General features: G+C 41.8%; 2 protein-coding genes and 1 long non-coding RNA gene across 3 annotated transcripts; all 3 read right to left on the reverse strand.

Annotated features, from left to right (window-relative positions):
* Positions 1-13,888: 13,888 nt before the first annotated feature.
* PAG16 (pregnancy-associated glycoprotein 1) lies at positions 13,889-23,226 on the reverse strand. Its single transcript, XM_006051761.3, has 9 exons — positions 23,118-23,226; positions 21,901-22,048; positions 20,800-20,917; positions 20,583-20,701; positions 19,193-19,386; positions 18,152-18,268; positions 16,067-16,208; positions 15,881-15,979; positions 13,889-14,185 (listed from the first exon to the last, which is right to left on the reverse strand). Exons 1-9 carry the CDS (start codon positions 23,216-23,218, stop codon positions 14,036-14,038), a joined length of 1,188 nt encoding a protein of 395 aa, XP_006051823.2. The 5' UTR covers positions 23,219-23,226; the 3' UTR covers positions 13,889-14,035.
* Positions 23,227-54,423: 31,197 nt separating this feature from the next.
* LOC123333808 lies at positions 54,424-61,746 on the reverse strand. Its single transcript, XR_006551391.1, has 4 exons — positions 61,623-61,746; positions 60,920-60,970; positions 58,227-58,333; positions 54,424-55,201 (listed from the first exon to the last, which is right to left on the reverse strand). It is a non-coding gene; the product is annotated as an uncharacterized LOC123333808 (long non-coding RNA).
* Positions 61,747-94,101: 32,355 nt separating this feature from the next.
* Positions 94,102-103,088, reverse strand: LOC112585193 (pregnancy-associated glycoprotein 1-like). The gene is made up of 9 exons (XM_025286470.3): positions 103,021-103,088; positions 101,671-101,821; positions 100,587-100,704; positions 100,370-100,488; positions 98,984-99,177; positions 97,943-98,059; positions 96,106-96,247; positions 95,920-96,018; positions 94,102-94,253 (listed from the first exon to the last, which is right to left on the reverse strand). The coding sequence occupies exons 1-9, from the start codon at positions 103,086-103,088 to the stop codon at positions 94,104-94,106; spliced, it is 1,158 nt and encodes a 385-aa protein (XP_025142255.2). The 3' UTR covers positions 94,102-94,103.
* Positions 103,089-144,179: the final 41,091 nt, after the last annotated feature.

Here is a 144,179-nt window from a genome sequence, read left to right on the forward strand (position 1 = left end):
TGTATTGGTGTTTTACTTTCTGGCTTACTTCACTCTGTATAATAGGCTGCAGCTTCACCCACCTCATTAGAACTGATTCAAATATATTATTTTAATGGCTGAGTAATACTCCATTGTGTATATGTACCACATCTTTCTTATCCATTCGTCTGCTGACATACCTGTAGTTTGCTTCCATGCCCTGGCTATTATAAACAGTGCTGCGATGAACATTGGGGTACACGTGTCTTTTTCAATTCTGGTTTCCTCAGTGTGTATGCCCAGCAGTGAGATTGCTGGGTCATATGGCAGTTTTAGTGCCAAATTTTTAAGGAATCTCCACACTGTTCTCCAGAGTGGCTGTACTAGTGTGCATTCCCACCAACAGTGTAAGAGGGTTCCCTTTTCTCCACACCCTCTCCAGCATTTACTGTTTGTAGACTTTTGGATAGCAGCCATTCTGACTGGCGTGAAATGGTACCTCATGGTGGTTCTGATTTGCATTTCTCTGATAATGAGCGATGTTGAACAAATTTTCATGCATTTGTTAGCCATCTGTATGTCTTCTTTGGAGAAATGTCTGTTTAGTTCTTTGGCCCATTTTTGATTGGGTCGTTTATGTTTCTGGAATTGAGCTGCATGTGCTGCTTGCATATTTTTGAGATTAATTCTTTGTCCATTGCTTCATTTGCTATTATTTCCCCCCATTCTGAAGGCTGTCTTTTCATCTTGCTTGTAGTTTCCTTTATTGTGCAAAAGTTTTTAAGTTTAATTAGGTTCCACATGTTTCTTTTTCCTTTTATTTCCAATACTCTGGGGGTTGGGTCCTAGAGGATCCTGCTGTGATTTATGTCGGAGAGTGTTTTCCCTATGTTTTCCTCTAGAAGTTTTAGAGTTTCTCATCTTATGTTTAGATATTTAATCCATTTTGAGTTTATTTTTGTGTATGGTGTTAGAAAGAGTTTTAGTCTCATTCTTTTACAAATGGTTGACCAGTTTTCCCAGCCACACTTGTTAAAGACATTGTCTTTTCTCCACTGTGTATTTTTGCCTCCTTTGTCAAAGATAAGGTGTCTATAGGTGCATGGATTTATCTCTGGGCTTTCTATTTTGTTTTACTGATCTACATTTCTGTCTTTGTGCCAGTACCATACTGTCTTGATGACTGTAGCTTTGTATTAGAGCCTGAAGTCATGCAGGTTGATTCCTCCGGTTCATTCTTATTTCTCAAGATTGCTTTGGCAATTCTAGGTTTTTTGTATTTCCATATAAATTGTGAAATTATTTGTTCCAGTTCTGTGCTGGTAGCTTGATAGGGATTGCATTGAATCTATTAGATTGCTTTGGGTAGTTATACTCATTTTCAATATATTGATTCTTCTGATCCATGAACATGCTATATTTCTCCATCTATTAGTGTCCTCTTTGATTTCTTTCACCAGTGTTTTATAGTTTTATATATATATATATATATATATATATATATATATATAAGTCTTTTGTTTCTTTAGGTATATATATTCCTATGTTTTTTTATTCTTTTCTTTGCAATGGTGAATGTAATTGTTTCCTTAATTTCTTCTCTATTTTCTCATTATTAGTGTATAGGAATGAAAGGGATTTCTGTGTGTTGATTTATATCCTGAAACTTTACTATATGCATTGATTAGCTCTAGTAATTTTCTGTTGGTGTCTTTAGGGTTTTCTATGTAGAGGATCATGACATCTGCAAACATTGAGAGTTTTAATTCTTCTTTTCGAGTCTGGATTCCTTTTATTTATTTTCCTGTAATGATTGATGTGTCCAAAACTTCCAAAACTATGTTGAATAGTAACAATGAGAGTGGACATCCTTGTCTTATTCCTGACTTTAGGGGAAATGCTTTCAGTGTTTCACCATTGAGGATAATGTTTGCTGTGGGTTTGTCATATATAGCTTTTATTATGTTGAGGTATGTTCCTTATATTCCTGCTTTCTGGAGGGTTTTATCCTAAATGGATGTTGAATTTTTAAAAAGGCTTTCTCTGCATCTATGGAGATAATCATATGGTTCTTATCTTTCAGTTTGTTAATGTAGTGTATTATGTTGATTGATTTGTGGATATTGAAGAATCCTTGCATCCCTGAGATAAAGGCCACTTGGTCATGATGTATGATCTTTTTAATATGTTGATGGATTCTGTTTGCTAGAATTTTGTTAAGGATTTTTGCATCTATGTTCATCAGTGATATTGGCCTATATGTGGCATCTTTGTCTGGTTTTGGTATTAGGGTGATCGTGGCCTCATAGAATGAGTTTGGCAGTTTGTCTTCGTCTGGAATTTTCTGGAAGAGTTTGAGTAGAATAGGTTTTAGTTCTTCTCTAAATTTTTGGTAGAATTAGATGTAAACCATCTGGTCCTGGGCTTTTGTTTGCTGAAACATTTCTGATTACAGTTTCAATTTCTGTGCTTGTGATGGGTCTGTTAAGATTTTCTATTTCTTCCTGGTTCAGTTTTGGAAAGTTTTACTTTTCTAAGAATCCGTCCATTTTTTCCAAGTTGTCCATTTTATTGACATATAGTTGCTGAGAGTAGTCTCTTATGATCCTTTGTATTTCTGTGTTGTTTGTTGTGATCTCTCCATTTTCATTTCTAATTTTGTTGATTTGATTCTTCTCCCTTTGTTTCTTGATGAGTTTGTCTAATGGTTTGTCAATTTTATTTATCCTATCAAAGACCCAGCTTTGGGCTTTGTTGATTTTTCTTATGGTCTCCTTTGTTTCTTTTTCATTTATTTATGCCCTAATTTTTAAGTTTTCTTTCCTTCTACTAACCCTGGGGTTCTTCATTTCTTTCTTTTCTAGTTGTTTTAGGTGTAGTGTTAGGTTATTTATTTGACTTTTTTTCTTGTTTCTTGAGATAAGCCTGTATTGCTATGAACCTTCCCCTTAACACTGGTTTTACAGTGTTCCATAGTTTTGGGGTTGTTGTGTTTCCATTTTTATTCTTTTCTATGCATATTTTGATTTCCTTTTTTATTTTTTCTGTGGATTGTTGGTTATTCAGCAGCATGGTGTTCAGCCTCCATGTGTTGGAATTTTTCATAGTTTTTCTCCTGAAATTGACATCTAATCTTACTGCATTATGGCCAGAAAAGATATTTGGAATTATTTCAGGTATTTTGAATTTACCAAGGCCAGATTTATGCTGCAGGATGTGGTCTATCCTGGAGAAGTTTCCACGTGCACCTGCGAAAAAGGTGAAATTCATTGTTTTGGGGTGAAATGTCCTATAGATATCAATTAGATCTAAATGGTCTATTATATCATTTAAAGTTTGTTTCCTTGCTATTTCCCTGTTTAATTGATCTATCCATAGGTGTGAGAGGGATATTAAAGTCTCCCACAATTTTTGTGTTATTGTTTATATATATATATATATATATATATATATATATATATATATATATTTTGTTGTTGTTGTTGTTTTTGTTGGCCGAACTAGGTATTCATTTCTGCTCAGGACTTCTCTATTTCCAGTGAGCTGGGGCTACTCTGTAATTGCAGTACACTGGATGTTCAATCCTGTGTTTCTCTTGATGCGTATCCCAGGCTCTAGGGCACTCAGTCTCCATAGTTGTGGCCTGCTGGTTTAGTTGCCCTGGGGCATTTGAAATCTTCCCTAGCCAGGTCTCAAACACATATCTTAAGCACTGGATCAAAAGGGAAATCACTCTGGAAGGAATTTGAAATACATCACTTTTACATGAAACTGGCACCATGGCCTATTTTTAAGGAGACCAATAGAGGATTTTCCGCTACTTCAGGTAATCTCCTGAGACCAGGACTTATTTAGGTTCCCCTTCCAAGTGTTCCTACAGCATCTTGAAGCTGTCCTCACCAAGTCACTTTGTTCTTGCTTGAGTTTCTGAAACCCACACTAGACCACAGCTTCCAGAGGGCAGGGCTGTCACTTGACTCACTTGTAAGTATACATCAGTAGATCTTATCTCTTTATATCAGGCTCTAATGTCAAGACAAGGCTAACACAAAGATCAATTATTCTATTATGAGTGTTAGGTTACAGGTTCAACTACTGTAATCAAACCTTAAATAGCATTCTCTTAAATACAATACAATTTCAATTCTCTTTCATATAATATTAGTGCAGGTCTCTCCACAGAAATGGGGACCCACTTCTTTCTTGTTACATTTTCCACCTATGCTACTTACCTCTGGTCTAACATGGCTGCTCCAGCTCCTGTCATTACATCTGCATTCCAGCTAATGGGGCAGAAAATAATACTTCCATTTGGAAGTGACATATCACCTCTACTAAAATTCCACTGGCCAAAGTATCTTCCATGGTCATGACAAACCTGGGAGTGGTGGGTCCACAGAAAGGCAGGGGAATGTGATCCTACTACAGAACATTCATGATGAGTAACAAGGGCCACCATAATTCATTCATGTGCCTGTAATTCATTCTTCTTTGGTTCTCCCCACACAGCTTTCAGCCTGTTTTGGTCTGCAGATATAGATATGGATGTGGTTATAAGAGAGGAAATGGCCCCGGCTGTACAAATATGGAGAAAGCAAGAAACAAAAGAGGATAGGAAAGTGTAAAAATGAAAAATCTATAGGAAAATATGTTTATAATCATAATTTTGCAGTTATAAAATTTAGATATACCTGTGGTTGATGAATCAATTTATAAAATAAAAATAAGAGAAATGTAAAATATAAATATATTCACTAAACCAAACAAATTAATAAGGCTATATCATATTAAACACATAGTATTATCAGGATTAGTTTGGATGCACATTGCAAAAAAGTCTATATGTAGCTCAAAAAGCGGCATATCAGACACAAAACAAGTGAAATATTTGAAAGGAGGAAAGAAGCATGACAAGGTGTACATTCTCACTCTGGTTATTTAATTTCTATATAGGATACATCATTTGATATGCTGAACTGCATAAATCCCAATCTGGAATAAAGATTGTTGGGAAAAATATCAACATCCACAGATATGAAGATGACATTGCCCTACTAGCAGAAAGCAAAGAAGAACTAACGAGCCTCTTGGTGAGGAGATGAGATGCAAAAGCTGGCTTAAAACTCAACATTCAAACAACTATTCACAAAAATATACTCAACATTCATGGCATCTGATCCCATCACATCATGGCATATAGATGAGGGAAAAGTGGAAACAGTGGCAGATTGTATTTCCATGGGCTCCAAAACCACTATGGACCTTGACTGCAGCCACACAATTAAAAGACACTTGCTCCTTGGAAAGAAGAAAGGCTATGAAAAACCTGCACAGTGTATTAAAAAGCAGAGACTCACTTTGCTACAGAGGTCTCTAGGGTCAATGCTATGATTTTTCCAGTAATCATGTACAGATGTGCAATATGGACCATAAGAAAGGGTGAATGCCAAAGAATTGAGCTTTTGAACTGTGGTCCTTGAGGAGATTCTTGAGAGTCCCTTATACAATGAGATCAAACCAGTCAATCTGAAAGGAAATCAACCTGTGACCCCTGCTGACTCAACTGAGGCATCTACTGAGGGCCTCCAGGTGGAAAGAACGGATGCTTCCACTTCAAAAGTGCCTAACCATGGCAGCTCCAAGCAAATAGTTTGTAGCTCCACCCCTGGAGGAAGCTCAGAAAGGCTGAAGGTTCTATGGAACCTGGGTCCCCCAATACATGCATTGCATTCTCCCCAGCAGCATTTGTGGGGATTTTCTCCCCAGGACTTGGAAATGATGACGCTGAAAGAACAACACTCGGACAGTCTCTTGCAAGGACTGACAAATTTGTATCTGCTGTTGAGCATTTTTATAGAAGCAGGAACAAAGAGCTTAGAGTATATGGCCAGCAGAGCACGTACAGGGTTAAGACATAATCAGTAAAAGATATTTCAAGGACAGCACATTCTAAATGACCCAGGTGTTTATCCCATGACCCATTTTCTCAAGCAACATCTTTAATATTATTAAATCTTGGCGCCGAGCATAGCTAAAAGCAGGAGATGTTTTTCAGCTATTGCAAAGCCTGGGTACTTCTTGCCCTCTGCCATTTTCCCAAGGACCTTCTCCTTCAAGGCTATTTTGCACTGCATTTCCCAACATATCATCCTTTCGTTTTTAGTTTAAGCATGGCAGCTGCTAGTTGGACTCCATTGTGAGAGGCACAGAGGCTTGAGTAGAGACATCTGTATCCTATAATCAATGACAGAAAAAGTAGGGTCATTAATACATATATAAAAATGTTGCTTCCTGAAAACCAAGTTCTAGGGTCTAGGGACGATAAGGTTTTAGTTAAAGTATCATAAAATTGAGTGCTGTACAATTTCCTAGGTACCTCAACTTGAAAATTAGCAATTTGTTGTTTCAACAGATTGATGTCTAAACTTGAGTTGTCTGTAAGATCCTGCAAATGTGCTTTAACTTTATCCCAAGGATACTCAGTGCTATTATAAGGCATGTTAGTCAGACAAAAAGACGTAAAATTCCAGTCACAATGTATATGTGTTTGGAAAGTCAGTTGTTGCACTTGATCTCCTAAGTGGATTATCATAGTTTGTAACTCATTAATTTGTGTTTGTAATTGCTGATCTATTTGGGCTTGTCCAGTCCAAAGATCATGAGAGTCTTTGTGCCATGCAGTGATAAAATCATGATTTTGTATAGAATTGTGTAATGCCATACCAGACAGGGTTCCTACTGTAACAATGGATATTAGACTAAGAATGCCAGCAATAATCCACCCTATTATGCGCTTCGACCTTTTCAGACCATTTCTGAGCAGAACTGAAAGGAATACAGAGTCGGCCCATGGCTCTGGTAAATTGACAGGAAGCCACAGTTCAGACCTCTGCTTGACTATAGCGACACCGGCATTGTGGTAAGAAATAGTATGGTTTAAACATGTATATAAAGCACAAGCTGTACAGTTAACAATTTTAGCAGAAAGATCTATATCAAAGTTACCTACAATAAACATGTACGGGAGGTGCACACAGGATTGGTTATAACCTGTACTATTATACATAAAGGTATAGTTTTGGGGTTTTAAAGCCTTCGCAGTCCCATGTACGCTGGCAAAGAGTTCCAGTGCAGCAGGAGTCTTCCAAATATGCCACTATTCAGGTCCCATAAGAGGAACTATAGTTCTGGGCCGAGGTGGAGACAACCCTCCATTATACCAGTTTAACAATACATCCTTATCAGTCCAAAAAGCCAATATTGGTCTTATGGAATCCCCACGTGTTGACTCTATGATACCAGGAACAGCTATGATTTTTTTCTTGCTCCTCAGAGCAATTCACAAATAACCCATGAGGACCCCAATCCATGAATTTGAATATGGATCGATCTTGTTGTTTGATAGAAACCTTCCCGAACTGTCCCCGACAGTCAGAAAAATATAGTGGTTGAATTGATCGTTTCTTTCTCCAAGATACAGTATCACATATTAGTTCTTTAGGCTGGAAAAGTGAGTCAGTATAGTTAGCTATTTATCCAGGATAATGTCTTTCAGAACCATTTAAGAGGAAGGATGCAGTTGCAAACATTCCTATACTGTAGGCGGAAACATTGTGTACAGAGTAAGCCCACCATTGTGGAAATATAGTGATGCACAAAGAGTGAGCTCTGAAGCATATAGGTAGTGTCTTGAATCCAATTGAAACATTTATCTTTTTTCCTTCATCTTCTTCATGAATTGGCCTCTGCATTGACCACGGGGCAGGGAAGTGCAGACTATCATTGGTGAATACCATAGGGGCCTTGTCAACCCAATCCACTATGGATAACAAAGGTGGATTAGGTATATATGCCCAATAAACATATTCCTCACTTACCCCAGAGGAACATGAAACAACAGCTAACACTGCCAGAAACAGTTTATCTGGAGTCATAGGAGTTCCAGTGTTCTTTAGTGTTTGCTCAGCCTGACGAGTCATGTTTTTCACTTGAGCCCATGTCGGGTAAGGATTCAGACGGTGGTTTTTCCTCATTGGCTCCTCCAAGGTCATTGACAAGACCCTTCGCATCGGCTTCGTCACCTGCTGAGGGAGTCCAGTCTTGGGGTCCTTCTCGGTAATGGACATGGCAAAGGAGAACCCAGATTTCCTCTCCATCTGCAACGACAAGACCATAACCCTTGCCTAGGAGTTGTAAGATTCCTGGCAGCCACTGATTAAATTGCTTATACCATATTGGTGTATTGATTTCTAATTTGCTGTTTTTGTCTTCTGCAAAATGTCTATCTGCACTAGTGTCAGAATTATTTTTTGTTAAGTTTAAAAATTTTAGGAAATAAAGAGTTAAAGATAATAATAATTGAGGGTTCATAAGATAAGAAGTGTATCTCGTCTTCCAAATTCCCCCTTTCTGTTTTAATAAATGAGTGTTTAGGGTGCAGTGGGCTCTTTCAATAATGGCTTGACCCTGGGGATTATAGGGTATTCCTGTAATGTGTGTGAAGTTCCATTCCAATAAAAATGAATGAAATGAGTGCGAGGTAAATGCAGGTCCATTGTCTGTTTTCAGGACTGAAGGAATCCCCATAATGGAGAAGGTGAGTAAGAGTGTGGAAATGGCATGTTTGCTGGATTCTGAATAGACAGGTATTGCCCAGATAAAGCCAGAAAATGTATCTCCTGAGATAAAAAGCAAAAAAAAAAAAAAAAAAACTTTCCTAGAGAGCAGTGAGTGAAGTCAGATTGCCAAAGGGAATTAGGTTGTTGCCCCCGGGGGTAAACTCCTGAAATCGTAGTTTGTAAGTGCAGAGGAGCACAGACGTCACAGGTTGTAATAATACGCCTTGCTTCAGTGAGGGGAATATGGTATTTAGAGTGCAATCTGTTAGCATTGGTATAAAGATTAGCATGTTCGTCACTGGCAGATGTAAAGACGGGAGCTATGAGCCTGTCAATGGCACCATTTCTTGCAACCAGAGGGCCAGGTAAACCTGAATGAGCACGTATATGTGCAATGAAGAAAGGTTCTGTACGTGAGCGAATTAAGGCTTGAGTCTGTGAAAAAAGAGTATATAATTCTTCATCTAGATTGTATAAAAAAGTGGTAACAAAGTTGGGAAAAATGGAAGCAAGGTATTTGGAATCAGTATATACGTTGAAGGATAATGATTGAAGAGACAAAAGCACATATAAAACATACAATTCAATTCTTTGCACTGAAGAATAGGTAGTGGGTAATTTCTCTTTGATATCAGGGCCGAAAATCCCTGCTACACCTTTCTTGTTGCCATCAATGAAATAGGTGGGTGCATTGGAAATAGGCTGGGATGCAATGATATTAGTTATAATGAATTTAGTACATTGTCGAAAGTCCCATAATTTTCCTTTTGGCAAATGAAATAAGATAACATTTTGAAAACCATTTAATGCTATTTGCATGGTCAGGTTATACTGTAAGACAATTTGCAATTCCTTTTTTGTCAAGGGGATGTGTATTGTATATGGATCAAATTCAGCCAAAGTTTGTACATGGCATGGCTTCTCCCTGACACGATTAATTGTCCTATTTTCTCAATATACAATACGATTTTTTTAGACTGTTTAGTGTGTAAATATACCCATTCTATTGGGCTGTATTGAGATGTAATTGCAGTGGGTGAATGTTCAGTGGGGAATATATATAAAGAAACCAGTTGATCATGATCTAGCCGAGTTGAAAAAGATTGTTAAATGTGTTCCTCCACTAAGGCTAGCTCTTCTCTGGACTCTTTTGTTAGCTGCCTAGGGCTATTAGGGTTAAGGGATCCCTCTAAAATTTTAAATAGATTTTGTAAGGCATGGGTGGGGATGCCAACAGATGGCCATAGCCAATTAATATCTGCTAGCAACTTTTGAAAATCATTCAGTGTGCGTAGAGACTACACAGAAATTTGAGTTTTTTGAGGTTTGATTTTAGATTCTTCCATAACATGTCCTAAATAATTAAAAGGTGCTTTCAATTGAATTTTATCTGGCACAACAAGCAGGCCATGATTTTGAAGAGGAGTAGTAACTTCATTATATAACTGTTGTAAACAGAGTTCAGATTCCATGGAGAGAAGTATATCATCCATGTAATGAATTATGAAAGCAGTAGGATATTTACCTCTAATGGGTTGTAACAAAACAGAGATGAGATATTGGCAAATGGTAGGCGAGTTCTTCATTCCCTGAGGTAGAACCTTCCATTGAAATCTTTTAACAGGAGCCATGTGGTTTATAGAAGGAACTGAAAAAGCAAAATGTTTTCTATCTTTAGGATGCAAAAGTATAGTAAAAAAGCAATCTTGTAAAATAATAATTATAGATTAGCCTTTTGGTACCATGGAAGGGGAGGGTAATCCAGGTAGTAATGGCCCCATAGGAATGATAATATTATTAACATTTCTTAGTTCTATCAACATTTGCCATTTTCTTGATTTCTTTTTTATTACATCAATTTCACCCACTCCTAGTAGTCTAGAAGGAGCCACAATGTTACCCCAATCAAGGGGCCATTCTTCTGCTCTAATGATTGAAATGTCAGCTCCGGTATCTAGCATGCCTGTGAAATTTTTTCCCCGTACGCATAAAGTGAGCATGGGCTTCTGATGTTCCTTTAACAAGGTGGACAGTGCAGCAGTAAGATTGGTACTACCAAAGCTTCCCTGCTGAATTTTATCAGATGCTTTCATTGGTTTGACATATGGTAAAAGTAATAATTGTGCAAAATGTTCCCCTTTGTGTACATTCCCCATTTTCACAACATTTACCATAACACGTATTTCCCTTTTATAATCTTTGTCCATAACATCTGTCAATACCATTAAACCTTTCATTGTGCAGCTATTCTGTCCCAAAATTAGTCCCACTGCCCTGGATGGAATCGGGCCATAATATCCAGTGGGAATTTTGTGGAGGTTATATAGTTCCATTAATTCCATGTCATAAGGGCTAGGTATATCAATGCAAGCACTCCTAGATGTAGCTGCTAGTAGCATCATAACGCTGGGTCCTCCTTTTGTAACGGGGCTAGAAGATGGTCCCTTTATTAGTTACCCTGTTGTTTTTGTTGTGCACAGGGGGTCAATGTGTTTCCATCCTTATCAAATTTAGAATGACATTCATTCAGCCAATGGAACCCCTTTTTACATCTTGGACATACTCCTGGGGGGTCTCTTCTTATTAGAAGTAGTATTATTTTTTCTGGCCTGTGTTGGCAGGTGGCATTGTTTTTTCATATGGCTGGCCTTCCTGCAGTTAAAACATTTGGCATTAGCAGCTTTCTGTACATTAAAGGTTTCTAATACCACCAACTTTGCTCTATGGGACATAGATCCAATATCCTTACAAGCTTTCAAATACTCCATAAGAGAGCCAGTCTCTCGAACTGGTCTAAACACAGATTGAAATTGCTTATTAGTGTTTTCAAAAGCAAGTTGTTTTAAAATAATATTTTGTAAAGTCACATCCTTAATAGATTTTTTGATTGCATCCTTTAATTTCCCTATAAATTGAGAATATTCCTCCTCATGTCCTTGAATAATCTTAACAAATGAACCATCAGAGTTTGTGCTATCAACCTTTGCCCACACTCTGTGGGCAGTTTCTTTAATGAAATGCAACATCTGAGGGGTAATAGTAGCTAATTGCGCAATCATATCGGCCATGGCTCTTGTTCCAGTGAGTATATCATAGGTTAAATTGGCAGGGTTACCATGAGATTGCTGGTCAATCATCATTTGTTGGGCCTTATCATTAACCCATATTTGCCATTGAAGTAATTGTTGAAGATTTTGAACCATCTTTGCTATTTGAAAAAAATCATATGGCATCCAATGATCAGCCCATCCTCTGAGGAATTCTACACAGTAAGGAGAAGTAGGTCCATACAGAGTGCATGCTTTCTTAAAGCTAGACAACATGACAAAATCTAGATTAGCCCAAGTATTTTGGCCTTGGGCAGGCTGATTAAACTGTATTGGGAAAGTGAAAGCGCAAGCAGGCATCTCCCGCGGAGGAGTGAAATGATTAGTACGGACAAAGTTAGCAACTGCTGTTACAGGCGGAGCAGAAGGAAAAACCTCTTGGGCTGTCCGTTGAATGAAATGGCCTCCATTCTAAGTGGCTTCAGTTTTGACACATCCTGTATATATATGTCTCTAAGTTGTTTTTCTAAGGATTGTGTCTGATTGAGCATAACATTCTTATATTTCAAGGCACCTTGCATATCTTGTTACTTAAGCTCATATTCACGTAAAGACTGAATAGTCTTTACTTCCAAATCAACGTTATGCCCTTCAATTTGTTCTATGATAGCTTGTATGAGTGACAATGTAACCCTTGCCGATATGCTAGCAAAACATTACTTTTAACCCTTTTCTATATGTCTAGATAGAGTGTCCCCTCTTCTGGGAACCATGAATTGTTCCAGTAAAATATGATAGCAGTCATTCAAATGATCTCTTGAAATATTAATACCATTTTGTTTCAGAAAATGATGCATTATAGAAATGAAAGGAATCTTACTGCTATGTTGTCCCATCCTGCTTACCTCTTTCTGCAGGGCTTGTTGCTTTGTTCAGCCTTCCATTTAAGTCCCTGTTCGTGGCACCACTTGTGGGGATTTTCTCCCCGGGACTTGGAAACGACAAACCTAAAAGAACAACACTCGGACAGTCTCTTGCAAGGACTGACAAATTTATTTCTGCAGTCGAGCCTTTTTATAGAAGCAGGAACAAAGAGCTTAGAGTATATGGCCAGCAGAGCGTGTACAGGGTTAAGACACAATCAGTAAAAGATATTTCAAGGACAGCAAGTTCTAAATGACCCAGGTGTTTATCCCATGACCCATTTTCTCAAGCAACATCTTTAATATTATTAAATCTTGGCGCCGAGCATAGCTAAAAGCAGGAGATGTTTTTCAGCTATAGCAAAGCCTGGGTACTTCTGGCCCTCTGCCATTTTCCCAAGGACCTTCTCCTTCAAGGCTATTTTGTGCTGCACTTCCCAACAGCATTGGAGGCAAGCAAGGGGAATTCTGGGCCCTGGAGAAGGGGGTTGGCTCAGGGATCCACTGGGGACACCACTTACCAAGTAGGACTGGAAAGGACAGAGCAGGCATATGTGGCAGAGAGCTGGTGACTGGGGTGTGGGAACAAGAGGGAACCAGCTCTGCATGAAGTACCTCACTCAAAATCCCCTGGAGGAGAAGCTCAGTGATAAGATCATCTGAGATAGGACAAAGAGAGTCTATTTCTTATCCCTTATAATTCCTCTGAATGAGGAGGTGGTAGAGTTGGTGGGTCATCACAAACTCTTCCATGGCCTAGACCATCTGTCAGTCGCTAACCTTGGGGCTGCCTCTCCCCAGCTTCAGTCATGTAGTTCTGGAGGAAATTGACAATCATGTGTGCTGCTGAGTTGGGGCCAAAGACCATGTAAAGCTAGTCATAAGACCCCATGTCCCTGCCAGGATGGCTGATCTAGTGCTGTACATGTGATCTGAGGTGGGTCATTCATAGAACACCCTTGAACTCTGATGTCTGCAATCTTCTTTCCTTACTAGGTGATGCCTTCAGGATTTAAAACCCTAGGGCAGGTAGCTTGAAATCCCTCACTAGGTTTAGAAGCCTTAAGGAAAAAAGTTGCCAGGCTAAGACCATCAAAGTAGACTGAAGGGAAAGAGAGAAGGTGAGAGAGAATTCATGACTTCTGATTTCTTGGGTCTAGTCACTGAGATATTTGTATTTGCTCTGATTCTTGTATCCTGGATTCCCAGAATCATTTAAATGAGTCTCTATTTTCCTTGAAGCCAGTTTGAGCATGGCTTCTCTCAATTTTGATTCAGACTTGGTTCTAGATCCTTCACTCCCAGACACAAACAGAGGCAACCATTTGTTTCAGCACCATTAAGAGTGAAACCCTTTATTCTTTACTGAGAATAGGGTGTGAAGACCACCAAATACAATTCACCAGCATTCTGGGCAGGAGTGCCCAAAGTGTGAGTGAGTGTGTGTTAGGAGCGGCCTTACTGATTCCTGAACCACTCTAAGCATTTACACTGCCCGTGCCAGGCCAATTCTGTCATTTCCTCGATCAAAGACTGAGAAATATAGCCTCAGGAAGGCGTCACCCAGGTACCAGGTCTCTGTAGATGAACTCACTCGGTTCTCTTGAAAGGTGGTATAGCAGCGGCCTCTATCATCCTGGGGGAGTCAGAGACACACACCAGTCAGCATGAGCCCTTACCAGTGACTTCCGCCAATATCCAGACCCAGCACAATTCTTTGTTTTATTTCCCTCTCTTGGTAAGTATCAAGGGGTTTTCTCAGCATCAGAGGATGTCAGAGTTCATCCAAAACCAAAGAGGGCCAAGACATGAGGGTTCCATGAGGAAGGGTGTGGTGAGTGGAGGACTGGGAGTTGGGGAAACAGAGGAATGAAAAACAACAAAGTCCTACTGTAGAGTGTAAGGAACTATATTCAATATGCAGTGATAAACCACATGAAAAAGATTAAGAAAAAATATTTTTTCTGTGTATGACTGAGTCACATTGTTGTGCAGCAGAACTTAATGCACACTGAAGATTAGCCAATCTTCAATATAATTTTTTTTTTTAGAAAAGAGCAAGTGTGTCCATAATTCTCTTCACTCCCTGTTACTTTTCTTCTCACACCTGCTCCTTGTTTTCTCTGCAGAGAATGCTGTTTCTCCTCCTGTGTCCCCACAATCCAAACTTTATTAAAAAAAAAAAAAACTTTTTTTGTATTGCAGTATAGCTGATTAACAATATTCTGATTTTCAGGTGGACGGTAAAGGGACTCAACTTTATGTATCCAGGTATCCTGGTCCAAAGACACCTCTTCCATCCAGGCTGTCATATAACTGAGAGGAGATCCCTGTGCTACAAAGTAACTCATTGTTGGTTATCTATCTTAAATAGAACAGTGCCCACAACCCGTTCTTGAAGACTTAACTCAGGAACTCAGAGAAGCCTCCCTAGGACCACACTCACCCTCTTTGGCCACTCCAGGCTTAGTTGGGTAATGTACTCTGTTTCCCCATACCCACTGGTCAGTCCGTAGCCCTCATCATCCTTCGTAAGTCCCCAGTGCCCCAGTGCAGACCACCTTGAGATGACATTTGCATGGAATCCAGTGCAGTTTTGCCTAGAAATAAGTAACCCTCCATATGGCTCAATGAGTTTGTCGTTTTAGAATTCCTGAAATTCTCTCTTCCTCAAAGCCTTCTTGAGCCCATCAGCCTGCTCTGAACTCTCGAAGGGAGCTGACATGAAGCCTGAACCCTGTGACAGGGCTGAGTAGTCACTGTGCACCCTTTATTCACCTTAGGATCCAACCTCCCCACAGAGGGTTCAGGTACATCAACTCACAGAGGAGGCACCTGGCGGGAGCAGTGGGAACATGCAGCCGAGAACTAGGCTGACCATGTAATTTATCATCCAAACCAGGCAAAGTTTGAGAAGGGAACAGAGATTGTTAACTTATCCTGGACATCACACTGGGACTGTCCCCAGCCATTCTCCTTGTAACATGGGCTATTTCAGGGACTGCTAGAGCTGAATTTCATGTTCATGCACCTACGGGTTCAGATTGAATTGAAGCTCTTTGAGGACTGAGGACTTTAATGTTCCCCTCTCCCTGACTCCCACAATGCCCTATGGTGTGGCATCTCCACATCTATTTCAGGAAGATCAGTGTCCCACACAGCCCTTACTTCTCAAATGATTGGTTTTGTGGGAGGCACTGGCCCAGCTACAGGGCCAGCAGCATCTGCAATGAGGTGACATGGCCTCCAGAGGGCTCCCTTCTCCCAGCAGCATCCCAAGGGTTCCTGCAAGCTCCAGTTTGAGAACCAACCTTCAGTATTGTCCTCTCACCTTGAGGATGTAGGCTCGACCTGGCACTGGGTAGTTGATGCCGTTAATGGTGAAGATAATAGAAGGCAGGGTATTGACCTCAGAACATGGAACGTAGTGCTGTTAGAGAGAGAGGGAGAGAGGTTGGCCCTGGAGATGCTTCTTGTGCGTGGAGACTGGGAGTGACCCTGGGGCATGATGCTTCACCTCGGAACCCCGTGGTATGGCACCGATGAGCCTATGGATGTTATTGACCAGTCTTCTTGGGCCTACGATATCTGATGTCCCGGTGTCCACAAGGGCCTTGCAGCCATCAGAACAAGCAATAACCTTTCTTTCAATGGAGATGCTGAGAGACAATGGAAGAAAGCAGGCATCAAGGTCACTCTGAGTCTCCCCAGAGTTGTCCTCTTCCCAACTGTCTCATAAACAGCCCTTCATCTCTTGCCCTCTTTTCCTTTATTCTAGACACAACACCTTTCTTGACATTCTCTGATGCAGTACTTGAATATACCAGGATCTTTTGTACCTTGACACAAGCTGGTCTTCCTTCCTAGAAGACACCACTCCCCTTTGACTAGCAAATTTCTTCTCATCTTCCAGATTCTGCCTTAATTGTATGGTTTTTGGGAATTCTTTGCCCCAGTGTTTATCAGTCTCCTATCTTGGTCACTCTCTGTAGACCCTCATGTCTGCTTCTGCTGCTGCTGCTAACTCACTTCAGTCATGTCCAACTCTGTGGGACTTCATGTAGGGCAGCCCACCAGGATTTTCCAGGCAAGAGTACTGAAGTGGGTTGCCATTGCCTTCTCCTCCTAATGTCTAGCATGTAACAAGTCACAATTCACTATGTAGGTGTGTCAATTCACGTACATCTGCATTCTTAGATGTGAGGGCGAGTTTTATTCTCATTGTCTCCCTAAAGTGCCTGAGACACAGTGGACACGCAATGCTTGTCTTTTCAAGGAGTGAATGAAGACTGAGAAAATAATAAGAAACATCCAGAGAGCTGTATCTGATGGGGAACAAACAACAGGTCACATACAGAGTGAAGATGGAGATTCACAGGGGCAGCAGATTCTCATAGTAGGGGGAGAAAGGGGCTCCTCTGGGAGAGGGTGTCTGCCAGCACTGCTCCTACAACCAGCTCAGACCCTGAGACCCTGGCCAGGAAATACATGACTAGCCCACAGAAACTTCAAAGGACAGGTCAGCTCTTGTCTGAGGGTATCACACAGAATCCTATCAATTATGCCTCTTGTTCTCAGGTCACTCCTGGATCCCACCTTCCTGAGTCCCTGATTCTCTGTTATAGACCCTGTCCCACTGTGTGCCCAAGAACATGGTGTGTCCTTTTTATTAGTTGCTTTCACATCTTAAGAATGCAGCCAACCTCTCTCCACTGCTGGGTAGCTGCTCCCTAATAAGACCAGTTCTCCCCATTTTCTCAGGACTGTCCCTGTTTTTAAAATGACATTCATCTGTGCTGAGAACTTCCTATGTCCTAGGTAGCCCTGGACAGTCTGTCATATTATCATAACTCTGTTCAGGCTGGTGAAATTCTCCATGATTCTCTGTTCACCACACTGTAGAGTCCTCTAACCATGGTCCCCACTTCAAAGGGCAGTGGGTGCAGCCCTACACCAGCTGCACAGACCTCTCTGGACCCTTTTAGTACCCTTGTCAGAGCCTTGCTCAGAAGTCCTGAGGATTATGAACCCATGGGTTGTTTGTGTATCTAAGTGCTTGTGTGTTTGTTTGTATGTGTGTTTCCATGTGTCTCTGTGTGTGCTTGTGTGTGTCTGACTAGCTATGCATGTTTTTATGTGTCTCTGTGTAGGTTTAAAGGAGAAGGCAATGGCACCCCACTCCAGTACTCTTGCCTGGAAAATCCCATGGATGGGGGAGCCTGATGGGCTGCAGTCCATGGGGTCATGAAGAGTCGGACACAACTGAGCAACTTCACTTGCACTTTTAACTTTCATGCATTGGAGAAAGAAATGGTGTTTTTGCCTGGAGAATCCCAGGTAAGGGGGAGTCTGGTGGGCTGCCATCTATGGGGTCGCACAGAGTCAGACACGACTGAAGTGACTTAGCAGCAGTAGCAGCAGTGTAGGTTTATATGTGTCTGCTTGTGTGTTTCCATGTGTCTGTGTGTCTGTCTGTGTTGTTGAAGGTGGTGTATATGTCTGTGTGACTGTGTGTCTGAGAATGCATTTGTGTGTGTCTGCCTGTGTCCATGTACAGTAGTGGGAGCATCACTTGGGCTGACCCTCAGAGGGAGAGGCTTACCGGTCCATGTGTACACTCCAGTCACCCGCTTGGATCAAGGGTACCCAGCTGAGCTCTCCCTCATAGTAGCGGTGGTCCACCCCACCAAACATCACCACGCTGCCCTCCCGCTCATCTCTGTAGAGAGAAGAGAGGGGGCAATCCTTGGAGGACAGTAACAGCAACACTGTCTGAGAGCTGTGCTTGTCCACCCATCAAGGCCCTAATAAGGGCCCCATGTACAGATGCAGAAATAGCATCTGGGAGAGATTGAGATCCAGACTGAGGTCTGCTACTGGCTAGTGAGTGGCACAGAGGAGGTTAGAAGCTGAATCACTTGGCTGGGCTCCACCCACTATGTCTTCTGAAGACGCCCTGGACCTCCAGTGACTTGAGTGCTCAGACACCCTCAGAGGACCCGGTGCTGAAGTGTTTTGGTTTCCCCTTGTCTACCTTGTCATTTTTTCAGGAAAATCAAGGCCTAAGGTGAGTTCTAAGGGTGTGGGTTCAGATCACCCTAGTTGGCTTCACTGGCCTGTGACCTCTACTGTCCAAAGGGCCACACACTGAGAAGGGACCCCGCCTCTGCTCTCCCTGTCTTGAAATGCATAATATTTCTTGAACAAGGGGTCCCACACTTTTGTGTCCCACACTTTCATTTCTCACTGGCTCCTACAAATTGGGTAGCTGGTCCTGGGCTCCCAGTGAAATGCTAATGAGGAAGGAAAGATATCCACCACCCTTCTCATTTCTTCTTTATCAAATTCATAAGCAAATCCTAATGCCTTTTCCTTCCACTTATTTCTGTTGCCCTCCATTAGCCGTCCTCCTCTCTCACCCCACTAGACCATGTTACTGATCTTGAGCCCAGGAGTAGTGTTGGGTTCCAATAAAATTTTATTTATAAAAGCCAGGGGTGAATCCAGTTGGGCCCTTGGGCCAGAGTTATCCTGAGTTAGATTATCTCTCACGATACTTTTTTATCAAGTGTTCTATAATTTTCGTGCAACTGAAAGCACCTTCAGCTAATTTGGAGAAAGGGATTATCCATCTCAGACTTACTTGCTCAAGTAGAAGGCAAAAACAGGCTCAGAAATGGCACCTTCATTCTTCAGCTTGTCAAAGAAGGGGATGGCTCCAGAGAAGGATAGGTTGGGGTAGTTCAAGCCCAAGACACCATCATACATTCTGCCCTCAAACCAGTATTCCTCGATGCTTAGACCAAATGGCTGGTCAGTACTTACAAGGTTCCCAATCTGTGGGAGAGAAGAGTGTTCCCACTTACAGATACGTGAAGTCGGGCTCAGACTGGGCTGGGGTGCATTGTCATTAGATCCTCAGAGAAAAATTGAGGCTGGGCTCTGTCTTCAGTGGCCCACAAATGGTTAGACCAAGCTGGGAGGGGAATTTGGGTTCGATTTGAGATAGGCTGTGAATTTTATAACATTTGCCCCTCTGAAAATCACCACCTGAGTGAGTCAAATTGGCCTCGTGGCTTCTGTACAGGTGGGGCAACCAAGAGTCAGGCCAGGTCCCATTGGTGCTACCTTATGGACAAAACCATCGAGAGCAAGATAGCCTTCTCTTTGTCATCACTGTGACCTAATGACAGGAATGGACTGCATTCTCTGTAATGTACTGTGGATTCTGCATCTGTCCAGGAAGACAGAAGCCAAAAACACAATCTTGCTTCCAAGGTTCTATGAAATTACTGCCTGGGGAAATCACGTTTGGGGATATGTGTATATTTCTGTGAGTGTGTATGAGAGAGAAAGTGAGAGAGGGGAACTACTCAAGTATTTGGGGGGAGGCAAGCCATAGGTTAATTAGACTCTCAAGGGTCCTCTAGAGTGAGAACTCATTTATCAGACCCCTTGACTTCTCAGGCCCCCAGTTTCCCACTCTGGATACCTGAAGCCCTTGACTGCCACCAGGGTCCCCAGATCAGTTTTATCCTGTCCCCAAACACCCCACAGCAACTTCAGTCCTGAAAAGCCAGCCTAACTCCACCTTTTATCACATGTGTGCCCTCAGCAAGGTCCTTGCTGTCTGCACCTCAGTTTTCTCATATGTCTCATGAGCTAATTAGACCACCTGCTGTGTGGGATTGTTGCAGGATTAAACCAGTTATCACCTGAAAGTGCTTGGAACAGTCTGTGAATATAAAAGTGGGTGCTTTTTTCCCTTCTTCTCACTCCCAGCAAAATGAACCTTGAACTACTCATGGGCAGAGGAGCTGCAAGTCCACACCTCAAGCCACTCTCTGGGTTAGCTGATTTGTTTGCTCGTGTGTCACCATGGGCAGTGCCTCCCCAGAGACATGATCCTGTGGATAAGATGGCCAATATCTATGGGAGTTAGGCTAGGAAGGGTTCTGACAGATGGTGCTGCATCTGTTGTCAAGCAGTGGTCACTCCATAGACAGTCCTGACAGCATTTGTTACACTGTTACCCGAACTGTGTCATGAACAACAACTCCTTTCATTCTCCCAGATCCATAGGTGATCCTGAAGGTCTTATTGGTAAGCCGGAAGGTGGAAGACTGAAGATGTCTGAACCTAACGTGTGTAGCTGCAGACACAAGAGATGAGTGTCATCAGGTGTCAAGGGTGGAAACATGGTGGCAGGGCAAGTGAAGGATGGTCCGGGTACAGGGTGTCTGTACTCACAACAGGTTGGACTAGTGCAAAAGTCGGAGGGCACCCACAAGTCAGATGAGGCTGTGTCAAAGACAACCTGGAATTCCTGAGGGGGTGTTCCAATGGTGATGTTACCCATGTACAGCATCTACAGGGAGAAGGAAGGACTGGGTTAGTGCAGAACTGGCTGTCCTCTGTTCCCACACTGATGCCTCCCTCTGGGTGTCACATATCTCTTGAGATCACTTTCTAACCATTGTGAAGCTCACAGGCTTTGATCACAGACATATCTTCATTTGATGTATTTTTCCTGTGCTACATTGTATGCAGGATATTGACTCAATGACCAGACGTTGAAGTGGTACCTCCTTCTTGGGAAGCCCAGAGGCATAACCACTGTGCCTCCAGGACTGCTGGACACCCAGGGAATCCTGGTGCCTTCATTTGATAAGCTCTGTAGTCTCTTCAAACCCAGCCTTAGCACCCGCTTCTCCAGGAGGTCCTTCTTGGTCAACCCCAGCCACTCCCTCTAAACTCAGACCACATCCAATCAACAGCACACAGTTGACCCTTTCATTTGACATGTATTTACTCTTTGCCTACCTCTCAGGCTGGCATGGGAATTTTTGAAGACATCTTTAAGACAAAATAAGCCCTTTTTCTAATCTAAAAACAGAAACCACAGCGATTCTTATGGCCATACTCAGAATACAGGTTCAGTAACTTTTTACTACTATCATTCTTACATCTGTGGAAACTGAATTCCTCTACCTGGGGATTCACAATTGCTTTGCAGTTGGTTCTACCTTTTGATCAGTGATGGTTCACTCTTCATTTATAACTGAGTGGCTCATTTAGTTCAGAAGGAACAATCACCCTCAAACTAATGACACATCTTTGACACAGAAATGGATGTTTGCCTGCCACTTGGTAATTGCCGGGCCCAGTCACAAAGACCAACAGTTGAGGATGAGAGTGCCTTCTCCTCTGGATGGGGTCCCTCTTTTCCAGTGTCCCTGCCTTCTACAGGAACCCAACCCCAACATCCCACCTGGGACCTCCAGATGAGCCCCAGTGCTAGGCTAGAGCACCAGGGGGCACTGTGGAGCACCATCCTCCCAAAATACTCACATCCCTGATGTTTCTCAGCGGGTGAGTTAGATTTGAGCCACGAAAAGAAATCTGGGACAGTCTGTAAGCATGCTCCTTCAGGAAATTGTTCAGCATGTTTTTTCCACTGATGACATTTCTCATGGTCTTCACTCTCCTTAGAGGTATTCTTTCACCGAGCATTCGAAAAAGAAAACAAAGAAGATGCTACAATTAGCTGTCAGTGTTAAGGTATAAATGTCATTGTTATGGCCTTGTGTATTTTCTAATCATTTTCATGAGGCACATTATTATCAGAATTTTATGCATATACCATGGCAAAGACATAGATTTCAATACAGGTTCTGTTCTGCAATCTTGGGTAAGACATATGACCATGAGTGTCTCAGTCTTTCCTTCAGTATAATGGTGGAATGTAACAATACAAACCCTCCAAATAGGATATCTTGGGGATAAGTGAAGTGATGGATATAAGGTACCTGATAAATAGGAAGTCTCAACAATGACATCCATTAGCATTGCTGTTGCCATCCCACTCGTTCCTTCTCATAGAACCTCAAGGAAGGAGGTAGAGGGGAACTCTTATCCTCTTTTACAAGTGAGCAATTTGAAATTCCAGAGGTTTCTGAGTTGGCTGTGTTCACACTGCTTGTCAGATACAAAACATTGTAAAACAGTGTATCTTTCTCCAAGTTGAAAGAGGAGAGTTGAAAGAAGAATGCAAGATATAGGGAACAAGTAAGGGAAATTCAGAGGCTTGGGAAGGAAGTAAGAGTCAAATGAAAAAATAAAAGAAAACAACACAAAGAAATACACTCGCAGTGACTTCCAAAGAGATGGAGAGATAAATGACAGTGATACCGAGATGCAGACATAGACATAACACACTGAAGTAGACAGGGGAAAAAGAGGACACGTTGAAAAAAATGTAGAAAAGTACTATTCCACAGGACCACATCAACATCTGCATCGACTGTGCATTGAACAGTTGCAAGGAGTTGCTTTTTCAATAGGTCATGACATGACTGGACCTCAAGATTTGTGCAACCCAAATCTACACGAAGACCTTTGGATCCACAGTTCCTATAGCAAGTTACTTATAAATAAGTAAGAGTTGAGCTTTAAGACTCTTAGGGAAATATTCCATTATATTCTAAACCTGAAGGGTGGAAGAATAATCAGATGAAAAGAAAAATCCGAGAAAGGAATATGATGTGGCTTACAGTCCCCATACTTACTTGACTATGCACTCTGAGAAGGCCACCAGCCCGAGGAGCACAAGCCACTTCATGTTTATTTCCTGGATCCAAGTACTCAGGGAAGATTTGGTTCTTAGCATGTAGTGGTGACCAGGAGCCCCTAGTTATATATGCTCTGACCTACCCTAGTTTTCCCCTTTAGGCCACTAAAAGATCTGAAAAAAACACAAAGGTCTTGATAAAATCTTTACTTTCATCAGTGTCCTTGGTCAGTGTCCTTTGAAGCTTTCAGAATACAGAGAATTGAACTGTAATCTCTTCCCTGAAGCTTGGCTGGAAAATCAAACTGATCTGCATGGACATCTAAGAAGACGGAGAACCTTGCCTACTTGGAGAAAAAAAATGGCTAGTAACATCATGAAAATGGATACTAGGGGCAATGCTCAACACTCGTGGTTTAATGTCATCTTCCTAGCCACTTCATGAGGTATGCATTCCTGTTTTTTCATTGGAGATGAGATTGCTAGGAGGATAAGTTGTCAAATGGCAAAGTGAAGACTTCAGGGACAGCCCAGGGACATACAACTGGCTTTAGGTAGTCAGTCTAATGGCAGATATCAGGGGCACCTATGATGCCAGGCTGCATCAAAGATTTAGGGCAGAGCAGTACTTCAATTGCATTGAATTCAATTCTTCCATATTGGAAGAAATTTCATATGCATTCACAAGATATTTTATATCATCCAACAACTGTACAAGGAAGAACTGTGTGATAGGTTCTGGGTTAAAGGCTTCAAAGTCAAAGTTGATCAAGTCAAAAGTAGTCTTTATCTTAAGAAAGCTAGAAGTCTAGTTCTCACAAACTCATGGCCCCAGGAGGCAGGAAATATGATACCAATGGCCATGTTGAAATCTGGGCAGCACAGGCCTTACCATTGGGAGCAGCCTTTCCTCCACTTCACCCATGCTGGGAAGCAGGCCAGTTGGCCATGTTTTCAGGAGAATCAGAAGTTTGGATATTTATGTACAATCCACTGATTTTAATGTTAGCAACCAATTTTTTTTTTTTTTCCCAGAAAAAAACGTGGGAACAAAATCTCCACAGCGATGTGCTGGAATCAGCTTTCAGTCTCTGCAGGTTTTTGTTTCTGGCCTAGAGTTTGGAGTGCAGTGGGGACAGAGATAAATTTATTTCATGTTGGTTGATTTTAAAAAAGACTGAATACATAGTAAACATGCTGACTCATTGGAAAAGACCCTGATATTAGGAAAGATTGAAGACACGAAGAGAAGCAGAAGACAGAGGATGAGATGGTTGGATGGCATCACCAAGTTGATGGACATGAGCTTGAGCAAGCTGTGGGAGTTGGTGATGGATAGGGAAGCCTGGCATGCTGCAGTCTATGGCGTTACAAAGAGACGGACACAGCTGAAGGAATGAACTGAACTGAACAAATTAAGAGCAAAGACTAATAAATCTAATTTTAACAATAAATAACTAATAAATATATCTAAAACAACACATTACTTATGTGGCTTTAAAATTCAGACATATGACTCTACATTCAGAGTGGAATATCTTCTAAGGAAAAACAAAAATACTGCCCATCAAAAAAAAGAAAAGAAAAGAAAACCAAAAGAAAAAAAAAAAAGGAAAGAAATCTGACACTATATTCAACAACTATATCCCTTTGGTATCTCTAATTTTCTTGAAGAGATCTCTAGTCTTTCTCATTCTATTGTTTTTCTTGATCTCTTTGCATGAATCTCTGAGGAAGACTTTCTTATCTCCCCCTGCTATTCTTTGGAACTCTGCATTCAAATGGGTATATCTTTGTTTTTCTCCTTTGTTTTTTGCTTCCCATCTTTTCACAGCTCTCTGTACGGCCTGCTCAGACAGCCATTTTGCTTTTTTGTATTTGTTTTTCTTGGGGATGGTCTTGATTCCTGTCTCCTCTACAATGTCATGAATCTCCATCCATAGTTCATCAGGCACTCTGTCTATTAGATCTAGTCTCTTAAATCTATTTCTCACTTCCACTGTATAGTCATAAGGGATTTGATTTAGGCCATAACTGAATGATCTAGTGCTTCTCTCCACTTTCTTTAATTTTCAGTCTGAATTTGGCAATAAGATGTTTATGATCTGAGCCACCGTCAGCTCCCTGTTTTTTTGTTTGTTTGTTTGTTTTGTTTTTTGTTTGTTTTTGCTGACTGTATAGAGCTTCTCCATTTTGGATGCAAAGAATATAATCAATCTGATTTAGGTGTCGACCATCTAGTGATGTCCATGTGTAGAGTCTTCTCTTGTGTTGTTGGAAGAGGGTGTTTGCTATGACCAGTGTATTCTTTTGGCAGAACACTATTAGCCTTTGTCCTGCTTCATTCTGTATTCCAAGGCCAAATTTATGTGTTACTCCTGGTGTTTCTTGACTCCTACTTTGGCATTCCAGTCTCCTATAATGAAAGTGACATTTTTTGGGGGTGTTTTCTAGAAGGTCTTTTAGGTCTTCATAGAACTGTTCAACTTCAGCTTCTTCAGTGTTACTGATTAGGGCATAGCTTGGATTACCATGATATTGAATGGTTTGCCTTGGAAACAAACAGAGACTCTACTGTCATTTTTGAGATTGCATCCAAGTACTGCATTTCAGACTCTTTTGTTGACTACGATGTCTACTCCATTTCTTCTAAGGGATTCCTGCCCACATATGTAGATATAATGGTCATCTGAGTTAAATTCACCCATTCCAGTCCATCTTAGTTCACTGATTCCTAGAATGTCTATGTTCACTCCTGTCATCTCCTGTTTGACCACTTGCAATTTTCCTTGATTCATGGACCTAACAATCCAGGTTCCTATGCAGTCGGAATCCTATGCAGTCTCTACAGCACGAATCTTGCTTCTATCATGAATCCCACCCACAACTGGGTGTTGTCTTTGCTTTGGCCCCATCCCTTCATTCTTTCTGGAGTTATTTCTCCACTGATCTCCAATAGCATATTGGGCACCTACTGACCTGGGGAGTTCATCATTCAATGTCCTATCTTTTTGCCTTATCATACTGTTCATGGGGTTCTCAAGGCAAGAATACTGAAGTGGTTTGCCTTTCCCTTCTCCAGTGGACCACATTTTGTCAGACCTCTCCACCAGGACCCGTCCGTCTTGGGTGACCCCACATGGCATGCCTTAGTTTCATGGAGTTAGACAAGGCTGTGATCCGTGTGACAGATTGGCTAGTTGTCTGTGATTGTGGTTTCAGTCTGTCTGCCCTCTGATGCCCTCTCTCAGTGCCTACAATCTACTTGGGTTTTGCTTACTTTGGACATGGGGTATCTCTTCACAGCTGCTCCAGCAAAGTGCAGGCGCTGCTCCTTACCTTGAAAGTAGGGTAGCTACTCTCGGCTACTGCCTCAGATTTGGACGTGGGGTAGTTTCTCCACCACACTTCTGCACTGCCGTTGCATCCTCCACGCATCTGCAACTCCATTGCAGCTGAGGCGAGCAATAATTCAACAACTTATTGTTCCTCATATTGTTTCTGTTATTGTGACAGAATCATAAGTATATCAACAGGTAAAACAAGACAATGATTAAAACTAATGTTCTGAAGTAAGCCTTTCAGTGGCTAGAGAAAGAGGTTCACATGTAATATATAGAAGTTTAATTCAAACCCTGCTGTCTTAAATCTTGAACTGAAAGCATAAGTTTGTACCAACTAATTATATTCCTTTTTATTTTAATTTTTAAGGAAATGTGTACTTCCTCCTCTGACCACTGTAAAGCCTAGAAGCAGTGACAACTTGATAACAGTGACTATTCTGAGGTCTGATATCCAACTTCTAAATAGATATCCCATCAGACAATCTTAAAGAGATGGCTGATTTCAGGAATGGGTAAGGAAATGCTCAAAATAACCTAGGGAATCGTGAAGTACCAGAAAGCTGAGGAACTTCAAAGACCAATGGGGACTGGACAGAAAGTTTTTGAATACAAATGAAAAGGCCAAACACCTACCAGTTTTTTGGGTAGAATGATGTTTCTGCTTGCCAACACACTGTTTATGTTTCTCATAGCTTTCCTGCCAAGAAGCAAATGTCTTCTGATTTCATGGCTGCAGGCACCATCCACAGTGGTTTTAGAGGCTAAGATGAAAAAATCTGTCACTGCTTCCACCTTTTCTCCTTCTATTTGCCATGAAGGATGGGGCTGGATCCCATGATCTTAGTTTTTTAATATTTAATTTTAAGCTGGCCGAATGTGTTCAAATGTTAATAGGCAACATCTATTTTGTCACTATGATAGATTGCTAGGGCACCAACTCACCATTCTGAGCACTGAGAAAGGAAAATAATCATCAATATTTAAGCTCTTTTTGTTTCTATTAACCATATGTTATGTTACTACAAACAGTTCCAGGAAAAGAATCTAGACTGTCCCTTCTAGGGGTGACGAGAGAGTGATGGGGAGCAGCTATAATACAGGTGAAGCCTCGCTCACTGGCCTGCAGCTCACCTCCTGCTCTGGAGGTCTGGTTCCTAATAGACCAAGAACCGGTACTGGTCCTGACCCACTGTGCTGGTATTGTGGACTCCTGCTCTAAAACAAATAGTGGGACATTCTGTAAGACAAACCACCCTGCTTCCTCCCCATTTCTGAACAAATAAATGGCATTAAATTTGGGACAGGAACACTTATTTAGTCCTAAAGGAGAACAAACAAGGGCAACATGGGAGTACATTCTTTCAATAAACTGTGAAAAGACATCTGCTTTTTGAGAATCAGGGAAATTTGTACATGGACTGGATATTAAACTTTCATTTTATTGGGACAAAAATGCATTTTTTTTCATATCCTATCATTCTACCACAAATACTCATTATGTACATTTTGCGAAATGTTTGTCTTGTCCCTAAAATACTTCAGAGAAAATGAATAAGGAGTAAAAGAGGGAATGAAAAGACCTTGTCTTGATTTAAAAACAGATAACTGCTATGCTATGCATAGCTGCTATGGATTGAATTGTGTCCACCCTTGACACCCAAGGTGATGGTATTAGGAAGTAGGGCCTTTGGGAGGTACCCAGATTGACATGGGGTTTTTATGGTGGTCCCTCATGATGGGATTAGCCTCTCCCTCTTTTTCTCTCCGATTCTCCTTCTTCTTCCTTCCTTTCAACACCACATGTGAGAACATAGCAAGAAGAGAAAGACTGATGCAAGTCTTGAATGTCTCCGCTGGGAACTCAATTGGTCATCACCTTGATGTTGCATAGTCTCCAGTTTATGACAACCAGTGGGACTATGAGGTTATCGTTGTAGTTATTGATGCCAAATGATGACATATAGGGTTCACGACACTCTTCTTTCTTATATTTGTTATGTTTGAAATTGTTTTGCAGTAAGCAGTTTATAGAAAGTCCATTTTGAAGACTCTGTCTTAGTGATACCCTGAGAATCCCAAGATAACAGATTCAGGCAGGTCCCCAATAAATGAGTGGTTGGAAGACAACATACTCCTTTCTCCAACTCATCTCTTGTCATCTGAAGTCTGTCCCCCACACCTGACATACTTACCACCCCCGTCCCCCATCTGCATCTCTATTCCTCTGATAAGCTAAGTCATCTAGCTAGAGATATTGATGATTCAGAACAGGGTCTGGAAGCAGAAGGAACGCAGACAGTTTTAGAAAGAATGAACTGGGAAGACCCGTCTTTGATTTCCCTTCTTTCGTGCCATTTGCAGGAGAGGGATTGGGCCTGGATAGGGATGGAGCCACAAGTGGGACTGCCTAAATAGCTACAAGTGAAGGGAGGAGGAATTCAGAACCCAGTAACGAGGAGGTGGGCAACTTGCACAGGACCCAGGAGGGAAGGAAGAAGCACTGTGAAAAGAATAGTGCCTACCTGATGGACAGACCTTCTTGATTCTTCTGGTTAAACTTGGAGGTCACGTCCTTCTGCTGGAATTCCAGCTCCAGATGTGGAGGGGAGAGAGCTGTACTCATTGCTAATGAGTCACAGGGGGAGGGACAGCCTCCCCCAGAGGCCCTTTGATTCCACTGTCTGGGTATCATCCCAAGCCAGAGAGCAAATGGCAGGTCATCCAAAAGATGACCTATTTTAAATGGTATTTAAAATATAGAAAACTTGTCTGAGTCCCAGCATATCTAGTTCCCAGAGTTTTTCTGGAGAGATGATTCATCAACCTAATTTAGGTTTCTGCTGAGGAATCTACAAGCTTATCCATTGGTAACTTCTGACTTATAACTACCTGATCTCATCCACAGAACCCAAATGATGGTAAGTTAGAGGGGGCAAGGCCTCTAAGGTCCTCGATGTCACAGCAGCTGTGTGCCAAGTGGTCTACCACTCCGAGTCTTGACCCCAGGATCCATGAACATCACCAGACAGTTACAGCCCACTGCCCACCAGAGGCAGCCTAAGCATCCTCAGAAACATGCATCTCTGATCCACTTGTCCACTGATTGTCAGTGAGCCTCAGTCTAGAACAAGTGTTCTGGAACAAGTCCAGTCTCCCTCATCCAAGAGGTGGGAAACTGAACCCTGGCGTGTATGGCTCACCTTAGCTGCAGGTAAGTTAGAAAAGACTTGGGACCCAGGAACTCTGGTTCCCAGGCTAGGAGACTTCAAGGAAGGGAATGATGAGAGAAAGCTCAATTGCATCCACTGCTGGGTAATGCTCAGATGCCTGCAAGCACCAGAGTGGAAGTTTCTTTCCCATTGCCCCTCAAGTCTGGTTCCAATTTTATCAGCAGACCTGCATCCATGTGGCAGCAGAAAAGCAATATTCAGGGCCGTTTCTTCTGGGTTCCAGACACAGTGGGAGAGCCCCAGCTGTAGTGACCCAAGGAGGCAGTCGTGCAGGTGGTGACTGACTCACCCTCAACTCAGATCCCCAGAGCTCCTGCTCCTCATTCACACAAGACAGACCCTTGGGTGACTGGGTATCATGAACCTCCATTCACAGTGAGAAGCATTCTCTTCTCAGCCTTCTGGCAGCTTAGATATGTGCCTTATGTTTCCTCAGGGAACCACTGGCTGAGCGAGGTCAAGGTCTGAGACTAGCCTGGATGCAGGGGATGTGTTCCCTCTTTGATGCTTCAAATAGACTTTGGAGATTCAAAGGCCTTGAGAGAATTACAATCACCCTTATATTTTGTAGGGACTTTGCTTTATGAATCTGGTTGGAGAAAAAGGACAGAAACACAGGACAAGGCTGGACATCTCTGGGTCCCAGCTGACTGTGAGATGAGTTCCAGCCACCAGGCTTCACAGTCAGGTGCTGATGTTATTCACATGCCACCTTTGATGAAGGAAAAGAGGAAAAAGTTTTTGGTCAGAGAGCAGTGTGGTCAAAGGCCCGTGTGAATCACATGGGGCAAGATGAAACAAGAGTCATGACTTGTTTCTTTGATCTATTAGTTCCTTGGCATTTCTATTCCTGAGAACAAGTACATGGAGATAGTCAGAGGCATTGGTGGTGCCCCTGGCACCTGATGCTCCTGGTGATAACCAGTGTGTGGACACGTCCCTGAGTCCAGAGCATATTCAGCCTCGTGATAGCCCCACGTTCTCCCTTCTTGGGAAGGCAGCCGTGGCTCATTGCTGCTAACTCACAACTGAAGCATGGGATGAGGTCATGGTGGTTGACCTGTAGGCCAAGTTCCAATCATGGAAGCAAGATTGGCAAAGGAAGGGTAGCCATTTATTAAGCTTGGTTACCTTGGTCCTTAGCAGGTGCTACTTTCCACATCTACAATGTTTTTCTCCCAGCTTTTTGCATTGCAGGGTCTTTCTCAACATTTAGCATCATCTCAAATGAGTCCCTCTCAGGCTTGCTTTCCCTGTCCACTGCACTCTCACAAGCACAGACCCTCATCCAAAAAGTGCCCTGACACTTCCCTCCATCAAAACAATAATTATAGTTACCAAAGTGGAAAGGTGGGAGAGGAATAAATTGAGAGTTTGAGATTAATATATGTATACTACTTTAATAGATAAACAACAAAGACCTACTGTACAGCGCAGGAGTTCTGCTCAATAGTCTGTAACATCCTGTATGGGAAAAGAATCTAAGAAACGATGGGTACATGTGTATGTATCAGATCAGATCAGATCAGTCGCTCAGTCGTGTCCAACTCTTTGCGACCCCATGAATCGCAGCATGCCAGGCCTTCCTGTCCATCATCAACTCCCGGAGTTCACTGAGACTCACGTCCATCGAGTCAGTGATGCCATCCAGCCATCTCATCCTCTGTCGTCCCCTTCTCCCCCTGCCCCCAATCCCTCCCAGCATCAGAGTCTTTTCCAATGAGTCAACTCTTCGCATGAGGTGGCCAAAGTACTGGAGTTTCAGCTTTAGCATCATTCCTTCCAAAGAGATCCCAGGGCTGATCTCCTTCAGAATAGATTGGTTGGATCTCTTTGCAGTCCAAGGACTCTGTGTATGTATAAGGGAATTAATTTCCCATACAACTAATATTAATACAATGCTGTAAATCAACTACACTCCTATATAAATTAAAACCTTTTTTTTTTAATGCTTACATATACAGACCCATGGAGTTCTTTAGACTCACAGGATTTCAGATATGATGTTGGAGATGGCATACTGGGTGAAGAAATCTAGACATTATATGAGGTTGCATTTTCCTTAGCTTTGGTGTTTTTTGCTTCTAATGTCACCTTTGATTTGTCTTTGGAGGATCTAACACAAGGGCTTGGAGACTCTAGCCGGGTGTTAGTTGAAGGATGAGAGGCAGGCACTAGTGGGAGAGCGAAATCCAAGCACCTTAGCCTTGAGTTAGGGCACGTTTGAGGCACAACTTATATCCCAACTTCCCTGTGAAAACATGCTGTAGCTTCCCTCTCCATGACTTGCATGATTTCCAACCCAGACAGGTTTCATCCTTTTTAATGTCTGACTTCCCCTGAGACCTCACTGGTTTCTCTGGGAGAATTTTTTTTTCTTAATTTTGACAGCACTAGATCTTCATTGTGGAGAAGGCAATGGCACCCACTCCAGTACTCTTGCCTGGAAAATTCCATGAACAGAGGAGCCTGGAAGGTTGCAGTCCATGGGGTCACTGAGGGTCAGACAGGACTGAGCTACTTCACTTTCACTTTTCACTTTTATTCATTGGAGAAGGAAATGGCAACCCACTCCACTGTTCTTGCCAAGAGAATCCCAGAGATGGGGAAGCCTAGTGGGCTGCCATCTGTGGGGTCTCTTATAGTCAGACACGACTGAAGTACTTAGCAGCAGCAGCAAGTCTACATTGCTGCTAAGGACTTCTCTACTTGCAGGGAGCAGGGGCTATTATGTAATTGCAGTGCACTGGCTTTTCAGTCCTGTGCTTCTCTTGATGTAGATCACAGGCACTAGGGCACCCAGGCTGAGTAGTTGTGGCCCATGGGCTTAGTCGTCCTGGGGCACTTTCAGTCTTCCTAAACCAGGTCTCAAATGCATATCTTAAGCACTGGATCAAAAGGGAAAACACTCTGGAATGAATTTTAAATAAATCACTTTTACATTAAACTTGCCACCATGGCCTGTTTATGAGGAAACTGACTGAGGATTGTCCCTGCTTCAATCAACCTCCTGAGATCAGGACTGGTTGACATTCCCCTCCCAGTGGTTCCTACAGGATCTTGAAGCTCCCCTGCCATGTGGCTTTGTTCTTGCTTGAGTTTCTGAATCCCACACTAGACCACAGTTTCCAGAGGGCAGGGCTGTCTCTTGACTCACTTCTAAGTATGCGTCAGTAGATATTGTCTCATTCAGGCCCTAATGTCAAGAAAAGGCTAACACAAAGATCAGCTATTCTGAGTGTTAGGTTACAGGTTCAATGACTGTAATCAAACCCTAAATAACATTGTCTTAAATACAACACAATTTCAATTATCATTCATATAATGTTAATGCAGGTCTCTCGACAAAGATGAGGGCCCACTTCTTGTCACATCTTCCGCCTGTGCTACTTACCTTTGGTCTAACATGGCTGCTCCAGGTTCCTGTCATTACATGTGCATTCCAGCTAGTGGGACAGATAGTAATACTCCATTTGGAAGTGACATATCACCTCTACTCAAAATCCACTGGCCAAAGAATCTTCCATGGTCATGGCAAACCTGGGGGTAGTGGGCACACAGAAGGGCAGGGGAATGTGGTCCCACTGAAGAACATTCATGATGATTAGCAAGGGCAACCACCATTCATTCATGTCCCTGTAATCCATTCTTCTTTGGTTCTCCCCACACAGCTCTCAGTCTGTTTTGGCCTGCAGATATGGATATGGATGAGGTTATAAGAGAGTACATGTCCCAGGCTGTACAAATATGGAAAAAACAATAAAGGAAAGAAGAAAAGAAAGTATTAAAATGCAAAATCTAAAGGAAGGCATGGTTAAAACCATAATTTTGCATTTATACAATTTAGGTATAATGGTTGATGAATCAATTTATAAAATAAAAATTAGAGAAATGTAAAATATAAATCTATTTACTAAACCCAACAAAATAATAAGGCTATATAGTATTAAACACACAGTAGTATCAGGATTGTTTGGATGCACATTGCAAAAAACTAAAACAACTATATCTTTAGCAAGATAAACTTGATTTTTCTCTCCCACTGAAACAAAGCTGAAGGTGGGCCAGCCAGAGCTTGGGTGCTATCTATCTCCGAGGTTAAATGATTGTCCAATACAACTGCAGGAGTGCCAGCCATCACAACTAAAATCCACACAACAGTTAGGAAGTAGGTGGGGAAGGGAAGAGTCCCATCTCTCAGCTAAATTAGCTCCTTGAAGCAGTCTTCCAAGAAATCCCTCTTACAGATCTGCTTCCATCTCTAAGTCACCTCTCATGACTAAGAGTATGGGTGGGCAGGAAATGCAGTCTGGTAGCTACTGGGCTCAGGGCTATATAACAAACTATTTTCAGTTTTGAAAGAGAAGCAGAGAATAGATCATTTTGTAGGTAGCCCGCAGCGGCTGCCTTAAAGAACAGCAACAAAAAAACAATGGAATAGGCTCAACAGCTGGACAGAGTGTGGAAACCAGGAGAAAGAAGCATCAATGAGAAACAGCTTAGATGGATCTGAACTGTGCTCCAGAAAATAGAGGCAGACTGGTCAATAGAGATCTTCTAAGGACTGAAGTGAGGATTACACATACCGCATGATCCAATTTAGTTTGAAAACTGCTTTTCCAACTCAGGTCCCTAATCTCTATTAATTCTTAAGCTTCTAAATACCTTGTCTTTGTTACCTCACATTCTGAACTACCTGTCTCACTTTCCTTATTTCTGTCCACATCACTTCTCCATCTAATCCACCAGCATTACAAGATCCAGTATTGAGAACTTAGTAACAGTTTCTAGAAGGGGGTAGAAACACCATGATAATTTCTACTTTAGTATTTGTTTGTCCTGATCAAGGTCTTTTGAAAAGACTGAAATGGCTATAATTATGGAGATCTCATGTTTCCTCTAAAATCCCAACCAAGAATGTGACTTCCTTGGACCTGGAGGGGATGTGTTCACTTTTGGATCCACAGGTCTTAGCAGAACAGTAAGTCCCCTGTATATGAACAAGTTGCATTTGAAAATGGTGTTTACTGTTGGTGGGAATGCAAACTAGTACAGCCACTATGGAGAACAGTGTGGAGATTCCTTAAAAAACTGGAAATAGACCTGCCTTATAATCCGGCAATTCCACTGCTGGGCATACACACTGAGGAAACCAGAAGGGAAAGAGACACATGTACCCCAATGTTCATCGCAGCACTGTTTATAATAGCCAGGACATGGAAGCAACCTAGATGTCCATCAGCAGATGAATGGATAAGAAAGCAGTGGTACATATACACAATGGAGTATTATTCAGCCATTAAAAAGAATACATTTGAATCAGTTCTAATGAGGTGGATGAAACTGGAGCCTATTATACAGAGTGAAGTAAGCCAGAAAGAAAAACACCAATACAGTATACTAACGCATATATATGGAATTTAGAAAGATGGTAACAATAACCCTGTGTACAAGACAACAAAAGAGACACTGATGTATAGAACAGTCTTATGGACTCTGTGAGAGAGGAAGAGGGTGGGAAGATTTGGGGAGCATGGCATTGAAACATGTAAAATATCATGTATGAAACGAGTTGCCAGTCCAGGTTTGATGCACGATACTGGATGTTTGGGGCTGGTGCACTGGGACGACCCAGAGGGATGGAATGGGGAGGGAGGAGGGAGGAGGGTTCAGGATGGGGAACACATGTATACCTGTGGTGGATTCATTTTGATATTTGGCAAAACTAATACAGTTATGTAAAGTTTAAAAATAAAATAAAATTAAAAAAATGAAAAGGGTGTTTAAAAATCCCAATTTCTTCATAAATCCATCAAAGTTACTTAGGTAGTCAACTAAGACAATCGGCTATGTATTAGCATAGTTTAATAGCTTTATGATACTTTTCACACAAATAATACATAAAAAACAAACACAATAAAATAAACATTTTTAATCTTGCAGTACCTGGATATGGCATGGCAACCCACTCCAGTATTCTTGTCTGGAGAATCCCCATGGCAAGAGGAGCCTGGCATACTGCAGTCCATATGTTGAAAATTCAGACACAGCTGAGCAATTAAGCACACCTTTAAAAATAGAATAGTAGTACCATCTATGTTACCACTGCATATAAGCTTCCTTTCAGACAGCGTAGGCTTGAAATAAAAGTCCTGTGCTATTGTACTTGATACAGTTCTGTACAGTAAAGTACACAAATGTACACCAACTTGTCTTGCATGTGTCCACAACAATGTGTGTCAGATCTGTGAACTAACTGATGTGATTGTACATACAAATGCATTTTTACAGGTTTGAAAGTTTTCAACTTGAATGTATGTAATAAACTTGCTACACACGTTTTCAGTGAATGTATGTAGTGAAGGAACAAGAGAGGAGAGTAAGGAGCTGCCTGTTCTTTCCCTTTTGCATGTATTATGGCCACTCTGCATAGGAATTTCATTGGATGTAATTGAGGCCCAGTGTATGGGAACATGGCTGCAAGTGACAGAGGAACAGAATCCCAGGAGGTTGGACAAGAGCCGTGGTTGGTTGAAAAGAGCCAACAGTGCGAAATAGGAGGAAACAAGTTTTCACTGGTTTATGTGAAAGACTCAGCAAATATCATCCGGATTTGTGTGTAATGATTGAGCTGTGGTTTAGAGGAGCAGTTCCTGTTGCCCAGGATGAGCAAGAGAGGAGAAGATACAGGGGACTGAACCTTGAAAATCAAACATGAATGTCTAATATTGTCTATGTATGTCAAGTATGTCTAGTATTGAAGAGATGTAAGTCCTGTCAATTTATCTGCTCCCTCCTGAGAAGAATTAGAGTTGTAAATGAGGGAAGGTCTGAATTATGCTAGCACCATATTCTTCTTCTGTCCAGTGAACATTGATTTCTAAAGCCATTTCTTATAAACAGAAGATGTTATTTGTTTGATTGAAGTTTTCTAATTTACTGTTCCATATAAACTTTTGGTGATGTTCTGTGCCCAGGCACATGGGGCCCTGGAGCCTGGTAGGCTCTGTTTCAGCTGCACAGTGCAGTGTATGGGGATCTGATGTCATCTGGGCCCTGGGTTATATCTTCAATCTGGGTTCACATCTGAGGTGTTAACTCTAGTTGGGTTTAATTTGATCATCTTGCTCTTTATCTCCAGTTTGTCCCACGTTCTTTCTTTCCATGTCTCTTTTAATCCCTGACTTCTCTGTGACTGGGTAGTTTTTCTGATTCCCTTTTATATCCTTTGTCACTTTATTAACTGTAACTGCTTTTTAAGTAGTTTTAAGATCCATGGTATGCGTCTTTAACTGGCCAGTCTATCATTAATTATGATCATTATTAAATTATTTATTTATCATTTATTTGTCTGCACTGGGTCTTAGTGTGGCATGCAGGATCTTCCTTGTCATAGGGACTCTCTATTTGAGGAGGGAAAGCTCAGTACTTGCAGCATGTAAACTCTATTTGAGACATGCAGGCTTAGTTGCTCAGTAGCATGTGGGATCTTAGTTCTATGGCACAGGAGCAAACCTTTGCCATTTGCAAATGCTTTGCATTCCAAAGTAGATCCTTAACCACTGGACCACCAAGGAAGTCCACATATTTACCTTTTAATACATATTACATGCTTATCATTTTGAGTACTCTTCATTCTCCCTGTAGATCCAGATTTTCACTTCGTTTTAAATTCCTTCTGACTTGAGACCTTTTAAAATCATTTATTACATTGGTCTGTTGATAGTGATGCAGTCTTGTTGTTGTTGTATGTCTGATAAAGTATTTTATCTTGTTTTTGATATGTATTTTTTTGGGTATAGAATTCTGAGTCACTTATATTTCTCTCAGCATTTAAAATCTGGTGCCAGTGTCCTCTGGCTAACATTGTTTCATTTGCCTAATCTGCCATCATTCACATTTTTTGTTCTACTGTGTCTGTTTTCCCTTCTGGTTACATTTCTTTCATTGATTGTCTTAAACCATGAATTATGATGTGCCTTTGTATAGTTGTCATATTTTTTGTCCTTGAATTAATTGAGCTTCTGTGTTAACTGATTTAAAGTTTTCATTATACCTGGGAATTTTTCAGCTGGTAATTATGAAGTTCTTTGCTCTATTCTCCTGCCGTTCACTTCCTGTGGGATTCCATTCACATATATTTTAGCACTCTTAAACTTACTTCAAATGTCTCTGATGCACAATTATATTTTTCCCACAGTCTTTGCCTTTCTATTTTACATGTCTCTATTTAACATACTCAATATTCTTCAGCTTCATGTATATAAGGATTATTGATGTAGTAAGCATTTTAATGTCCTTCCCTGCTAATTATGTCATATATATTTTACTTGTATTTCTACTAATTGATTTTTCCCTCATTATGGATATTTACTTTCTTCTTTACACATCTAGAATTTTTTTCGTTTTAAATTTATGTATTTTTTCTTAATCAGAGGATAATTACCTTACAATATTGAGATGAAACTAGGACAAATACTTTCACAATTTATATGGAAATGTTAAATTGGATTGTGGATGCGGTCACTTTACTTTTGGATGCTAGATATTTTTAAAGTTTTATGAACTACTCATTTCACTGTATACAAACACTGTTAAGTTCTTGGAAACAATTGCATTTTTTGAAGGCTTTCTGTAAAGTTTTTTAAGAGATGTAACCAGCCTTTAGACCATGTTTACTATTCCCCACTAGGAAAGCAATATTGTCTACAGGGCCCTTTTAATCTCATGGGAATTATGAGTAATTTCGAGGGCAGTCCTAAGATGGTGGAGGAATAGGAAAGGGAGACCACTTTCTCCCCCAAAATTTCATCAAAAGAACATTTGAACGCTGAGTAAATGCCACAAAACAACTTCTGAATGCAGGCAGAGGACATCAGGCACCCAGAAAAGCAGCCCATTGTCTTTGAAAGGAGGTAGGAAAAATGTAAAAGATAAAAAGAGACAGAGATCCATCCTGGGAAGGGAGTCTTACAAAAGAGAGAAGTGTCCACACACCAGGAAACACTCTCACTGGCGTGTCTGTGGCGAGCCTTGGAATCTCAGAGGGCAACATAAGTGGGAGGAAAAATAAATAAATAATTTAAACCCACAGATTACATGTCCAACAGTAACTCCCGGTGGAGAAACAGTGCAGAAACCTGCAGCCGCCACTAGCAAGCAGGGGCTGGGCAGGGAGGTGCAGGCTGCATTGCTTAAAGTAAGGACCTGGCCTGAATGCCCCAAGGGCAATCTAAGGGAACTAACTTGAAATAGCAAACCAGAACCTGGGATAGCTACCCCGGCGAAAAGCCATAAACTAAGACACTGCCAGGCCTTCTCACAGAACAAAGGACTGAGCAGAGGTAGCCAGCTGCAGACTGGCCCATCCCCTGCCAGAGACAGGGAGGTGAGGGCAGCCAGAGATGGAAGAGGGCAATTGCAGCCCCAGAGAGGAATCATCTACCAAACTGCAAGCAGGCTTCATTGCTCACCAAGACTTCTTGGGATTCTGGACAGTCAACATCCGTGTGAGAAGGTGCACTGGTTGTACACCCAGAAAAATGAGCAGCAGGGACGGGAGAGGCAATAAGTCGCAGCGACTGCGCTCTCCAAACACCTGGTCAACTGAGTGGCTCGGACCAGGGAAGGGCACAAAACACAGGCCCAACCGAGTCTGCACCTTTGAGGAGTACCTGAGTACCTGAACCTGAGCGGCTTAGACCTGGAAAGCACATGCAACCCGGGGCCCACCTCAGACCATTCCTGGCAGAGCAACCTAGAGCCTGAGCAGTGTGGACTGGCAAAGCACACATGCCATGAGCGGGGGCAAACCCAGTGTGCCCGAGACACTGGGAGCACTCCCCACACATGCCAGTGTTATCTGTTGGCAGCGTTCCTCCCTCCCCACAGCACGACTGAACAAGTAAGCCTAAAAAATTGTCCACCACCACCCCCTTGGCTCAGGGCAGAAATTAGACACTGAAGAGACCAGAAAACAGAAGAAGCTAAAACAGAGGGAACCGCCCTGGAAGTGACAGGTGCAGTAGATTAAAACCCTGCAGTTAGCACCAACTACATAGGGAGGAGACTATACGTCTTGAGAAGTATAAGCGGGATGAAGGTCAGTTCTGAAAGCGAACTGACCCCACACTGTTCACAACGACACCAGAGAAAGTCCTACATATACTTTTACTATTTTCATTCTTTAATTTTTTTTTTAATTTTTACATCCTCTACTACACCTTTAATTTTTATTTTTATAACCTACTATTACTTTGGGGGAAAAAGGCCCTATTTCTTAAAGCAATCATTATATATATATATATAAAATTTTTGTGACTTTGTTATTTCCATAAATATTGTATTTTTGAGAATCCAACCTCTGCTCTAGATTTTCAATTTTTTCTTTTTGATATTTGTTATCAATTTTGTACCTTTAAGAACTGAATCTTCAGTAACTATTTTTACTTGGGAGAGAGATAACTGGCCTGATTGCTCTCTCCCATTTTGAATCTCCTTTTTCTCCACCAGGTCACCTCTATCTCCTCCCTCCCCACTGCTCTTCTCTACCCAACTCTGTGAATCTCTTTCTGTGTTCCAAACTGTGGAGAATACTTAGGGAACTGATTACTGGCTGGATCTGTCTTGCTCCTTTTGATTCCCCCCTTTATCTGCCTGACCACCTCTGTCTCCTTCCTTCCTCTTCTCTTCTCTGTGTAACTCTGTGAACATCTCCGAGGGATCCAGACTGTGGAGAGCACATCAGTTCAGTTCAGTTCAGTTGCTCAGCAGTGTCCAACTCTTTGAGACCCCATGAATTGCAGCATGCCAGGGCTCCCTGTCCATCACCAACTGCCAGAGTTCACTCAAACTCACCTCCATCAAGTCAGTGATGCTATACAGGCATCTCATCCTCTGTCATCCCCTTCTCCTCCTGCCCCCAATCCCTCCCAGCATCAGAGTCTTTTCCAGTGAGTCAACTCTTCGCATGAGGTGGCCAAAGTACTGGAGATTCAGCTTTAGCATCATTCCTTCCAAAGAAGACCCAGGACTGATCTCCTTTACCATGGACTGGTTAGATCTCCTTGCAGTCCAAGGGACTCTCAAGAGTCTTCTCCAACATCACAGTTCAAAAGCATCAATTCTTTGGCACTCAGATTTCTTCACAGTCCAACTATCTCATCCGTACATGACTGCTGGAAAAACCATAGCCTTGACTAGATGAACCTTTGTTGGCAAAGTAATGTCTCTGCTTTTCAATATGCTGTCTATATTGGTCATAACTTTCCTTCCAAGGAGTAAGCATCTTTTAATTTCATGGCTGCATTCACCATCTGCAGTGATTTTGGAGCCTGAAAAAATAAAGTCTGACACTGTTTCTGCTCTTTCCCCATCTATTTCCTATGAAGTGATGGGACCAGATACCAAGATCATAGTTTCTGAATGTTGAGGTTTAAGCCAACTTTTTCACTGTCCTCTATTACTTTCATCAAGAAGTTTTTAGTTCCTCTTCACTGTCTGTCATAAGGGTGGTGTCATCTCCATATCTGAGGTTATTGATATTTGTCCTGGAAATCTTGATTCCAGCTTGTGCTTCCTCCAGTCAGAGTTTATCATGATGTACTCTGCATATAAATTAAATAAGCAGGGTGACAATATATAGCCTTGGCATGCTCCTTTTTTAGGGAAGTGATTACTGGCTAGCTTGCTCTCTCCCCTTTTGATTCCCCTCTTCTCCTCCTGGTCACCTCTATCTCCATCCTCCCTCTTCTCTTCTCTGTGTAACTCCATGAACATCTCTGTGGGATCCAGACTGTGGAGAGCACATAAGGAAGTGAGTACTGGCTAGCTTGCTCTCTCCTCTTTTGATTCTCCCTCTTCTACTCCTGGTCACCTCTGTCTCCCTCCTTCCTCTTCTCTTCTCCATGTAATTCTGTGAACCTCTCTGGGTTCCCTCAGTGTGGAGAAATTTTTCATCTTTTACCTATATGTTTTATCATTGGTGCTGTATAGATGGAGAAGTCTTGAGGCTATGGTAAGAATTACACTGAAAACCAGATGCAGGAAGCTTAAGTCCAAATCCTGAGAACACCAGAGAACTCCCGACTCCAGGGAACATTAATCGATAGGAGCTCATCAAATGCCTCCATACCTACACTGAAATCAAGTACCACCCAAGGGCCAACAAGTTCCACAGCAAGACATACCACACAAATTCTCCAGCAACACAGGAACATAGCCCTGAGCTTCAATATACAGGCTGCCCAAAGTCACTCCAAACCCATTGACATCTCATAACTCATCACTGGACATTTCATTGCACTCCAGAGAGAAAAAATCCAGCTCCACCCCTCAAAACACCGACACAAGCTTCCCTAACCAGGAAATCTTGACAAGCCACCTGTCCAACGCCACCCACAGCGAGGGAACTCCAAAATAAAGAGAACTCTATAAACTGCCAGAATATGGAAAGGCGACCCCAAACGCAGCAGTATAAACAAGATGAAGAGGCAGAGAAAACCCAGCAGGTAAAGGAACCGGATAAATGTCCACCAAACAAAACAAAACAGGAAGAGATATGTAATCTACCTAAAAAAGGATTCTGAATAATGATAGTGAAAATGATCCAAAATCTTGAAAACAAAAAGGAATTACGGATGAATAGCCTGGAGACAAGGATTGAGAAGATGCAAGAAAGGTTTAACAAAGACCTAGAAGAAATTAAAAAAAGTCACTATATAACGAATAATGCAATAAATAAGATAAAAAACACACTGGAGGGAACCAAGAGTAGAATAACAGAGGCAGAATTTATGATATGTGAGGTAGATGATTCAGTGGTAGAAATCAATGAAACAGAGAAGGAAAACAAATAAACAAACAAACAAACAAAAAAGAATTAAAAGAAATGAGGACAATCACAGACCTCTGGGACAATGTTAAATGTCCCAACATTCGAATCATAGGAGTCCCAGAAGAAGAAGACCAAAAGAAAGACCATGAGAAAGTACTTGAGATAATAGTTGAAAACTTCCCTAAATTGGGGAAGGAAATAATCACGCAAGTCCAAGAAACCCAGAGAGTCCCAAACAGGATAAACCCAAGGTGAAACACCCAAAGACACATATTAATCAAATTAACAAATATCCAACACAAAGAACAAATATTAAAAGCAGCAAGAGGAAAACAACAAATAGCACACAGGGGGATTCCCATAAAGATAACAGCTGATCTTTCAATAGAAATTCTTCAGGCCAGGAGGGAATGGCAGGGCATAATTAAAGTGATGGGAAAAAAAAAAAAAAAACCTACAGCCCAGATTACTGTACCCAACAAGGATCTCATTTAAATATGTAGGAGAAATCAAAAGGTTTACAGAGAAGCAAAAGCTGAGAGAATTCAGCACCACCAAACCAGCTCTCCAACAAATACTAAAGGATCTTCTCTAGACAGGAAACAGAGAAAAGGTGTATAATCTCGAACCCAAAACAATGAAGTAAATGGCAAGGGGATCATACTTATCAATAATTACCTTAAATGTAGATGGGTTGAATGTCCCAAACAAAAGACAAAGACTGGCTGAATGGATACAAAATCAAGACTCCTATATATATTGTCTACAAGAGACCCACCTCGAAACAAGGGAGACATTCAGACTGAAAGTGAAGGGCTGGAAAAAGTTATCTCATGAAGATAAATACCAAAAGAAAGCAGGAGTAGCAATACTCATATCAGATAAAATAGACTTTAAAACAAAGGCTGTGAAAAGAGACAAAGAAGGACACTACATAATGATCAAAATATCAATCCAAGAAGATATAACAATTATAAATATAAGGGCACCCAAGATAGGAGCACTGCAATATGTAAGACAAATGCAATATACAAAAGCAATATGTAAGACAAACAAAAGCCCAGAACCAGATGGCTTCACAAGTGAATTCTACCAAAAATTTAGAGAAGAGCTAACACCTATCCCACTCAAACTCTTCCAGAAAACTGCAGAGGAAGGTAAACTTTCAAACTCATTCTATGAGGCCACCATCACCCTGACAAAGATGCCACAAAAAAAGAAAACAACAGGCCAATATCACTGATGAACATAGATGCAAAAATCCTTAACAAAATTCTAGCAATCAGAATCCAACAACACATTAAAAAGATCATACATCATGACCAAGTGGGCTTTACCCAAGGGATGCAAGGATTCTTCAATATGGGCAAACCAATCAATGTAATACACCACATTAAAAAATTTAAAAATAAAAGCTATATAATTATCTCAATAGATGCAGAGAAAACCTTTGACAAAATTCAACATCCATTTATGTTAAAACCTTCCAGAATGCAGGAATAGAAGGAACATACCTCATCATAATCAAAGCTATATATGACAAACCCACAGCAAACATTATCCTCAATGGTGAAAAATTGAAAGCATTTCCCCTAAGGTCAGGAACAAGACAAGGGTACTCACTCTCACCGCTACTATTCAACATGGTTTTGGAAGTTTTGGCCACAGAAATCAGAACAGAAAAAGAAATAAAAGGAAACCAAATTGGAAAAGAAGATGTAAAACTCTCACTGTTTGCAGATGGCATGATCCTCTACATGGGGCTGCTGCTGCTGCTAAGTTGCTTCAGTCGTGTCCGACTCTGTGTGACCCCATAGACAGTAGCCCACCAGGCTCCCCTGTCCCTGGGATCCTCCAGGCAAGAACACTGGAGTGGGTTGCCATTTCCTTCTCCAATGCATGAAAGTGAGAAGTGAAAGTGAAGTCACTCAGTCGTGTCCAACTATTAGCGACCCCATGGACTGCAGCCCACCAGGCTCCTCCATCCATGGGATTCTCCAGGAAAGAGTACTGGAGTGGGGTGCCATTGCCTTCTCTGGATCCTCTACACAGAAAACCCTAAAGACACCACCAGAAAATTACTAGAGCTAATTAATGAATATAGTAAAGTTGCAGAATATAAAATGAACATACAGAAATCCTTTGCATTTCTATAGACTAATAATGAGAAAATTGAAAGAGAAATTAAGGAAACAATTCCATTCACCATTGCAACAGAAAGAATAAAATACTTAGGAATATATCTACGTAAAGAAACAAAAGACTTATGTATAGAAAACTATAAAACACTGGTGAAAGAAATCGAAGAGGACACTAATAGATGGAGAAATATACCGTGTTCATGGATCAAAAAAATCAATATAGTGAAAATAAGTATATTACCCAAAACAATCTATAGATTGCATGCAATCCCTATCAAGATACCAACGATATTTTTCACAAAGCTAGAACAAATAATTTCACAATTTGTATGGAAATTCAAAAAACCTCGAATAGCCAAAGTAATCTTGAGAAAGAAGAATGGAACCAGAGGAATCAACCTGCCTGACTTCAGGCTCTACTACAAAGCCTCAGTCATCAAGACAGTATGGTAATGGCACAAAGACAGGAATATAGATAAATAGAACAAAATATTAAACCCAGAGTAAATTCCACACAACTATGAACACCTTATTTTGACAAAGGAGGCAATAATATACAATGGAGAAAAGACAATCTCTTTAACGAGTATTCCTGGGAAAACTGGTTAACCACTTGTAAAAGAATGAAACTAGAACACTTTCTAACATCATACACAAAAATAAACTCAAAATGGATTAAAGATCTAAACATACAATCAGAAACTATAAAACTCTTAGTGGAGAACTTAGACAAAAAACTCTGCGACATAAATCACAGCAGTATCCTCTATGACCCACCTCCCAGAATATTGGAAATAAAAGCAAAAAGGAAACAAATGGGACCTAATTAAAATTAAAAGCTTCTTTAAAACAAAGGAAACTATAAGCAAGGTGAAAAGACAGCCTTCAGAATGGGAGAAAATAATTACAAATGAAGCAAGTGACAAAGAATTAATCTCAAAAATATACAAGCAACTCCTGCAGCTTAATTCCAGAAAAATAAACGGCCCAATCAAAAAAATGGGCCAAAGAACTAAACAGACATTTCTCCAAAGAAGACATACAGATGGCTAACAAACATATGAAAAGTTGTTCAACATCACTCATTATCAGAGAAATGCAAATCAAAACCACAATGAGGTACCATTTCACGCCAGTCAGAATGGCTGCTATCCAAAAGTCTACAACATCAGTAAATGCTGAGGAGGGTGTGGAGAAAAGGGAACCCTCTAACATTGTTGGTGGGAATGCAAACTAGTACATCCACTATGGAGAACAGTGTGGAGATTCATTAAAAAAAAAAAACTGGAAATTGAACTGCCATATGACCCAGCAATCACACTGCTGGGCATTCACACCAAAGAAACCAGAACTGAAAGAGACACGTGTACCCCAAAGTTCATCGCAGCACTGTTTATAATAGCCAGGACATGGTAACAACCTAGATGTCCATCAGCAGACGAATGGATAAAAAAGCTTTGGTGCATATACAAAATGCAGTATTACTCAGCCATTTAAAAGAACATATTTGAATCAGTTCTAATGAAGTGGATGAAACTGGAACCTATTATACAGAGTGAAGTAAGCCACAAAGAAAACCACCAATATAGTATACTAATGCATATATATGGAATTTATAAATATGGTAGCAATAAATTTGTATGAGAGACAGGAAAGGAGACACAGATGTATTAAACAGTCTTCTGGACTCTGTGGGAGAGGGCAACAGTGGGATGATTTGGAGGAATGGCATTGAAACATGTATATTATCATATGTGAAACGAATCTCCAGTCCAGATTTGATGCATGATACAGGAGGCTCGGGGCTGGGGCACTGGGATGACCCAGAGTGATGGTATGGGGAGGGAGGTGGGAGGGGGATTCAGGATGGGGAACACGTGTACACCCGTGGCAGATTCATGTCAATGTATGGCGAAACCAATACAATATACTACAGTAATTAGCCACCAATTAAAATAAATAAGTTTATATTTAAAAATGTGTAATTTCCAGTGGGTGGGGACACAATTAGATTTGGTGCAATTTGAGACTCAAGGATTGTTCCCTATAATTCAGACCAGTGCTATCAACTCTCTGCTAAAACCTGGAAGGGTATCACCTGTATCTTCCCACAGTTCTCTGTATGCAGCTCTCTCCTGTGAACTCTAACTATATAGAATCATAAATCTCTCTTCTTGGGGAGTCTGTTTGTCTCCGCCTAGGTACACCTTCCATGTATGTGTTGGAAACTATTTCTAGAGTTGGGGCATTGTAGAATTCTCCTTGCTTGCTCCCTGCCTCAGGAATCCATTCTCTGCTGCCAGATGTTTGATGTAAAACAATGCTCTTTCATTTGTCTTTTCTACTTTGGAGTTATTTGAGACAGGAGGATAAATGTGTCCTTTACTCCTTTATGTCGACTAAAATGGAAGTCCCCCTGCAATCAGAATTCACTGAATGCCTTGTGAATGCTAGGCACTGACTTCTGTGCATGGGTGCAAACTTGATTGGGGATATGTGTTGGGGCCTAGGGAGCCCCAGTCTTGCTGGAAAAACATGCCAATTACAAATAGTATTTGCTATGTGGTGTGTTCAGTTCAGTCGCTCACTCATGTCGGACTCTTTGCAACCCCATGGACTGCAGCACGCCAGGGCTCGTTGTTCTTCACCAAATCCTGGAGCTTGGGCAAACTCATGTCCATCAAGTTGGTGATTCCATCAAACCATCTCATCCTCTGTCCTCCTCTTCTCCTGCTGCCTTCAATCTTTCTCAGAAACAGGGTCTTTTCTAATGAGTCAGTTCTTCACATCAGTTGGCCAAAGTGTTGGAGGTTCAATTTCAGCATCGGTCCTTCCAATGAATATTCAGGTTTGATTTCCTTTAGGATGACTGGGTGGATCTCCTTGCAGTCCCAGGGACTCTCAAGAATCTTGTCCAACACCACAGTTCAAAACCATCAATTGTTCATTGCTCACCATTCATTATGGTACAACTGTCACATCCATATATGACAATTGGAAAAATCATGGCTTTGGTTATACTGAAATTTTCAGCAAAGTAATGTCTCTACTTTTAAAAAATGTGTATAGGTTTGTCATAGATTTTCTTCAAATGAGCAAGCACCTTTTAATTTCATGGCTGTAGTCATCATTTTCAGTGGTTTAGGAGCCCCCCAAAATAAAGTCTCTCACTGTTTCCTTTGTTTCCCCATCTATTTGCCATGAAGTTATGGGACCAAATGCCATGATCTTCATTCACTGAATGTGAAGTTTAAACCAGATGTTTCACTCTCCTATTTCTCATTTATCAAGAGGCTCTTTAGCTCCTCTTCAATTTCTGCCATGAAAGTGGTTTCTTCGGCATATCTGAGGATATTGATATTTCTCCCAGCAATCTTAATTCCAGCTTGTGCTTCATCCAGTTGGACATTTCACATTATGTACTCTGCATATAAGTTAAATAAGCAAGGTTACAATATACAGCCTTTATATACTCTTTTCCCAATCTGGAAGCAGTCTACTCTTCCACATTCAGCTCTACCTGGTGCTTCTTGACCTGCATACAGACTTCTCTGAAGGCAGATAAGATGGTCTGGTATTCCCATCTCTGTAAGTTTTCCACAGTTTGTTGTGATCCACACAGTCAAAGGCTTTTGTATGGTCAATAAAGCAGAAGTAGGTGTTTTTCTAGAATTCTCTTGCTTTTTCTATGATCCAATGAATGTTGACAATTTGATCTCTGGTTCCTCTGCCTTCTCTAAATCCAGCTTGAACATATGGAATTTCATAGTTTATGTACTGTTGAAGACTTGTTTGGAGAAATTACTTTGGTAGCATGTATTACGAGTGCAACTGTGTGGTAGTTGAACATTCTTTTAAATCACCTTTCTTGAGGAATGTAAGGAAAACGACCTTTCCAGTCTTGTGGCCACTGCTGAGTTTTCCACGTGTGCTGGCATATTGAGTGGAGCACTTTAACAGCATCATCTTTTAGGATCTGCTATAGCTCTACTGCCAGAGGAGGTAATGGCAACCCACTCCAGTACCCTTGCCTGGAAAATCCCATGGACGGAGGAGCCTGGTAGGCTGCAGTCCATGGGGTCACAAAGAGTAGGACACGACTGAGCGACTTCACTTTCACTTTTCACTTTCATGCATTGGAGAAGGAAATGGCAACCCACTCCAGTGTTCTTGCCTGGAGAATCCCAGGGACAGGGAAGCCTGGTGGGCTGCCGTCTATGGGGTCACACAGAGTCGGACACGACTGAAGCGACTTAGCAGCAGCATAGCTCTACTGCAATGCCATCACCTCCACTAGCTTTGCTCTTAGTGATGCTTCTGAAGACCCATTTGACTTCGCATTTCAGGATTGTCTAGCTCTAGGTGAGTGATCACACCATCATGGTTATCTGGATCATTGATATCTTTTTTGTGCAGTTGTTCTATGTATTCTTTCACCCTCTTCTTAATATATTCTGCTTCTGTTAGGTCCATCCCATGTCTCTCTTTTATTGTGCCCATCTTTGCCTGAAACATTCCTTCCCTATCTCTAATTTTCTTGAAGCGATCTCTGGTCTTTACCACTCTAATGTTTTCCTCCTTTTCTTTGCACTGATCACTAGGAAGGCTTTTTTACAATCTCTTCTTGCTATTCTTTGGAACTCTGCATTCCAATGGGTATGTCTCTATTATCCTTTGGCTTTTGCTTCTCTTCTTTTCTAAGTTCTTTGTAAGGCCTTCTCAGACAACTTTTTGTATTTCTTTTTCTTAAGGATGGTCTTGATATGGTATGTACAGACCAAAAAAACGAAGATCATGGCATCCCATTCCATTACTTCATGGCAAATACATGGATAAACAATGAAAACAGTGATAGGCTTTATTATCCTGGGCTCCAAAATCACTGGAGATAGTGACTGCAGCTGTGAAAAAAGAGACGCCCATTCCTGGAAGATAAAGCTATGAAAAACCTAGACAAAATACTAAAAAGCAGAGACATTACTTTACAGCAAAAGTCTGTATAGTCAAAGCTATGGTTTTGCCTGAAGTTGTGATGGATGTGAGAATTGGACCATACAGAAATCTGAATACAAAAGAATTGATGCTTTTAAACTGTGGTGTTGGACAAGACTCCTGAGAGTCTCTTGGACTGAAAGGATATCCAACCAGTTCATGCTAAAGGAAATAAGTCCTAAATATCAACTGGAAGGACCGATGCTGAAGCTGAACCTCCAATACTTTGGCCAATTGATGGGAAGAACTGACTGATTAGAAAAGATCCTTATGCAAGGAAAGATTAAAGGCAGAAGGCAAAGGGGAAGACAGAAGATGAAATTGTTGGGTGGCATCACCGACCTGATGAACATGAGTTTGAGCAAGCTATGGGAGTTGTTGATGGACAGGGAAACCTGGCATACTGCACCCCATGATATAGAAAAGAGTTGGACACGACTGAGACAATGAACTGAACTAATGAACAGAGGACATCAGAGAACAGGCAGAAGTCTTTGGGGTCCAGTCAAGCCTGTGGCCCTGGTGGGAGTGGTGAAAGATTTAGGTGGAAGGGGAGGCTTCCCATCCTCTGGTGCAGGTCCTTGAATCCAAGGCAAAGGAGCACAAGATTTTGAATGTGTTACCAAATATTGTTTTCTAAAAAAACAAAAAACTGTTTTCTTCAGGAGTGAAAACTTTGACTGAGTCTGTTCTCTAGATTTTACTGAGGGATGTGGAAGGGATCTGGAGTGGACTGAGTCTGCAAAAATTAAGTGACCAGCTGCTGGAGGGCTAGGCTTATGGTAGCCATTCTGCACTAGATGGAAAACAAATCCAGAGAAAAAGTGTCCCGTCTGGAGTGTACATGCCAATGTATCACATTGTTTCAGCAGATCACTCCAATGGTGTTTTGGGGCAAGCAAGAAATGTATGATGCGTGGCTTGCTTTTGTCAATTCCTGTGGGCAGTTTGATGACTAAATGTTTGGTTACTTAACTGCATGGTTGGAGTTATGCTTGGGAAAGGAAACTAGATGAGGTCCACACATAGTTCGACATTTAACAGCAAGCATAGGAAGGTTACTAGGGCAACTATAGGTAATTTAAACATGAGGGGCCAAATGGGGAAAGATACATTTAACAGGCTGAGATTGGACCGTACAGGTTGCCATAGTTGTCATGGTGCCCATTTTCCAGACAAGTAGTCATAACAGCTACTTGTTGCTACGCTGGAGATGTGGGAAACTGACAAGAGGCCAAGAGCCTTTACGACTTTCCTTGCAGTGTGATTTCAGGGGAGAAGTAGTTGAAAAGGAAAGACGGACTGGTAAGGCTCAGGAAGTGAGTAATCTGAGCCAGTAATCATCCGCTATTGTGGGAGCCCAGAAAACAGAAGCATCGGCTCAGTCAGAGTTCTGTGTCATGGTTCAGAAATAGATGCCATTTGGCTTGAATCAATATTTACCCTTGGGGATGGTAGCCATAACCTCTAAACAGATTTCCTTCTCCCCAGGTGGCAGAATAATTCATATTTTCTCCAGACTCAGGAACCCAGAAAGCCCTCTCAGGGCCGCTTGCTCTTTGCAGGCACACATGCAATCTAGAAGGAGGAATTACCATGATGGTGCCTATTTTCCAGATGAGGTAACTGAAGTTAAGAGACTTGATCAAGCTCACACAACTAAGCATGTGAAAAACCAAGCACAAACCCCACGTAACAGTCCTCGAATTGTGTGTTTTTGCTCCACACCCACTGGGAGTGGTGGGTGGTGATCTGGAAGCAATGCTTAGGCAGAAGCAAACAATATTCACGTTTAAATTGAAGAAAGTAAGGAAAACCACTAGAACATTCAGCTATGACTGAAGTCAAATCCCTTATGATTATATAGCGGAGATGAAAAATAAATTCAAGGGATTTGGTCTGGTAGCCTGAAGAACTATGGATGGAGGGTTGCAGCATTGTATGGGAGGTGGTCATCAAAACCATCCTCAAGAAAAACAAATGTGAGAAGTCAAAGTGGTTGCCTGAGGAAGCCTAAAAAATAGCTGAGAAAATAGGAGAAGTGAAAGGCAAAGGAGAAAGGGAAAGATATACCCAATTGAATGCAGTCTTCCAGAGAATAGAAAGGAGGGATAAGAAAGTCTTCATAAGTGAATAGTGCAAGACTTAGAGGAAAAGAACAGAATTGTAAAGAGTATAGATCTCTTCAAGAAAAGTGGAGACACCAGAGGAACACTTTATGCAAAGATGGGCACAGTAAAGGAGAGAAAAGTCAAGGACCTAACAGAAGCAGATGAGATTAAGAAGAGGTGGCAAGAATGCATATAAGAAGTATACAAAAATGTTCATAATGACCGGGATAGGGATGATGCTGGGGTCACTCACATAAAGCCGGATATGCTGGAGTATGAAGTCAAGTGGGCTTTAGGAAGCATCACTACAAGAAAAGCTAGGGAAGGTAATGGAATTCCAGCTGAGCTGTTTAAAAATCCTAATGAATGAGGTTGTCAAAGTGCTGCATTCAATATGTCAGCAAATTTGGAAAGCTCAGCACTGGCCACAGTGCTGGAAAAGGTCAGTTTTCATTCCAAACCAAACGAAAGGCAATTCCTATCATGCCATTGTGCTCATCTCACTTGCTAGCAAGGTCATGCTCAAAATCCTTCAAGCTATGTTCCAACAGTACATGAACTGTGAATTTCCAGATATACAAACTGGTTTGAGGAAGCAGAGATCAAATTGCCAACATCTATTGGATGATAGAGAAAGCAAGAGAATCCCAGAAAAACATTTCCATCTGCTTCACTGACTATGCTAAAACCTTTCACCATGTGGACCACACCAAACTGTGGAAAATTCTTAAGGGAATGGGGGTACCAGATCACCTTACCTTTCTCCTAACAAGTCTGTATGTAGGTCAAAAAGCAGCAGTTAGAATCAGACAAGGAACAGCTGAAAGATTTAAAACTGGGAAAGGAGCATGACAAGGTATACATTGTCACTCTGATTATTTAACTTATATGTAGGATACATTTTTCAATATGCTGGTCTGGATAAATCCCAAGCTGGAATCAAGATTGCTGGGAGAAGTATCAATATCCACAGATATGAGGATGACACTACCCTAACAGCAGAAAGTAAAAAAGAGCTAAAGAGCCTCTAGATGAGGAGAGGAGATGAAAAAACTGTCTTAAACTCAACATTCAAAAAACTATTCACAAACAGATACTCAACATTTTTGGCATCCAGTCCCACCACTTCATGGCATATAGATGAGGAAAAAGTGGACACAGTGGCAGATTTTATTTTCTTGGTCTCAAAATCACTATAGACCTTGACTGCAGCCACAAAATTAAAACACACTTGCTCCTTGGAAGGAAGAAAGGCTATGAAAAACCTGCACAGTGTATTAAAAAGCAGAGACTCACTCTGCTACAGAGGTCTATAGTATCAAAGCTATGGTTTTTCCAGTAATCTGATAGAGATGTGATATCTGGACCATAAGAAACGGTGAATGCCAAAGAATTGAGCTTTTGAACTGTGGTGCTTGAGAAGATTCTTGAGAGTCCCTTATAAAACAAGGAGATCAAACCAGTCAATGTGAAAGGAAATCAAACTCTGATCCCTGCTGTCTCAGCTGAGGCACCTACTGAGGGCCTCCAGGTGGAAAGAATGGATGGTTCCACTGCAAAAGTGCCTGACCATGGCAGCTCCAAGCAAACAGTTTGTAGCCCCACCCATGGAGAAGCTAAGAAAGCCTGAAGGCTCTGTGTACGCTGGGTCTCCCGGTATATGTGCTGCATTCTCCCCAGCAGCATTGGAGGCCAAGGAAGGGGCATTTTGGGCCCTGAAGTAGGGGGATGGCTCAGGTATCCACTGGGGCCACCACTTACCAAGTAGGACTGGAAAGGACAGAACTGGCATATGTGGCAGAGAGCTGGTGACTGGGGTGTGGGAACAAAAGGGAACCAGCTCTGCATGAAGAACTTCACCCAAACTACCCTGAACGACATGCCCAGTGATAAGATCATTTGAGATGGGATGAAGAGAGTCTATTTCATTACCCCTAATAATTCCTCTGAATGAGGAGGTGGTGGAGTTGGTGGGTCATCACAAACCCTTCCATGGTCTAGACTATCTCCCAGTCACTTTGTTTGGGGCTGCCTCTCCCCAGCTTTGGTCATGTAGTTCTGGAGGAAATTGACAAGCATGTGTGCTGCTGGGTCATGGCCACATGACCGTGTAAAGCCAATCATAGGGCCCCATGGCCCTGCCAGGATGGCTGATCTAGGACTGTACATGTGATCTGACGTGGGTCATTCAGAGAACACCCTCAGACTCTGATGTCTTCAATATTTTCTTTCCTTACTGGAGATGGCTTCAGGATATAAAACCCTAGAGCAGGTAGCTTGGACTCCTGCACTAGGTGCAGAAGCCTTAATGAAGAACGTTGCCAGGCTAAGACCATCAAAGAAGAGGGAATGAAAGACTGAGTGTGTGAAATAGAGAACTGATGACTTTTGATTTCTTGGGTCCAGTCATTGAGATCTTTGTATTTGCTCTGAGTCTTGTGTCCTGGATTCCCAGAATCATTTCAATGAGTCTTCCCTTTCCCTGAAGCCTGTTGGAGGTGGGCTCCTCTCAACTGTGATTCAGACTTGGTTCTTGATCCTTCCCGATCATTGTACACCTCCCAGAAACAAACAGAGGCACCCGTTTGTTTCAGCACCATTACAAGTAAAACCCTTTATTCTTTATTGAGAATAGGGTGTGCAGACCACCAAACACAGTTCACCAGCATCCTGGGCAGGAGTACCCTAAGTGTGATTTAGTGTTTGCTCAGAGTGGCCTTACTGATTCCTGAACCACTCCAAGCATTTATATTGCCTGTGCCAGGTGATTCCTGTAATTTCCTTGATCAAAGACTAAAAAATACAGCCTCAGGAAGGCGTCACCCAGCATCCAGGTCTTTCTAGATGTCCTCCCTGTGTTCTCTTTAAAGGTGGTATGGCAGTGGCCTCCAGAATCCTGGGGGAGTCAGAGACACACACCATTCAGCCTGAGCCCTTACCTGCGACTCCCACAAATATCCAGACCCAGCAAAATTCTTTGTTTTATTTCCCTCTTTTGGTAAGTATCAAGGGATTTTCTCCTTAGCAAGGGATATGAGAGTTCATCCACAACCAAAAAGGGCCAAAACATGAGGTTGCCATAAGGAAGGGTGTGGGGGAGGGGAGGACTGGGAGTTGGGGGTACAGAGGAATGATAAACAACAAGTCCTACTGTAGAGCTTAAGGAAATATATTAAATATCCAGTGGTAAACCACATGAAAAAGAATAAGAAAAAGAATATATATTTCTGTATGTGTATAATGGTGTCACATTGCTGTGCAGCAGAACTTAATGCAACGCTGAAGATTAGCCACACTTCAATAAAATTTTTAGAAAAGAAAAAGTGTGTCCATATTTCTCCTCTCTCCCTGTTTCTTTCCTTCTGACTCCTGCTCCTTGTTTTCTCTGCAGAGAATGCTGGTTCTCCTCCTGCATCCCCACAATCTGTACTTTATTAAAAAAAAAAAAAAACAACTTTATTTTGTATTGGAGTATAGCTGATTAACAATATTTTGAGTTTCAGGTGGACAGTAAACAGACTCAACCATATATATCCATGTATCCTGGTCGCAAATATACCCCTCCCATCCAGGTTGTCATATAACCTGGATGGAAGTACCCCGTTCTACACAGTAAACCATTGTTGGTTAGCCATCTTAACTAGAGCAGTGCACACAACACATTCTTGAAGACTTAACTTAGGAACTCTGGGAAGCCTCCTTTGGCCCGCACTCACCCTCTTTGGCCACTCCAAGCTTGGTTGGGTAACGTACTCTGGTTCTCCAACCCCACTGGTCAGTCTGTAGCCCTCATCACCCCGAGTAAGTCCCCAGCGCCCCAATGCATAGAACCCTGTGAGGCCATTTGCATGGAATCCAGTGCAGTTTTGCCTAGAACCAAGCAACCCTCCATATGGCTCGATGAGTTTACAGTTTTAGAATTCCTGAAATTCCCTCCCTTCCTCAAAGTCTTCATTGAGCCCATCAGCCAGCTCTGAATTCCCTCAGTGAGCTGACATGAAGCCACCATGTGCTGAGGCTGAGCAGTCACTGTGCACCCTTTATTCACATTAGCATCAAGACTCCCCACAGAGGGGCTGGGTATCCTGACTCACAAAGGGGGCACCCAGCCAGACCTAGGGGAAGATGCATTTGAGAACTAGGGTGACCATGTAATTTATCATCCAAACCAGGAAAACTGCGAGAAGGGAAGGGAGACTGTTAATCCCTATGGTGGGACAGCACACTGGGACTGTCCCCAGCCATTCTCCTTGTCACATGACTTATTTCAAGGACTGCTAGAGCTGACTTTCCATATCATCCATCTGAGGGATCAGATTTAACTGAAACTCTTTGAACACTGAGAACCTGAGTGACCCCCTCTCCTTGTGACTCCCACCATGCCAGCACAGCATGGTGTCTCCACATTTATTTCAGGGTGATCAGTGTCCCAGATGGCCCTTTACTCTCAAGTGGTTCGTCTTGTGGGAGACTCTGGCCAGCCCCAGGGCTCAGCAGCATCTGCAATAGTGTGAGATGGCCTGCAGAGGGCACCCTCTTCCCAGTAGCAGCCCAGGGGTTCCTGCAAGTTCCTATTTGAGAACCACTCCTCAGGGTCCTCCCCTCAATTGAGGATGTAGGCTTGAGCTGGGACTGGGTAATTGATACCACTGATGGTGAACATAATAGAGGACAGGGTACTAACCACAAAGCATGAAACGTAGTGCTATTAGAGAAAGAGGGAGAGAGGTTGGCCCTGGAGATCCTCCTTGTGTGTGCAGACTGGGAGTGACCCTGGGGCATGACCTTGGAACCCCTTCGTGTGGCACCGATGAGCTTCTGGATGTTATTGACCAGTCTTCTTGGGCCAAGGATCAGTGATGTCCTGATATCCACAAAGGCCTTGCAGCTGCCAGAAAAAGCAATAACCTTTCTTTTCATGTAGATGCTGAGAAACAGTGTGACAAAGCAGGCATCAAGGTCACTCTCAACCTCCCCAGAGCTGCCCCCTTCCTTACCATCTTCTAAACAGCCCTTTGTCTCTTGCCCTCTTTTTCTTTGCTCCCGACACGGCACCTTCCTTGACATTCTTGAATGCAGTACTTGAATACACCAGGCTCTTTTGCCCCTTGACACAAGCTGGTCTTCCTTCCCAGAGGAGCCCCCTCCCCTTTGACTAACAAATTTCTTCTCATCTTCCAGATTCCAGCTTAATTGTCATGGTTTCAGGGAAGTCTTTTCCCAGGTGTTTATCAATCTCCTTTCTTGACAGTCTCTGCAGACACTTCTTCATGTCTAGCATGTACCAAAGTCACAATTCACAATGTGTGTATCTCATTTCCTGTGCATCTACCTTCTTAATGTGAGGGCAAGTTTTATCCTTATTGCCTCCATAAAGTGCCTGGCACACAGTGGATGCCCAATGCTTGTCTGTTTAGTGAGTGAATGAAGACTTTGAGAATAATGAATGAGAAACATCCAGAGAGCTGTATCTTATTGGGAACAAATAACGGGTCAATCGCAGAGTGAGGATGGATATGCACGAGGGCAGCAGATTTTCATAGTGGTGGGAGATAGGGGCTCCTCTTGGAGAGGGTGTCTACCAGCACTGTTCCTGCAACCAGCTCAGATGCTGAGACCCTGGCCAGGAAATACATGACTAGCCCACAGAAACTCCAAAGGACAGGTCAGCTTTTTTCTGAGTGTATCACACTGAATCCTATCAATTATGCCTCCTGTTCTCAGGTCACTCCTGGATCCCACCTTCCTGCTTCTGTTATAGCCCCTGCCCCACTATGTGCCCATGAACTAGGGGTGTCTTTTTTATTAGTTGCTTTCACATGCTAAGACTGCAGCAAATCTCTCTACACTGCTCAGTAGTTGCTCCCTTAGGAGACAAGTTCTCCCGATTTGCTCAGGACTTTCCCTGTTTTTTACCTGAGATTTATCTGTACTGACAACTTCCTTGGTCCCAGAGAGCCCCAGACAGTTGGTCGTCTTATACCTCTGTTCAGACTGGAGAAATTCTCCCTGATTCTCTATTCATCACACTGTAGAGTCCTCTAACCATGCTCCACACCTCACGACACAATGGGTACAGCCCTCTCCCAGCTGCACAGCCCTCTCCAGACCCTTTTAGGACCCGGTCAGAGGGCCTGTGGATTATGAACCCATGGGTTGTTTGCATAATTATCTGCTTGTGTGTTTGTTTGTATATGTTTTTGTATGTGTGTTTGTATGTGTCTCTGTGAGTGCTTGTGTGTCTCTGACTAGCTATGCATGTTTATATGTGTCTCTGGGTATGTTTATATGTGTCTGCTTGTGTGCTTCAATGTGTCTGTGTGTCAGTGTCATTGTGGATGGTGTATATATCTGTGTGACTGTGTGTTTGAGAATGTATTTGTGTGTGTCTGCCTGTGTCCATGTACAGTAGCTTGGGCATTATTTGGGCTGACCCTCAGAGGGAGAGGCTTACCTGGCCATGTGTAACTCCAGTCTCTGGCGTGGATCAATGGTACCCAGTTGAGTGCTCCCTGGCAGTGGGATTTATCCACCCCACCAAATATCACACTTCCTTTCACCCTGCATGTGTAGAGAGAAGAGAGGGGGGGATCCTTGGAAGACAGAAACAACAGCACTGTCTGAGAGCTGTGGTGGTCCACCCATCAAGGCCCTAATAAGGTATCCATGTACAGATGCAGAAATCGAGTCTAGGAGCAATTGAGATCAAGACCGAGGTCGGTTACTGGATAATGAGTGGCACAGAAGAGCTTAGAAGCTCAGTCACCTGGCTGGGCTCCACCCACTCTATCTTCTGAGGATGCCCTACCTCCTGTGACCTGTGATGAGAAACACTCAGAGGACATGGTGCTGAACCATATTGGCTTTCTCCTTGTCAAGCTTGTCATTTTTCAGGAAAATCAAAGCCTGGGAGTTCTAAGGGTGTGGGTTCAGGTCACCCAGATTTGGCTCCGCTGGCCTGTGACCTCTACTATTCAAAGGGCCCCACTCTCAGAAGGGACCCCACCTCTGCTCTCCCTGTCTTGAAATGACTAATATTTCTTGAACAAGGGATCTCACATGTTTGTTTTGTGTCCCACACTTTCATTTTTTTTCACTGGCTTCTGCAAATTTGGTAGCTGGTCCAGGGTTCCCAGTAGAATGCTAATGAGGAAGGAAAGATATCCACCATCCTTCTCCTTCCTTCCTGATCAAATTCATAAGCAAATTGTATTGCTTTTTCCTCCAATTTGTTTCCTGTTGCCTTCCATTAGTCTTCCTCCTCACTCAACCCACTAGACCAAGTTACTGGTCTTGAGCCCAGGAGCAGGGTTGTGTTCCAAGAAAACATTATTCATAAAAGCCAGTGGTGAAGCCAGGTACAGCCCTGGGGCTATATTTACCCTGGGTTAGATTATCTCTCAGGATTCTTCTTTATCAAGTGTTCTATAATTTTTGTGCAACTGAAAGCATCTTATAGCTACTTTGGAGAAAGGGATTGTCCATCTCAGACTTACTTGCTCAAGTAGAAGGCAAAAACAGGCTCAAAATTGGCACCTTGATTCTTCAGAAGGTCCAAGATGGGGATAGCTCCAAAAACGGATATCTTGGGGTAGTTCAAGCCCAAGTTGTCATCAAAAGGTGCACCCTCACACCTGTATTCCACAAAGGTTAGACTGAACAGCTGTTCAGTGCTTATAAGGTCCCAAATATGTGGGAAAGAAGAGTGTTCCCACTTATAGATACATGAAGTGGGGCTAGAACTGGGCTGGGGTGCATTGCCATTAAATACTTAGAGAAGAATTGTGGCTGGGCTGTGTCTTTGGTGGACCTCAGATGGTTAGACCATGCTGGGAGGAAAACTTGTGTTTCATTTGTGAGAGGCTGTGAATTTTAAAACATCTGCCTCTCTGAAAAACACCACCTGAGTGAGTCAAATTGGCCTTGTGGCTTCTGTCCAAGAGTCAGGCCAGGACCCTTTGGTGCCCCCTTGTAGACAATATGAGTCGAGAGCAAGGTAGCCTTTGCTGTCATCACTATGACCTAATTACAGGAAAGGAGTTAATTCTCTGTAAGGTACTGTGGATTATGCATCTGTCCAGGAAGACAGAAGCCAAAAACACAGTCTTGCTTGCAGGGAGCAATGAAACTGCTGCCTGGGAAAATCACTTTTGGGGATATGTGTGTATTTGTGCGAGTGTATATGAGAGAGAAAGAGAGAGAGAAAAACTACTCAAGTACTTTGGGGAGGCAGGCCATACGTTTTATGAGACTCTCAAAGGCACCCTAGAGTGAGAACTCATTTATCAGGCCCCTTGACATCTCTGGCCTCCAGTTTCCCACTCTGGATACCTGAAGCCCTTGACTGCCCCCAGGGTGCCCAGATCACTTTCATCCTGTCCCTAAACACCCTACAGCAATTTCAGTCCTGAAAAGCCAACCCAGCTCCACCGTTTACCACATGTGTGACCTCAGCAAGGCCCTTGCTGTCTGTAACTCAATTTCCTCATATGCCTCATAAACTAATCAGACCATCTGCTGTGTGTGGTTGTTGCAGGTTTAAATCAATTATTAACTGAAAGTGCCTGGAACAGTCTGTGAATATAAAAAATGGGTGTTTGTTTCCCCTCTTCTCACTCCTAGCAAAATGAACCTTGAACTGCTCATGGGCAGAGGAGCTGCAAGTCCACACCTCAAGCCACTCTCTGGGTTAGCTAATTTGTTTGCTCATGTGTCACCACAGGCACCACCTCCCCAGGGACAGGATCCTGTGGATAAGATGGAGTTAGGCTAGGAAGGGTCCTGCCAGATGGTCCTGCATCTGTTTTGCAAGCAGGGGTCACTCCATAGCCAGTACTGACTCAGCTTCTCTTTACACATTACCCGAATGGTGTTATAAGCAAGAAATCACTTCATGCTCCCAGATCCATAGGTGATCCTGAAGGTTTTTTTGTGTAGGCCAGAAGGTGGAAGACTTGAAATGTCTGAACCTAACTTGTGTAGCTGAAGACACAAGAGATGAGTGTCATTATGTGCCAAGGGTGGAAACAGGGCAGCAGGGCAAGTGAAGGATGGTCCGGGTAAGGGGTGTCTGTACTCACAGTAGGCTGGACTGGGGCAAAAGAGGGAGGGCACCCACAAGTCAAATGAACCTGTGTCAAAGATAACCTGGAATTCCTGAGGGGGTGTTCCAGTGGTGATGTTACCGCCATACAGCATCTACAGGGAGAAGGAGGGAGTGGGTTAGTGCAGAACTGGCTACCCTCTATTCCCACACTGATGTCTCCCTCTGGTGTCATATATCTCTTGAGATCACTTTCCAACCACTGTGAAGCTCACAGCCTTTCATCACAGAGGTGCTTGCATTTGATTTTTTTTTTCCTGTGCTACATTGTATGCAGGATATTGATTCTATAACCAGGCATTGAAATGGTACCTCCTGCATTGGAAGTGCAGAGGCATAACCACTGGACCTCCAGGACCCTTGGACACCCAGGGAAGTCCTGCTGCCTTCATTTGAGAAACACTGTAGTCTCTTGAAACCCAGCCTTAGCACCCACTTCTCCAGGAGGTCCTTCTTGATCAACCTCAGCCACTCCCTCTAAACTCAGACCATATCCAATCAACACGACACAGGTGACCCTTTCATTTGACATGTATTTACTCTTTGCCTATCTCTCAGGCTGGCATGGGCATTCTTGAAGACAAAATAAGCCCTTTTTCTCATCTAAAAACAGTAACCACTGTGTTAGATTCTGATAGCCTTACACAGAATACGGGTTCAGTAATTTTTTACTGCTGTGGTGCTTTCATCTGTGGAAACTGAAGTCCTCTGCCTGGTTATTCACAATTGCTTTGCAGTTGGTTCTACCTTCTGATCAGAGATGGTTCACTCTTCATCTGTTATTAATTGACTCCCTTAGTTCGGAAGGAACTGCTGCTGCTGCTGCTGCTGCTGCTGCGTCGCTTCAGTTGTGTCCGATTCTGTGCAATGCCATAGGCAGCAGCCCACCAGACACCATCGTCTCTGGGATACTCCAGGCAAGAACACTGGAATGGGTAGCAATTAGTTCTCCAATTCAGGAAAGTGAAAAGTGAAAGTGAAGTAGCTCAGTCGTGTCCGACTCTTAGCGACCCCATGGACTACAGCCTACCAGGCCTCTCCATCCTTGGGTTATTCCAGGCAAGAGGACTGTAGTGGGTCTTCATTGCCTTCTGCTCAGAAAGAACAATCTCCCTCAAACTAAACACACATCTTTGACACAGAAATGGATGTTTACCTGCCACCTGGTAATTTCTGGGCCCAGTCACCAAGACAAGAATTGAGAATGATAGTGCCTTCTCCTCTGCGTGGGGCCCCTTTAGTCTACTGTGTCTGCCTCCTACAGGAGCCCCAGCCCCAACATCCCACGTGGCGCCTCCAGATGAGCCCCAGTGCTAGGTTAGAGCACCAGGGGGCGCTGTGGAGCACTATCCTCCCAAAACACTCACATCCATGATGTTCCTCAGGGGGTGTATAGTTATATTTGAGCCCCAAGAAGAAATCTGAGACAGTCTGTAAGCATGTTCCTTCAGGAAATTGTTCAACATGTTTTTTTCACTTAGGGTATTTCTCATGGTCTTCACTTTCCTTAGAGGTATTCTTTCACTGAACATTTGACAAAGAAAATGAAGATGCTACATTTAGCTGTCAGTGATAAGGTATAACTGTCATTATGTGGCACTGTGTATTTGATAATCATTTCTTTGAGTCACTTTATTATAAGAATTGTATGCATATTCTATGGAAAAGACATAGGTTTGAATAAAGATTCTGTTCTGTAATGTTGGATAAGCCATATGACAATGTGGGGTCTCAGTCTCCCTTTCAGTAAAATGGTGGAATGTAATGATTCAAATCCTCTAAATAGCATATCTTGGGGATAAGGAAGTGATGGATATAATGATGGATATAAGGTGACTGATAAATAGGAAGTCTCAACAATGACACTAGCATTGCTGTTGCCATCCCACTGTATCCTTCTCATAGAAGCTCAGGTAAGAAGGTAGAAGGGGGATTCCTATCCTCTTTTACAAGGGAGGAATTTGAAATGCAAGAGGTTTGTGAATTGGCTGTGGTCACACTGCTTGTCAGATATAAAACACTGTATAAGTAGTTCTCCCAATCTTTCTCCAGGTTGAAAGAGAAGAGAGAGTTGGAAAAGAATCCAGGAGACAGGGAACAAGTTCAGGAAATGTAGAAAATTAAAAGAAAAGTGAAAAGAGACACCACAGAGAGAAATACCCTCACAGAGATTTCTAAAGGGGTGGAGAGATAAACGATAGTGATACAGAGATGCAGAAACAGGCATACACACACTGAAGTAGAGAGGGAACAAAGAGGGCATGCTAAATAAAAGGTAGAAAAGTGCTATTCCACAGGACCACACCTACATGTGCATGGACTGTGCACTGAACAATTGCAAGGAGTTCCAATTTCAATAGGTCATTACGTGACTGGACCCAAGAGTTGGTAAACTATGCAAATCTAGATCAAGAAACTTGGGTTCCACAGTTCCTATTGCAAGGTACTTATCAAAAAGTAAGGCTTGAACTTTAAGATTGTCAGAGAAATATTCCATTCCGTTCTAAATCTGATGAGTAGAAGAATAATCAGATGAAAAGAAAAATCACAGAAAGCAAGATGATGTGGCTTACAGTCTCCATACTTACATGACTCTGCAATCTGAGAAGTCCAGCAGCCCGAGGAGCACAAGCCACTTCGTGCTTCTTTCCTGGCTCCAAGGCCTCAGGGAAGTTCAGGTTCTTAGCATGTAGTGGTGACCGGAAACCCCTAGTTATATATGCTCTGACACGCCCTAGTTTAGCCCTTTAGGCCAATAATAGGTCTGAAAAAACACAAAGGTCTCGATAAAATCTTTACCTTCAACAGTGTCCTTGGCGAGTGGACTTTGAAGCTTCACAGAATACAGAGAATTGAACTGTAATCTCTTCCTTGAAGCTTGGCTGGAAAATCAAACTGATCTGCACGGACATCTAAGAAGATCGAGAACCTTGCCTACTTGCAAAAAAAAAAAACTGCTAAGGACATCTTTAAAATGGATACTAAGGGATACTAAGGCTCAACCATCGTGCTTTCATGTCATCTTCATAGCCACTTCCTGAGATATGCATTGCTGTCTTCATTAGAGAGGAGATTGCTAGGAGGATCAGTTGTCAAATGGCAAAGTGACTTCAGGGACAGTCCAGGGACATACAACAGGCTTTAGGTAGTGGGTCTAATGGTAGACATCAGAGGCACCTATGATGCCAGGCTGCATCAAAGATTTAGGGCAGAGTGGTGCTTCAATGGCATGGTTTCAGTATTGGAAGAAATGTCATATGCATTCACAAGATATTTAATATCATCCAACAAACATACAAGGAAGAACTGTGTGCTAGGTTCTGGGTTAAAGGCTTCAAAGTCAAAGTTGATCAAGACAAAAGTTGTCTTTATCTTAAGAAAGCTAGCAGTCTAGTTCTCACAAAGTTATGGCCCCAGGAGGCAGGAGATATGATACTAGGACTAGGTTGCCATGTTGAACCCTGGGCTGCACAGGCCTTACCACTGGGAGCAGCCTTTCCTCCACTTCACCCATGCTGGAAAGCAGACCAGTTGGCCATGTTTTCAAGAGAATCAGAAGTTTGGATATTTATGTACAATCTACTGATTTTAATGTTAGAATATATATATATATATATATATATATATATATATATATAACCTGAAAAAAACAGTGAGAATGAAATCTCCAAAGAGATGTGCTGGAATCAGGCTTCAATCTCTGCAGGTTTTTATTTCTCGCCTAGAGTTGGGAGTGCAGTGGGGACAGAGATGAATTTAATTCATGTTGGTTGATTTACAAAGAGACTGAATTCATACTGAACATGTGTGTTTCCTTTCTATTTATAAAGAAAGATCATCAGGGACATAGAAACCAACAAAATTTAACTGCTGAAGATAAATGGATATATTTCTGATATAATTTCCCCATAGGGTCTATGAGTTGAAAAATTTTGTCTGCCAAACCAAACATACAAAAATATAATTTTGAAATGTCTTCTCAATCAAAGAAGACAAAACAACTGTGACAACCAAAGTAAAGACAATCGTGTTTAAGGATGCATCCAGGACTCCCAGGGTCTATCCCTGCGTGAGATCTATCCATGCCTGTCCCTTGAATACATAGGAGCCTCTCCTGTTGCCAGGTGTGTGTAGGTGGGGCACTGTGACTTACTCCTCATTTTTGCATGTTGTTTAAATTCAATTCTGGTGGTTAAATCCCAACAAGGGGAATATGACGTCACTGACAAATGAAACACACATATGCCCTTTGAACTATGGTGTTGTAGAAGACTCTTGAGAGTCCCTTGGACTGCAAGTATATCAAACCAGTCCATCCTAAAGAGAAAAAAAAAATCAGTCCTGAATATTCACTGGAAGGACTGGTGCTGAAGCTGAAGCTCCAATTATTTTCCCACCTGATGGGAAGAACTGACTCATTGGAAAAGACCCTGATGTTAGGAAATATTGAAGGCAGGAAGAGAAGGGGAAGTCAGGATGCGATGGTTGGATGGCATCACCAAGTCGATGAACATGAGCTTGAGTAAGTTCCAGGAGTTGGTGATGGATAGGGTAGCCTGACATGCTGCAGTCCATGGTGTTGCAAAGAGACCAACACGACTGAAGGACTGAACTGAACTCAACAAATTAAGCACAAAGACTGATAAATCGAATTGCATCAAGTTGGTGACTAGCTGCCCATAACAACACATTATATAAGTGGCTTTAAAATTCAGAATTATGACTGCATTCAGAGTGGAATATCTTCTAAGGAAAAATAAAAATACTGCCCATCCAAAACAAAACCAAAAAAAAAAAAAAAAAAACAAAAGAAAAACAGGAAAGAAATCTGAACCTATATTCAACAATTTATTGTTCCTCATAACTTCTGTTATTGTTACAGAATCATTTGTATGTTAAGAGGTAAAAGCAAGACGATAATTAAAACTAATGTTCTGAAGTAAGACTTTCAGTGGCCAGAAAAAGAGGTTCACACATAACATAAAGGACTTTAATTCAAACCCTGCTGTCTTAAATCTTGAACTAAAAGCATCAGATCATATCAGTCACTTAGTCGTGTCCGACTCTTTGCGACCTCATTAATTGCAGCACACCAGGCCTCCATGTCCATCACCCCTCCCGGAGTTCACTGAGACTCACGTCCACCGAGTCAATGATGCCATCCATCCTCTGTCGTCCCCTTCTCCTCCTGCCCCCAATCCCTCCCAGCATCAGAGTCTTTTCCAATGAGTCAACTCTTAACATGAGGTGGCCAAAGTACTGGAGTTTCAGCTTTAGCATCATTCCTTCCAAAGAAATCCCAGGGCTCATCTCCTTCAGAATGGACTGGTTGGATCTCCTTTCAGTCCAAGGGACTCTCAAGAGTCTTCTCCAACACAACAGTTCAAAAGCATCAATTCTTCGGCACTCAGCCTTCTTCACAGTCCAACTCTCCCATCCATACATGACCACAGGAAAAACCATAGACTTGATTAGACAAACCTTTGTTGGCAAAGTAATGTCTCTGCTTTTCAATATGCTATCTAGGTTGGTCATAACTTTCCTTCCAAGGAGTAAGTGTCTTTTAATTTCATGGCTGCAGTCACCATCTGCAGTGATTTTGGGGCCCAGAAAAATAAAGTCTGACACTGTTTCCACTGCTTCTCCATCTATTTCCCATGAAGTGATGGGACCAGATGCCATGATCTTCGTTTTCTGAATATTGAGCTTTAAGCGAACTTTTTCACTCTCCACTTTCACTTTCATCAAGAGGCTTTTTTGTTCCTCTTCACTTTCTGCCGTAAGGGTGGTGTCATCTGCATATCTGAGGTTATTGATATTTCTTTGTACCAACTAATTGTTGGGGATTTTCTCTCTGGGACTTGGAAGCAACAAACATGAAAGAATGACACTCGGACAGTCTCTTGCAAGGACTGACAAGTTTATTTCTGCAGTCAAGCCTTTTATAGAAGCAGGAACAAAGAGCTTAAAGTATATGGCTAGCAGAGCACATATGGGGTTGACACATAATCAGTAAAAACATTTCAAGTACAGCGTGCTCTAAGTGACTCGTGTGTTTATCCCACAACTCATTTTCTCAAGTAACATCCCTATTTATTATTAAATCCTGACGCCGAGCATAACCAAAGACAGGAGATGTTTTTCTGTCCACAGTACACAAAGCCGGGTACTTCTGGCCCTTAGCCATTTTCCCAAGGATTTTCTCCTAATATGGCTATTTTGTACTATGCTTCCCAACACTAATTATATTCATTTTTATTTTATTTTTTAAGGAAAATGTGTACTTCTTACTCTGACCAATGTAAAGCCTACAAGCATTGACAACTTGATAACAGTGACTATTCTGAGGTCTAACATCTAGCTTCTAAATACATTTCCCATAAGATGATGCATGGATTCTTATTAAAGAGATGGCTGATTTCAGGACTGGGTAAAGAAATGCACAAAATAATTTTGGGAATTGTGAAGGAACAGAAAGCTAAGGCACTTCAAAGCCCATTGGGGACTGGACAGAAGGTTTAGGAAACCAAATGAAAAGGCCAAACATCTACCACTTTGTTGGGCAGAATGATGTTTCTGCTTCTCAACACACTGTTTAGGTTTCTCACAGCTTTCCTAACAAGAAGCAAACATCCTCTGATTTCATGGCTGCAGGGACCATCCACGGTGGTTTTAGAGGTTAAGATGAAAAAATCTATCACTGTTTCCACATTTTCTCCTTCTCTTTGCCATGAAGGATGGGGGTTGGATCCCATGATCTTAGTTTTTTAATATTTAATTTTAAGCTGGCCAAACGTGTCCAAATGTTAATAGGCAACATCTAATTTGTCACAGTGATAGTTTGCTAGGGCACCAACTCGCCATTATGAGCACTCAGAAAAGAAAATAATAATCAATATTTAAGCTATTTTTGTATCCATTAAGTGTATGTTATGTAACTACAGACAGTTCCAGGAAAACAAGCCAGACTGTCCCTTCTGGGGGTGATGAGAGAGTGATGGGGAGCAGCTATAATACAGATGAAGCCTCACTCGCTGGCCTGCAGATCACCTCCTGCTGTGGAGATCTGGTTCCTAATAACCATGGACTGGTACTTGTCCTGACCCACTGTGCTGGTATTGTGGACTCCTGCTCTAAACCCAATAGTGGAACGTTCTGTAAGGCAAACCATCCTGCTACCTCCCAGTTTCTGAACAAATAAATGGCATTAATATGGGGAGAGGAACAGTTATTTTGTCTTAAAGGAGAATAACCAAGTGCAACATATGACTACATTCTTTCAATAAACTGTGAAAACTGCTTTTTGAGCATCAGGGAAATTTGTACATGGATTGGATATTAGATGTTAATTATTTTTTCAGTTTAGAGTTTTATTACAACTAATCTGCCACTAGATGTTAATTTTATTGGGGACAAAACATTTTTTCACATCCTATAATTTTACCCCAAACACTCATTATGTATATTTTGTGAAATGTTCATCTTGTCCCTAAAACACTTCAGGAAAAATGAATAAGGAGTAAAAGAGAAGGAAATGACGGTCTGTCTTGATTTAAAAACAGATCTGCATAGCTGCTATGGATTGAATTGTGTCCACTCTTGACTCCCAATGTGATGATATTAGGAGGTAGGGCCTTTGGGAGGTACATAAGTTGACATGGGGTTTTGATGGTGGTCCCGCATGATGGGATTATCCTCTCCCTCTTTTTCTCTCTTATTCTCCCTCTTCCTCCTTCCCTTTCCCCACCACAAATAAGAACATATCAAGGAGAGAAAGACCTAACGCATATCAAGAATATCTTCACCGGGAACTCAGTTATCCACCAACCTTGATGTACCATAGTCTCCAGTCAATGACAACCTGTGGGACTAAGACGTTAGTTTTGTAGTTATTGATGCTGAATGATGAAATGTAGGGTTCATGACACTGTTATTTCTTATATTTGCTACGTTTGAAATCGTTTTCTAGTAAGAAGTTTATAGAATGAAGTGTCTGTCTTAGTGATACCCTGAGGGGCCCGAGATCACAGATTCAGGCAGGTCCCTGATTAGTGAGTAGTTGGAGGACCATATGTTCCTTACTACAACTCTTCTCTTGCCATCTGAAAACCTTCCCCCCATACCTGACAACCTTACCTCCAGCCCTATCTGCATCTCCATTCCCCTGTTAAGCTACTGAGTCATCTAGTTGGAGATCTTGATTCCTCAGGACAGGGTCTGGAAAGAGAAGTAATGCAGACATTTTTAGAAAGAATGATCTGGGCAGACCCTTCCTTGGTTTTCCCTTCTTTGGTGCCATCTGCAGGTGAGGGATAGGGCCTGAGAAGAGAGGAAGCCGCAAGTGAGACTGCATGGATATTTGCAAGAGAAGGGAGGAGGAATTCACAACCCAATAACCAAGAGGCGGGCAGCTTGCACAGGACCCAGGAGGGAAGGAAGAAGCACTGGGGAAAGAATAGTGCCTACCTGAGGACCAGACCTACTTGAGTCTTCCCGTTAAACTTGGATGTCGCTTCCTTCCTGCTTTAATTTCTACTCCAGATTTGGAGGGGATAGAGCTGCACTCACTGCTAATGAGTCATGGGGAGAGGGACAGCCTCCGCCAAGAGCCCTTTGATTCCACTCTAACTGTGGGTATCATCCCAAGCCAGAAGGCAAATGGCACATCATCGAAAAAAGTGACCTACTTTAAGTAGTATTTAAAATACTACAAAATTTGTCTTAGAGTCATGGTATATCTTGTTCCCAGAGTTTTTTAGGAGAGATGATTTGTTAGCATAATTTGGGTTCTGCTGAGAATTCTACAAGCTTCCCCATTGGTAACTTCTGACTTATAACTACCCGATCTCATCCCACAGAACCCAAACGATGGTAAGTTCCAGTCGACAAGGCCTCTAAGGTCCTCAGTGTCACAGCAGCTGTGTGCCAAGTGGTCTACCACTCCCAGTCCTGAGCCGAGGACCATGAACATCACCAGACAGTTACGGCCCCCTGCCCACGAGAGGCAGACTCAGCTTCCTCAACAACACCCATCTCTGAGCCACTTGGCCACTGATTGGCACTGAGCTTCAGTCTGGAACAAGTGTTCGGGAGCAAGTCCAGTCTCCCTCATCCAAGAGATGGGAAACTGAACCCTGGGGTGTATGATTCACCTTAAGGCTGCAGTAAGTTAGTGAAGACTTGGGACCCAGGAACTCTGGTCCCTAGGCTAGGAGACTTCAAGGAAGGGAAAGATGAGAGAAAGATCAATTTCATCCACTGCTGGGTAGCTCTCAGATGTCTGCAAGCACCAGAGTGGAAATTCCATTCCCTTTGCCCCTCAAGTCTGGTTCTGATTTTATCAGCAGACCTGCCTGCATGTAGCCGCAGGAAAGCAATATTTAGGGCTGTTTCTTCTGGATTCCAGGCACAGTGGGGGAGCCCCAGCTGTAGTGACCCCAGGAGGCAGTCCTGCAGGTGGTGACTGATTCACTCCCAACTCAGAATCTCCAGAGCTACTGCTCCTCATTCACACAACACAGACCCTGGATGACTGGATAACATGCACCTACATTCAACCAGAAGCATTCCTTTCTCAACCTTCTGGTAACTTAGATAAGTGTTTTATGTTTCCTCAGGGAACCCCAGGTGAGCAAGGCTTGGGTCTGAGACTAGCCTGAATGAAACGTATCTGTTCCCACTTTAATGCTCAAAATAGACCTTGGAGATTCAAAGGCCTTGAGAGGGTTACAATCACACTTATATTTTTTCAGGACTTGACTTTATGAATCTGGATGGAGAAAAAGGACAGAAACACAGGACAAGGCTGGACATCTCTGGGTCCCAGCTGACTGTGAGTTGAGTTCCAGCCACCAGGCTTCAGAGTCAGGTGCTGATGTTATTCACAAGCCACCTTTGAAGAAGGAATAGAGGAAAGAGTTTTTGGGCAAAGAGCAGTGTGTTCAAAGAGCCATGGGAATCACCTGGGGCAAGATGAAACAGGAGTCATTACTTGTTTCTTTGCTCTATCAGTTCCTTGGCATTTCTACTCCTGAGAACAAGTACATGGAGATAGTCAGAGGCATTGGTGGTGCCCTTGGCACCTGATGCTCCTGGTAATAACCAGTGTGTGGACAAATCCCTGAGTCCAGAGCATATTCAGCCTCATGATAGCCCCAGGTTCTCCCTTCTTGGGAAGGCTGACATGGCTAATTGCTGCTAACTCACAACTGAAGCATGGGATGAGGTCATGGTGGTTGACCTGTAGGCCAAGTTCCTAGCGTGGAAGGAAAGATGGTAGTGGAAGGGTAGCCATTTATTAAGCTTGGTTACCCTTGTCCTTAGCAGGTGATACTTTCCACATCTACAATATTTTTCTCTAAGCTGTTTGTTTGGCCAGGTCCTTCTCAACATTTACCATCATCTCAAATGAGTCACTCTCAGGCTTGCTTTTCCTGGCCACTCCACTCTCACATTGGACACATTCGGGCTCATTCCGGATTGCCCAGCCCTTTAAATGCTTTTAATGATTTGGCTGACTTGTTAACCAGAAATACAGTGGCTACTGTGATTAAGGAGGCCAGAGACTCTCACTCACTTTATCATCAATATGCTACTGCCTTAAGATATCAATTCCAAATTCCCAGGAAGACTTCTCGAGAGACTGTGCATTCTTGCCTACACTGCCCCACTGTTTATAATAGTCTACCTATGGGAGTTAATCCCCACAGTCTCAAACCTAATGTACTCTGGCAAATGGATGTAACTCATGTCTCTTCATTTGGAAAACTGTCCTTTGTTCATGTAACTGTAGATATCTTTTCTCACGTTATTATTGCAACTGCTTGTACAGGGGAAGCAGTTAAAGATGTGATACAACATCTCTTTACTTGTTTTTCATATTTGGGCCTGCCAAAATCTCTGAAAACTGACAACGCTCCTGCTTAAACTTCTAAGTCTTTTCAAAAATTTTGTATAAAGTTTCAAATTAAACATAATACTGTCATCCCTTATAATCCTCAGGGACAGGCCATTGTTGAAAAAGCTCATCAAACATTAAAAATCCAAATTCAAAAACTAAAAGAAGGGGGGTTTAAGTATAGCTCTCCCCATCAAATCTCCCCAACAAGCATGCTCTTTTCGTAATAAACATTCTAAATACTCATCTGGATGGAACTACTGCAATGCTTCGTCCTTGGTGCCTGGAGCAATTAAATGCAAAACCATTAGTCAAATGGAAGGACCTCCTCTCAGGACAATGGAAGGGTCCTGACCCATTATTAACTAGTGGTCGAGGATTTGCTTGTATTTTTCCACAGGACGCAGATTCACCAATTTGGGTTCCAGACAGGCCAGGTTCGAGGAGTGCACTGCTCGCCCCGCCCACCAGGTAGCTCTCGCCTCCGCGCCTCCAGCCTCGCCCCACACCCTCTTCGCTGCACCCCGAGACCTAGAGCAAAGAAGTTTGTGCAACGAGTGAGGGCCAGAGAGGAGAGCACACCCGCAAAGTGCCATCCAGACCAGCGCGGCGCCTGCCGGCAGGGGGAGACAAGATAAACATCGAGATCCCAGCGAGACTGACAGGGCTGCTGCAGCGTGAACTCCAACCAGAAAATTATTCTGTTTTAGCTTGTCTACCCTCGCCTTATGATTTCCTTTTTACTAATAACTCCAACAAACTTAATGTACGCATGAATTATTCAGGTGGACCTAACATGGTAACTTGTGAACAATGTATGCTTTCATCTTGTTTAAACCTTCAATGTAATGTTTGCTACTTTCTGGTGTTACAACGCCCACCCTATCTTATGGTGCCTATATGATAGCTGTGGTCTTGCTGTGTTACAACAACTGCAGGATTTAATGCAATCACCACGGTTTGTGGGCTTACTTATTTTAGAAATATCAGCTTTAATAACCGCAATTACTTCTGTTACTGTGGCAGCAATATAATTGACTCAATAAGTGCATACTGCCCAATATGTTGATACCATGTCTAAAAATGTTTCTTTAACTCTAGCAACACAGAAAGCTATAGACAAAAAGTTGGAGATGAGGGTAGATGCCTTGGAAGAGGCAATTATGCATATTGGGACTGAGTTACAGGCTTTAAAGGTGAAGATGGCTTTGACATGCCACGCTGATTACAGGTGGATATGCGTGACATCTTTGAAGGTAAACAAGACAGATTATGAATAAAAAAAGATTAAAAATCATATCTTAGGTGTTTGGAATAGTTCTGATATTGGCCTGGACTTAGGGAAACTTCATAATCAAATACAGACCTTGGAACACTCTCGACTGGATTTTACCACCACTGGAGCAGCTAATGACTTTTTTCACACCTTCTATAACTTTATTTCTGGAAAAAACATTCTGTCTAATATCTTTAGTTCTAATTTTGCTTCACATAATCATTCTTCCTTGTATTGTCAGGATTCTTCGGCAGAGCATTCAGAAGCTCACAACTAAGCTGCATCTGGTTGTTTTAAGAAATAAAAAAGGGGGAGATGTTGGGGGCCGGTGTGAGGCACTCCACCCATGGCAAAGGTCATGAGGAAGGAGGCTCGACATATGCAAAGGCGGGATCGAGCCTCAGGAGTCCCCCTGGAAATCCTCGAGCATCTACCGCCATAACCAGAGCCTGCCTACTTTACTACTTGTGCTCTCACCTACACCTCTGACTTTATTGGGGGCTGTCCCCCACCACCTCTTTCGGAGAAGGAGTTAACTTAGAGCTCCAGTTAATAATAATTCCTGGGCATGATAGGAGTGTTTCAACCTACAAACTCCTCTGAAGGTTCTCTAGCCTGCCTGACAGGCTTGTCCGGCCACATGTGATTGCTCACAGCCTCCCAACTGTGAGAGGCACAAGATGCTTTAAACCTTCTAAAAACAGGTTCCTTAGAAAAGTTAGAAAACCATTAGTATAAGTATAGTGGGCTGATTAGAAATTGTATTGATGAAGGGTTTTTCATTTGTTGAGACAATGTTTGCTGCTAAGTCTTCACATCTCCTGTCCTTACACACATTAATGAATATATAGAAGAAATAAGTATTAACCTTTGATATTAATCAAGTTGGACCTTAGGCTAAGTAAATTCTTTCCTTAATTAAAACCCACTACACCCTCACCCTATAGGAATGTAACTTTATTTGGGTGGCGTCTGTTTTAAGAATAATCACCCCTGGAAAAATAAGTGTCCTGGTTGACTGACTGCTGTCACAAGAAGAGGGTCATAAATTGTCAGCAGGCCCCCTGGCCAGAAGATGATGTAACACCCCTAAGACCTCTGTATACATTTGTATGAAGCACCTGACTTTGATAAAAGTCAGGACTGCTGACCCCGCGTGACTTTTGCATAACATCTCAGTGTATAAAAGTAGACCATGGAAAATAAAGAATTGGGATCAGTTCCTCGAAATACTGGTCTCCCCATGTCTTTCTCCCTCTAAAACTCTTGTTGAGTCTCCATCTGGAGTGCAGAACCCACCAAGCTTACTAATTATGCCTGGGCTTCTAAGATCCGACCGGGGAGGCCTCAGTGTCTCCTCTCCTTCGGGAGAATGGAAGGACGCCTGCGGCCTACGTAAGTGGTGCAAGCTTCTTGTCTTGAAGTTTTATTGGTCTCCCGTGTAAACCAAGCTACTCAGCCTCTTTTCTCCACTGAATTTTCCTACTGAGCTATCCTTATTCTATTACTCTTTATATCTTTAATTAATATCTAATTGAAGCTATTGTATCCTGACCCTCGCCGATGCCGTCCCCGCTTCAAATACCCTGGATCAGCTGGGGCTGGACCCCGGCAGACCCTGATCCAAAAATTGCCTATAAACACTTCCCTCCATAAAAACAATAATTATGGTTACCAAAGGGGAAAGGTAGGAGAGGGATAAATTGAGTTTGAGATTAATATCTGTATAATAATTTATGTAATAGATAATCAACAAATACCTACTGTACAGCAAAGGAATTCTGCTTAATAGTCTGTAATAACCTGTATGGAAAAAAAAAAAAAAAAACTTAAGAATGAATGGATACATGTGTATGTATAAGGGAATTAATTTTCCATATAACTAATATTAATACAATACTGTAAATTAAGTATACTCCTATATAAATTAAAAGCTGAATTTTGAAAAATGTTTATGTCTAGAGACTCATGGAGTTCTTTAGACTCACATGATTCCAGATATGATGCTGGAGATGGCAGAGTGGGTGCAGAAATCGAGACATTATCTGAGGTTGCATTTTCCTGAGCTTTGGTGTCTTTTTGCTTCTAGTGTCACCTTTGATTTGTCTTTGGAGGATCTAATACAAGGTCTCTGAGACACCAGTTCAGTGTTAGTTGAAGGATGAGAGGGAGATGCTAGTGGGAGAGTGAAATCCCAACTCCTTAGTCTTGGGTTGGGGCACGTTTGAGGCACAACTTATGTCCCAAGTTCCCTATGAAAACAGGCTGTAGCTTTCCTCTCAACAACTTGCATGACATCAGACCCAGATTGGTTCATCCTTTTTCATGTCCTGCTTGCCCTGAGACCTCACTGATTTCTCTATGAGAATATTTTTTAATATAAATTGATTTACTTCAATTGGAGGCTAGTTACTTTACAATATGGTAGTGGTTTTGCCATACATTGACATGAATCTGCCACAGGTGTACATGTGCTCCCCATCCTTAACACCCCTCCCACCCACATCCCCATCACATCCCTCTGGGTCATCCCAGTGCACCGTCCCCAAGCACCCTGTCTCATTCATCATACCTGGACTGGTGATCCATTACACATATGATAATATACATGTTTCAATGCCATTCTCCAAAATCATCCCACCCTCACACTCTTCCACAGAGTCCAAAAGAATGTTCTATACATCTGTGTCTTTTTTTGCTGTCTGGCATATAGGGTTATGGTTGCCATCTTTCTAAATTCCTTATAAATGTGTTAATATAGTGTATTGGTGTTTTCCTTTCTGGCTTACTTCACTCTGTATAATAGGCTGCAGTTTCACCCACCTCATTAGAATTGATTCAAATGTATTCTTTTTAATGTCTGAGTAATACTCCATTATGTATATGTACAACAGCTTTCTCATCCATTTGTCTGCTGATGGACATATAGGTTGCTTCCATGTCCTGGCTATTGTAAAAAGGGCTGTGATGAACATTAGGATACATGTGTCTCTTTCAATTCTGGTTTTCTTGGTGTGTATGCCCAGCAGTGGGATTGCTGCATCATAAGGCAGTTCTATTTCCAGGTTTTTAAGGAATCTGCACACTGTTCTCCAGAGTGATTGTACTAGTTTGCATTCCCACCAGTGGTGTATGAGGGTTCCCTTTTCTCCACACTCTCTCCAGCATTTATTGTTTGTAGACTTTTGGATAGCAGCCATTCTGACTGGTGTGAAATGGTACCTCATTGTGGTTTTGATTTGCATTTCCCTGATAATGAGTGATGTTGAGCAACTTTTCATGTATTTGTTAGCCATCTGCATGTCTTCTTGGGAGAAATTCTTTTTAGTTCTTTGGCCCATTTTTTGATTGGGTTGTTTATTTTTCTGGGATTGAGCTACAGAAGTTGTTTATATATTTTTAAGATTAATTCTTTCTCAGTTGCTTCATTTGCAATCATTTTCTCCGATTCTGAAGGCTGTATTTTCACCTTGCTTATAGTTTCCTTCATTATGCAAAAGCTTTTAAGTTTAATTAGGTCCAATTTGTTGATTTTTGCTTTTATTTCCAATACTCTGGGAGTTGGGTCATAGAGGATCCTGCTGTAATTTATGTCGGAGCGTGTTTTGCCTATGTTTTCCTATAGGAGTTTTATAGTTTCTGGTCTTATGTTTAGATATTTAATCCATTTTGAGTTTATTTTTGTGTATGGCATTAGAATGTGTTCAAGTCTCAATCTTTTACAAGTGGTTGACCAGTTTTGCCAGCAACACTTGTTAAAGACATTGTCTTTTCTCCATTGTGTATTCTTGACTCCTTTGTCTAAGATAAGGTGTCCATAGGTGCATGGATTTATCTCTGGGCTTTCTATTTTGTTTCACTGATCTATATTTCTGTCTTTGTGCCAGTACTATACAGTCTTGATGACTGTAGCTTTGTAGTATAGCCTGAAGTCAGGCAGGTTGATTCCTCCAGTTCCATGCTTCTTTCTCAAGATTGCCTTGGCTATTCCAGGTGTTTTGTATTTCCATACAAATTGTGAAATTATTTGTTCTAGTTCTGTGAAAAATACCATTGGTAGCTTGATAGATATTGCACTGAATCTATAGATTCCTTTGGGTAGTATACTCAATTCCACTATATTGATTCTTCTTATCCATGAACATGGTATATTTTTTCATCTATTATTGTCCTCTTTGATTTGTTTCACCAGTGTTTTGTACTTTTCTATATATAAGTCTTTTATTTCTTTAGGTAGATATATTCCTTTGTATCTTATTATTTTCATTGCAATGGTGAATGGAATTGTTTTCTTAATTTCTTTTCTATTTTCTCATTATTAGTGTATAGGAATGAAAGGGATTTTTGTGTGTTGATTTTATATCCTGCAACTTTACTATATGCGTTGATTAGCTCTGGTAATTTTCTGGTGGTATCTTCAGGGTTTTCTATGTAGAGGATCATGTCATCTGAAAACAGTGAGAGTTTTACTTCTTTTCCAGTCTGAATTGATTTTATTTCTTTTTCTGCTCTGATTGATGTGGCCAAAACTTCCAAAACTGTGTTTAATAGTAATGATGACAGGGGGCACACTTGTCTTATTCCTGACTTTAGTGGAAATGCTTTCAATGTTTCACCATTGAGGCTAATGTTTGCTGTAGGTTTGTCATATATAGCTTTTATTATATTGAGGTATGTTCTTTCTATTCCTGCTTTCTGGAGGGTTTTATCATAAATGGATGCTGAATTTTTTGAAAGGCTTTTTCTGCATCTATTGAGATAATCATATGGTTCTTATCTTTCAATTTGTTAATGTGGTGTATTATGTTGATTGATTTGTGGATATTGAAGAATCCTTGTATCCCTGGGATAAAGCCCACTTGGTCATGATGTATGTTCTTTTTAATATGTTGTTGGATTCTGTTCGCTAGAATTTTAAGGATTTTGCATCTATGTTCATGATATTGGCCTATATATGGCATCTTTGTTTGGTTTTGGTATTAGTGTGATGGTGGCCTCACTGAATGAGTTTGGTAGTTTGTCTTCATCTGGAATTTTCTGGAAGACTTTGAGTAGGATATGTGTTAGCTCTTCCCTAAATTTTTGGTAGAATTCAGCTGTGAAGCTGTCTGGTCCTGTGCTTTTGTTTGCTGGAAGATTTCTTTTTACAGTGTCAATTTCCATGCTTGTGATGGGTCTGTTAAAATGTGCTATTTCTTTCTGGTTCAGTTTTGGAGTTATTTTCAGAAGAACTTGTCCATTTCTTCCAAGTTGTCCATTTTATTGGCATATAGCTGCTGAGAGTAGTCTTTTATGATTCTTTGTATTTTTGTGTTGACTTTTGTGATCTCTCCATTTTCATTTCTAATTTTGTTGATTTGATTCTTCTCTCTGTGTTTCTTTATGAGTCTGACTAATGGTTTGTCAATTTTATTTATCCTCTCAAAGAACCAACTTTTGGCTTTGCTGATTTTTCTTATGGGCTCTTTTGTTTCTTTTGCATTTATTTATGCCCTAATTTTTAAGTTTTCTTTCTTTCTACTAACCTTGAGCTTCTTCATTTCTTCCTTTTCTAGTTGCTTTAGGTGTAGAGTTAATTTATTTGACTTGTTTCTTGAGATAAGCCTGTATTGCTATGAACCTTCCCCTTAACACTGTTTTAAAGTGTCCCATAGTTTTGGGATTGTTTTGTTTTCACTTTTATTCATTTCTATGCATATTTTAATTTCCTTTTTTATTTCTTCTGTGGATTGTTGGTTATTCAGCAGCGTGTTGTTCAGCCTACATATGTTGGAATTTTTAATAGTTTTTTCCCCCTTAATTGACATTTAATCTTATTTCATTGTGGCCAGAAAAGATGCTTGGAATTATTTCAATTATTTTGAATTTGCCAAGGCTAGATTTATGGCTCAGGATGTGATCTATTCCGGAGAAGGTTCTATGTGAACCTTTAAAAATGGTGAAATTCATTGTTTTGGGATGAAATGTCTTATAGATATCAATTAGGTCTAATTGGGCTATTGTATCATTTAAAGTTCGTGTTTCCTTGTTATTTCTCTATTTAGTTGATCTATCCATAGGTGTGAGTTGGATATTAAAGTCTCCCAGAATTCTTGTGTTATTGTTAATTTCCCCATAATACAACATAATAATAAAATTTGGCTGTACTAGGTCTTCATTACTGCTCAGGACTTCTCTATTCGCAGCGAGCTGGGGCTACTCTGTAATTGCAGTACACTGGCTTTTCAATCCTGTGTTTCTCTTGATGCAGATCACAGGCTCTAGAGCATTCAGTCTCAGTAGTTGTGGCCCACCGGTTTAGTTGCCCTGGGGTATTTGAAATGTTCCCAAGCCAGGTCTCAAACACATATCTTAAGCAGTGGATCAAAAGGGACAACACTCTGGAAGGAATTTGAAATACATCACTTTTACATGAAACTTGGCATTATGGCCTATTTTTAAGGAGACCAATAGAAAATTGTCACTAATTCAAGCAACCTCCTGAAACCAGGAGTGATTTACCTTCCCCTTCCAAGTGTTCCTACAGCATCTTGAAGCTGTCCCCACCATGTTGCTTTGTTCTTGCTTGAGTTTCTGAAGCCCACACTAGACTGCAGCTTCCAGAGTGCAGGGCTGTCACTTGACTCACTTGTAAGTATATGTAAGTAGATCTTGTCTCATTATATCAGACTCTAATGTCAAGACAAGGCTAACACAAAGATCAGTTATTCTATTATGAGTGTTAGGTTACAGTTTCAACTACTGTACTCAAACCTTAAATAACATAGTCTTAAATACAGTACAATTTCAATTCTATTTCATAAAATATTAGTGTAGGTCTCTCCACAGAAATGGGGACCCACTTCTTTCTTCTTACATCTTTCACCTATGCTATTTAACTCTGGTCTAATATGGCTGTTCCAGCCCCTGTCATTACATCTGCATTCCAGCTAGTGGGACAGAAAATAATACTTCCATTTGGAAGTGACATATCACCTCTACTCAAATTCCACAGGCTGAAGACTTTGTCACTTTATTAACTGTAACTTTTTTTAAGTAGTTTTATGATCCATGGTGTGTATCTTTAACTTTCCAGTCTATCATTATTAATTATGATAATTCTTAATAATTATTAAATTATATATTTATTTATCATTTCTTTGGCTGTGTTGGGTCTTAGTGTGGCATGCAGGATCTTCCTTTTAGTAGGGACTCTCTATTTGAGGAGGGCAAGCTCAATTCCTGCAGTGTGTAAACTCTATTTGAGACATGCAGGCCTAGTTGCTCAGTGGCATGTGGGATTTGAGTTCTCTGGCGAAGAAACAAACCAGCATCCCCTGCATTTCAAGACATATCCTTAACCACTGGACCACTAGGAAAGTCATTATAATTACCTTTTAATATATATCACATGTTGATCATTTGGGCTACTGTTCCTTTCCCCTGTATAACCAGATTTCCACTTTCTTTTAAATTCCTTTTGACCTGAGACCTTTTATAAAACATTTATTACATTGGTCTGTTGGTGGTGATGCAGTCTGGTAGTGGTACATCTGAGAAAGTATGTTATCTTGTTTTTGATATGCATTTTTATTGGGTATAGAATTCTGAGTCAATTATAGTACTCTCAGCACTTTAAGATGTGGTGCCAGTGTCCTCTGGCTAACATTGTTTTATATGACTAATCTGCTGTCATTCCCATTTTTTGTTCCGCTGTGTCTGTTTTTCCTTCTGGTTACATTTCTTTGGTTCATTGTTTTAAGCAATGAATTATGACGTGTCTTTGTATAGTTGTCATACTTCTTGTCCTTGAGTTAATTGAGCTTCTGTGTTTATGGGTTTAAAGTTTTCATCATATCTGGAAATTTTTCAGCCAGTAATTAAGTTCTTTTCTCTATTCTCCTGTGTCTAACCTCCTGTTGGATTCCATTTACATATATTTTAGTATTCTTAAAGTTGTTTCAAACTTCTGTGATGGGCAATTAATTTTTCCCACATTCTTTCCATTACTATTTTCCATGTCTCTATTTAACATACTCAATAATCTTCAGCTTCATGTATATGAGGATTACTGTTGTTGTAAGCATTTTAATGTCCTTCCCTGTTAATTATGTAATGTATATTTTTAACTATGTTTTTACTAGGTGATTTTTCCATCATTATGTATATTTTCTTGTTTCTTTGCACATCCAGAATTTTTTCTTTTTAAATTTATTCATCTTAATATGAGGCTAATTACTTTACAATATACTGATGGAACTAGGACATCACTGCAAGTGACAGAGGACTAAGATTCCAGGACGTGGCACAAGAGGCATGGTTGGTTGAAAAGAGCCAGAAGTGTAAAAGAGGAGGAAACAATTTTTCACTGGTGTATGTGAAGACTTAGCAATTATCATCCAGATTTGTTTGTAGTGATTGAACTTGTTTTTACCGATTGATTTTCTCCTCATTTTGGATATTTTCTTGTTTCTTTGCACATCTGGAATTTTTTTCTTTTTAAATTTATGTATCTTAGTTAGAGGATAATTACTTTACAATATTGTGAAGAAACTAGGACAAATACTTTCACAATTATATGGAAATTTTAAATTGGGTGTTGAATGTGGTCATTTTTATCCTTTGGATGCTGGATGCTTTTTATTTATTATAAATTATTCCTGGAACTGTTTTCAAACACTGTTAATTTCTTGGAAACAGTTGTACTTTTTGGAGGCTTGCTACTCAGTTTTTTATGCTGAGATGAGACCAGCCTTCAGACCAGGTTTATTACTCCCCACTAGCAAGGCAGTATTGTCTTCTAGGCCCTACTGATGTCATTGGTATTATGAATAATTTCCACTCTGGTGGGTGAGGACACAACTAGACTTGGCTCAATTTGAGGCTCAAGGGTTGTTCCCTATAATTCTGACCAGTACTATCAACTCTCCACTGAAAACCGGAGGGCTATCATCTTTACCTTCCCACAGTTCTATCTGTGTAGCTTTCTCCTGTGAACTCTTAACTATGTAGAGTCTCAAATCTCTATTCTTGGGGAGACTGTTGTCTCTGCCTAAATACCCCCTCAATGTATGTGTTGGAAACTATTTCTAGAGTTGGGGCAATTGTAGAACTCACCTTGCTTGCTCCCCACACCCCTCACCCCAAGGAATCCATTCTCTGCTGTCAGATGTTTGATATTAAAAATTACTCTTTCATTTATCTTGTCTATTTTGGAGTTATTTGAGACAGGAGGAAAATGTGTCATTTGCTCCTCTATGTCTACCAAAATGGAGGTCCCTCTGCAATCAGAATTCACTGAATGCCTTGTGAATGTTAGGCACTAACTTCTCTGCATGGGTGCAGACTTTTTAGGGATAAGTGTTGGGGCCTTAGGGAGCCCCAGTCTTGCTGGAGAAACATGCCAATTACAAATAGTATTTGCTGTAGAGTATGTTCAATTCAGTTCAATTGTTCAGTCGTGTCCGACATTTTGCAACCCCATGGACTGCAGCACACCAGGCCTCTCTGTCCTTCACCAACTCCAGAAGCTTGCTCAAACCCATGTCCATCAAGTCAGTGATGCCATCCAACCATCTCATCCTCTGTTGTCCTCTTCTCCTCCTGTCTTCAATCTTTCCCAGAAACACAATCTTTCCTAATGAGTCTGTTCTTTACAAGAGTTGGCCAAAGTATTGGAGCTTCAGTTTCAGACTCAGTGCTTACAATTAATATTCAGGATTGATTTCCTTTAGCATTGACTGGTTGGATCATCTTGCAATCCAAGGGACTCTCAAGAGTCTTCTCCAACATCACAGTTCAAAACCATCAATTCTTCATTGCTCACCACTCCTTATGGTGCAAATGTCACTTCCATACATGACAACTGGAAAAAATCATAGCTTTGATTATGCTGAACTATTTTAGCAAAGTAATGTCTCTGCTTTAACTAATGCTGTCTAGGTTTGTCATAGGTTTTCTTCAAACAAGCAAGCATCTTTTATTTACATAGCTGCAGTCATTATCTGCAGTGATTTTGGAGCCCCCCAAAATAAAGTTTCTCACTGCTTCCATTATTTCCCAATCTATTTGCCCTAAAGTGATTGGACCAAATGCCATGATATTCGTTTTCTGAACGGGGAGTTTAAGCCAGATGTTTGATTCTCCTCTTTGACTTTCATCAAGAGGCTCTTTAGTTCCTCTTAACTTTCTGCCATTAGGATGGTGTCATCTGCATATCTGAGGTTTTTGATATTTCTCTCATAAATCTTGATTCCAGTTTGTGCTTCATCCAGTTGGGTATTTCTCATATGTACTCTGCATGTAAGTTAAGTAATCAGTTCAGTTCAGTCGCTCAGTCGTGTCCGACTCTTTGCGACCCCATGAATCGCAGCACACCAGGCTTCCCTGTACATCACCAACTCCCAGAGTTCACTCAGACTCATCTCCATCGACTCAAGGATGACATCCAGCCATCTCATCCTCTGTCGTCCTCTTCTCCTCCTGCCCCCCAATCCCTCCCAGCATCAGAGTCTTTTCTAATGAGTCAACACTTAACATGAGGTGGCCAAAGTATTGGAGTTTCAGCTTCAGCATTATTGCTTCCAAAGAGATCCCAGGACTGATATCCTTCAGAATGGACTGGTTGGATCTCCTTGCAGTTCAAGGGACTCTCAAGAGTCTTCTCCAACACCACAGTTCAAAAGCACCAATTCTTCGTTGCTCAGCCTTCTTCACAGTCCAACTCTCACATCCAAACATGACCACAGGAAAAACTGTAGCCTTGACTAAACGGACCTTTGTTGGCAAAGTAATGTCTCTGCTTTTGAATATGCTATCTAGGTTGGTCATAACTTTCCTTCCAAGGAGTAAGCGTCTTTTAATTTCATGGCTGCATTCACCATCTGCAGTGATTTTGGAGCCCAGAAAAATAAAGTCTGACACTGTTTCCACTGTTTCCCCATCTATTTCCCATGAAGTGATGGGACCGGATGCCATGATCTTCGTTTTCTGAATGTTGAGCTTTAAGCCAACATTTTCACTCTCCACTTTCACTTTCATTAAGAGGCTCTTTAGTTCTTCTTCACTTTCTGCCATAAGCGTGTTGTCATCTGCATTTTTGAGGTTATTGATATTTCTCCCGGCAATCTTGCTTCCAGCTTGTGTTTCTTCCAGTCCAACGTTTCTCATAATGTACTCTGCATATAAGTTAAATAAGCAGGGTGACAATATACAGCCTTGACGTACTACTTTTCCTATTTGGAACCAGTCTGTTGTTCCATGTTCAGTTCTAACCGTTGCTTCCTGACCTGCATACAGATTTCTTAAGAGGCAGATCAGGTGGTCTGGTATTCCCATCTCTCTCAGAATTTTCCACAGTTGATTGTGATCCACACAGTCAAAGGCTTTGGCATAGTCAATAAAGCAGAAATAGATGTTTTTCTGGAACTCTCTTGCTTTTCCCATGATCCAGAGAATGTTGGCAATTTGATCTCTGGTTCCTCTGCCTTTTCTAAAACCAGCTTGAACATCAGGAAGTTCATGGCTCACATATTGCTGAATCTTGGCTTGGAGAATTTTGAGCATTACTTTACTAGCATGTGAGATGAGTGCAATTGTGTGGTAGTTTGAGCATTCTTTGGCATTTCCTTTCTTTGGGATTGGAATGAAAAACTGACGTTTTCCAGTCCTGTGGCCACTGCTGAGTTTTCCAAATTTGCTGGCATATTGAGTGCAGCACTTTCACAGCATCATCTTTCAGGATTTGAAAGAGCTCAACTGGAATTCCATCACCTCCACTAGCTTTGTTCGTAGTGATCCTTTCTAAGGCCCACTTGAATTCAGATTCCAGGATGTCTGTCTCTAGGTCAATGATCACACCATCGTGATTATCTTGGTCGTGAAGATCTTTATTGTACAGTTCTTCTGTGTACTCTTGCCACCTCTTCTTAATATCTTTTGCTTCTGTTAGGTCTATACCATTTCTGTCCTTTATTGAGCCCATCTTTGCATGAAATGTTCCCTTGGTATCTCTAATTTTCTTGAAGAGATCTCTAGTCTTTCCCATTCTGTTGTTTTCCTCTATTATTTGCATTGATCGTTGAGGAAGGCTTTCTTATCTCTTCTTGCTATTCTTTGGAACTCTGTATTCACATGCTTATATCTTTCAATTTCTCCTTTGCTTTTCGTTTCTCTTCTTTTCAGGGCTATTTGTAAGGCCTCTCCGGACAGCATTTTGTTTTTTTGCATTTATTTTCCATGGGGACAGTCTTGATCCCTGTCTCCTGTACCATGTTATGAACTTCATTCCATAGTTCATCAGGCATTCTATCTATCAGATCTAGGCCCTTAAATCTATTTCTCACTTCCACTGTATAATCATAAGTGCTTTGATTTAAGTCATACCTGCATGTTCTATTGGTTTTCCCTACTTTCTTCAATTTAAGTCTGAACTTGGCAATAAGGAGTTTATGATCTGAGCCACAGTCAGCTCCTGGTCTTGTTTTTGTTGACTGTATAGAGCTTCTCCATTTTTGGCTGCAAAGAACATAATCAATCTGATTTTGGTGTTGACCATCTGGTGACATCCATGTGTAAAGTCTTCTCTTGTGTTGTTGGAAGAGGATGTTTGCTATGATCAGTGCATTTTCTTGCCAAAACTCTATTAGTCTTTGCCCTGCTTCTTTCCATATTCCAAGGCCAAATTTGCCTGTTACTCCAGGTGTTTCTTGACTTCATACTTTTGCATTCCAGTCCCCTATAATGAAAAGGACATAAGAAATCAGGGTAACAATATACAGCCTTGGCATACTCCTTTCCTGATTTGGAACCAGTCTGTTGTTCCTTGTTCACTTCTTGCTTTTGCTTCTTGACCTGCATACAGATTTCTCAAAAGGCAGATAAGATGGTCTGGTATTCCAATCACAAAATCGAAGGTCATGGCATCCCATTCCATTACTTCATGACAAATACATGGATAAACAATGAAAACAGTGACAAGCTTTATTTTCCTAGGCTCCAAAATCACTGGAGATATTGACTGCGGCTGTGAAAAAAGAGACTCTGATCCTTGGAAGATAAAGCTATGAAAAACCTAGACAGCATACTAAAAAGAAGAGACATTGCTTTAACAGCAAAGGTCTGTATAGTCAAAGCTATGGTTTTGCCAGAAGTTATGGTGGATGTGAGAGTTGGACCATGAAGAAAGCTGAGCACCAAAGCATTGATGCTTTTAAGCTGTGGTGTTAGACAAGACTCTTGAGAGTCCCTTGGACTGCAAGGAGATCCAACCAGTCCACCCTTAAGGAAATAAGTCCTGAATATTCATTGGAAGGAACAATGCTGAAGCTCAACATCCAATACTTTGGCCAACTGATGGGAAAGACTGACTTATTAGAAAAGTCCCCAAAACTGGGAAAGATTAAAGGTAGGAGGTAAAGGGGAAGACAGAAGATGAAATTGTTGGGTGGCATCACCAACTTGATGAATATGAGTTTGAGCAAGCTCTGGAAGTTGGTGATGGACAAGGAAGCCTGGTGTGCTGCACCCCATAATATAGCAAGAAGTTAGCATGATATAGCAAGTCCTGTGAACTTATGTACAGAGGACAATCAGGGAGCAGGCAGAAGTCTTTGGGGAAAGAGGAAGGAACAGCTCCTGGATAGCTGACAATTATATACGTTGGTAGGCCTTTTCAAGCAAGAGAATCTATAGGGAAGCAATTCTATGCCAGATGGAGAAAGGCAGGGTGGCAGTGCTGGATTTCCCAGGGGACAATATCCTTGTTCTTTGAAACCTTGTCAATGCTCAATATAGTTAGGTGATTGGAAACATGAGTTTTGTTTTGGAAGTGGTAGAGCAATATTCAATGCAAAGACTAATGCTCATGATGAAGCTCCAATATTTAGGCCAACTTATGTAAAAAGCCAGCTCATTGGAAGAGACCCTGATTCTGGGAAAGCTCGTTGGCAGAAGGAGAGGTGTCAAAAGGATGAGATGATGAGATGGCATCACCTTCTCAATGGACATGAGTTTGAGGAAACTCCGCAAAATAGTGAAAGACAAGGAAGCCTGTTTTGCTGCCATACATGTAATCACAAAGTGTCAGACGTGACTTAGCAGCTGAACAATACCAGTGAGGGCACAGGATCCAGTGAAGCCTCTGGCCCTTGTGGGAGTAGAGAAACATTTAGGTGGAAGGGGAAGCTAGCTTTCCATCCTCTGGTACAAGTCCTTGAATCCAAGGCCAGGAGCACAAGATTTTGAATGTGTTACCAAATATTGTTTTCTAAAAAAAATAAAAGCTGTTTTCTGCAGAAGTGAGAGCTTTGACTGAGTTTGTTCTCTAGATTTTACTGACGGATGTGAAAGGGATCTGGAGTGGGCTAAGTCTGCAAAAACCAGGTGACCTTTTGCTGGAGGGCCAGCCTTGTGGTAGACATTCTGCACTAGGTGGAAAACGAATCCAGCCAATCATCCTCCGTTGTCCCCTTCTCCTCCTGCACCCAATCCCTCCCAGCATCAGGGTCTTTTACAGTGAGTCAACTCATAGCATGCGGTGGCCAAAGTATTGAAGTTTCAGCTTCAACATCAGTCCTTCCAAAGAACACCCAGGACTTATCTCCTTTAGGATGGACTGGTTGGATCTCCTTGCAGTCCAAGGGACTCTCAAGAGTCTTCTCCAACACCACAGTTCAACAGCATCAGTTCTTTGGCACTCAGTTTTCTTCACAGTCCAACTCTCATATCCATACATGACCACTGGATAAACCAAAGCCTTGACTAGACAGACCTTTGTTGTATAGTAATATCTCGCTTTTCAATAGGCTATCTAGGTTGGTCATAACTTTCCTTCAAAAGACTAAGCGTCTTTTAATTTCATGGCTAAAATCACCATCTGCAGTGATTTTGGAGCCCCAAAAAATAAAGTCTGACTCTGTTTCCCCATCTAATTCCCATGAAGTGATGGGACCAGATGCCATAGTCTTAGTTTTCTGAATGTTAAGCTTTAAGCCAACTTTTTCACTCTCCTCTTTCACTTTCATCAAGAGACTCTTTAGTTCCTCTTCACTTTCTGCCATAAGGGTGGTGTCATCTGCATATCTGAGGTTATTGATGTTTCTCCCAGCTATCTTGATTCCAGCTTGTGTTTCTTCCAGTCCAGCGTTTCTCATGATGTACTCTGCATAGAAGTTAAATAAGCAGGGTGACAATATACAGCCTTGACGAACTCCTTTTCCTATTTGGAACCAGTTTCTTGATCCTTGTCCAATTCTAACTGTTGCTTCCTGACCTGCATACAGGTTTCTCAAGAGGAAGGTCAGGTGTGCTGGTATTCCCATCTCTTTCATAATTTTCCACAGTTGATTGTGATCCACACAGTCAAAGGCTTTGGCATAGTCAATAAAGCAGAAATAGATGTTTTTCTGGAACTCTCTTGCTTTTTCCATGACCCAGCAGATGTTGGCAATTTGATCTCTGGTTCCTCTGCCTATTCTAAAGCCAGCTTGTGCATCTGGAAGTTCACAGTTCATGTACTGCTGAAGCCTGGCTTGGAGAATTTTGAGCATAATTTTACTAGCGTGTGAGATGAATGCAAATGTGCAGAAGTTTGAGCATTCTTTGGCATTACCTTCCTTTAGGATTGGAATGAAAACTGACCTTTTCCAGTCCTGTAGCCTCTGCTGAGTTTCCAAATTTGCTGGCATATTGACTGCAGCACTTTCACAGCATCATCTTTCAGGATTTGAAAGAGCTCAACTGGAATTCCATCACCTCCACTATCTTTGTTCATAGTGATCCTTTCTAAAGCCCACTTGACTTCACATTCCAGGATGTTTGGCTATAGGTGAGTGATCACACCATCGTTTTTATCTGGGTCATGAAACTCTTCTTTGTACAGTTCTTCTGTGTATACTTGCCACCTTTTTTTTTTTTTTAATCTATTGCTTCTGTTAGGTCCATACCTTCTCTGTCCTTTATCGAGCCCATCTTTGCATGAAATGTTCCTTTGGTATCTCTAATTTTCTTGAAGAGATCTCTAGTCTTTCCCATTCTGTTGTTTTCCTCTATTATTTGCATTGATCACTGAGGAAGGTTTTCTTATCTCTTCTTGCTATTCTTTGGAACTCTGCATTCAGATGCTTATGTCTTTCCTTTTATCCTTTGCTTTCTGTTTCTCTTTTTTTCACAGATATTTGTAAGGTCTCTCAGACAGCCATTTTGCCATTTTACACTTTCCATGGGGATGGTCTTGATTCCTGTCTTCTGTACAATGTCATGAACCTCCATCCATAGTTCATCAGGCACTCTATCTATCATACCTAGTCCCTTAAATATATTTCTGACTTTCACTGTATAGTTCTCAAATTGTGTTTTTTTGTTCCATACCGACAGGGAGTCGTGGGTGGTCATCTAGCACTATTGCTTAGGCAGAAGCAAGCAATATTCAGGCTTCAATTGAAGAAAGTAAGGAAAACCACTAGACCATTAAGCTATGACCTAAATCAAATCCCTTATGATTATACAGTGGAGATGAAAAATAGATACAAGGGATTAGGTCTGATAGCCTGAAGAACTATGGATGGAGTGTAACATTGTATGGGAAGTGGTGGCCAAAACCATCCCCAAGAAAAACAAATGTGAGAAGGCAAAGCAGTTGCCTGAGGAGGTCTTGAAAACAGCTGAGAAAAGAAGACAAATGAAGAGCAAACAAGAAAGGGAAAGATATACTCAATGAAATGCAGACTTCCAGAGAATAGCAAGGAGAGATAAGAAAGTCCTCATAAATGAAAGGTACAAGAATTAAAGGAAAATAATAAATTGTAAAGAATATAGATATCTTCAGGAAAATTGGAGATACCATAGGAATACTTCATCCAAAGATGGGCACAATAAAGGAGAGAAAAGTCAAAGACCTAATAGAAGCAGATGAGATTAAGAAGAGGTAACAAGAATGCATAGAAGAACTGTACAAAAAAGATCTTCATGACCCAGATAATCACAATGGTGTGATCACTGACCTAGAGCCAGACATCCTGGAATGTGAAGTCAAGTGGGCCTTAGAAAGCATCACTACGAACAAAGCTAGTGGGGGGTGATGGAATTCCAGTTGAGCTCTTTCAAATCCTGAAAGATGATGCTGTGAAAGTGCTGCACTCAATATGCCAGGAAATTTGGAAAACTCAGCAGTGGCCAAAGGACTGGAAAAGATCAGTTTTTCATTCCAATCCCAAAGAAAGGCAAGGCCAAAGAATGCTCAAACTACCACACAATTACACTCATCTCACTTGTTAGTAAAGTAATGCTCAAAATTCTCCAAGCCAAGATTCAACAATATGTGAGCTGTGAACTTTCTGATGTTCAAGCTGGTTTTAGAAAAGGCAGAGGAACCAGAGATCAAATTGCCAACATCCGCTGGATCATGGGAAAAGCAAGAGAGTTCCAGAAAAACATCTATTTCTGCTTTATTGACTATGCCAAAGCCTTTGACTGTGTGGATCACAATCAACTGTGGAAAATTATGAAAGAGATGGGAATATCAGATCACCTGACCCACCTCTTGTGAAATTTTTTATGCAGGTCAGGAAGCAACAGTTAGAACTGGACATGGAACAACAGACTGGATCCAAATAGGAAAAGTAGTACATCAAGGCTGTATATTGTCATGCTGCTTATTTAAATTATATGCAGAGTACATCATGAGAAATGCTGGACTGGAAGAAACACAAGCTGGAAGCAAGATTGCCGGGAGAAATATCAATACCTGAGATATGCAGATGACACCACCCTTATGGCAGAAAGTGAAGAGGAACTAAAGAGCCTCTTAATGAAAGTGAAAGTGGAGAGTGAGAAAGTTGGCTTTAAGGTCAACATTCAGAAAATGAAGATCATGGCATCCGGTTCTATCACTTCATGTGAAATAGATGGGGAAACAGTGGAAACAGTGTCAGACTTTATTTTTCTGGGCTCCAAAATCACTGCAGATGGTGAATGCAGCCATGAAATTAAAAGATGCTTACTCCTTGGAAGGAAAGTTATGACCAACCTAGATAGCATATTCAAAAGCAGAGACATTACTTTGCCAACAAAAGTTCGTCTAGTCAAGGCTATGGTTTTTCCTGTGGTCATGTATGAATGTGAGAGTTGGACTGTGAAGAAGGCTGAGCGCTGAAGAGTTGATGCTTTTGAACTGTGGGTTGGAGAAGACTCTTGAGAGTCCCTTGGACTGCAAGGAGATCCAACCAGTCCATTCTGAAGGATATCAGTCCTGGGATCTCTTTGGAAGCAATAATGCTGAAGCTGAAACTCCAGTTCTTTGTCCACCTCATGTGAAGGGTTGACTCATTGGAAAAGACTCTGATGCTGGGAGGGATTGGGGGCAGGAGGAGAAGGGGACGACAGAGGATGAGATGGTTGGATGACATCACTGATTCGATGAACGTGAGTCTGGGTGAACTCCGGGAGTTGGTGATGGACAGGGAGGCCTGGAGTGCTGTGATTCACGGGGTTGCAAAGAGTCGGACACGACTGAGTGACTTCATTGAACTGAACAAGAATGCACAGAAAAACTATACAAAAATGTTCATAATGACCTGGATATAGAAGATGTTGGAGTCACTTATGTAAAGCCAGATATCCTAGAGCATAAAGTCAAGTGGGCCTTAGGAAGCATCACTACAAGCAAAGCTAGTGTAGGTGATGGAATTTCAGCTGATCTGTTTAAAACATCCTAAAGAATGAGGCTGTAACAGTGCTGAATTCAATATGGCAGCAAATTTGGAAAACTCAGCAGTGGCCACAGTGCTAGAAAGCTCAGTTTCATTCCAATCCAAAAGAAAGGCAACTGCAAAGAATGTTCAACCTATCATGCAATTGTGCTCATCTCACTTGCTAGCAAGGTAATCCTCAAATCCTTCAAGCTAAGCTTCACTGTACATGAACTGAGAACTTTCAGATGTACAAACTGGTTTGAGGAACCAGAGGTCAAATTGCCAACATCCATTGGATGATAGAGAAACCAAGTGGATTACAGAAAAACATCTACATCTGCTTCACTGACTATGCTAAAGCCTTTCACTGTATGGACCACAACAAACTGTGGAAAATTCTTAAGAGACTGGGAGTAGCAGATCACCTTACCTGTCTCCAAAAGTGTGTATGTAGGTCAAAAAGTGGCAGTTAGAATCAGACATAGAACAACTAAAAGATTTAAAATTGGGAAATGAGCATGACAATGTATACATTGTCACTCTGGTTATTGAACTTGTATGTAGGAAAGATCATTCGATATGCTGGACTGCATAAATCCCAAGATGGAATCATGATTGCTGGGAGAAATATCACCATCTACAGAATGAAGATGACACCAGCCTAATAGCAGAAAGCAAAGAACTAAAGACCAATTGATAAGGAGAGAAGATGCAAAAAGCTGGTGTAAAACTCAACATTCAAAAAACCATTCACCAAAAGATACTCAAAATTCATGGCATCCAGTCCCACCACTTCATGACATATAGATGAGGGAGACTTGGAAACAGTGGCAGATTTTATTTTCTTGGGCTCCATAATCACTATGGACCTTGACTGCAGCCACAAAATTAAAAGACACTTGCTCCTTGGAAGGAAGAAAGGCTATGAAAAACCTGAACAGTGTATTAAAAAGCAGAGACTCATTTTGCTACAGAGATCTGTAGTGTCACAGCTATGGTTTTCCAGGAATCATGTACAGATGTGAGATCTTGACCATACAAAAGGGTGAATGTCAAAGAATTGAGCTTTTGAACTGCGGTGCTTGAGAAGATTCTTGAGAGTCCCTTATACAACGAGGAGATCAAACCAGTCAATCTGAAAGGAAATCAACCTCTGACCCTTGCTGTCTTAGCTGAGGCATCTACTGAGGGCCTCCAGGTGTAAAGAACAGATGTTTCCACTGCAAAAGTGCCTGACCATGGCAGCTCCAAGCAAACAGTTTGTAGCCTCACCCATGGAGAAGCTCAGAAAAGCAGAAGGCTCTGTGTACCCATGGATACATGCATTGCATTCTCCCCAGCAGCATTGGAGACCAAGGAAGGGACATTCTGGGCCCTGGAGGAGGGAGATGGCTCAGGGATCTACTGAGGCCACCACTTACCAAGTAGGCCAGGAAAGGACAGAGCAGGCATATGTGGCAGAGAGCTTGTGACTGAGGTGTGGGAACAAGAGGGAACCAGCTCTGCATGAAGTACCTCACCCAAAATCCCCTGGAGGAGAAGTCCAGTGATAAGATCATCTGAGATGGGATGAAGAGAGTCTATTTCATTGCCCCTTATAATTCCTCTGAATGAGGAGGTGGTGGAGTTGGTGGGTCATCACAAATTTCCATGGCCTACACCATCTGCCTGTCGCTATCCTTGGGGCTGCCTCTCCCCAGCTTCAGTCATGTAGTTCTGGAAGAAATTGACAATCATGTGTGCTGCTGTGTCAGAGCCAATGACCATGTAAAGCCAATCATAGGAACCCATGGCCCTGCCAGGATGGCTGATCTCGGGCTGTACATGTGAACTGAGGTTTATCATTCTGAGAATACCCTTGAACTCTAATGGCTCCCAGCTTCTTTATTTACTAGAAGAGGCCTTCAGGATATAAAACCCTAGGGAATGTAGCTTGAACTCCCTCACTAGGTGTAGAAGCCTTAAGGAAGAAAGTTGTCAGTTAAGACCATCAAAGAAGAGGGAAGGGAAAGGCCAAGGGAGAGAAAGAGAGAACTGATGACTTCTGATTTATTGGGTCCAGTCACAGAGATCTTTTTATTTGCTCTGATTCTTGTGTCCTGGATTCCCAGGATCATTTCAATGAGTCTCCCTTTTCCTTGAAGGCAGGTGGAGTAGGGCTTCTCTCAATTTTGATTCAGACTTGGTTCTAGATCCTTCACTCCCAGACACAAACAGAGGCAACCATTTGTTTCAGCGCCATTAAGAGTGAGACCCTTTATTCTTTACTGAGAATAGGGTGTGCAGACCACCAAACACAGTTCACCAGCATCCTGGGCAGCAGTGCCCAAGTGTGAGTGAGTGTGTGTTAGGAGCAGCCTTATTGATTCCTGAACCACTCCCAGCATTTACACTGCCCGTGCCAGGCCAATCCTGTCATTTCCTCGATCAAAGACTGAGAAATACAGCCTCATGAAGACGTCACCCAGCATCCAGAACTCTATAGTTGGACTCAATGGGATCTCTTTAAAGGTGCTATAGCAGCGGCCTCTAGAATCCTGGGGGAATCAGAGATACACACCAGTCAGCATGAGCCCTTGGTGACTCCCCCCAATATCCATACCCAGCACAATTCTTTGTTTTATTTCCCTCTTTTGGTAAGTATCAAGGGGTTTTCTCAGCAGCAGGGGATATGAGAGTTCATCAACCAAAGAGATCCAAGACATGAGGTTGCCATGAGGAAGGGTAGGGGTAGGGGAGGAGTGGTAGTTGGGAAACAGAGGAATGAAAAGCAACAAAGTCCTACTGTAGAGCACAAGAAATTATTTTCAACATTCAGTGATAAATCATATGAAAAAGAATAAGAAAATATATATTTTATGTCTATTACTGAGTCACATTGCTGTGCAGCAGAACTTAATGCCACAATGAAGATTAGCCACATTTCAATATAATTTTTTTGAAAAGAACAAGTGTGTCCCTAGATCTCCTCATTCCCTGTTTCTTTCCTTCTGACTCTTGCTCCTTGTTTTCTCTGAAGGGAATGCTGGTTCTCTTCCTACATCCCCACAATCTGTCCTTTATTTAAAAACTTTACTTTGTATTGGAGTATAGCTGATTAACAATATTCTGAGTTTCAGGTTGACAGTAAAGGGACTCAACCGTATGTATCCAGGTATCCTATCCCAAAGACACCCCTCACATCCAGGCTGTCATATAACTGAGCGGACTTCCCTGTGCTACACAGCAACTTGTTGATGGTTATCCCTCTTAAATAGAGCAGAACCCACAACAATTTCTTGAAACTTTAACTCAGGAACTCTGTAAAGCCTCCTTCAGTCCACACTCACCCTCTGTGGCCACTCCAGGCTTGGTTGGGTAAAGTACTCTTGTTCCCCATTCCCACTGGTCATTCCATAGCCCTCATCTCCCCTAGTAAGTCCTCAGTGCCCCAGTGCAGATCATCTTGAGATGCCATTTGCATGGAATCCAGTGCAGTTTTGCTTAGAATCAAGCAACCCTCCATATGGCTCAATGAGTTTGTGGTTTTACAATTCCTGAAATTCCCTCTCTTCCTTAAAGCCTTCTTTGAGCCCATCAGCCTGCTCTGAACTCCCACTTGGCGCTGACATGATGGCTCCACCCTGTGCTGGGGCTGAGCAGTCACTGTTTACCCTTTATTTACATTAGCATCCAACCTCCGCAGAGGGGTTGGGTACCCCAACTCACAAAGGAGGCACCTGGCCGGAGCAAGGGGAAGATACGGGCAAGAACTAGCCTGACCATGTAATTTATCATCCAAACCAGGAAAACTCTGAGAAGGGAAGGGAGCCTGTTAACTTATGCTGTGACATCACACTGGGACTGTCCCCAGCCATTCTCCTTGTAACATGGCCTATTTCAGGGACTGCTAGTGCTGAATTTCATGTTCATTCAACTAAGGGTTCAGATTGAGTTGAAGCTCTTTGAGGACTGAGGACCTCAGTGACTCCCACCATGCCATATGGTGTGGCATCTCCACATTTATTTCAGGAAGATCAGTGTCCCAAATGGCCCTTTACTTTCAAATGTTTGGTTTTGTGGGAGTCACTGGCCCAGCCACAGGGCTCAGCAGCATCTGCAATGGTTTGTCATCACCTCCAGAGGGCGCCCTCCTCCCAGCAGTAGCCCAGAGTTTCCTGCAAGCTCCAGTTTGAGAACCAACCCTCAGTATTGTCCCCTCACCTTGAGGATGTAGGCTTGACCTGGCACTGGGTAGTTGATGCCGTTGATGGTGAAGGTAACAGAGGGCAGTGTATTGACCGCAGAACATGAAACATAGTGCTGTTAGAGAGAGAGGGTAAGAGGTTGGCCCTGGTGATCCTTATTGTGTATAGAGACTGGGAGTGACCCTGGGGCATGACCCTTCACCTTGGAACGCGATGGCTTGGCCCCGATGAGCTTCTGCATGTTATCGACCAGTGGTTTTGGGCCTTCGATGAATGCTGTCCCGATGTCAACAAAGGCCATGCAGCCTCCAGAACAAGCAATAACCTTTCTTTCAATGGAGATGCTGAGAGACAAAGGAAGAAAGTGGGCAACAAGGTCACTCTGAGCCTCCCCAGAGTTGTCCCCTTCCCGACTGTCTCCTAAACAGCCCTTCGTCTCTCACCATCTTTTTCTTTTCTATCAACACAGTACCTTTCCTGACATCCTTGAATGTAGTACTTGAATACACCAGGAACTTTTGTACCTTGACACAAGTTGGTCTTCTTTCCTAGAAGATCACTGCACTTTGACTAGGAAATTTCTTCTCATCTTCCAGATTCTAGCTTAATTTTATTGTTTTCGGGAAGCCTTTGCCCTGGTGTTTATGAGTCTCCTGTCTTAGTCACTCTCTGTAGACCCTTCCTCATGTCTGCTGCTGCTACTGCTGCTAACTCACTTCAGTCATATCCGATTCTGTGCAACCTCATAGAGGGCAGTCCACCAGGCTCTGCCATCCCTGGGATTGTCCAGGCAAGAGTACTGGAGTGAGTTGTCAGTGCCTTCTCCTCCTCATGTCTAGCATGTACCAAAGTCACAATTCACTATGTGGGCGTGTCACTTCATGTACATCTGCCTTCTTAGATGTGAGGGCGAGTTTTATTCTCCTTTCCTCCTTAAAGTGCCTGTCACATAGTGGATGTCCAATGCTTGTCTGTTCAATGAGTGAATGAAAACTTAGAAAACAGTAAGTAACTTCTAGAGAGCTGTATCTGGTGGGGAACAAATAACGGGTTGCACACAGAGTGAAGATGGAGATTCATAGGGGCAGCAGATTCTCATAGTAGGGGCAGAGAGGGGCTCCTCTGGGAGAGGGTGTCTCCCAGCACTGCTCCTACAAGCAGCTCAGACCCTGAGATCCTGGCCAGGAAATACATGACTAGCCCATAGTAACTCCAAAGGACGGGTCAACTTTTGTCTGAGGGTATCACACAGAATCCTATCAATTATGCCTCTTGTCCTCAGGTCACTCCTGGATCCCACCTTTCTGATCCTCTGTAATAGCCCTTGTCCCACTGTGTGCCCAAGAACTTGATATGTCTTTTCTATTAGTTACTTTCACGTCTTAAGACAGCAGGCAACCTCTCTCCACTGCTGGGTAGCTGCTCCCTAAGAAGACCAATTTTCCCCATTTTCTCAGGACTGTCCCTGTTTTTTAACTGACATTTATCTGTACTGAGAATGGATCTGTACTGAGAATTTCCTATGTCCTAGGTAGCCCTGGACAGTCGGTCATCTTACCATAACTCTGTTCAGGCTGGAGATATTCTCCCTGATCCTCTGTTCACCACACTGTAGAGTCCTCTAACCATGCTCCCCACCTCAAAGGGCAGTGGGTGCAGCCTTCTCCCAGCTACACAGACCTCTCTGGTGCCTTTTAGGACCCTGATCTGAGCCATGCTCAGAAGGCCTGGGGATTATGAACCCGCGGGTTGTTTGTGTATCTCTGTGCTTGTGTGTTTGTTTGTATGTGTGTTTGCATGTTTCTTTGTGTGTGCTTGTGTGTCTGTGACTAGCTATGCATGATTTTATGTGTTGCTGTGTATGTTTTTATGTGTCTGCTTGTGTGTTTCCATGTTTCTGTGTGTCTGTCTGTGTCTTTGTGGGTGGTGTATATATCTGTGTGACTGTGTGTCTGAGAATGCATTTATGTGTGTCTGCCTGTGTCCATGTACAGTAGTGGGAGCATCACTTGGGCTGACCCTCAGAAGGAGAGGCTTACCTGTCCATGTGTATAATCCAGTTTTCCGCTTGGATCAATGGTACCCAGTTGAGCTTTCCCTTGTAATAGCGGTGGTCCACCCCACCAAACATCACCACACTGCCCTCCTGCTCATCTCTGTAGAGAGAAGAGAAGGGGCGATCCTTGGAGGACAGTAACAACAGCACTGTCTGAGAGCTGTGCTTGTCCACCCATCAAGGCCCTAATAAGGTCCCCATGTACAGATGCAGAAATCGAGTCTAGGAGAGATTGAGATCCAGACTGAAGTCTGTTACTGGCTAATGAGTGGCACAGAGGAGGTTAAAAAGTGAATCACTTGGCTGGGCTCCACCCACTCTGTCTTCTGAAGACGCCCTGGACCTCCAGCGACCTGAGTGCTCAGACACCCTCAGAGGACACGGTGCTGAAGTGTTTTGGCTTTCCCCTTGTCCACCTTGTCATTTTTCAGGAAAATCAGGCCTGGGAGTTCTAAGGGTATGTGTTCAGGTCACTCAGCATTGGCTCCAATGGCCTGTGATCTCTACTTTCTAAAGGGCCCCAAACTCAGAAGAGACCCACCCTCTGCTCTCCCTGTCTTGAAATGCCTCATATTTCTTGAACAAGGGGTCCCACACTTTTGTGTCCCACACTTTCGTTTCTCATTGGCTCCTACAAATCGGGTAGCTGGTCCTGGGCTCCCAGTGAAATGCTAATGAGGAAGGAAAGATATCCACCATCCTTCTCCTTTCGTCCTTCTAAAATTCATAAGCAAATCCTAATGCCTTTTCCTTCAACTTGTTTCCTGTTGCCTTCCATTAGCCTTCCTCCTCACTCACCCTGCTAGACCAAGTTACTGGTCTTGAGCCCAGGAGTAGGCTTGTGTTCCAATAAACTTTTATTTCTAAAAGCCAGGGGTGAAGCCAGGTAGGGTCCTGGGTCCATAGTTATCCTGGGTTAGATTATCTCTCAGGATACTTCTTTATCTAGTGTTCTATAATTTTTGTGTAACTGAAAGCATCCTATAGCTCATTTGGTGAAAGGGATTGTCCATCTCACACTTACTTGCTCAAGTAGAAGGCAAAAACAGGCTCAGAAATGGCACCTTGATTCTTCAGCTTGTCAAAGATGGGGATTGCTCCAGAAGAAGATACGCTGGGGTAATTCAAGCCCAAGATGCCATCAAAAGGTATATGCTCAAGCCCGTATTCTGCCATGCTTAGACTGAATGGCTGGTCAGTGCTTACAAGGTCCCCAATCTGTGGGAAAAAGAGTGTTCCCACTTACAGATACATGAAGTGGGGCTAGGACTGGGCTGGGATGCATTGCCATTAGATCCTCAGAGAAGAATTGAGGCTGGGCTCTGTCTTCAGTGCCAGACAGACAGTGAGATCAAGCTGGGAGGGGAATTTGGGTTCCATTTGAGAGAGGCTGTGAATTTTATAACATCTGCCCCTCTGAAAAATGCCACTTGAGTGAGTAATTTTGGCCTCGTGGCTTTTGTACAGTTGGGGCAACCAAGAGTCACGCCAGGTCCCATTGGTGCCATCTTATGGACAAAACAATCGAGAGCAAGATACCCTTCTCTTTGGCATCACTGTGACCTAAGAACAGGAATGGACTGCATTCTCTGTAATGTACTGTGGATTCTGCATCTGTCCAGGAAGACAGAAGCTGAAAACACAATGTTTCTTACAGGCTTCTATGAAATTACTGCCTGCAGAAATCACTTTTGGGGATATGTATATATTTATCTGAGTGTGTATGAGAGAGAAAAGAGAGAGCAGAACCACTCAAGTATTTTGGGGGAGGCAGGCCATAGGTTTTATAGACTCTCAAAGGTCCTCTAGAGTGAGAAATCATTTATCAGACCCCTTGACTTCTCAGGCCACCAGTTTCCCACTCTGGATACCTGAAGACATTGACTGCATGGAGGGTCCTCAGATGAGTTTTATCCTGTCCGCAAACACCCCACAGCAAATTCAGTCCTGAAAAGCCAGCCTAGCTCCACCTTTTACCACATGTGTACCGTCAGGAAGGACCTTGCTGTCTGAACCTCAGTTTCCTCATATGTCTCATGAGCTAATCAGAGTAAATGCTGTGTGGCATTGTTGCAGATTAAACCAGTTATCACCTGAAAGTACCTGGAACAGTCTGTGAATATAAAAGTGGGTGCTTTTATCCTTTCTTCTCACTCCCAGCAAAATGAACCTTGAACTGCTAATGGGCAGAGGAGCTGCAAGTCCACACCTCAAACCACTCTCTGGATTAGCTAATCTGCTTGTGTGTCACCATGGGCACTGCCTCCCCAGAGACATGATCCTATGGATAAGATGGCCAATATCTATGGGAGTTAGGCTAGGAAGGGTCCTACCAGATGGTCCTGCATCTGTTTTGCAAGCAGTGGTCACTCCCTAGCCAGTCCTGGCTCAGCATATGTTACACTGTTACCCGAACTGTGTCATGAGCAACAACTCCTTTAATTCTCCCAGATCCATAGGTTATGCTGAAGGTCTTATTGGTAAGCCGAAAGGTGGAAGACTGAAGATGTCTGAATCTCACGTGTTTAGCTGTAGACACAAGAGATGAGTGTCATCAGGTGCCAAGGATGGAAACAGGGCGGCAGCACAAGTGAAGGATGGTCCGGGTATAGGGTGTCTGTACTCACAACAGGCTGGGCTGGTGCAAAAGTCAGAGGGCACCCACAAGTCAGATGAGCCCGTGTCAAGGAAAACCAGGAACTCCTGAGGGGGTGTTCCAATGGTGATATTAGCCAGGTAGAGCAACTATAGGGAGAAGGAGGGAGTGGGTTAGTGCAGAACTGGCTACCCTCTATTTCCCTAACTGCTGCCTCCCTCCAGGTGTCACATATCTCTTAAAATCACTTTCTAACCACTGTTCAGCTCACAGGCTTTGGTCAAAGAGGTATCTGCATTTTATATATTTTTTCCTGTGCTACATTGTATGCAGGATATTGACTCTATGACCAGGCTTTGAAGTGGTTCCTCCTGCATGGGAATCCCATAGGCATAAACACTGGGCCTCCAGGACTGCTGGACACCTGGTGCCTTAATTTGAGAAGCTCTGTAGTCTCTTCAAACCCAGCCTTAGCACCCGTGTCTCCAGGAGGTCCTTCTTGATCAACCCCAGCCACTCCCTCCAAACTCAGACCACATCCAATCAACACCACACAGGTGACCCTTTCATTTGACATGTATTTACTCATTTCCTACCTCTCAGGCTGACATGGGCATTCTTGAAGACAAAATAAGCCCTTTTCCTAATCTAAAAACAGCAACCACAGTGATTCTTATGTCCATACACGGAATGCAGGTTCAGTAACTTTTTAGTGCTGTCATTCTTGGGTCTGTGGAAACTGAATTCCTCTGCCTGGGGATTCACAGTTGCTATGCAGTTGGTTCTACCTTTTGATCAGTGATGGTTCACTCTTCATCTGTATCTGAGTGGCTCACTTAGTTCAGAAGGAACAATCGCCCTCAAACAAATGATACATCTTTGACTCAGAAATGGATATTTACCTGCCACCTGGTAATTGCTGGGCCCAGTCACAATGACCAAGAGTTGAGGATAAGAGTGTCTTCTCCTCTGGTTGGGGGTCCCTGTTTTCCAGTGTCTCTGCCTCCTGCAGGAACCTCATCCACATCATCCCACCTGGCACCTCCAGATAAGCCCCAGTGCTAGGCTAGAGCACCAGGGGGCACTGTGGAGCACCATCCTCCCAAAATACTCACATCCTTGATGTTTCTCAGTGGGTGACTAGTTAGATTTGAGCCACGAAAAGAAATCTGGGACAGTCTGTAAGCATGCTCCTTCAGGAAATTGTTCAGCATGTTTTTTCCACTGGGTGTTTTTCTCATGGTCTTCACTCTCCTTAGAGGTATTCTTTCACCGAGCATTTGACAAAGAAAACAAAGAAGATGCTACAATTAGCTGTCAGTGTTAAGATATAACTGTCATTGTAATGGCCCTGTGTATTTTCTAATCATTTTTATGAAGCACATTATTACCAGAATTTTATGCATATAACCATGGCAAAGACATAGATTTGAATACAGGTTCTGTTCTGCAATCTTAGGTAAGCCATATGACCATGTGGTGTCTCAGTCTCCCCTTTGGTAAAACAGTGGAATGTAACAATACAAACCCTCCAAATAGGATATCTTGGGGATAAGTGAAGTGATGTATATAAAGTGAAAGTGAAAGTGAAGTCATTCAGTCACGTCCGACTTCTTGAGGCCACATGGACTGTAGCCTACTAGGCCCCTCCATCCATGGGATTTTCCAGGCAAGAATACTGGAGTGCATTGCCATTTCCTTCTCCAGGGGATCTTCCAGTTCAAACAAGGACAGCCATTAGCATTGCTATTGCCATCTCACTCATTCCTTCTCATAGAATCTCAAGGAAGGAGGTAGAAGGGGGGCTCATCCTCTTTTACAAGGGAGCAATTTGAAATGCAAGAGGTTTCTGAGTTGGCTGTGGTCACACTGCTTGTCAGATATAAAACAGTGTATATAAAACAGTGTATCTTTCTCCAAGTTGAAAGAGAAGAGAGAGTTGAAAGAAGAATCCAAGATATAGGGAAAAAGTAAGGGAAATTCAGAGGCTTGAGAAAGAAGTAAGAGTCAAATGAAAAGTTAAAAGAAAGCAACACAAAGAGAAATACACTCCCAGTGACTTCCAAAGAGATGGAGAGATAAATGACAGTGATACAGAGATGCAGACATAGGCATATACACACTGAAGTAGATAGGGAAAAAAGAGGACATGTTGAATAAAATGTAGAAAGTGCTATTCCACAGGACCACATCTACATCTGCATAGACTGTGCACTGAACAGTTGCAAGGAGTTGCATTTTCAATAGGTCTTGACATGACTGGACCACAAGATTTTTGCAACCCAACCAAGACCTTGGGATCCACAGTTTCTATAGCAAGTTACTTATCAATAAGTAAGATTTGAGCTTTAAGACTCTTAGGAAAATATTCCATTCCCTTCTAAACCTGATCAGTGGAAGAATAATCAGATGAAAAGAAAAATCTGAGAAAGAAATATGATGTGACTTACAGTCCCCATACTTACTTCACTATGCACTCTGAGAAGGCCACAAGCCCAAGGACCACAAGCCACTTCATGCTTCTTTCCTGCATCCAAGTACTCAGGGAAGTTTGGGTTCTTAGAATGTAGTGGTGACCAGGAGCCCCTAGTTATATATGCTCTGACCTACCTGAGTTTTCCCCTTTAGGCCACTAAAAGATCTGAAAAAAAAACACACACACACACAAAGCTCTTGATTAAATCTTTACCTTCATCAGAGTCCCTGGTCAGTGGCCTTTGAAGCTTCTCAGAATACAGAGAATTGAACTGTAATCTCTTCCTTGAAGCTTGGCTGGAAAATCAAACTGATCTGCATGGACATCTAAGAAGACAGAGAACCTTGCCTACATGGAGAAAAAAACTGCTAAGAACACCATGAAAATGGATACTAGGGGCCATGCTAAGCATTCGTGGTTTCATGTCATCTTCCTAGCCACTTCATGAGATATGCATTGCTGTCTTCATTGGAGAGGAAATTTCTAGGAGGATAAGTTGAAAAATGGCAAAGTGAAGACTTCAGGGACAGCCCAGGGACATACAACTGGCTTAAGGTAGTGGGTCTATTGGCAGACATCAGGGTCACCTATGATGCCAGTCTGCATCAAAGATTTAGGGCAGAGCAATACTTCAATTGCATGGTTTCAGTATTGGAAGAAATGTCATATGCATCCACAAGATATGTTATATCATCCAACAACTGTACAAGGAAGAAGTGTGTGCTAGGTTCTGGGTTAAAGGCTTCAAAGTCAAAGCTGATCAAGACAAAAGTAGTCTTTATCTTAAGAGAGCTAGAAGTCTAGTTCTCATAAGCTCATGGCCCCAGGAGGCAGGAGATATGATACTAGAACTAGGTGGCCATGTTGGAATCTGGGCAGCACAGGCCTTACCACTGGGAGCAGCCTTTCCTACACTTCTCCCATGCCAGAAATCAGGCAAGTTGGTCATGTTTTCAAGAGAATAAAAGTTTGGATATTTATGTACAACCTACTAATTTTAATGTTAGCAACTAATTCCCGCCCCCCCCCCCCAAAAAAAAAAAAATGGGAACGAAATCTCCACAGTGATGTTCTGGAATCAGCCTTCAGTCTCTGCAGTTTTTTGTTTCTGGCCTAGAGTTGGGAGTGCAGTAGGGACAGAGAGAAATTTAATTCATGTTGGTTGATTTAAAGACTGAATGCACACTAAACATGGTGACTCATTGGAAAAGATCCTGATATTAGGAAAGATGGAAGTCATGAGGAGAGGCAGAAGACAGAGGATGAGATGCTTGGATAGCATCACCAAGTCGATGGACATGAGCTTGAGCAAGCTTTGGGAGTTGGTGATGGAGAGGGAAGCCTGGCATGCTGCAGTCTATGGCATTAAAAACTGAAGGACTGAACTGAACTGAACAAACTGAGAACAAAGACTAATAAATCTAATTGCATCAGGTTGTTAACTAGCTACCTATAACAACACATTATTTAAGTGGCTTTAAAATTCAGACTTATGACTCTACATTCAGAGTGGAATATCTTCTAAGGAAAAACAAGAATACTGCCCATCTAAAACAAAACCAAAGAAAACCAAAAGAAAAAAAAAGGGGGGGTGGTCTTAAGATGTTGGAGGAATAGGATGGGGAAACCACTTTCTCCCCCTCTAATTCATCAAAAGAACATTTAAACGCTGAGTAAATTCCACAAAACAACTTCTGAATGCCGGCAGAGGACATCAGGCACCCAGAAAAGCAGCCCATTGTCTTTGAAAGGAGGTAGGGAAAAATATAAAAGACCAAAAAGAGACAAAAGAGGTAGGGACAGAGCTCCGTCCCTGGAAGGGAGTCTTAAAAAGAGAGAAGTTTCCAAACACCAGGAAACACTCTCATTGCTGAGTCCGTGGCAAGCCTTGGATCCACAGAGGGCAACATAACAGGGAGGCAAAATAAATATTTAAAACCCACAAGTTATGAGTCCAGCAGCAACTCCCCCAGTGGAGTAGCAGCGCAGACGTCTGCACCCGCCACTAGCAAGTGGGGACTGGGCAGGGAGGCACAGGGTGCATTGCTTAGAGTAAGGATGGGGCCTGAATGCCCAGAGGGCAATCTGAGCAAACTAACTTGGGCTAGCAAACCAGACTGTGGGATAGCTACCACGCGCAAAGCCCTAACCTAAGACTCTGCCAGGCCCACACACAGAACAAAGGACTGAACAGAACTAGCCCTGCTGCAGACCATCCCCTTTGAGTGACAGGCAGCCAGAGCTGGAAGGGGCCAATTGCAGCCCCAGAAAGGCATTATCTACCAAACTGCAAACAGCCTTCTTTGCTAACTAAGACTTCTTGGGGTTCTGGACAGTCAACATCTGCCTGAGAAGGTGCACCAGTTGTACACCCAGAAAACTGAGCTGCAGGGATAGGGGACGTGATAAGTCACAGTGACTGCGTTCAACAAACACCTCATCACCTGAGCTGCTCTGACCTGGGAAGGGCACAAAAAGCAGTCAGAACCGAGTCTGTGCCTCTGAGAACTACCCGAGTGACTGAACCTGAGTGGCTTAGACCTGGGAGGTGCATGCAGCCCAGGGCTGGCCTTGAATGGTTCCTGGCAGAGCATTCTACAGCCTGAGCAGTGTGGGAATGAAGGGCACATGCGCCACGAGCAGGTGCAGGCCCAGTGTGGCTAGGGCACTGCAAACACACGCCAGTGTTATTTGTTTACAGCATCCCTCCCTCCCCACAGTGCGACTGAACAAGTGAGCCTAAAAAAAGTGTCCACCACCTCCCCCCTTGTGTCAGGGCAGAAATCAGACACTGAAGAGACCAGCAAACAGAAGAAGCTATAACAGAAGGAACCGCCTTGGAAGTGACAGGTGCAATAGATTAAAATCCTGTAGTTAGCACCGACTACATAGGAAGGGGCCTATAGATCTTGAGAAATATAAGCCGGACCAAGGAACTATCTGAAAATGAAATGCCCCCACACTGTCCACAACAACAGCAGAGAAAGTCCTAGATATATTTTTACTAGTTTTAGGATCATTCTTTTTTTTTTTTTTAATTTTTTTAAAATTTTAAGTCCTCTATTACTCCTTTGATTTCATTTTTATAACCTACTATTACTTTCCAAAAAAAAAAAAGACCCTAGTTTTTAAAACAAACTTCATATATATATATATTTATAATTTTTGTGAATTTTTATTGTTTTATTTGTTTATTTTTTCTTCTTCTACAGAAAGACCATACTAAACTCAGCAATATAACAAGATGAAGAGACAGACAAATACCCACCAGGTACAGGAAGAGGAGAAATGTCCATCAAACCAATCAAAAGAGGAAGAGATGGGGAATCTATCTGATAAATAATTTTGAATAATGATAGTGAAAATGATCTAAAATCTTGAAATCAAAATGGAATCACAAATAAGTAGCCTGGAGACAAGGACTGAGAAGATGCAAGAAAGGTTTAGCAAGGACCTAGAAGAAATAAAAAAGAGTCAATATATAATGAATAATAGAATAAATGTGATCAAAACCTCTCCTGAGGCAAGAAATAGTAGAATAATGGATGCAGAAGATAGGATTAGTGAATTAGAAGATAGAATGGTAGCAATAAATGAATCAGGGAGGAAAAAAGAAAATCAAATTAAAAGAAATGAGGACAATCTCAGAGACCTTCAGGAGAATATTAAACGCTCCAACATTCAAAGCATATGTGTCCCAGAAGAAGAAGATAAAAAGAAAGACCATGAGAAAATACTTGAGGAGATGATAGTTGAAAACTTCCCTAAAATTGGGAAGGAAATAATCCCTCAAGTCCAAGAAACCCAGAGAGTCCCAAACAGGATAAACCCAATGTGAAACACCCCAAAAATCATATTAATCAATTTAACAAATATCAAACACAAAGAACAAATATTAAAAGCATTAAGGGAAAAACAACAAATAACACACAAGGGGATTCCCAAAGGGTAACAGCTGATCTTTCAATAGAAAGTCCTCAGACCAGGAGGGAATGGCAAGACAAACTTAATGGGATGAAAGAAAATAACCTACAGCCCAGATTACTGTACCCAGCAGGGATCTCATTCAAATATGAAGGAGAAATCAAAAGCTTTACAGACAAGCAAAAGCTGAGAGAGTTCAGAACCACCAACAAATGCTCTCCAACAAATGCTAAAGGATATTATCTAGACAGGAAACACAAAAAGGGTGTATAAACTCAAACCCAAAACAATAAAGTAAATGGCAATGGGATTGTACTTATCAATAATTACCTTAAAGATAAATGGGTTGAATGCCCCAACCAAAAGACAAAGACTGGCTGAATGGATACAAAAACAAGACCCTTATATATGTTGTCTACAAGAGACTTGCCTCGAAGCAAGGGACACATTCAGATTGAAACTGAAGGGCTGGAAAAAGATATTCTATGCAAATAGAGACCAAAAGAAAGCAGGAGTAGCAATCCTCATATCAGATAAAATAGACATTAAAACAAAGGCTGTGAAAAGAGCCAAAGAAGGACACTATATAACGATCAAAGGATCAATCCAAGAAGAAGATATACCAATTATAAATATATATTCATCCAACATAGGAGCACCACAAAATGTAAGACAAATGCTAACAAGTATGAAAGGGGAAATTAACAATAACACAATAGTGGGAGACTTTAATACCCTACTCACAACTATGGATAGATCAACTAAACAGAAAATTAACAAGGAAACACAAACTTTAAATGATACAATAGACCAGTTAGACCTAATTGATATCGATAGGACATTTCACCACAAAACACTGAATTTCACCTTTTTCTCAAGCACACACGGAACCTTCTCCAGGACAGATCACATCCTGGGCCATAAATCTAGCCTTGGTAAATTCAAAAAATTTGAAATTACTCCAAGAATCTTTTCTGACCACAATGCAGAACAATTAGATCTCAATTACAGGAGAAAAAATATTAAAAATTCCAACCTATGGAGGCTGAACAACACGCTGCTGAATAACCAACAATCACAGAATAAATCAAAAAAGAAATCAAAATATGCATATAAACAAATTAAAATGAAAACACAACAACCCAAAACCTGTGGGACACTGAAATCAGTGCTAAGGGGAAAGTTCATAGCAATGCAGGCATACCTCAAGAAACAACAAAAAAATCAAAAAAATAACCTAACGCTAAACCTAAAGCAACTAGAAAAGGAAGAAATGAAGAACCCCAGGGTGAGTATAAGTAAAGAAATCTTAAAAATTAGGGCAGAAATAAATGCAAAATAAACAAAAGAGACCATAGCAAAAATCAACAAAGCCAAAAGCTGGTTCTTTGAAAGGATAAATGAAATTGACAAACCATTAGCCAGACTCATCAAGAAACAAAAGGCGAAAAATCAAATCAATAAAATTATAAATAAAAACGGAGAGATCACAACAGGCAACACAGAAATACAAAGGATCATAAGAGACTACTATCAGCAATTATATACCAATAAAATGGACAACTTGGAAGAAATGGACAAATTCTTAAAAAATTACAACTTTCCAAAACTGAACTGGGAAGAAATAGAAAAGCTTAACAGACCCATCACAAGCACAGAAATTGAAACTGTAATCAGAAATCTTCCAGCAAACAAAAGCCCAGGTCCAGACGGCTTCACAGCTGAATTCTACCAAAAATTTAGAGAAGAGCTAACACCTATACTACTTAAACTCTTCCAGAAAATTGCAGAGGAAGGTACATCTCCACTCTAATTCTATGAGGCCACCATCACCCTAATATGAAAACCTGACAAAGATCCCACAAAAAAAGAAAACTACAGGCCAATATCACTGATGAACATACATGCAAAAATCCTTAACAGAATTCTAGTCATCAGAATCCAACAACACATTAAAAAGATCATACACCATTGCCAAGTGGGCTTTATGCCAGGGATGCAAGGATTCTTCAATATCTGCAAATCAATCAATGTAATACACCGCATTAAAAAATTGAAAAATAAAAGCCATATGATTATCTCAATAGAGCCAGAGAAAGCCTTTGACAATATTCAACATCCATTTATGATAAAAACTCTCCAGAAAATAGGAAGAGAAGGAACGTACCTCAACATAGTAAAAGCTATACATGACAAACCCACAGCAAACATTACCATCAATAGTGAAAAATAGAAAGCATTTCCCCTAAGGTCAGGAACAAGACAAGGGTGCCCACTTTCACTACTACTATTCAATATAGTTTTGGAAGTTTTGGCCACAGCAACCAGAGCAGAAAAAGAAATAAAAGGAATCCATATTGGAAAAGAAGAAGTAAAACTCTCACTGTTTGCAGATGACATGATCCTCTACATAGAAAACCCTAAAGACTCCACCAGAAAATTACTACAGCTAATCAATGAATATAGTAAAGTTGCATGATATAAAATCAACACACAGATATCCCTTGAATTCCTATACACTAATAATCAGAAAATCGAAAAAGAAATTAAGGAAACAATTCCATTCACCATTGCAACGAAAGAAATAAAATACCTAGGAATATATCTACCTGATGGAATGGGGAGGGAGGAGGGAGGAGGGTTCAGGATGGGGAACACATGTATACCTGTGGCGGATTCATTTTGATATTTGGCAAATCTAATACAGTTATGTTAAGTTTAAAAATAAAATAAAATTAAAAAAAAAAAAAGAAATTAAAGACTTATATATAGAAAACTATAAATCACTGGTGAAATAAATCAAAGAGGACACCAATAGATGGAGAAATATACCGGGTTCGTGGATCAGAAAAATCAATATAGTGAAAATGAGTATACCACCCAAACCAATCTATAGATTCAATTTAATCCCTATCAAACTACCAACGGTATTTATCACAGAGCTAGAACAAATAATTTCACAATTTGTATGGAAATACAAATAAAAACCTCGAATAGCCAAAGCAATCTTGAGAAAGAAGAATGGAACTGGAGGAATCACAGCCTGACTAAAGGCCCTACTTCAAAGCCACAGTCATCAAGAGAGTATGGTACTGGCACAAAGACAGAAATATAGATCAATGGAACAAAATAGAAAGGCCAGAGATAAATCCACACATCTATGGACACCTTATCTTTGACAAAGGAGGCAAGAATATACAATGGAGAAAAGACAATCTCTTTAACAAGTGGTCTTGGAAAAACTGGTAAACCACTTGTAAAAGATTGAGACTAGAACACTTTCTAACACCATACACAAAAATAAACTCAAAATGGATTAAATATCTAAATGTAAGACCAGAAACTAGAAAACTCCTAGAGGAGAACATAGGCAAAACACTCTCCGACATAAATCACAACAGGATCCTCTATGACCCACCTCCCAGTATACTGGAAATAAAAGCAAAAATAAACAAATGGGACCTAATTAAAATTAAAAGCTACTGCACAATAAAGGAAACTATAAGCAAGGTGAAAAGAACGCATTCGGAATGGGAGAAAATAATAGCAAAAGAAGGAACTGACAAACAACTAATCTCAAAAATACACATGCAACACATGCAGCTGAATTCCAGAAAAATAAAAGACCCAATCAAAAAATGGGCCAAAGAAATAAATAGACATTTCTCCGAAGAAGAATACAGATGGCTAACAAACACATGAAAAAAAAAAAAAAAGTTCATTATCACAAAAATGCAAATCAAAACCACAATGAGGTATCGTTTCACGCCAGTCAGATTAGCTGTGATCCAAAAGTCTACAAGAAATAAATGCTAGAGAGGGTGTGGAGAAAAGGGAATCCTCTTACACTGTTGGTGGGAATGCAAACTAGTACAGCCACTCTGGAGAACAGTGTGGAGATTCTTTTAAAAACTGGAAATAGAATTGCCTTATGACCCTGCAATTCCACTACTGGGCATACACACAGAGGAAACCAGAATTGAAAGAGACATGTGTACCCCAGTGTTCATCACAGCACTGTATATAATAGCCAGGACATGGAAGCAACATAGATGTCCATCAGCAGATGAACAGATAAGAATGCTGTGGTACATATACACAATGGAGTATTTACTCAGCCATTAAAAAGAATACATTTGAAACAGTTCTAATGAGGTGGATGAAACTGGAGCCTGTTATACAGAGTGAAGTAAGCCATAAAGAAAAACACCAATGCAGTATACTAACACATATATATGGAATTTAGAAAGATGATAATGATAACCCTGTATGCGAGACAGAAAAAGAGACACAGATTTTTAGAACAATCTTTTGGACTCTTTGAGAGAGGGAGAGGGTGGGATGATTTGTGAGAATGGCATTGAAACATGTATAATACCATATAAGAACTAATCGCCAGTCCAGGTTCGATGCAGGATACAGGATGCTTCAGGCTGGTGCACTGGGATGACCCAGAGGGATGGTACAGGGAGGGATGTGGGAGGGGGCTTTAAGATGGGGAACACGTGTACACCCATGGTGGATTAATGTTGATGTATGGCAAAACAAATACAATATTGTCAAGTAGTTAGCCTCCAATTAAAATAAATAAATTTAAATTTTAAAAAAAAGAAAACAAGGAAAGAACTCTGAAACTATATTCAACAACTTCAGTTCAGTTCAGTTGCTCAGTCATGTCCAACTCTGTGAGCTGGTGAACGGCAGCACACAAGGCCTCCTCATCCATCACCAATTCCCAAAGTCCACACATACTCAGTTCCATTGAGTTGATGATGCCATCCAACCACCTCATCCTCTGTCATCCCCTTCTCCTCCTGCCCTCCATCTTTCTCAACATCAGGGTCTTTTCAAATGAGTCAGCTCTTTGCAACAGGTGGCCAAAGCATTGGAGTTTCAGCTTCAGCATCAGTCCTTACAGTGAACATTCAGGACTGATTTCCCTTAGGATGAACTGGTTGGGTCTCCTTGTAGTCCAAGGAACACTCAAGAGTCTTCTCCAACACCACAGTTCAAAAGCATCAATTCTTTGGGGCTCAGCTTTCTTTATAGTCCAACTCACACATCCATACATGACCACTGGAAAAACCATAGCCTTGACTACACAGACCTTTGTTGACATAGTAATGTCTCTGCTTTTCAATATGCTGTCTAGATTGGTGTCAACTTTCCTTTCAAGATGTAAGCGTTTTTTAATTCCATGGCTGAAATCACCATCTGCAGTGATTTTGATGCCCAGAAAAATGAAATCAACCACTGTCTTCACTGTTTACCCATCTATTGGCCATGAAGTGATGGAACCGGATGCTGTGACGTTAGTTTTCAAAATGTTGAGCTTTAAGCCAACTTTTTCACTCTCCTCTTTCACCTTCATGAAGAGGTTCTTTATTCTTCTTCACTTTATGCAATAGGGTGGTGTAATCTGCATATCTGAGACTATGGATACTACTCCTGGCAATCTTGATTCCAGCCTGTGCTTCCTCCAGCCTAGCATTTTCATGATGAACTCTGCATATAAGTTAAATAAGCAGGGTGAAAATATACAGTCTTGACATACTCCTTTCCTATTTGGAACCAGTCTGTTGTTGCATGTCCAGTTATAACTCTTGATTCCTGACCTGCTTACAGGTTTATCAAGAGGCAAGTGAGGTAGTCTGGTATTCCCACCACTTTAAGAAATGTCAACATTGTATTGTGCTCAACACAGTCAAAGGCTTTAGCATAGTCACTAAAGCAGAACTAGGTGTTTTCCTGGAATTTCTTGCTTTTTTGATAATCCACTGGATGTTGACAGTACAATCTCTGGTTCCTCTGCCTTTTCTAAAACCAGTGAGAGAGTCATTTCCTAGGCAGGTTGATAAGAAATCTAGGGGTCCCCAAGGACAGAGGGGTCTCCAAATGGAGGAAATAGCCTGCAAGTGTCAGACATTTTTCTCTCTCTTAAGCAGCAGGAGGAAACAAACTAGCAATATTTTTTTTCCTTCTCTATACAAATTTAAAGGGAGGTTTCTCTTAAAATACTGTGTTGCCATAATGACACCTGGTTTGGCCTGAAGTTAGCTATTCTTTAGCCTAGAGATAACCAATGCCTTTTTCTTATGGAAATGTTTGTCTTAAGCTATGCTAATGTACTATGCCTTTACCCCAAACTCTGTCTGCAAATCGGTTCTGCCTCTTGGCCCAGAACCTACTTGACAAACCAGTATGTTATAGTCAGATATTGTTCCCCTAATCTATGTAAATGAAACTATTTGTATAGTGGTCTGCCCTTCTTCAAGATTCAAGTTAATCATTTTATGGCCCAGGATAAACAATTTGGTGCCAAGATTATCCCAAAATGCATCTTATGGGTGAGGGGCCTGGTGCCATTCTGAATTTTAAGACATTCCTTTCTTTCATTAACAGACTGCTAGTGACTATATAACATCCAGCTGAAGACTAGCAGGGGGGTACTCTTTCTGCCCCCTTCTGATGCCTATGTCAGAAGCTTTCTCTATCTCATTTACACTTTAATAAAACTTTACTACACAAAAGCTCTGAGCGATCAAGCCTCATCTCTGGCCCCGGATTGAATTCTTCTCCTCCGGGGGCCAAGAATCCCGGAGTATTTGCGTGATTCAACAACAACCTTCCACCAGCTTGATCATCTGGAAGTTCATGGTTCACGTACTGCTGAAGCCTGGCTTGGAGAATTTTAAGCATTACTTTACTAGCGTGTGAGATGAGTGCAATTGTGCTATAGATTGAGCATTCTTTGATACTGCCCTTCTTTGGGATTAGAATGAAAACTAAACTTTTCCAGTCCTGTGGCCACTGCTGAGTTTCCAAATTTGCTGACATATTGAGTACAGCACTTTCACAGCATCATCTTTCAGGATTTGAAAGAGCTCAACTGGAATTCCATCACCTCCACTAGCTTTGTTCATAGTGATGCTTCCTAAGGCCCATTTGACTTCACATTCCAGGATGTTTGGCTCTAGGTGAGTGATCACACCATCATGATTATCTTGGTCGTGAAGATCTTTTTTGTACAGTTCTTTGTACTCTTGCCACCTCTGCTTAATATCTTCTGCTTCTGTTAGGTACATACCATTTCTGTCCTTTATTGAGCTCATCTTTGCATGGAATATTCCCTTGGTATCTTTAATTTTCCTGAAGTGATCTCTAGTCTTTCCCATTCTATTGACTTCCTCTATTTCTTTGTATTGATCACTGAGAAAGGCTTTCTTATCTCTCCTTGCTATTTGTTGGAACTCTGCATTCAAATACGTATATCTTTGCTTTTGTCCTTTGCTTTTTTCTTCCCTTCTTTTCACAGCTATCTGTAAGGCCTCCTCAGACAACCATTTTGCTTTTTTGCATTTCTTTCTCTTGGGGATGACATTGATCCCTGTCTCCTGTACAATGTCATGAACCTCCATCCATAGTTCATCAGGCACTCTGTTAGATCTAGTCCCTTAAATCTATTTCTCACTTCCACTGTATAATCATAAGTGATTTAATTTAGGTCATACTTGATGGTCTAGTGCTTTTCCCCACTTTCTTAAATTTCAGTCTGAATTTGGCAATAAGGAGTTCATGATCTGAGCCACAGTCATCTCCTGGTCTTGTTTTTCCTGACTGTATAGAGCTTCTCCATCTTTGGCTGCAAAGAATATAATAAATCTGATTTTGGTGTCTGCCATTTGGTTATGTTCATGTGTAGAGTCTACTCTTGTGGAAGAGGATGTTTGCTATGACCAGTGTGTTCTCTTGGCAGAACTCTATTAGCCTTTGCCCTGCTTCATTATGTACTCCAAGGACAAATTTGTGTGTTACTCCTGGTGATTCTTGACTTCTGCTTTTGCATTCTAGTCCCCTATAATGAAAATTACACCTTTTTTGGGTGTTTTATAAAAGCTCTTGTAGGTCTTCATAGATGTGTTCAACTTTAGCTTCTTCAGTATTACTTATCGTGGCATAGACTTGGGTTACTGTGATATTGAATGGTTTGCCTTGGAAACAAACAGAGATCATACTGTCATTTTTGAGATTGTATCCAAGTACTGCATTTCAGAATCCTTTGTTGACTATGATGTCTACTCCAATTCTTCTAAGGGATTCCTGCACACAGAAGTAAATATTATGGTCGTCTGAGTTAAACACACCCATTCCAGTACATCTTAGTTCGCTGGTTCCTAGAATGTCTATATTCATGCTTGTCATCGCCTGTTTGACCATTTCCAATTTGCCTTGATTCATGGACCTAACAATCCAGGTTCCTATGCAATATTGCTCTCTACAGCATCGAAGCTTGCTTCTATCAAAGTCCCACCCACAACTGGGTGTTGTCTTTGCTTTGGCTCCATCCCTTCATTCTTTCTGGAGTTGTTTCTCCACTGATCTTCAGTAGCATATTGGGTGCCTACTGACCTGGAAAGTTCATCTTGCAGTGTCCTATCTTTTTGCCTTATCATACTGTTCATGAGGTTCTGAAGGCAAGAATACTGAACTGGTTTTCCATTCCCTTCTCCAGTGGACCACATCCTGTCAGATCTCTCCAACATGACCCGTCCATCTTGGGTGGGCCTACATGGCATGGCTTAGTTCCATTGAGTTAGACAAGGTTGTGGTCCGTGTGACAGATTGGGTAGTTGTCTGTGATTGTGATTTCAGTCTGTCTGCCCTCTGATGCCCTCTCTCAGTGCCTACCATCTTACTTGGGTTTCTCTTACCTTGGACATGGGGTATCTCTTCACGATTGCTCCAGCAAAGTGCAGCCACTACTCCTTACCTTGGAAGTAGGGTAGTTCCTCTCGGCTGCCTCCCCTGATGTGGATGTGAGGTAGTTCTTCTCCACTGCGCGTCTGCGCTCCTGTTGCAGCAGCCATGCATCTGCACCACCACTGCAGCTGCGGTGAGCAATAATTCAACAACTTATTATTCCTCATATTGTTTCTGTTATTGTGACAGAATTGTATGTATGTTAACAGGTCAAGCAAGACAGTAATTGAAACTAATATTTTGAAGTAAGCCCTTCAGTGCCTAGAAAAAGAGGCTCACACATAACATATAGATCAGATCAGATCAGATCAGTCCCTCAGTCGTGTCCAACTCTTTGTGACCCCATGAATCGCAGCAGGCCAGTCCTCCCTGTCCATCAACAACTCCCGGAGTTCACAGAGACTCACGTCCATCGAGTCAGTGATGCCATCCAGCCATCTCATCCTCTGTCATCCCCTTCTCCTCCTGCCCCCAATCCCTCCCAGCATCAGAGTCTTTTCCAAGGAGTCAACTCTTTGCATGAGGTGGCCATAGTACTGGAGTTTCAGCTTTACCATCATTCCTTCCAAAGAAATCCCAGGGCTGAGCTCCTTCAGAACGGACTTGTTGGATCTCCTTGCAGTCCAAGGGACTCTCAAGAGTCTTTCCCAACATCACAGTTCAAAAGCATCAATTCTTCGGCACTCAGCCTTCTTCACAGTCCAACTCTCACATCCATACATGACCACAGGAAACACCATAGCCTTGACTAGACGAACCTTTGTTGGCAAAGTAATGTCTCTGCTTTTCAATATGCTATCTAGGTTGGTCATAACTTTCCTTCTAAGGAGTAAGCGTCTTTTAATTTCAGGGCTGCAGTCACAATCTGTAGTGATTTTGGAGCCCAGAAAAATAAAGTCTGACACTGTTTCCACTGTTTCCCCATCTATTTCCCATGAAGTGGTGGGACCGGATGCTGTGATCTTCGTTTTCTGAATGTTGAGCTTTAAGCCAACATTTCCACTCTCCACTTTCACTTTCATCAAGAGGCTTTTTAGTTCCTCTTCACTTTCTGCCATAAGGGTGGTGTCATCTGCATATCTGAGGTTATTGATATTTCTCCTGGCAATCTTGATTCCAGTTTGTGTTTCTTCCAGTCCAGCGTTTCTCATGATGTACTCTGCATATAAGTTAAATAAACAGGGTGACAATATACAGCCTTGACGAACTCCTTTTCCTATTTGGAACCAGTCTGTTGTTCCATGTCCAGTTCTAACTGTTGCTTCCTGACCTGCATACAAATTTCTCAAGAGGCAGATCAGGTGGTCTGGTATTCCCATCTCTTTCAGAATTTTCCACAGTTGATTGTGATCCACACAGTCAAAGGCTTTGGCATAGTCAATAAAGCAGAAATAGATGCTTTTCTGGAACTCCCTTGCTTTTTCTATGATCCAGCGGATGTTGGCAATTTGATCTCTGGTTCCTCTGCCTTTTCTAAAACCAGCTTGAACATCAGGAAGTTCATGGTTTACATATTGCTGAAGCTTGGCTTGGAGAATTTTGAGCATTATTTTACTAGCATGTGAGATGAGTGCAATTGTGCGGTAGTTTGAGCATTCTTTGGCATTGCCTTTCTTTGGGATTGGAATGAAAACTGACGTTTTTCAGTCCTGTGGCCACTGCTGAGTTTTCCAAATTTGCTGGCATATTGAGTGCAGCACTTACACAGCATCATCTTTAAGGATTTGGAATAGCTCAACTGGAATTCCATCACCTCCACTAGTTTTGTTCATAGTGATGCTTTCTAAGGCCCACTTGACTTCACATTCCAGGATGTCTGACTCTAGGTCAGTGATCACACCATTGTGATTATCTGGGTCGTGAAGATCTTTTTTGTACAGTTCTTCTGTGTATTCTTGCCATCTCTTCTTAATATCTTTTGCTTCTGTTAGGTCTATACCATTTCTGTCCTTTATGGAGCTCATCTTTGCATGAAATGTTCCTTTGGTATCTCTGATTTTCTTGAAGAGATCCCTAGTCTTTCCCATTCTGTTGTTTTCCTCTATTTCTTTGCATTTATCACTGAAGAAGGCTTTCTTATCTCTTCTTGCTATTCTTTGTAACTCTGCATTCAGATGTTTATATCTTTCCTTTTCTCCTTTGTTTTTCACTTCTCTTCTTTTCACAACTATTTGTAAGGCCTCCCCAGACAGCCATTTTGCATTTTTTCTTTTCTGTGGGAATGGTCTTGATCCGTGTCTCCTGTGCAATGTCACGAACCTCATTCCATAGTTCACCAAGCACTCTATCTATCAGATCTAGGCCCTTAAATCTATTTCTCACTTCCACTGTATTATCATAAGGGATTTGATTTAGGTCATACCTGAATGGTGTAGTGGTTTTCCCTACTTTCTTCAATTTAAGTCTGAATTTGGTAATAAGGAGTTCATGATCTGAGCCACAGTCAGCTCCTGGTCTTGTTTTTGCTGACTGTATACAGCTTCTCCATCTTTGGCTGCATAAGAATACAATCAATCTGATTTCAGTGTTGACCACCTGGTGATGTCCATGTATAGAGTCTTCTCTTGTGTTTTTGGAAGAGGGTGTTTTTTATGATCAGTGCATTTTCTTGGCAAAACTCTATTAGTCTTTTCCCTGCTTCATTCCATATTCCAACGCCGAATTTTCCTCTTACTTCAGGTGTTTCTTGACTTCCTACTTTTGCATTCCAGTTCCTTATAATGAAAAGGACATCTTTTTTGGGTGTTAGTTCTAAAAGGTCTTGTAGGTCTTCATAGAACCATCCAACTTCAGCTTCTTCAGCATTACTGGTTGGGGCATAGACTTGGATTACTGTGATATTGAATGGTTTGCCTTGGAAACGAACAGAGATTATTCTGTCGTTTTTGAGATTGCATCCAAGTACTGCATTTCAGACTCTTTTGTTGACCATGATGGCCACTCCATTTCTTCGGAGAGATTTATGCCCCCAGTAGTAGATATAATGGTCATCTGAGTTAAATTCACCCATTCTAGTCCATTTTAGTTCGCTGATTCCTAGAATGTCAACATTCACTCTTGCCATCTCTTGTTTGACCACTTCCAATTTGCCTTGATTCATGGACCTGACATTCCAGGTTCCTATTCAGTATTGCTCTTTACAGCATCCAACCTGCTTTTATCACCAGTCACATCCACAGCTGGGTATTGTTTTTGCTTTGGCTCCATCCCTTCATTTTTTCTAGAGTTATTTCTCCACTGATCTCCAGTAGCATATTGGGCACCGACTGACCTGGGGAGTTTCTCTTTCAGTATCCTATTATTTTGCCTTTTCAAACTGTTCATGGGGTTCTCAAGGCAAGAATACTGAAGTGGTTTGCCATTCCCTTCTCCAGTGGACCACATTCTGTCAGATCTCTCCACCATGACCCGCCTGTCTTGGGCTGCCCCACGGGCATGGCTTAGTTTCATTGCATTAAACAAGGCTGTGGTCCTAGTGTGATTAGATTGACTAGTTTTCTGTGAGTATGGTTTCAGTGTGTTTGCCCTCTGATGCCCTTTTGCAACACCTACCATCTTACTTGGGTTTCTCTTACCTTGGGCGTGGGATATCTCTTCACGGCTGCTCCAGCAAAGTGCAGCCATTGCTCCTTACCTTGGACGAAGGGTATCTCCTCACCGCTACCCTTCTTGACCTTCAATGTGGGATAGCTCCTCTAGGCCCTCCTGCATCCGCACAACAAGGGCTCCTTGGACGTGGGGTTGCTCCTCCCCGCTGCCACCCTTGGCCTCGGGCTTAGGGTGTGGGGTATCTCCTCCCGGCCATCACCCCTGGCCTCGGGCTTGGGGTGTGGGGTATCTCCTCCCGGACGCCTCCCTTGACCTCGGACGCAGGGTAACTCCTATCTTTGCTGCCCCTGTCCTCGGGCGTGGGTTGCTCCTCCCAGCTGCTGCCCCTGGCCTCGGGCTTAGGGGCGTGGTGTAGCTCCTCCTGGCCGCGGCCCCTGATCTTGTACACGGGTAACTACTCCTGTTGCCACCTCTGACCTCGAACGCTGGGTATCTCCTCCTGGCCGCCCCCCCTGACTTCGGACGTGGAGTAGCTCCTCTCGGCCGTTCCTGTGCTGTCACAGTCTGGTACTCTCGGCTGCTGCCCCTGACCTCAGACGTGGGGTAACACCTCTTGGCCACTGCCCTTCAGGCATGGGGTCCTCCTGGCTTCTGCCCCTGACCTCGGACGTGGGGTGGCTCCTCTTGGCCACTCTATGGCACGCCGGTCGCAGCTGCCTGCGCTAACCCTGCTGTCTTACATCTTGAACTGAAAGCATGTTTGTACCACCTGGTTATATTCCTTTATATTTTAATTTTTAAGGAAAATGTGTACTTCCTCCTCCGACCACTGTAAAGCCTAGAAGTAGTGACAACTTGATAACAGTGACTATTCTGAGGTCTAACATCTAGCTTCCAAATACCTTTCTCATCAGACGATCTTAAAGAGATGGCTGATTTCAGGACTGGGTAAAGAAATGCTCAAAATAATCTGGGAATCTTGAAAGACCAGAAAGCTGAGAGAATTCAAAGACCAATGGGGACTGAACAGAAAGTTTAGGAATCCAAATGAAAAGGCCAAACATCTACCAGATTGTTGGGCAGAATGATGTTTCTGCTTCTCAACACACTTTATGTTTGTCATAGCTTTCCTGCCAAGAAGCAAATGCCTTCTGATTTCATGGCTGCAGGCAGCATCCACAGTGATTTTACAAGCGATTTACAAGACAGATGAAGAAATCTGTCACTTCTTCCACGTTTTCTCTTTCTATTTGCCATGAAGGATGGGGCTGGATTCCATGATCTTAGTTTTTTATTTAATATTTAATTTTAGGCTGGCCCAATGTGTCCAAATGTTAATAGGCAACATCTAATTTGTCACTGTGATAGATTGCTAGGGCACCAACTCACCATTCTGAGCACTGAGAAAGGAAAATAATCATCAATATTTATGCTATTTTTGTTTCTATTAAGCATAGGTTATGTAACTACAAACAGTTTCCTGAAAACAAGCTAGACTGTCCCTTCTGGGGGTGATGAGAGAGTGATGGGGAGCAGCTATAATACAGATGAAGCCACACTCACTGCCCTGCAGCTCACCTCCTGCTGTGGAGGTCTGTTTCCTAATAGACCAAGGACTGGTACTGGTCCTGACCCACTGTGCCGGTATTGTGGACTCCTGATCTAAACCCAATAGTGGGACATTCTGTAGGACAAATCACCCTGCTTCCTCCCTGTTTCTGAACAAACAAATGGCATTAAAATTGGGAGAGGAACAGTTATTTTGTCCTAAAGGAGAACAACCAAGTGCAACATATGAATACATCCTTCAATAACTGTGAGTAGATATCTGCTTTTTGAGAATCAGGGAATTTTGCACATGGACTGGATATTAAATGTTCCTTTTATTGGGAACAAAAGAGCATTTTTTTTTCATATCTTATTATTCTACCACAAATACTCATTATGTACATTTGGTGAAATGTTCATTTGTTTCTAAAATACTTCAGGAAAAATGAATAAGCAGTAAAAGAGAGAATGAATTGAGGGTCTGTCTTGATTTAAAAACAGATAGCTGCTATGCTATGCATAGCTGCTATGGATTAAATTGTGTCTACCCTTGACTCCCAATGTGATGGCATTAAGAGGTAGGACCTTTGGGAGGTACCCTGGTTGACATGGGGTTTTGATGGTGGTCCCTCATGATGGGCTTAGCCTCTCCCTCTTTTTCTCTCTCATTCTCCCTCTTCTTGTTCCCTTCAACCACCACATGGGAGAACATAGCAAGAAGAGAAAGACTGATGCAAGTCAAGGATGTCTTCCTGTGAACTCATTTGGCCACCACTTTGATGTTGTATAATCTCCAGTCTATGACAACCTGTGGGCTAAGTGGTTAGTTTTGTAGTTACTGATGCCGAATGATGAAATGTAGGGTGCATGACACTCTTCTTTCTTATATTTGTTATGTTTGAAATTGTTTTGCAGAAAGAAGTTTATAGAAAGTCCATTTTGAAGTTTCTGTCTTAGTGATATCCTGAGGAGCCCAAGATAACAGATTCAGGCTGGTCCCCAATGAATGAGTGGTTGAAAGACCATATGCTCCTTACTCCACCTCATCTCTTGTCATCTGAAAACTCTTCCCCACACCTGACACCCTTACTGGCCCCCTCTCCCATCTGCATCTCCATTCCTCTGCTAAGCTGAGTCATCTAGTGGAGCTATTGATGATTCAGGACAGGGTCTGGAAGCAGAAGGAATGCATACATTTTTAGAAAGAATGAACTGGGAAGACCTGTCTTGGCTTTTCTTTACTGCCATCTGCAGGTGAGGGATTGGGCCTGGGTAGGGAGGAAGGCACAAGTGGGACTGCATAGATATCTGGAAGTGAAGTGAGCAGGAATTCAGAGTGCAGTAACCAGGAGGTGGGCAGCTTGCACAGGACCCAGAAGAGAAGGAGGAAGCACTGGGAAAAGAAAAGGGTCTCCCTGAGGGCCAGACCTTCTTCAGTCTTCCGGTTAAACTTGGAGGTCATGTCTTTCCTGCTGGAAATCCTGCTCCAGATGTGGAGGGAAGAGAGCTGTACTCACTGCTAATGAGTCACAGAGAGAGGAACGGCCTGCCCCAGAGGCACTCCAATCTAACTGTGGGTATCAACCCAAGCAAGAGAGGCAATGGCAGGTCATCTAAAAGATGACCTACTTAAAATGGTATTTAAAATACTACAAAATTTGTCTAAGAATTCTGGCGTATCTAGTTCTCAGTTTTTTGTTTGTTTGTTAGTTTGTTTTTGAGAGATGATTCATCAGCCTAATTTGGGCTTCTGCTGAGGAATCTACAAGCTTACCCAGTGGTAACTTCTGATTTATAACTACCGGATCTCATCCCATAGAACTCAAATGATGGTAAGTTCCAGTGGGCAAGGCCTCTAAGGTCCTCGGTGTCACAGCAGCTGTGTGCCAAGTGGTCTACCACTCCCAGTCCTAAACCCAGGACCCATGAACATCACCAGACAGTTACAGCCCCCTGCCCACCAGAGGCAGCCTCAGCATCCTCAGCAACATGCACCTCTGGGCCACTTGTCCACTGATTGGTGTTGAACCTCAGTCTAGAACAAATGTTCTGGAGCAAGTCCAGTCTCTGTCATCCAAGAGATGGGAAACTGAACCCTGGGGTGTATGACTAACCTTAGCTGCAGGTAAGTTAGTGAAGACTTGGGACCCAGAAACTCTGGTTCCCAGGCTAGGAGACTTCCAGTAAGGGAAAGATGAGAGAAAGCCCAATTGCATCCACTCCCAAGTAAGCTCTTAGATGTCTGCAAGCACCAGAATGGAAATTTCTTTCCCGTTGCCCTTCGAGTCTGGTTCCAATTTTATCAGCAGACCTGCCTGCATGTAGCAGCAGGAAAGCAGTGTTCAGTGCCGTTTCTTCTGGGTTCCAGGCACAGTGGCAGAGCCCCACCCTTGGAGTCAGTCATGAATGTGGTGACTGACTCACTGCCAACTCAGATCCCCAGAGCTCCCGCTCCTTATTCACATAAGAGAGACCCTTGGCTGACTGGGTAGCATCAACCTGCATTCACAGCAAGAAGCATTCTCTCCTCAGCCTTCTGGCAACTTATATATGTGCTTTATGTTTCCTCAGGGAACCACCGGCTGAACAAGGTCGGAGTCTGAGAATAGCCTGGATGCAGGTGATGTGTTCCCTCTTTGATGCTCCAAATAGACCTTGGAGATTCAAAGGCCTTGAGAGAATTACAATCACCCTTATATTTTGTAGGGACTTTGCTTTATGAATCTGGTTGGAGAAAAAGGACAGAAACACAGGACAAGGCTGGACATCTCTGGGTCCCAGCTGACTGTGAGTTGAGTTCCAGCCACCAGGCTTCACAGTCAGGTGCTGATGTTATTCACAAGCCACCTTTGAAGGAGGAATAGAGGAAAGAGTTTTTGGCCAGAGAGCAGTGTGGTCAAAGGGCCACGGGAATCACCTGGGGCAAGATGAAACAGCAGCCATTGTTTGTTTCTTTGCTCTATTGGTTCCTTTGCATTTCTACTCCTGAGAACAAGTACATGGAGATAGTCAGAGGCATTGGTGGTGCCCCTGGCACCTGATGTTCCTGGTGATAACTAGATTGTCCAGAACATATTCAGCTTCATGATAGCCCCAGGTTCTCCCTTCTTGGGAAGGCTGACATGCCTCATGGCTGCTAACTCACAATTGAAGCATGGGATGAGGTCATGGTAGTTGACCTGTACGCCAAGTTCCAAGCATACAAGGAAGATTGGCAGTGGAAGGGTAGCCATTTATTAAACTTGGTTACCTTGGTCCTTAGCAGGGGCTACTTCCCACGTCTAGAATATTTTGCTTTTTGTATGGCCGGGTCCTTTTCAACATTTAACATCATTTCAAATGAGTCTCTCTCAGGCTTGCTTTCCCTGGCCACTGCACTCTCACAAGCAGAGACCTTCATCCAAAAAGTGCCTAGACCTTTCTTTCCGTCAAAACAATAAATATAGTTAACAAAGTGGAGAGGTGGGAGACAGATAAATTGAGAGTTTGAGATTAATATATGTATACTACTTTATTTAATAGATAATCATCAACGACCTACAATACAGCACAGGAATTCTGATCAATAGTTTGTAATATGCTGTATGGTAAAAGAATCTAAGAATGAATGGATACATGTGTATGTATAATGGAATTAATTTCCCATACAACTGATATTAATACAATGCTGTAAATCAACTACATTACTATATAAATCAAAACCTGAAATTGTTTTAAAAAATTCTTTCATGTAGAAACCCATGGAGTTCTTTAGACTTTCAGGATTTCAGATATGGTGCTGGAGATGGCAGAACGGGTGCAGAAATCTAGACATTATCTGAGTTTGCATTTTCCTGAGCTGTGGTGTCTTTTTCTTCTAGTGTCACCTTTGATTTGTCTTTGGAGGCTCTAATACAAGGGCTTTTAGACATTAGCTGAGTGTTAGTTGAAGGATGAGAGGGAGGCGCTAGTGGGAGAGTGAAATCCCAACTCCCTAGCCTTGGGTTGGGGCACGTTTGAAGCACAACTTGTATCCCACATTCCCTGTGAAAACAGGCTGTAGCTTCCTTCTCCATGACTTGCATGATATCAGACCCAAATTTGTTTCATCATTTTACATGTCTTGCTTTCCCTGAGACCTCACTGGTTTCTCTGGGAGAATTTATTTTTTTCTTTTAATTTTGGCAGTGCTAGGTCTTCATTTCAGAGAAGGCAATGCCATCCCACTCCAGTACTCTTGCCTGTAAAATCCCATGAACAGAGAAGCCTGGAAGGCTGCAGTCCATGGGGGTTGCTGAGGTTCAGATATGACTGAGTGACTTCACTTTCACTTTTCACTTTCATGTATTGGAGAAAGAAATGGCAACCCACTCCACTGTTCTTGCCTGGAGAATTCTAGGGATCTCGGACCCTGGTGGGCTGATGTCTATGGGGACGCACAGAGTCGGACACAACTGAAGTGACTTAACAGCAGCAGCAGGTCTTCATTGCTGCTCAGGACTTCTCTATTTTCAGCGAGCAGGGACTACTCTGTAATGGCAGTGCACTAGCTTTTCAGTCCTGTGCCTCTCTTAATGTTGATTACAGGCTCTAGGGCACTCAGGCTCAGTAGTTGTGGCCCAATGGCTTAGTTGCCCTGGGGCATTTGCAATCTTCCCAAATCATGTCCAAAAGCATATCTTAAGTACTGGATCAAAGGGAAAACACTCTGGAAGGAATCTGAAATACATAACTTTTACATGAAACTTGGCACCATGGCCTATTTATGAGGAGACTGATAGAGGATTGTCCCTGCTTGAAGCAACCTCCTGAGATCAGGACTGATTGAGGTTCCCCTCCCAAGGATTCCTACAGGATCTTGAAACTCTCCTGCTATGTGGCTTTGTTCTTGCTTCAGTTTCTGAATCCCACACTAGACCACACCTTCCAGAGGGCAGGGCTGTCACTTGACTTACTTGTAAGTATATGTCAGTAGATATTGTCTCATTCAGACCCTAATGTCAAGACAAGGCTAACACAAAATCAGTTATTCTATTATGAGTGTTAGGTTACAGGTTAAACGACTGTAATCAAACCCTAAATAACATTATCTTAAATACAATACAATTTCAATTCTCTGTCATATAATGTTAGTGCAGTTCTCTCCACAGAAATGGGGACCCACTTCTTTCTTGTCACATCTTCCACCAGTGCTACTTACCTCTGGTCTAACATGGCTCCTCAAGCTCCTGTCATTACATCTGCATTCCAGCTAGTGGGACAGAAAATAATACTTCCATTTGGAAGTGACATATCACCTCTACTCAAATTCCACTGGCCGAAGTATCTTCCATAGTCATGGCAAACCTGGGGGTGGTGGGCACACAGAAGGGCAGGGGAATGTGATCATACTTCAGAACATTCATGATGAGTTACAAGGGCCACCACCCTTCATTCATATCCCTGTATTCATTCTTCTTTGGTTCTCCCCACACAGCTCTCTGTCTGTTTTGGCCTGCAGATATGGATATGGATGAGGTTATAAGAGAGGACATGGCACAGGCTGTACAAATATGGAGAGAACAAGAATGGAAAGAAGATACGAAAGTATAAAAATTCAAAATCCAAAGAAAAGTATGCTTATAATCATAATTTTGCATTTATACCATTTAGGTATAAAGGTTAATGAATAAATTTATAAAATAAAAAATTAGAGAAATGTAAAATATAGATATATTCACTAAACCCCCCAAAATATTAAAGCTATAATGTATTAAACACATAGTAGTTTCAGGATTAAGTGTGGATGCACATTGCAAAAAACTAAAACAACTATATCTTTAGCAAGATAAATTTGATTTTTCTCTGCCACTGAAACAAAGCTGGAGGTGGTCCAGCCAGAGTTTGGGTGCTATCCATCTCCAAGGTTACATGATTGTCCAATACAACTGCAGGAGTTCCAGCCATCACAACTAAAATCCAGACAACAGTTAGGAAGAAAGTAGGGAAGATAAGAGTCCCACTCTCAGCTAAATCAGCTCCTTGAAAGCAGTCTTCCAAGAAATCCTTCTTACAGATCTGCTTGTATCTCTAAGTCACCTGTCATGACTAAGAGAACGGGTGGGCAGGAAATGCAGTCCTGTAGCTACTGGGTTCATGGCTATATAACAAACTATTTTCAGTTTGGAAAAAGAAGCAGAAAATAGATCATTTTGTAGGTAGCCTGCAGGGCCTGACTTAAAGAACAACAACAACAACAACAACAAAGAATGGAGTAGGCTGAACGTCTGGACACATTGTGGGAGCCAGGAAAAAGGAGTAGCAATGAGAAACAGCTAGATGGATCTGAACTGTGCTCCAGAAAATAGAAGCAGACTGGTCAGTAGAGAACTTCTAAGGATTGAACTGAGGATTAAACATACCACATGACCCAATTTGTTTTGCAAACTGCTTTTCCAACCCAGGTCCCAAATCTCTCTCAATTCTTCAGCTTCTAAATACCTTGTCTTTCTTACCTCACATTCTGACCTACCTGTCTCACATTCCTTATTTCTGTTCACATCACTTCTCCATCTAATCCACCAGCATTACAAGATCCAGTATTGAGAATGTAGCAACACTTTCTAGAAGTGGGTAGAACCACAATGACTATTTATACTTTATTTTTTTTTAATTCTTATTTTTTAAATTTTATTTTATTTTTAAACTTTACAATATTGTATTGGTTCTGCAATATATTGAAATGAATCCACCACAGGCATACATGTGTTCCCCATCCTGAACTCTCCTCCCTCCCCATACCATCCCTCTGGGTCGTCCCAGTGCACCAGCCCCACACATCCAGTATCATGGTTAGTATTTGTTTGTCTTGATCACGGTCTTTTGAAAATACTGAAATCGCTAGAATTATGGATATCTGACGTTTTATCTAAAATCCCAACCAAGAATGTGTCTTCCTTCGACTTGGAGGGCATGTGTTCACGTTTGGATCCGCAGGTTTAGCAGAACAGTAAGTCCCCTGTATATGAACAAACTACTTTTGAAAAGGGGATTCAAAGTCCCAATTTCTTCATAAGTCCAGCAAAGTTACTTAGGTAGCCAACTAAGTCATTTGGCTATATATTAGTGTAGTTGATAGCTTTATGATACTTTTCACACTAATAATACATAAAAAACGAACACAAACAATAAAAGAAACATTTTTAATCTTGCAGTACCTGGATAGGGCGTGGCAACCCACCCCATTATTCTTGTCTGGAGAATCCCCATGGAAAGAGGAGCCTGGCAGACTACAGTCTGTATGTTGAAAATTCAAAGACAGCTGAGCAACTAAGCACACCTTTAAAAATAGAATAGTAGTACCAGACATTACTTTGCCAACAAAGGTTCGTCTAGTCAAGGCTATGGTTTTTCCTGTGGTCATGTATGGATGTGAGAGTTGGACTGTGAAGAAGGCTGAGCATCGAAGAATTGATGCTTTTGAACTGTGGTGTTGGAGAAGACTCTTGAGAGTCCTTGGACTGCAAGGAGATCCAACCAGTCCATTCTGAAGGAGATCAGCCCTGGGATTTCTTTGGAAGGAATGATGCTAAAGCTGAAACTTCGGTACTTTGGCCACCTCATGCGAAGAGTTGACTCGTTGGAAAAGACTCTGATGCTGGGAGGGATTGGGGGCAGGAGAAGAAGGGGACGACAGAGGATGAGATGGCTGGATGGCATCACTGACTCGATGGACGTGAGTCTCAGTGAACTCCGGGAGTTGATGATGGACAGGGAGGCCTGGCGTGCTGCGATTCATGGGGTCACAAAGAGTTAGACAGGACTGAGCGACTGATCTGATCTGATCTGACCATCTACATTACCACTTAATTTATGCTTCCTTTCAGAAAGCGTAGAAGGCAATGGCACCCCACTCCAGCACTCTTGCCTGGAAAATCCCATTGATGGAGGAGGCTGGTGGGCCGCAGTCCATGGGGTCGCTAAGAGTCGGACACGACTGAGTGACTTCACTTTCACTTTTCATTTTCATGCATTGGAGAAGGAAATGGCTACCCACTCCAGTGTTCTTGCCTGGAGAATCCCAGGGACTGGGGAGCCTGGTGGGCTGCCGTCTATGGGGTCGCACAGAGTCGGACAGGACTGAAGTGACTTAGCAGCAGCAGCAGCAGGCTTGACATAAGTCTTGAACTATTGTACTCCATAACGTTCTGTACAGCAAAGTACACAAATGCACACCAACTTGTCTTGGATGTTTCCACGACAATGTGTGTCAGATCTGTGAACTAACTGATGTGATGGTACATGCAAATGCATTTTACATATTTAAAAGTTTTCAACTTGAATGTTTGTACGTAACAAACTTGCTACACAGGTTTTCAGTGAATGTTTGTACTGAAGGAACAATAGAGGAGAGTAACGAGCTGCCTGTTCTTTCCCTTTTTGCATGTATTATGGCCACTCTGAATAGGAATTTCACTGGGTGTATTTGAGGCCCGTGGATGGGAACATGACTGCAAGTAACAGAGGACCAGGATCCCAGGAGGTAGGACAAGAGCCGTGGTTGTTTGAAAAGAGCCAAGAGTGCAAAATATGAGGAAACAAGTTTTCACTGGTTTGTGAAAGACTCAGCAAATATCATCTGGATTAGTGTGTAGTGATTGAGCTGTGGTGTAGAGGAGCATTCCCTGTTGCCCAGGATGAGCAAAAGAGGAGAAGAGAGAGGAGACTGAACCATGAAAATCAAACATGCATGTCTAGTATTGTCTATGTATATCAAGTATGTCTAGTATTGAAGAGATGTAAGTCCTGTCAACTTATCTGCTCCCTCCTGAGAAGAATTAGAGTTCTAAAAGATGGAAGGTCTGCATTATGCTAGCACCTTATTCTTCCTTTGTCCAGTGAACATTGATTTCTAATGCCATTTCTTTATAAACAGAGGATGTACTTTGTATGATTGAAGTCTTCTAATTTACTGTTCCGTATAATCTTCTGGTGCTGTTCTGTCCCCAAGCACGTAGGGCCCAGGGGCCTGGCAGGCTCTGTTTTGGCTGCACAGTGCAGTGTATGGGAATCTGCTGTTGTCTGGGCCCTGGGTTATATCTTCAGTCTGGGTTCACACTTGAGGGGTTAACTCTGAAAGTGAGTGAAGTTATTCAGTCGTGTCCAACTCTTTGCGACCCCATGGACTGTAGCCTACCAGGCTCCTCTGTCCATGGGAGTCTCCAGGCAAGAATACTGGAGTGGGTTGCCATTTCCTTCACTAATGAGATTAGTTCTAGTTGGGTTTATTTCGATCATCTTGTTCTTTATCTTTAGTTTGTCCCATGTTCTTTCTTTCCATGTCTCTTTTTATCCCTGACTTCTTTGTGACTGAGTAGTTTTTATGATTCCCTTTTATATCCTTTGTCACTTTATTAAGTGTAACTGTTTTTAAATAGTTTTAAGATCCATAGTATTCATCTTTAATTTGCCAGTATACCATTATTATGATAATTATTAAATCATTATTTATGTATCATTTCTTTGTCTGTACTGGGTCCTAGTGTGGCATGCAGAATCTACCTTGTGGTAGGGACTCTCTATTTGATGAGGGAAAGCTCAGTACTTGCAGCATGTAAACTCCATTTGAGACATGCAGGCTTAGTTGTTCAGTGGCATGTGGGATCTTAGTTCTCTGGCAAAGGAATAAACCTTTGCCATTTGCAAATGCTTTGCATTGCAAAGCAGATTCTTAATCACTGATCCACCAAGGAAGTCCATATATTTGCCTTTTAATACATATTACATGTTCATCATTTTGGGTACTGTTCATTCCCCCTGTAGATCCAGATTTTCACTTTGTTTTAAATTCCTTCTGACTTGAACCTTTTATTAAAGGTCTGTTGGTGGTGACGCAGTCTTGTAGTTGTTGTATGTCTGAGAAAGTATTTTATCTTGTTTTTGATATGTACTTTTCTTAGGTATAGAATTCTGAGTCAATTATATTTCTCTCAGCATTTAAGATAAGGTGCCTGTGTCCTCTGGCTAACATTGTTTCATTTGCCTAATCTGCTCTCATCCCCATTTTTTGTTCTACTGTGTCTGTTTCTCCTTCTTGTTACATTTATCCTGCCTTTCACTTCCTGTGGGATTCCATTTACACATATTTTAACACTTTTAAAATTACTTCAAATCTCTCTGATGCACAATAAATTTTTCCCACAGTCTTTGCATGTTTATCTTACATGTCTCTATTTAACATACTCAATATTCTTCAGCTTCATGAATATAAGGATTATCGATGTAGTAAGCATTTTAATGTCCTTCCCTGCTAATTATGTCATATATATTTTACTTGTATTTTTACTAATTGATTTTTCCCTCGTTATGGATATTTTCTTTCTTCTTTATACATCTGGAATTTTTTTCTTTTTAAATTTATTTTTTATCTTAACCAGAATATAATTACCTTACAACATTGAGATGAAACTAGGACAAATACTTTCACAATTTATACGGAAAATTTAAATTGGATTGTGGATGTGTTCACTTTACCTTTGGATGCTGGATTTTTTTTTAAATTTTTTAAAGTAGTCCTTTCACTCTTTGCCAACACTGTTAATCTCTTGGAAACAACTGCATTATTTGAAGGCTTGCTGTAAAGTTCTTTAAGCTGAGATGAAACCAGCCTTTAGACCATGTTTACTATTCCCCACTAGGAAGGCAATATTGTCTTCAGGGACCTATTGATCTCATGAGAAATAGGAGTGATTTTGAGGGCAGTCCTAAGATGGCAGAGGAATAGGATAGGGAGACCACTTTTCCCAAAAAAAAATTCATCAAAAGAACATTTGAATGCTGAGTAAATGCCACAAAACAACTTCTGAATGCAGGCAGAGAACATCAGGCACCCAGAAAAGCAGCCCATTGTATTCAAAAGAAGGTAGGAAAAAATGTAAAAGATAAAAAGAGAGGCAAAATAGATAGGGATAAAGATCCGTACTGGGAAGGGAGTCTTAAAAAAAGAGATAAGTTTCCACACACCAGGAAACACTCTCACTGGCGAGTCTGTGGCGAGCCTTGGAACCTCATAGGGCAACATAACTGGGAGGAAAAATAAATAAATAATTTAAACCCACAGATTACATGCTCCATGGTAACTCCCAGCAAAGAAGCAGCACAGACACCTGCATCCGCCACTAGCAAGTGGGGGCTTGGCAGGGAGGTGCAGGCTGCATTGCTTAAAATAAGGACTGGGCCTGAATGCCCCGAGGGCAATCTGAGGGAATTAACTTGAAATAGCAGACCAGACCCTGGGATAGTTACCCCAGTGAAAAGCCATAAACTAAGACACTGCCAGGCCTTCTCACAGAGCAAAGAACTGAGCAGAGCTAGCCAGCTGCAGGCAGGCCCATCCCCTGCCAGAAATAGGGAGGTGAGTGCAGCCAGAGCCAGAAGGAGGAGATTGCAGCCCCAGAGAAGCATCATCTACCAAACTGCAAGCAGAGTTTGTTGCTAACCAAAACGTCTTGGGATTCTGGACAGTCAACATCCGCCTGAGAAGGTGCGCCAGTTGTGCACCCAGAAAAATGAGTGGCAGGGATGGGAGAGGCAATAAGTCTCAGTGACCGCACTCTCCAAACACCTGGTCAACTGAGCGACTCAGACCTGGGAAGGGCACAAAACGCAGGCCCAACAAAGTATGTGCCTTTGAGGAGTACCTGAGTACTTGAACCTGAGCAGCTTAGACGTGGGCAGTGCATGCAACCCAGGGTTCACCTCAGACAGTTCCTGGCAGAGCAACCTAGAATCTGAGCAGTGTAGACTGTGAAAGCACACACACTGTGAGCGGGGTCAAACCTAGTTTGCCCGTGATACTGGGAGCACTCCCCATACACACCAGTGATATTTGTTTGCAGCACGACTCCCCACAGCACGACTAAACAAATGAGCCTAAAAAATTGTCCACCACCACCCCCTTGGATTACAGCGGAAATTAGACACTGAAGAGACTAGTAAACAGAAGAAGCTAAAACTGAGGGAACCTCCCTGGAAGTGACAGGTGCAATAGATTAAAACCCTGCAGTTAGCACTGACTACATAGGGAGGAGACTCTAGATCTTGAGAAGTATAAGCTGGATGAAGGAACTGTCTGAAAGTGAACTGACCCCACACTGTTCACAACAACACAAGAGAAAGTCCTAGGTATATATATATATATTTTTACTATTTTCATTATTCAAATTTAATATTTAAAAAAAAATTTTTATATCCTCTACTACTCCTTTAATTTTCATTTTTATAACCTACTATTACTTTGGGGAAAAAAAGACCCTATTTCTTAAAGCAAACTTCAGACATTCTGGAATGTGAAGTCAGGGCCTTAGAAACCATCACTATGAACAAAGCTAGTGGAGGTGATGGAATTCCAGTTGAGCTATTCCAAATCCTTAAAGATGATGCTGTGAAAGTGCTGCACTCAATATGCCAGCAAATTTGGAAAACTCAGCAGTGGCCACAGGACTGGAAAACGTCAGTTTTCATTCCAATCCCGAAGAAAGGCAATGCCAAAGAATGCTCAAACTACCGCATAATTGCACTCATCTCACAGGCTAGTAAAATAATGCTCAAAATTCTCCAAGCCAGGCTTCAGCAATATGTGAACCTTGAACTTCCTGATGTCCAAGCTGGTTTTAGAAAAGGCAGAGGAGCCAGAGATCAAATTGCCAACATTCCCTGGATCAAAGAAAAAGCAAGACAGTTCGAGAAAAACTGCTCTATTTCTGTTTTATTGACTATGCCAAAGCCTTTGACTGTGTGGATCACAATCAACTGTCGAAAATTCTGAGAGAGATGGGAATACCAGACCACCTGATCTGCTTCTTGAGAAATTTGTATGCAAGTCCAGAAGCAACAGTTAGAACTGGACATGGAACAACAGACTGGTTCCAAATAGGAAAAGGAGTTCATCAAGGTTGTATATTGTCACCCTGTTTATTTAACTTATATACAGAGTGCATCATGAGAAATGCTGGACTGGAAGAAACACAAACTGGAATCAAGATTGCCAGGATAAATATCAATAACCTCAGATATGCAGATGACACCACCCTTATGGCAGAATGTGAAGAGGAACTCAAAAGCCTCTTGATGAAAGTGAAAGTGGAGAGTGAAAAAGTTGGCTTAAATCTCAACATTCAGAAAACGAAGATTATGGAATCCGGTCCCACCACTTCATGGGAAATAGATGGGGAAACAGTGGAAACAGTGTCAGACTTTATTTTTCTGGGCTCCAAAATCACTGCAGATGGTGACTGCAGCCATGAAATTAAAAGACACTTACTCCTTGGAAGAAAAGTTATGACCAACGTAGATAGTATGTTCAAAAGCAGAGACATTACTTTGCCATCAAAGGTCTGTCTAGTCAAGGCTATGGTTTTTCCTGTGGTCATGTATGGATGTGAGAGTTGGACTGTGAAGAAGGCTGAGCGCTGAAGAATTGATGCTTTTGAACTATGGTGTTGGAGACGATTCTTGAGAGACCCTTGGACAGCAAGGAGATCCAACCAGTCCATTCTGAAGGAGCTCAGCTCTGGGATTTCTTTGGAAGGAATGATGCTAAAGCTGAAACTTCAGTACTTTGGCCACCTCATGCGAAGAGTTGACTCATTGGAAAAGACTCTGATGCTGGGAGGGATTGGGGGCAGGAGGAGAAGGGGACGACAGAGGATGAGATGGCTGGATGGCATCACTGACTCGATGGATGTGAGTCTCAGTGAACTCGGGGAGTTGATGATGGACAGGGAGGCCTGGCATGCTGCAGTTCATGGGGTCTCAAAGAGTCGGACATGACTGAGTGACTCATCTGATCTGTTCTGATCTGACAGATCAGATTTTGTGACTTTGTTTTTTTCCTTAAATATTGTATTTTTGAGAATCCAAATTCTACTTTAGATTTTCAAATTTTGCTTTTTGGTATTTGGTATCAATTTTGTACCTTTCAGAACCCAATCATCAGTAACCGTTTTTACTTGGGAGAGAGATCACTGGCCTGATTGTTCTCTTCCAGTTTGGATCTCCTTTTTCTCCACCAGGTCGCCTCTATCTCCTCCCTGCCCCTTTCTCTTCTCTTCCCAACTCTGTGAATCTCTTTGTGTGTTCCAGACTGTGGAGAACACTTAGGGAACTGATTACTGGCTGGATCTGTTTCTCTCTTTTCATTCCACCCTTTATCCCCCTGGCCACCTCAGTCTCCTTTCTTCCTCTTCTCTTCTCTGTGTAACTTTGTGAACATCTCTGAGGGATCCAGACTGTGAAGAGCACATTAGTTCAGTTCATTCAGTCACTCAGCCATGTCCGACTCTTTTCGACCCCATGAATTGCAGCACACCAGGCCTCCCTGTCAATCACCAACTCCCGGAATTCGCTCAAACCCATGTCCATTGAGTCAGTGATGCTATCCAGCCATCTCATCCTCTGTCGTCCCCTTCTCCTCCTGCCCCAAATCTCTCCCAGCATCAGAGTATTTTCCAGTGAGTCAACTCTTCGCATGAGGTGGCCTAAGTACTGGAGTTTCAGCTTTAGCATCATTCCTTCCAAAGGACACCCAGGACTGAACTCCTTTAAAATGGACTGGTTACATTTCCTTGCAGTCCAAGGGACTCGCAAGTGTCTTCTCCAACATCACTCTTCAAAAGCATCAATTCTTTGGCACTCAGCTTTCCTTACAATCCAGTTCTCACATCCATACATGACCACTGTAAAAACCATAGCCTTGATAGATGGACCTTTGCTGGCCAAGTAATATTTCTGCTTTTCAATATGTTATCTATTTTGGTCATAATTTTCCTTCCAAGGAGTAAACATCTTTTAATGTCATGACTACAGTCACCATCTACAGTGATTTTGGAGCCTGAATAAATAAACTCTGACACCGTTTCTACTGTTTCACCATCTATTTCCCATGAAGTTATGGGACCAGATACCATGATCTTAGTTTTCTGAATGTTGAGCTTTAAGCCAACTTTTTCACTCTCCTCTATCACTTTCATCAAGAGGCTTTTTAGTTCCTCTTCACGTTCTGCCATAAGGGTGGTGTCATCTGCATATCTGAGGTTATTGATATTTCTCCCACCAATGTTATTTCCAGATTATGCTTCTTACAGCCCAGTGTTTCTCATGATGTACTCTGCATATAAGTTAAATAAGCAGGGTGACGAGGTACAGCCTTGGCATTGGCATGGTCCTTTTTTAGGGAAGTGATTACTGGCTAGCTTCTCTCTCCTCTTTTGATTCTCCCTCTTCTGCTCCTGGTCACCTCTGTCTCCCTACTCCCTCTTCTCTTCTCCATGTAACTCTGTGAACCTCTCTGGGTGTCCCTCACTGTGGAGAAATTTTTCATCTTTAACCTAGATCTTTTATCATTGGTGCTCTATAGATGGAGAAGTCTTGAGACTACTGTAAGAATAATACTGAAAACCAGAGGCAGGAGGCTTAAGTCCAAATCCTGAGAACAACAGAGAACTCCTGACTCCAGGGAACATTAATCAATAGGAGCTCATCAAATGCCTCCATACCTACACTTAAATCAAGTACCACCCAAGGGCCAACAAGTTCCAGAGCAAGACATACCACACAAATTCTCCAAAAACACAAAAACATAGCCCTGAGCTTCAATATACAGGCTGCCCAAAATAACTCCAAACCAAATGGCATCTCATAACACATTACTGGACACTTCATTGCACTTCAGAGAGAAGAAATACAGCTCCGCCCCCCAGAACACCGACACAAGCTTCCCTAACCGGGAAACCTTGACAAGCCACCCGTCCAATACCACCCACAGAGAGGAAACACCACAATAAAGAGAACTCCACAAACTGCCAGAATATGGAAAGCTGACCCCAAATACAGCAATATAAACAAGATGAAGAGGCAGAAAAATACCCAGAAGGCAAAGGAACAGGACAAATGTCCACCAAACCAAACAAAAAAATGAGATAAGGAATCTACCTAATAAAGAATTCCGAATAATGATAGTGAAAATTATCCAAAAAATTGAAAACAAAAAGGAATTACAGATAAATAGCCTGGAGACAAGGATTGAGAAGATGCAAGAAAGGTTTAACAAGGACCTAGAAGAAATAAAAAAGAGTCAATATATAACAAATAATGTAATAAATGAGATTAAAAAAAAAAAAAAAAAACACGCTGGAGGGAACCAAGAGTAGGATAAAAGAGGCAGAAGATAGGATAAGTGAGGTAGATGATAGAATGGTAGAAATCAATGAAACAGTGAAAACAAAACAAAAAAATAAATAAAAGATATGAGGACAATCTCAGAAGACGTCTGGGACAATATTAAATGCCCCAACATTCGAATCATAGGAGTCCCAAAAGAAGAAGACAAAAAGAAAGACCATGAGAAAATTGAGATAATAGTTGAAAACTTCCCTAAATTGGGGAAGGAATTAATCACGCAAGTCCAAGAAACCCAGAGAGTCTCAAACAGGATAAACCCAAGGTGAAACACCCAAAACACATATTAATCAAATTAACAAAGATCAAACACAAAGAAGAAATATTAAAAGCAGCAAGGGAAAAACAGCAAATAGCACATAAGCGGATTCCCATAAGGATAATAGCTGATCTTTCAATAGAAACTCTTCAGGCCAGGAGGGAATGGCAAGGCATACTTAAAGTGATGAAATTAAAAAAAAAAAAAAAACACAGCCCAGATTACTGTACCCAGCAAGGATCTCATTCAAATATGTAGGAGAAATCAAAAGGTTTACAGAAAAGCAAAAGCTGAGAGAATTCAGCACCACCAAACCAGATCTCCAACAAATACTAAAGGATATTCTCTAGAGAGGAAACAGAGAAATGGTGTATAATCTCAAACCCAAGACAATAAAGTAAATGGCAACAAGATCATACTTATCAATAATGACCTTAAATGTAGATGGGTTGAATGCCCCAAACAGAAGACAAAGACTGGCTGAATGGATACAAAAACAAGACTCCTATATATGTTGTCTACAAGAGACCGACCTCAAAAAAAGGACACATTCAGACTGAAAGTAAAGGGCTGGAAAAAGATATCTCATGCAAATAGAGACCAAAAGAAAGCAGGAGTAGCAATACTCATATCAGATAAAATAGACTTTAAAACAAAGGCTGTGAATAGAGACAAAGAAGGACACTACATAATGATCAAAATATCAATCCAAGAGGAAGATATGACAATTATAAATATAAATTCACCCAACATAGGAGCACCACAATATGTAAGACAAATGCTAACAAGTATGAAAGGGGAAATTAACAATAACACAATAATAGTGGGAGACTTTAATACCCCATTCACACCTATGGATAGATCAACTAAACAGAAAATTAACAAGGAAACACAAACTTTAAATTATACAATAGGCCTGTTAGACCTAATTGATACCTATAGGACATTTCACCCCATAACAATGAATTTCAACTTTTTCTCAAGTGCATACGGAACTTTCTCCAGGATAGATCACATCCTGGGCCATAAATCTAGCCTTGGTAAACTCAGAAAAAAATAAAATAAAATCATTTCTAGCATCTTTTCTGACCACAATGCAGTAAGATTAGATCTCAATTACAGGAGGAAAAATACCAAAAATTCCAACATAGGGAGGCTAAACAACACGCTGCTGAATAACCAACAAATCAGAGAAGAAATCCAAATATGCATAGAAACGAATGAAAATGAAAACACAAGAACCCCAAACCTGTGGGACACTGTAAAAGCAGTGCTATGGGGAAGGTTCATTGCAATACAGGCATACCTCAAGAAACAAGAAAAAAAAGTCAAATAAACAACCTAACTCTACACCTAAAGCAACTAGAAAAGGAAGAAATGAAGAACCCCAGGGTTAGTAGAAGGAAAGACATCTTTAAAATTCGGGCAGAAATTAATGCAAAAGAAACAGAAGAGATCACAGCAAAAATCAACAAAGCCAAAAGCTGGTTCTTTGAGAAGATAAATAAAACTGACAAACCATTAGCCAGACTGATCAAGAAACAAAGGAGAAAAATCAACTAAATAAAATTAGAAATTAATGAAGAGATCACAACAGACAACACAGAAATACAAAGGATCATAAGAGACAACCATCAGCAATTATGTGCCAAGAAAATGGACAACGTGGAAGAAATGTACAAATTCTTAGAAAAGTATAACTTTACAAAACTGAACCAGGAAGAAATAGAAAAGCTTATCAGACCCATCACAAGCACAGAAATTGAAACTGTAATCAGAAATCTTCCAGCAAACAAAAGTCCACAGCTTCACAGCTGAGTTCTACCAAAAATTTAGAGAAGAGCTAACACCTATCCTACTTAAACTCTTCCAGAAAATTGCAGAGGAAGGTAAACCTCCAAACTCAGTCTATGAGGCCACCATCACCCTAATACCAAAACCCGACAAAGATACCACAAACAAGGAAAACTACAGACCAATATCACTGATGAACATAGATGCAAAAATCCTATGGATCCATGGACACCTTATTTTGACAAAAGAGGCAAGAATATACAATGGAGAAAAGACAATCTCTTTAACAAGTGTTGCTGGGAAAACTGGTCAACCACTTGTAAAAGAATGAAACTAGAACACTTTCTAACACCATACACAAAAATAAACTCAAAATGGATTAAAGATCTAAACGTACAACCAGAAACTATAAAACTCTTAGTGGAGAACATAGACAAAACCCGCTCTGACATAAATCGCAACAGGATCCTCTATGACCCCCCTCCCAGAGTATTAGGAATAAAAGCAAAAAGGAAACAAATGGGACCTAATTAAAATTAAAAGCTTCTTTACAACAAAGGAAACTATAAGCAAGGTGAAAAGACAGTCTTCAGAATGGGAGAAAATAATAGCAAATAAAGCCACTGAAAAAAAAATTAATCTCAAAAATATACAAGCAACTCCTGCAGCTCAATTCCAGAAAAGTAAACGATCCAATCAAAAAAATGGGTCAAAGAACTAAACGGACATTTCTCCAAAGAAGACATACAGATGGCTAACAAACACATGAAAAGTTGCTCAACATCACTCATTATCAGAGAAATGCAAATCAAAACCACAATGAGGTACCATTTCACGCCAGTCAGAACAGCTGCTATCCAAAAGTCTATAAGCAGCAAATGCTGAGGACAGTGTGGAGAAAATGGAACCCTCTTACACTGTTGGTGGGAAGGTACACTAGTACAGCCACTCTGGAGAACAGTGTGGAGATTCCTTGAAAAACTGGAAATTGAACTGCCATATGACCCAACACGGAGAAGACAATGGCACCCCACTCCAGCACTCTTGCCTGGAAAATCCCATGGACGGAGAAGGCTGGTGGGCTGCAGTCCATGGTGTCGCTAAGAGTCGGACACGACTGAGCAAATTCACTTTCACTTTTCACTTTCATGCACTGGAGAAGGAAGTGGGAGCCCACTCCAGTGTTCTTGCCTGGAGAATCCCAGCCACAGGGGAGCCTGGTGGGCTGCCATCTGTGGGGTCGCAGAGTCGGACACGACTGAAGTGACTTAGCACTATGACCCAACAATCCCACTGCTGGGCATACACACCAAAGAAACCAGAACTGAAAGAGATACATGTACCCCAATGTTCATCGTAGCACTGTTTATCATAGCCAGGACATGGTAACAACCTAGATGCCTATCAGCAGATGAATGGATAAGAAAGCTTTGGAACATATACACAGTGGAGTATTACTCAGCCATTTAAAAGAATACATTTGATTCAGTTCTAATGAGGTAGATGAAACTGGAGCCTATTATACAGAGTGAAGTCTGTATAAGTTTGTACATAAGAGTGAAGTAAGCCAGACAGAAAAACACCAATATAGTATACTAACACATATATATGGAATTTAGAAAGATGGTAACAATAAGCCTGTATGAGAGACAGGAAAAGAGACACAGATATATAGAACAGTCTTCTGGACTCTGTGGGAGAGAGCGACGGTGGGATGATTTGGGAGAATGGCATTGAAATATGTATATTATCAAATGTGAAATGAATCTCCAGTCCAGGTTCAATGCATGATAGAGGATGCACGCGTGGGTGCACTGGGATGACCCAGAGGGATGGAATGGGGAGGGAGGTGGGAGGGGGATTCAGGATGGGGAACACGTGTACACTCATGGAGGATTCATGTTGATGTATGGCAAAACAAATAAAATATTGTAAAGTAATTAGCAGTCCAATTAAAATAAATAAATATATATTTAAAAATGAGTAATTTCCATGCTGATGAATGCAGACACATTAGACTTGGTCCAATTTGAGACTCAAGGATTGTTCCCTATAATTCAGACCAGTACTATCAGCTCTCTGTTAAAAACTTGAAGGGCATCACCTGTACCTTCCACAGTTCTCTGTATGTATCTCTCTCCTATGAACTCTAACTAAATAAAGTCATAAATCTCTCTTCTTGGAGAGACTGTCTTTGCCTAGGTACACCTTCCATGTATGTGTTGGAAACTATTTCTAGAGTTGGGGCAATTGTAGAACTCTCCTTGCTTGCTCCCTGCCTCGGGAATCCATTCTCTGCTGCCAGATGTTTGATGTAAAACAATGCTCTTTCATTTGTTTTTTCTACTTTGGAGTTATTTGAGACAGGAAGATAAATGTGTCCTTTACTCCTTTATGTTGACTAAAATGGAAGTCCCCCTGCAATAAAAACTCACTGAATGCCTTGTGAATGCTAGGCACTGACTTCTGTGCATGGGTGCAAACTTGATTGGGGATATGTGTTGGGGCCTAGGGAGCCCCAGTCTTGCTGGAAAAAACATGCCAATTACAAATAGTATTTGATATGTGGTATGTTCAGTTCAGTTCAGTCGCTCAGTCATGTCCGACTTTTGCAACCCCATGGACTACAGCACACCAGGGTTTGCTGTTCTTCACCAACTCCTGGAGCTTGGGCAAACTCATGTCCATCGAGATGGTGATTCCATCCAACCATCTCATCTTCTGTCATCCTCTTCTCCTCCTGCCTTCAATCTTTCCCAGTAACAGGGTCTTTTCTAAGGAGTCCATACTTGACATCAGTTGGCCAAAGTATTGGAGGTTCAATTTCAGCATCGGTCCTTCCAATGAATATTCAGGATTGATTTCCTTTAGGATGACTGGGTGGGTCTCCTTGCAGTCCAAGGCACTCTCAACAGACTTGTCCAACACTAGAGTTCAAAACCATCAATTATCTATCACTCACCATTCTTTATAGTGCAAATGTCACATCCATACATGACAACTGGAAAAATCATAGCTTTGATTATACTGGAATTTTCAGCAAAGTAATGTCTCTACTTTTAAAAAATTTGTATAGGTTTGTCATAGTTTTTCTTCAAACTAGCAAGCATCTTTTAGATTCATGGTTGTAGTCATCATCTGCAGTGATCTTGGAGTCCCCAAAATTAAAGTCTCTCAGTGTTTCCATTGTTTCCCCATCTATTTGCAATGAAGTGATGGGACCAAATGCCATGATCTTCATTCTCTGAATGTGAAGTTTAAACCAGATGTTTCACTCTCCTATTTCACATTTATCAAGAGGCTCTTTAGTTCCTTTTCAATTTCTGCCATGAGATTGATGTCTTCTGCATATCTGAGGATAATGATATTTCTCCCAGCAATCTTGATTCCAGCTTGTGCTTCATCCAGTTGAGCATTTCACATGACCTTCTCTGCATATAAGTTAAATAAGCAAGGTGACAATATACAGCCTTTATATACTCCTTTCCCGATTCAGAACCAGTATGCTCTTCCATGTTCAGTTCTACCTATTGCCTCTTGACCTGCATACAGATTTCTCTGAAGGCAGGTAAGATCGTCTGGTATTCCCATCTCTGTAAGTTTTCCACAGTTTTTGTGATGCACACAGTCAAAGGCTTTTGCATGGTCAATAAATCAGAAGTAGGTGTTTTTCTATAATGCTCTTGCTTTTTCTGTGATCCAACGAATGTTGACAATTTGATCTCTGGTTCCTCACCTTTTCTAAATCCAGCTTGAACATATGGAATTTCACAGCTTATGTACTGTTCAAGACTTGCTTGGAGAAATTACTTTGGTAGCATGTGAGATGAGTGCAACTATGTGGTAGTTGAACATTCTTTTAAATCACCTTTTTTGGGGATTGCAAAGAAAACGACTTTTCCAGTCCTGTGGCCACTGCTGAGTTTTCCACATGTGCTGGCATATTGAGTGCAGCACATTAACACCATCATCTTTTAGGATCTGATATAGCTCTACTGAAATGCCATCACCTCCACTACTTTTGCTCTTAGTGATGCTTCTGAAGACCCATTTGACTTCACATTTCAGGATTGTCTAGCTCTAGGTGAGTGATCAGATTGTCTAGCTCTAGGTGAGTGATCACACCATCATGGTTATCTGGGTCATTAATATCTTTTTTGTGCAGTTCTTCTATGTATTCTTTCACCCTCTTCTTAATATATTCTGCTTCTGTTAGGTCCATCCCATGTCTCTGTTTAATTGTGCCCATCTTTGCCCGAAACATTCCTTCCCTATCTCTAATTTTCTTGAAGCGATCTCTGGTCTTCACCACTCTAATGTTTTCCTCTATTTCTTTGCACTGATCACTAGGAAGGCTTTTTTAAAACCTCTTCTTGCTATTCTTTGGAACTCTGCATTCAGATGTGTATGTCTTTCTTTTCTCCTTTGCCTTTTGCTTCTCTTCTTTTCTAAGTTATTTGTAAGGCCTTCTCAGACAACATTTTTGCATTTCTTTTTCTTAAGGATGGTTTTGATATGGTATGTACAGACCAAAAAAAAAAAAAAATGAAGATCATGGCATCCCATTCCATTACTTCATGGCAAATACATGCAGAAACAATGAAAACAGTGACAGGCTTTATTATCCTGGGCTCCAAAATCACTGGAGATAGTGACTGCAGCTGTGAAAAAAGAGATTCTGATCCTTGGAAGATAAAGCTATGAAAAACCTAGAGAGCAAACTAAAAAGCAGAGACATTTCTTTACAGCAAAGATCTGTATAGACAGAGCTATAGTTTTGCCAGAAGTTGTGATGGAGGGAGAGTTGGACCATAAGGAAAGCTGAATACCAAAGAACTGATGCTTTTAAACTGTGATGTTGGAAAAGACTTTTGAGAGTCCCTTGGACTGAAAAGAGATCCAACAGGTCCATGCTAAATGAAATAAGTCCTTAATATTCATTGGAAGGAACGATACTGAAGCTGAACCTCCAATACTTTGGCCAATTTATGGAAAGAACTGACTCATTAGAAAAGACCCTCATGCAGGGAAAGATTAAAGGCAGAAGGAAAAGGGGAAGACAGAAGATTAAATTGTTGGGTGGCATCACCGACCTGATGAACATGAGTTTGAGCAAGCTC

The sequence above is a fragment of the Bubalus bubalis genome, chromosome 5 (assembly GCF_019923935.1).
Source record: "Bubalus bubalis isolate 160015118507 breed Murrah chromosome 5, NDDB_SH_1, whole genome shotgun sequence".
Taxonomy (NCBI): domain Eukaryota; kingdom Metazoa; phylum Chordata; class Mammalia; order Artiodactyla; family Bovidae; genus Bubalus; species Bubalus bubalis.

Coding starts and splice junctions, on each gene's coding strand:
- PAG16 (XM_006051761.3), bottom strand. CDS start 23,218: ATGCTAAGAACCAAATCTTCCCTGAGTACTTGGATCCAGGAAATAAAC. Junction 16,209..18,151: donor TGGAGTGTACACATGGACCG/GTAAGCCTCTCC, acceptor ATTGTCTCTCAG/CATCTCCATTGAAAGAAAGG. Junction 15,980..16,066: donor CCATACCACGGGGTTCCGAG/GTGAAGCATCAT, acceptor TCTCTCTAACAG/CACTACGTTCCATGTTCTGA.
- LOC112585193 (XM_025286470.3), bottom strand. CDS start 103,088: ATGCAGGAAAGAAGCATGAAGTGGCTTGTGGTCCTTGGGCTTGTGGCC. Junction 96,248..97,942: donor TGGATTATACACATGGACAG/GTAAGCCTCTCC, acceptor TTTGTCTCTCAG/CATCTCCATTGAAAGAAAGG. Junction 96,019..96,105: donor CCAAGCCATCGCGTTCCAAG/GTGAAGGGTCAT, acceptor TCTCTCTAACAG/CACTATGTTTCATGTTCTGC.